The sequence below is a fragment of the Haemorhous mexicanus genome, chromosome 4 (assembly GCF_027477595.1).
Source record: "Haemorhous mexicanus isolate bHaeMex1 chromosome 4, bHaeMex1.pri, whole genome shotgun sequence".
NCBI classification, from domain to species: domain Eukaryota; kingdom Metazoa; phylum Chordata; class Aves; order Passeriformes; family Fringillidae; genus Haemorhous; species Haemorhous mexicanus.
The window spans coordinates 8,720,641-8,864,819 of record NC_082344.1 but is presented as its reverse complement, the minus strand read 5'-3'; positions in this window follow the sequence as shown (position 1 = coordinate 8,864,819).

Here is a 144,179-nt window from a genome sequence, read left to right as displayed (position 1 = left end):
GAGGCTGTGGGCTCAGTTAAAGTGGGACTTAATTCCACAAGCAGAACTCCAAGGGGATATCCCAGGACCCAGCAACTACTGGTAGTGAACTAGAGCATCATGTCTCTGCAGCATGCTCACCTTCCTCAATTTCCATGGGAAGAAAACCCAGGTATGTGTACAAGGAAGCTGCAATCTGTTCAATAGACTTTCTGAATCAGATTCCTATTCACAACTAGCTTTAAAATACCTAGTTTGAGGTGGGCTGTAGATAGAAACATTCCTATAGAAACATTTAAGGGTCATCTATATTTTTTTCTATTGTTCATTTTACAAAAAAGAATTTCCTTTCTCCCTTTACAAGTTCCTGCTCTTACCTTTCCTCTCTACCTCAAAACGCAATAAAAAGAGCAAAACCACACAAACATGAAACACATAATAATTATTTCTTTAAAACCTAAATGTTTTAAGATCAGAATGAGAAGTAGATGTATATTTTATGAAGTTTGCAAACATTTGATGCTCTCTGATCAAAATATGTTGTGCTCTATTCTAAGGAATATCTGGGATAGAACATTTTATATTATTTCAGACATACACTTGAACTTTCTGACTAAGCTGACAATAAGTCAGCCAGTTCTACAGTCCCACAGGCTTCCTTGTTTCAGTGATGAATGGCATTTACCACTTAAAATCAGCTTCTCAACTACACAACTTTAAATAGTTCTCCACCTAAGATCTATTCCAATCAATTGTTAGGAAAAGCTTTGAGATTGGAGGCCACTTGGTCACTGTGCAACATTTTCCTACAAACTAAAGCAAGGAGAAAATAAAAATAATCATTAAATAGTAACTTTAGATGAGGTAATAATTTGAAGAAAACCAAGTTCAATGCATACTAGAAATACCAAGTGATGCAAATAGAAACTTCATCTTTTTACAAACTCAGAAAAATTTGTGAAACTTCTGTAGGTAGAAATAGTTGGTAACAATCGAGATAAATTTTTGCTGTTCCAGTAAATTATAAGCTCAGCTCTGTATCAGTGTAGAATTACCACTGACACCACCAAGAATACCAAGTGTATCAAATTTTGAAAGTCTGCAAATATTTATTTTAATTTTCTTTCCCACCACAATTAAATAATTATAAATTAAGAAATTTGAAGTAACTCCACAAATTGATAGTGAGATTTATTTATCATGGCTCACTTATTATCTACAGTTACTTTTTAGAAGTCTTGTTTAGGAAACTCTTATAAGGTTGTGTGTAAGGAAGTTGAAAATAATCATATGATCCTGTTAAGATACAACTTGGAGGAGATGCTCCTGATTGTAATAGAGAATTTATCTGACATAATTGAAGTTTATTTCACCATCAAATCAAAGTTAATTTCTCATAAAAGGATATTTAGCCAACAGCTTTGTTACTTTTCAAAGCTATTTCTTTCTTCTCATAAAAATGGTTGTTGTTTCATAATTTTCCTGTGTAAGAAAAAAAAAACAGGGAAGAGCTGGACTGCATATAGTGTTTTCCAAATGTGGATCTAAAAATTTCTAGCAGCATTAAAGAACAAACTGGCAAGACTACAGGAAAGCACTAAACAAGAATTCAAAGATAACCAAGCAATTTCACTCACATTTTCACATGAACAGTACTACTACAAACAATGGGAAAAGTCATACCAGAACACTTATGTAATATTTTTAAAAGTTGCAGTCTTCTTAAAAATGATGAGAAACATTACCATTTTTTGCACAGACACATTTGTGAGGAATGGTATGTAAAATCTGAACCTAATTGTTCTTAATAAAGGCTGTGAAGATGCAACATTCCCTCACTTGCCTCATCCATTTCTTGACCTTCTTTTGCCCTGAAAAACATTCCAGGTATGAATAATAATCCAGCTGGTTATGGTAGACTTAAGTGATACACTTAGTTCCTTTCACTGCCAAACGTTGCAGATTTACAGTACACTGTAAAGACTAAAGTGCAGGCATAATTACCTCATTTCTCCCTTATGCAGATGATTTCTGAATTCTTACCACCTCCACACTTATGACTCACTCCTCAAGTCAGTCTCCTGAAGGAGCAGCCCAAGACATGTCGAGCAGAAACTGTGCTCAGCCAAAAGAGCAGGCATGCTGCTTCTGGTGCCCCTCCAGGTACTGAGCAGAGAATTGCATGATGTATCCTTTCTGAAATGAAAAAGATCTGTGCTACTGGCTTGGCCAAAAGCAAATCTTTGCACTGTCTCTACTAGGACCATTTCCCCTGTGGATCACAGTGCTTTTCCATGCCTTGCCTTGAGGATTCTGTTTTGAACACTGTGTTAGGGTCATATGATAATCTGATATATACACAGTTGTAATTACATTTTTGACCAGTGAATTATTCAACTGATATCAAATACATGTGAGATTATCTTATCTGATATACCTTTCAAAGGTATGGTCTAATTCCTTCATTTTAACGCAATAGGCTGCTTGGACAAGAAATTCTCAAACCCATCCTTGTACATCTATAACTACAATTTTACTGGGTTAGCCATATTCTGAACTCCTTTCAGCTTTCAGAACAGAGTTCTTTCAAAATGCTAACGAGACACAGTTCATAGGGAGTGTCCTCTCTTTGTACACCCTGGCAGTGGTAAGGTCAGAGACACCAGCTGGACTCTGCGTCCTCGTGACAGAGGCAGACTGTCCTCTCTCACATGTCTCTACATCATGGTGAGGAAGCTGACAAGGAGCTGTTTTTCCCTGTCTCTTTTTTTATTACACTCTCTCACTGCTCTTGCATTAATGGCCTCATTCAGTACGACAAGATTTTCGTGCATGTGTTTTGTTGTTGCGAGTATTACACGATGATGAGGAAGCAAATCCTTTTTTTCAGGGGATGTGTTGAACGAATATCATTCAGGGGATAAAAGCAGGTCAGCTATTTCAGTAGGCAGCATCTCCAGATGCAATTCCTCTATGAATTACATACACAGATATGAACTCACAGACACTTCTTAACTGAACTGGCATTTGTAAAAGGAGAGGCAGCAAACTGAAGAAGCTAATTTTCTGTGGCAATGATCCTACAGCACAAGTTGTAGCTTTCTTGTACAGACTGACTTCATTTAACTCCTGAAGAAAGGCTTACTTTGATTTCAGTTGATGTGGTTACTTTGGTTTCTAAATCATGTCATATATAGTGTATTTAAAGGACTCTTTTCAGAGACTGGAAGAAAGAAAAATTGGCAGGAAGGTATAATTATGAATGGAGAAATTGTTCTTTGTGATGTGAGCTACAAAGTGCCACAATGCTCTGAATTAATGGAAGTCTCCTGTAATCCAGGAGACAGTAAAAATAGAATCTCATATACATTAAACATATGCCTTAGGAATCCTTTAAGAGATAAAATTAGTTAATTTCAGTTTTGTAGTTCAGAATGTCTGTATAAACAGAAAGACAACCTACAAAATGCACTAATAGTTTAAATAGCCATTTTTAACAGCTATAGAGATGGGAACCATAATTATGTCATGTGCATATCTTTTTCAGTGCCAGATTGCAGTGCCCACTGATGACAGTCGCCATTTGGTGAACCTGGCTGTTTATCTTGACTGAAGAGATAACCCTCTCTTCCTCTGAAAGCAATCAGAAAGTTTTCATCAGACTTGAACAGTGATGTATAAGGAGTAATTCTGGAGGATATTATGTCCTGTGGGCACACTTTTCCCTTACAGTCTCTCAAACAGTTTATTTTCAGTCTAAGACTATTTTCTCTTACTTTATGCCAGAAATATTGCATTTTCTGGTCAATGTGTCTATGAAAGCAACAGAAGGGAAGAATTGCAGACTTCTATTGCTTCAGCTATTTCCCACCCATATATTCAGGTATCAAGAGCAATGGAAAAACAGTAAAACAATTTAGAATTTTAGATTTCTAAAGCTAGCAGTTCTTTGGCCTATTTTCAGCAAGTTCTGCCACAAAATTTGGACCAGATTTGGAGAGGAGAAACTGGAAGTCAAGGCAGATGCAAAGCCTTGGTCTACTCTTATCCACATTTAGAGTGGGTGGTGAACAGAAGTTTAATTCAACTGTGTCCTTCTTGATATAAGGTCAAATTTTTAGGCATAAATCTTATTTTTTCATCCCTAACTTTAAGGGATTTGGATGAGACTGCAGAGGGGACAAGAGCAGTAGAGTTGAAGCATGAAGTGGAGGAGGAAGGGAATTAAGCAATCAAAAGGTTTATGTAGTATTTACTGGGAAAGTAACCATGTTTTGTGGAGAGTACAACTATGAATAGTGACTAGAGGTCACACAGACAGATTTAGGAGTGTATTTGTGAGATGGTAACTAGAAAATCCTCATTACATTCTTTTTTTTTATTTTTTCTGTGATCAGTAAAGCTTCTTTTATTTGTTTCCATCAGCTTATATTAAGTCATCGCTGAAGAAAAAGAAAACAATCTGCTTTATTTGCTTCATAAATATAATTATAAACTTGCCAGAACCAGGTTAGCCACAAATTAACATGACAGCTACATTCACTTTCACATGGAATATTTATGAAGGAACTTTGATGGGCTAAAGCTACTGATAGGACCAGGTGTTGCTGTAGAAGCCAATAGAGTTGCTATAGTGACAGGCCACAAGAATGGTCTAAAAGGTGTGATAAATGACAGACATCTTGCAATCTGCAAGCCAGAAAAGCTTGGCATTTAGGAAATACTTGCTGCATCTGCAAATTTATTTTCTCACATGGGAAAAGGCAGGTATGTTGTATCAGGGTTCACATTAAGCTGATATACTCCCTTGGCTCTTTTATGCCTATAAACACTGTGCTGATCTGAATGTCTGTGGAGGAACTGAATTACTCCCTTCTGCTGTGCAGGTAGAGGTAGTGTCTCTGCCTTTCCTCTAAGCATTAGACTTAACAAATTTCCATGAGATGATCCTCCTCAGCACCTTTGGAGCTACCAGAGTATGCTATCTGTGGTGGCACCAGATTTTAAAGTTCATTCACCTTTTTAAATCTCTGAACTGCCGTGGAAACTGGTAGCAGATTTTCGAAATAAATAATACAACATAAACCTATTTTATACATCAGTTAACACTTCCAGGCTAAACAAAACAAAACAAAACAAAAAAGCCACCAAAAAAACAAATTCAGAACCTCCATAACCACAGTAAAGAAAGCCTTAAAATTTTAGTGAAGTTAGTAAAATCCCAGAGTTGTCTTTACAATGTCAAAACTTGCTGTGTGATAAATGTTGCATTCATTGATATTTACACGTTAAAAGGTCCTTTTTTTCTCCCACCTACTGAATTGCAGGAAATCAGAGAAAGTTTGTGAATGTACTGACAAGGCTCAAGACACAAAGTGGGCATCATAAAGGTAAGAAATGACACTTTTGCAATAGCTTAATGTTGAATATTGGTGTCAAGTTAGTATTAAACTTTGAAGCAACACCTGCAGTACTGCACCTCCATGCAGAAGGCTCGAAGCCATGGAAAACTAGTCAAACAACACTTGAATGCTGGGAAAGTCACATTTCTCAATGCTATTGGCTGCAATGGACAGTTGAAGGGTCCTTTGCTGTTCTCAGATGTGTAGTGTATTTAAGGTTCAGGCTAATCTTTTAAAATGCCTTCTGCATAATTGGTCTAAGCCACTTGTATTCCTTTGTCTCCTTTCCACATCTTGTGGTACAAACACTAAACTTAAGTAGAAATGGCTGTGATTGCCTTCTTTCTCCAGTGCAAGGAACGTCTGTATTTCTGGGCTGGTAAAACACCAACACATGAACAAGCACCAAAACCTGGAAATTTCAGAAATCATCATTCTTCATGGAAATAAATTATAGTTTGTTACTTCAGACATAAGATGTGTCCCGGCTATGTGAAAAATGTCATCACTTAATGACTTTGTCTTAAGGACTGGAAAAGCAGCACACCCAACATGCTTTTGTTGCAAGCTGCTGGAAATACATCTTAAAAAATGTTGAGCTGCATCTTTTGCAGCACACAAGATTATGCAACAAGCATCAAAAGCAAGGGAAGGCGACGAGGGAATAAAAGTGTGGTGCTGTATTCAACCTCTCCTCCAACACAAAGAACTGTTTCATTTTACCAAAGTCAACTCCACATCACAGAATGTTGCCATAACTTCCTCCCAAACAGAGGGAGGAGGCTAAACTCCCTCTGACTGAACTGTGAGCAAGGAAAAGATTGGGGTTGTGCCCCCCATAATGCTGCCTGTCACACATTTAGCCTTTTAATGCTCGCTTCAGTGCAGCCTCATTGCATGCCATGGAAGGAGGATCTGCCAGGTCTGGATTTTTTACTTTTAAATTGGCTCAAAAGGACTCAAAAGAAAACAACACAGGGATGTCCCTACCCTAGCCATTGGTCATACCATGAGGAGTGTACTAGGATGTACTATGCTGGATTACACAGTGAAAGACTCAGAATATTTTAAAGGCTTATGAAAAAAAATTAAAAATTAACAGCTTTCTATCTCAGTATCTCTCTCCCAAACACTGGAATATTCATGTTCTCTACTTTCCTCTCTAAATTCTGTTAATTTTATATGAGACACCACATAAAGCACTCAATGATCACATGGACAGGAAACTGCAAATTCTCCATTTTTCATTTCTCTGTATCAATGGCAAAAAAAAAAAAAAAAGAGAGAGAGACTTAACTAAAACAACAGAAACTGCTAGAATTTAAGAAGGCTAGAACATTCTTGTACCCCAGAAACTCATGACCTTGTAGTGCACTTTGCAAAGACAAAGAACATCAGAGGTCTGAATTTAAATGAGCCAACCCAAAAAAATATTAAGAGCCAAGAAATCTTCAAGACTTCAGTGAAATCTGTCTTCAAAGACTCAACATGTACAAGTTATATATGCCTGCAGTACTTCAGGGTTTTTTGTTTGTTTTTTTTAAAACCAAATACAGACATGAAAATATATTTATCATCATAGAGAAAAGGAAATGGATTGTTAATGCTATATGAAAATGTTATTTACAGAGGAAAAACAAAGTGCATCATAGGCAGAAAGCCAATGTTTTTTGAATTGCTTTGCAAGAGTGAATGTTCTCCAATCAAATGTATTTTAAGTATGCTTACTTTGATTTTCTTTTAATTTAAAAAAAGCCTCTTTTCAATGAAAACCCTATTTTTTAGTTCCTCAAAAAATCTTGTGGTTCAGAGGAAGCAGAGACTGGATAATAGCAAAGGAGTAACTAGTAACAAGCATCTTTCTTGTCTACTACATGGAAGTTTAGCACAGGACACACCTTAGATTTAAATTCTGTACAATCTGAAGAGACAACAGTATTTAAAAAAGAAATAAACCATCCTTCACCTCTAGGTGGATTTAGAATCAGCTTTTTATGAAGATGCCAAAAGATTCCTTTACTTAAGAAATACTCAGAGGCTTTATTTCAATATTTAATAATAAGAGAGGTGGAAGAAAACATTTTGTTCTGCCTAGTACTCAATAATTGAGCTATTTATTGATTTTTACAGACCTATTTTCAATATGTGGTTTTAAAATACAACTACTGAAATCACTTCTGGAGCTGCATAAGACAAAAAGGAAATATGTTCAGACAAATCTTTAAGGAATACAAATGTAAAATACAGTTTTGGATAAACTTTTGGTAAAAGTTCTTTGCCAGACTCCGCCAAGTATTCTTACTATTTTTTGTAACATACAATAAAATTTTAATGTAAAGGTTTGCAAAAAATCCCAAACAGACTGCATATCATTTCTATTCCTATCAGATTAAAAAAAAATAATTGTAAAATCATAGTCTATTTGCAATCTCTGCATCACCTAATTCAGCTTTTATTTTTATCATTTTCTTTTTTGCCCTGTGTGGCAGAATTCTAACACTCTATACTGAATAGAACAGCTTGAAGACTTGCAAAGGTATTTCTTATTATGTCAAATTACTTTTCTCCCACACAGAACCATCCTAAAACCAGCTTATTTTACAGTGCCCATGCAAAGCACATATATTAGAATTTTAAAAGGAAGGAAGAAAAAAAGCCCACAAACAAATCCTTGTTTCTAGACTTTCTTATATGTCTTAGAGTAATTTTATCATTTTTTTCTTTCTGTTGTATTCGAGTATATAATGTAAAGTAATGAAAATTTATTTTTGTTCTGCTTACAAAACAAGAAATTAGATATAGTAGATAAATTAATCACTGAAAAACACTCACTGAATTCTGCAATTAGAGCTTTTTTATTGAATGACTGCATTCCTACAAATGCTTTTTAAAATCTTTGTTTTTAGATGGAACAGCATTACCCACCTTTCATAATGCATTCTTTATGCACTAGGAGCAAAAGAGTAGCCAAAATTAAGTACACAGTCCACAAAGTAATAATTTTGGGTTATTACAGGTGATCATTCACAGGGATGGAGTCTAAATGGGTACAATAAATGCATGTATGCCCCAATTTCTCCTGCTCTGTGAGTCAGATGCTTGCAAAAAGGCCTTGCTCTGAATATGCATGACAAATTTTTAATGAGAATTGTCCCGTTTCTGTGAAAATGTATCACACATTAACTGGACTAATAAAGAAACTGACTCCTTTATGGCTATTTCTTCTAAACATGTCCAGTTCCAAGGAAGGGGGGAGCTTAAAGATACAGGCTGAATTCAAAGCAGCTTTGCTTTTGGGTTCATATGAACATCAGACTAATTCCTTGAGGAGATTTCTTTCAAGCACCTTGTCCTTCGATCTTGGCTAAAGTTTAGAAGCATATAGCATCCTAATTCCAAGACACCCAAGCCTAAAGAAATCCAGTAACTGATTCATGATCATCTTTCTTCAGGAAAAAAAAAAAAAAAACACCACAGATATACTTTGGATAAGCATTTTTTAGAGTGCAGCAATAATTCAATGAAGAAATATGATAATTATTCAAATTGCCTTTTTTTCAATGAGACTTTTTTTTTTTAATGTTGCCAATCAGAATATGAAGATCAAGGAGAAAACATACATGTAAAAGCAAAAAATAAATTTGACAAACAGCAGGAGAATACAGAGCATTTCCATATATATTTGAAATACTTTTTGTATTGTCAAGAATCAGCTTACACCAAAAAGGTTCAAAATGAATCATACAGAATATCTGGCTGGAAAATGTTGAAGTAAGTTTGGACTATTCATGGAAAATTCTGAAATAAAAGAAAGCCAAAAAGGAGGCTTAAAAGTGAACAGATATTTGAAAAAAAAACACAATTAAAATCTCCTAAAATTAGAGCTTCAATTTAATGACAAAATATCATTTAACTAAGCAATTTCAAATGGTTCCTCACGAAGATGCTTTCACAATGGCAATCACGATTCAAAATCAAATGATTAGAATATACTTTTTCAGATTACTCCTATTCATCACTATTTGATCTCAATCCAGAGCTGCAAGTCTGCCTTGAGATATTAGGTCAATTTACTAATTAATTTTCAAAGATAAAGACTTCAGATGCACTTCATTAGAGTGCATTTTTTCTACTAAAATAAAAGGCATGAGAGTCTTTATAGTTTTAATTCATATTTCCACTAACCTGGCTATGAAGTTATGTCAATTTGACAAACTTTTTGCATGCAGAAGAATTACAAGTCTTTGATGCTCTAGCATAAGCAAAATCCATTTCTTGACAGCTTGACTTACAGAAATCATTAAATTCCTTATGTGTTGTTCCATGTACAGCATGTGTTAAATTCTTGGGAGTTTGTTGATGTCTAGTTATAATGGGTGACCACCACAGTGGTGCACAGAAATTATACAGAAAGGGTCAGGAGAAGTCTCCCCATAGCGTTGTGTTCAGAATTTAGCTATTATGAGCATGAAGGACCTCAGTCTCTGAGCAGGCAGTCAATTTTCTGTGAGTGGAAGCCTGAAGGCAGAAGGAGCCCGAGGCAGCACTCAGGGGAACACCCTGCTCATGACACCAGTCGGAATTTAGCAGTGCATGTGAACAGACGGGCAAATAATAGAGTGAGCCTTCACCAAATGCAGCTCTGGGTCTCTAGGAGGCCCCCAGAAATGTGGCTGAATCAGGAGGTTGGAATGTCATGGAGGCAGCCATAAATGGTGTGTGTGTGCTTAGGAGCATTTAGAAATGAGTTTATGGAAAGGTCAGAAGAATCTGAGCAATTAAAAAAGTGTTTTATTTATTAGAGGTAACTTCACAACCCTCACTGCAGAAGCTCATCATTTAGTTCCACTGTATTCTTTACTCTGACTTAATAAGCAAAACACACATGTGCACGATTTCAGGCTATAATCAACCACAAAGAAAGACCTGGCTTTGAAAGACTTCACAATTAGACTTTGTCCAAAGTCGCATGGATAGTTTTGAGCCCTTTTTATCCCACAGTAGATTCAACATGCCAATTTATTTTATGGCAAATGCAACACATTTCATGGTCCATGAGATTTTTGCCTATGCTTATTTATTCATTCCCTAGCACAGAATTTTGTTGCATTAGTTATTAATTGGCCTCAATTTCCTGACTTTTGTGGTACCTGGCAGTGGATATTCTCAGCTCAGCAGAAGAAAGAACTGAGATAATTTCTCCCAGGCTGAGCCTAGGAAACTTAGAGGAAAGAATTAAAACAATTATTATCTCTCTTTCTGTAACCATTGTTTGTAGATATGGTTCTCCAGAGTGTGCTGTTCATAGTTCACCAATAGTGTGAGAGAAGATTCCTAAAGGCCAATCAGGTCTTAGGTCCACCATTGTTTCTATAAGAACTGTAGATTTCTAATAATGAAGTGTCTTTTTTGCCTTCTGATGATGGAGTCTCTGTATCACCTTTGTCCGTCCCTGATACCCCTTCAGTGATACCTGGCCAATAGTTATCATCCTATAATTCAGCAAAAAAAGGTAACCATTAACTGCAAATCTCAAGCTATCTCGAGACATGAATTAATCAGCTGGCTAATTAAGATGTTAAAAAACCTGCCTGAGTAATTATACATAGCATAGCCATCAATGTAATCATATTCTATAGAATGCCATAATGTGATTCATGTGTAGAACCTTCCTGGGCACAATCTATAGCATATACTTTGAGAAATACAAACTCAGAAATACATCTGAAGCCTGACAAGCTAGTGGTGTATTTTAATTTATGGGAATGATGGTTAAAGGTGATCTGAACAAACAATTGAGAATTGAAGCAGTAATTAGTGGAAGTAGGGAAGCGTGGAATGATTAGGGATAAATAAAATAAAGTCATTTTCTAGTGGAGGATGTCAGTAAGGTTCTTAGGGAGAATTTTAAATGATTTGAAATTGTTTTATGAAAATTCACTATTATTATATGGATTAATGATCCATTAATGTCTATCATTTATAATTATAATAAAGTTTACTACTCAAAGCTCTGTAAAATAATGGCATGTTTGATATATCACCATGAAAATGAAGAACCAAACTATTGCAGTAAACTTTTTATATGTGCTGGGCAATAAGCTTCTTCATTACATTGTAAAGTAACAGTCTTCAGGACTCACAGTTCTTCCTCTTCTGTTCCCTCATATTCAATAGAACACCTGAGTCATGCACGCTGCCCTTAGGATTTAAACCTCTTTTATGTTTTCTTCATTTTGCAAATAGTATCAGAGAAGAATGTGACTTCATTTCCTCACTTCCAGAGCTTCACCAGAACTGTCTGTGTGAAAGTAAAGTGTCATTTGGGTGGGTCATTCTGGTGTGAGCACCCACATTCACTGCATTTGCTGGGTGACAAGATTGCAGTGCCAGAAAAGACATTTAAAACCAGGCTGGATTAAAATGTCTCTTCCTTTCATGAAGGGACTGCTAAGATGTTGGGGAAGGAAAATAAATACTGGTGCCACAGTGCAAATGCACCATCTATGTTCTCCAATAACCATTGCCAAAGCTTTATGCAGCCTTGGCTGCAGCTGGGGAAGCAGTGCATGAATCTTAAAGCCCAGCCCTAAATGATCCTGAATTTTTTTCTAGGTCAGCCAGTTGTGCTAGACTCAGATTACAGAGATACTGATATAGCAGCTCAACTGGTTGGGTGCAGAAGATAACTGAAGTATCCAGTAATGCACATCACAAGATCTTCATTTGAGTGCCTCTCTCAAAAGAGAAGAAATCCCGTCATAAGCAGTTTCGTTGAGGTGATGTTGCCTCCAGCTGCAACTTTCAGAACAAAACAGGTGTTCCCATCCCACAGGGAACGCAGCAGCAATACATTAGGGACAAATGAAAGATTTTATAGCATAAATCTGATGCCAGATTTCACTTTTTTTTTTCCTCTTTTTTTTAATATAGAAGTGGAAAATGCAGATTAATCAATAGTCTCTACCCCTCCAATAAAGAACATGGGATTTGAGAATATATTATGAGAAGTATAATTTTTCTATGGGGCAAGTGGCAACCTCATGTCAGATACAGCTGTGACCCCTCTGAGAGGAGAGAGGCACATTTATATTGTCCATAGTAATATAGCCTACAGTGTGTTCAGGTGTCTGTTTTACAAGAGTAATTAATACTGTGGTTATTTTAAATGAACCCTTCCTGTAGTCTCCAAAGAAACTAAAGCCAATGAAATGGTTTAATTCAGTGAACAGAATTCAACCTGACCCTATCATAGTGACATCGATTGCAGATGTGTTGTAACTATTCTGGGATAAATTAGACCTGATTTGCATATGAAAAAAAATCTGAGATGCTTCCAAAGTTCAGAAATTGAATTTGATTCATAGAATTTTTGAGGCAAGCAAAGACTATCTAAGCTGACCTGTTGTGTAACAGCACAAGGCATGATATGCATGCAGATCCTTGTTGTGATTCAGACGGTTTATTTGCAGACATGCTTTCAGAAATCTAAACAGTAACTATTTTGAATTACTAAGTCTGACAAATGGGCCTAAAATTTTCAAAGTCAATATTGTTTCTAGGAGATGCTGGCATTAATATTTCTCATCTTGGATAGAAATCCTGCAAGATTAACTTCTGGTAATTTTATCTTCTTTTCTGTCACCCACTGTATCTGTTGGGTAGACAGGGAAAAAAAAAAAACACACTGTAAATTCTTTCGTATTCTTTCTTTCATTTCTTTCACACTGCATCTGACAGAGAACTAAAGTGTAACTCTACTGCTTGAGTGCTACCAGAATAATTTAGTTCACAATGTAGCTATGGATCTCATTCCGGACCCTCAGTCTTACAGTACCACATCTTGATGTCCAATGTAAAAAAATATTTTTTAGCAATGTAAACCAGCATTATTTAGCTGTGCACTGCACAGTGCATCCATTGGCAAACTGCTTCCTTGAAAAAATGGTCTCTTTCAAATTTGTTGTTGTTTCACTTACATCATCGTTTAGACATTAGCCTCATCCATTCTTCAGGAATGGGATGTCTAACTACCACAAGAGGAAGATATGAGTCAAGATATAGGAGAGCGGTTTGCTGGTTTGGGGGTTTGTTTTGTTTTTTTTTACAACTGCATCTGGTTTTATTGTATTTGCAGGGTGCCCTGACGAAGGAGGGAAGGAATGATGAACCTGACTCCATGTTCTCAGAAAGCTAATTTAATATTTTATGATACTATATTATATTAAAGAATACTTAACAATACTATACTAAAGAATACAGAAAGGATACCTACAGAAGGCTAAGAAAAGATAACGAAAACTCCTGACTCTTTTCAGAGTCCCAACACAGCTTGGCCCCAATTGGGCAATGAGTCAAAACAACTCACACCAGAAACCAATGAAACAATCACCTGTGGGCAAATCTCCAAATGCATTCAAAAGGAGCAAAACACAGGAGAAGCAAATCAGATCATTATTGTTTTTCTTCTTCTCAGAGGCTTTTCAGCTTCCCAGGAGAAAAATCCTGGGCGAAGGGATTTTTCAAAAAATGTGAATGCCACATGGTTTTGTCTTGTTATTACCACGAGTTTCACAGCATTTCTTGTAAGACCTGTAACTTTTCTTTTCTTTTGCTAAACTGGCAGCTTCTGCTTGCTAGCACACGGTTTTGTTTCCCTCAGGAGAATGGTAGCAAAAAGACAAACCCAAAAGCCTGTAAAATATCTTTGCTCTTGTTTCTGCTGTAATAAGCTTCAGCCCACCTGGTTACAAAGCAACAGGTATCTCTTCTAACATCTCATCTTTCACATATTTTTAAAGGAATATACTTCAGATCTTAGAAACTTTCTGGACACAACTGGTAGCACTTCTATGCAATAATCCACTGAATATCAGAGCAACAGCACCATTTTATCTGCTTTGAAGCCAATGAATGGATAAGTCCAATACCACAGTATTCCTAGGGATAGGATTTTCACTAATGAGCAGGAATATTGGTGTGGTGCCACGTCCCTTTTACTGGGCTGCTCTGCAGAGCAGATAATCAGGAAAAAAGGACAGATCTGTGATATCCCTAAGTTCCAGAAGCTCCTATTTGCCAGTAAGCACCACCAGGGCAAGAGGCTTTAATTTTCTCTAATTCATGAAGCAAATCAGCCTGGCCAATGGCCAATTTTCGAGCAGTAGCTCAAAGCTAGCTGACTCCATCACAGTACATTACACTGTGCTAAACTTGTGCTAAATTAGAAGGCTTTCTCTGAAATTATGAAAGTGAATTCCCTTCAAGTTTCCTACTAAGAAATAGTAAATAGGAAAAAAAAATCCAACATATAAACAAATCAGAAACCCCCCTAGCTAAAGGACTCTGTGGAACTGATAAGTTTTAAAAGTTATAAATTATATGTACAGTGCTGACTCTTAAGCAGTATTTGTCTGTGGTTTTGAAAGGTTAAGCATTAAAAGATGTTCAACTAAATTCTAATTAACTGTGGGAAGTCTTGCTGCAAGATGAGTGGTGTGAGACACAATTGACTTATTACAGATCTTGAAAGAGAGCAATGAAGAAGGAATAAAGGCCCTTGAAGTTATTATTAGGTTGCAAAAATTCGTGAACTCAACAGTATCTGTGGGCAATCAAATTTAAACCCAATTCATATCAATTTTAAGTGATTTCTTTCCCATATAAAACTAAATCAATGAAATATTGAACTAAATTAATAAAAGTGTCCATATGGGAAGTTGCACAATTTAAACAAAAGATCTCTAAAAATGACATCATCAAAAGCAATGCAGCTCATGTGGAACCAGGTGATAAGATCATCCTGCTGATGAATAGGAATAAGAGACGCTGTAGAGACAGAGAATTATTTGATCAGTTTGCACACAATCTGTTCTATTTTTGAGTATGTGGTAGAAGCCCTAAATGATATCCCTGTTCTTTGGAAGTCCTTTTGCAAAACTCACTGACATTGGTAAGGACAGCAGCAGGCCCCTGCTATTGATTGCTTCCTCCTTTACAAGGCCACAGGCAGGCTCCCAGTAACCTAATGCAAACCCAGATCCTCAGAATATCTGGCTAAATAATAAATGAACTGTCTCACACACACACACACACACACACACACACACACACAAACCGCACACACAGTGTGTATAATCACAGTGGAATCTCTGAAATTTCATTGGTAACTCAATCAGGCAGTAATAGTTTAATTGCATTAGAGAGGCTTTTACTTGCTGGGCTTAATTCTTAGAAAGGCCGTCAGCCAGTCCTCACTCTCCTGTGTTACAATTCTGGACCCACTCACACATCAAGACTTAAAACTTCCAGGAAATCATCACAGATGATGGAATGGAGTAGTAGTGTCCTCTCATTACCGAATTTCTATCCCAGATGGCTTGGCAGTAACACTCCTCCAGCTCCTGCTGTCAGACAGGAGCTTCTTCTGCATTACCTCTATTCCAGGCTCCTGGACACCTTCCTGCCCTCCTTTCCCACACATAATGCCTCCACAAGGCATTTGTTCTCCCTATCCTTCACCCCACTGAAGCATAATGGGCACAGCTGTCTGCAGCACTGAGGAGGCAGGGGGAGCAGCTGTGGGAGAAGGAGCCACTTGCTGGATGAGTGGTGGCCTGGCTGCAGCGCTGAGACACGGCACCCGCGGCAGCCCCGACACGTGGGACGCGCTCACAGTGCTTCCGTCGCCTGCCCCGAGGTCTTTGTGGGTAAAACCTACATCCAAGTGCATCCAGCCAATTGTTCTCCTTGCTGAGCATGAATTTCTTGGTGCTTTAATTAATTCACCAGCAGCGTGAGCGCCGCTGAGTTGGATGCGCGCTCCAAGAGCCCGGGCGTGTAATTAGTGCGATGGAACAAAGAGTAATGGACTGATGGAAACAGTGGGCTGGAAGCATGCAGGAAAAGAGAAAAGTAGAATTTTAGTGAGACAGACAAATCTAACTGGAGCTCATTCTGGCAGAGGCTGTCACTACAAAATACACTTATATACGTGCACAATTTCTTTCAAAAATCTTCACTCATTTCCCTGAGTGTCACAAAGGATTTGTGGTCTGAAAAATGACTCATTTTAGTTTTAAGTTGTACATGGAGTTGTATTTAAAAATTATGTCTAGTCATATTTCTATTTGGCTTAAGAACACTTGGGGCAGTTGGAAAAAGAAAAATCATAGTTTTCATTTGTTTTTGTTCTTGAAAAGCTGCTTTATATGCCCTATGCAGCAAGATGAAAACCTAAAAAAAAGTGAAATTAAATCACAGCAATAAAATATGAAGGCATTTCTTTGACTTACCCAATAAATGTGCCAGTCCAGATAAATGAGAAATGTCTATATTCTGTTAGTGTTCTTATTAAATATGAATTCTTTTTTCTCCTTTCTCTCTCAATTCTTCTATACCAGGGCACAATCTTCCAGGTAGTTATTTTCAATTCCAAAAATCAGACAACAGGAATGCAAATTTTCATGTGGTGGTACCAGTTTTCTGACTTTATGGATCTGGACAAACTTCTAATTTATGCAACTAGTATGTTCTGGCATGCACTTTTCTAAAACAAATAAAAGGTAAATATAGCACAAATTTTGCATCAAACAAGTCTATTCCTAAATTTACCAGGAGAGTCAATGGTTTGAGCCAAACATATTAGTGTAAAAATTCTGGTCAAATCTTTAATGCAGAGGAAAGCTACTACAAAAAATTGAAGTCAAATAAAACCTGACTTAGATAAAAAATTCCAGAGAACATTATCAAGACATACAATGACATGCTAATGGTTTAAATTATAGCATTTTTTCAATCAATTATCCATCTTTAGGCTCAACAGTGTAAAGTAGTGCAAAAAAAAAATAGAAAGGGAAAATTGATGCCTTTGGTCTCAGATTCAGATCAAAGACTTTCATGCTGTACATCTTAAGTAAGAGGCTAATAACTACAGGATATTCAAGGATGTCATCTACTTATCCCATGAATACCTCAAGTTTTTCCCTTTGCACAGAAAAATATTTACTGCATCTATGAAAAGCTGATTTCAGGCAGCTACTGGGACCTCATCTGGAAAGTGCTAATTGGAAAGAAATGTGCATACAAGTGTCCCAAAAACCCAGATGATTGCCTTGATCAGCAGTCTAGGTAATTAGGACTCTATTTCTGGGGTATCATAATTTGGAATGTAGTGTTGTAGTGTTGTCACCAATAAAGAAAAATTAAAAAAAAAATAAAATGGAACACTCAATCTTGTATTACATGTGGAATTCATTGTATCCAGATAAATCTGTCTGCATTTGCTTTGCTATTGCTTGTAAAATCTTTATGTTTCTTCAGAAATACCCTAACTTCACTTTCCGGAAACAGGGCAACATTTCCACACTCAGCAGTTCCCTACAGAAATCCAGGCTTTTGTAGGAGAATTAAAGAAGCAGAGAACGGGCACAAATGAACAAAAGGGGTCAAAGCATGAGGATTTTTAGGTACATCTCAGAGAACAAAATCTGTCCAAATGGGAATAAACAAACCTTTCAGTGTGGCAGGTCTTTCCAAAGGTTTCCCACCTCTGATTCATGCTGACAAACTCACATGGGTCTCTTTTCCATGTTCAGTGCTGCAGTAAAATCCCAAATAATATCCAATTTAAGAAAGAGCTAGTGTCAGCTGCCAATCAACACGAGTTCTGCTTTACTATGTATCCAATTTATTCTCTAAGAAGAGCCCCAGGTGTAGTTTGCTGCACACTTTATCTTGTATTTTTACTTACACTGCTACAGCTTGGTTTTATTTGTCTTTACTGCTCTGGAGGAAGCTGTTGCAGGGTGTTCACATCCTGCACTGTGCACATGCAGCACAGTGGCTCCTGTTGGTGCTCCAGAGCTGTTCATTGTTGTCAGCATTTCAGCACACAATGATCTTACTACAGACTGTCACCTACTCTTTTCAATGTATATAGATTTTATGCTGAGAGAACAAGTACTGTTACTTAATCAAATGACTATAATTATACTACCTTACATTTCTATAAATCTCCTTTTATCCAAGAGCCTTAAAATATTTTATGGTTTGTTTTGGTTTTTTTCCTAGATGTAATTCTACAATTTTTTCTATCTGCCACTGAAAAAAAAAACCCCAAAACAGCTCCTTTTAATATACATCATATCTACTCAGCAGTACAAGGCAGTGCCACACCATTTTTGCTCAGGAAGCTGTGGATGCCCCATCCATGGAAGTGTTCAAGGTAGGATGGGGCTTGTAGCAGCCTGATCTGGTGGGAGGTGTCCCTGCCCATGGCAGGGGGTTTGGAACAAGATGATTTGAAGGTCCCTTTCCACAGTAACAATTCTATGAATTTAAACATGTCTATATGACTACAGCAGTTACAGAAAACTGCATCACAAGCATCCCAGTGCAGGAGCACAGCAGGAAAACATTAGAAAGTACCAGTATGGACCAATTTTCTGCTCCTATGGTTGCTGCTACCAAGAAAATGGGGTCACAGAGCTGACTCACCCAAGTAGATTTAAGGGGAAGTCTGAGGCACTGCTTGCAAAAAAATAGATGAAAGGAACTCAAGAGTAAAGACAGCAGCGCCTCAGATGCTTAGATGCTCCTGATTATATCTAAAAAGCCTAAGCAGTAAAACAAGAAATATACCAAGTTTCAATTAAAACCCTGGAGAAGCAGGTGAGCTGTTTGTCATAGATAGAAACTAAACCAGCTTTTCCCCCTCTAGCTACCAACTAAAAGAAGGTCCTGGCATGGTGAGAACTTATTCTCTATTTGCCCTCATGACCAAACTATCCTAATGGCTTATAATAATTTTCTTACTTTCACATAACCTGTTTGAGTGCTTTGATTTGGAGATTGAAACTCCATGACAGCACCAAGTAGTACTATTTCTCCTAAGTACTGTAGCAAAGTCTGGAAAAGAAAGGAAGAAGAGATGTGATCCTATTATTTCCACACAAGCTATTGCAATACTTTAGGGAAAAGCTCACTTTCTCTATGCCCTTCATCAGCTGGAGTTATAACACCAGCTGTTTCTTGGGAGGGTCGTTTGCATTGCGCCACAGAAAATGCTGCTCACCTATGAAACAAACATAGGGCATCATAAGATTAATTGTAAAATCATTAAATTTTGGATACTTTTCTGTCCAAACTCTTTCTGTACCTTCAAGCTAGCAAAAAAAAAAAAAAAATTTAAATAGTCATCAAACATGAACCCTTGAAGTTCTGTATGTGCACATCAAGGACAGCACGTGACTCTAAGTTTGCTTGAATAAGTTTTCCTTTTTTGAAAAAGGCTGTTATGGTATTGGCCCAGTTCTTATCTCTTGCAGACAGTAGCCCAAATCTTCCCTGTTACACGAGTCCAATCTCACATTGATTTCAATGGGTTTCAGCAGAATAACTGAAAAGAGAATTTGGCCCGTAATCTCTGACTATATCTTATAACTAGAAAGTGTTTGGCTAAGATTAGATTTAAAGATAGTCCAGGAGGATGATTCAAGGACTCCAGAACCTTATTTACACCAAAGTCTCCTGCCTTTGGGGAAAACACAAAAAAAAAAAGAAAGTGTGTTTAAAGGCACTATATTCCTGAAAATCAGGAAAATGCTTACCTAATTTGCTGTTCCTTTCCCTCCATCATTAACAAAAAAAAAAGAGAAAATATTTCTGTTCTAGAACAGAAGTTGGTTTTACCTTTTTTGAAGTCTTCTTTCAAAAATGCATATATGGATATACATGATTGTCTCAGCAAAGGAAATAACCTTCTGCTTCTCTTTAATCCTCTGTACAATAGGATTGGAAACAGCAAGAGCCTCCATACACGTTCATCTACAAAGATTTTCTTTTTGCTTCCTTTGAGGTGTCTGCCCAAAAAACGAGGACCTATTTTCTCTTGTGGGCTGTTCTGTGCTACAGGTAAGCAGTTCATGAGCTCAGGAATGAGACTTTTTTTTTAAGCTTGGGCTGTGTACACAAGCTAAATTCCTACAGCCTCAAGACTATCAGTAAATAGTCTTGAGGCTGTAGGACAGCCTTACTGTCCTTTAAATAGGACAGTAAATTTAAATGCTTGCTCATCATCGAGGAGGTGGCTTATTAACCTTTGTTCCACTTTATTCTTTCTCCCTTGAAATGGACTGAGACTTGTAAATGAGCAAGAATTAATCCCAAAAAGCAGAAGTCACCAAGGAAAAAGGACTTGTTAGGATTTCACAGCCATGTGGCTGCTTGCTGCTGGCTTTTTAAAGACAAGCACCACACTCCTCACACTCAAAAAAAAAAACAAAACAAACCCAAAATAAAAAAAAACCCATAACATAAAATAAATTCAAGCAGTTCTTCACTGTTTGCATTCCTTAGTCATACACCACCACTTTATTTATATTATGAAATATTATGAGGCGAGAAAATAACAACTGTGATTTCTATCCAGCATGGATGAAAAGGCCAATAAAGATCACAGCCACAGTTCCAGATTTTAGGAAGTTATTCATCTCAACAGATGCAGAAGATAATCTTTTTTATGAAGTAAATAAACAACAAAATGCCCAAACTTTGAACCCTTGATGCAAAACAAAACAAGAAATAAAAAGCAAATGGCAATTCTGCAGTCATTTTTCTAATAAAATTACACTGAATGGCAAAAGGAGTAGGCAAGTACTAAGAGCACAGGATCAGTGAATTGAAACAAGTCCCAGGAGTGATGGGTAACTCACAGCCTCTTTTGCAAGGTTCCTTGTATTTAGATTTTTAATCTATTATACCTCTGGAAAGAAAATCTACCCCGGGTTGAAGTGCCTACAGAAATGTAACTTTTGGAGAATACTTACAGAAGCTCTGCTCTCTCCCAGCTCTCCAGAGAAGGCTCTGATCAGGGCCAGAGGACCAGCTGCCAGCTGAAGGTCTCCTGTTCCCTTTCCAATTTACCTCAGGTCGTGCTGACAGGTCTGACACACATTTAATTAGCAAATGGCTGGGGCTGTTGGGGATGCCACAGCCTGACTTGTCTGCTGCTGTCCCTCTGGCTGAGGTTCTCATCTTAGGAGAATGTTTCAGAGCTGCTGTACAGGAGCACTTCAGTTTGAATCCATCATCACTGGCCATGTGAGGTGAGTCTGCACTTTTCCTTGAGGGTAATGCCCTGACCCCGCTGAAAATCACACCCTGGGCAGGGACCAGCAGCAGCTGCTGGCAGCTCAGTTCCCCATGGATGCAGCCTTGGCAAGAGTCTCAGCAATCTACAGCTCTGGGAGACTCTGTTACCATCCTTCCATTGCACCACTGTGAACTGCAAAGAAGGGGATGTCATACTAATATTTATAATAAATAAGTCTGCAGCTCCTCCTGCTCTCTCCTCTTAACTTGTCCTTCATTTCTTATCCAGACTCAGCTCTGTATGGACAAAATCAGTAATGGCTGTAAATGTCATACGGAGAGGGAACATCCCAGTGTTGTCAACTGGTGGAGCAGCATAATAAGTCTACTTTTTTTACATTTGTGTGGTATGGACTCTAAAAAAAATTTCCACAAAAAAAAAAACAATTGCAGCTTATGCCTGTATGCAAGATCAGACTCACTGCACAATTACAGGGAATTGCACTCTGCCAGCACTGTTAAATTGAGGACCTCTCGTTTCCTGGCTCTGCTACTGTTGGACAGCTTATGTTCCTACTGCTTTGCTTCCATCTGTGCTAACAACAGAATCCTTTTTGATTAAAATGTTGCTAAGTTATATTGTGGAAGTTCATTTGAACTGTGCACTTTCCTCCCTAAGAAATACTCCTCCTCCATTTGGATTCAAGATATAAGCATTTGTGAGTTACACCTCCAGCCTGAGTTATTTCAGAAATGGGAGGGGGGTGTGGGGAAAGATCTTTTAATTAATGTACAGTTTTTCAAGCGAGAGGAAACTTAAGCTCTGGAGGAATTGGATTTTTCTTTATTATGTGTGTATATATATTGGTTAGGGTTTGAGTGGTTTGGGGTTTTTTAATAATACAGATAGTTAACCAAAATTTCTGAAAAAATGCCTGGAGGAAAGTGCAAGTGGAGAATATCCATCCGTGGGGATGTGCAGGCTCTGATTTCAGAGCTTTCTGAAATTTAAAAAATAAAAAAAGGATCTCACTAAAGATCTTTTAAAGTGAGACACACAGAAAGAACCATACCTAAGTAAATAGAAACTGAGGCCCTAAACATTGGATTGACTATATTTTGTGAAGAAATCTGAGGACACTGTGGTCTTCACAATAAACCGACCTCTTTTTTTATTTTGTTCCTCCCCTTTTAAATCCTGAGGAAAATACACCTTTCCCTGTGTTCTGAGACAGACTGGTGGTTGCATGGTCATTCCAATTTCTAATGAAACCATGCTAACTAGAAATCCATATTTAGATATGTTGTGCAGCAAGCAGGGACCTACCTTTTGTCATAGCAAAGACTGTAAAGTCTATTTCCCAATTAAAGGAGAAAGGATAAAAATGTATCATATTAAAACAGAGACTAATAAGGAAATTACCACAGGAAATTAAGATAAATTAGTAATTAATTAGACTGTAATTAGGAGATAATTAAGAAAATTAAGGAATTTAGGATGTACATTATATGTTCTAGCTAAAACAATAGTTCTAGTTCAAAATCTAATGTCATTAAGCACTTCTGTAATTCTCTGGGACACATTTCAGATACTGAAGTAGCAAAGTTGGCATTTTCAGGCTGGCCTTCAGCCAAAACAATATCTCTGTGTTCAAGAATAGTGGATATATTCTTCTTCAAGCAGAGTTGGATCTGTTTCTTGGGAACTGTTCAAAATTTGGGGAATGATGCAATTCCTGCACTGCAAAAAGGATCGGGTCTGAGTCCAGGGTTGAAGTGCCTTTAAGTAAATGAAGCCAGGATTTGGGATTTTGTACAAATCTCGCTGACAGCAGAGAATATTAATGTAAGAGATGGTGACAAATCGAAAACATTCCTGGCATTTCCAAGACTCAGGACATACTCATGCTGGAATTTTACAGCCAGCCTGCTCTTGGAGTAGATAGTTCCAGGGAGGGTTACTTAGATTGACACGAAGGCAGGTTCCACAGCTGCTGGGATAAGAGAAGCACTGCTCTCTCTCACACTGATGGCCCAACATCTACTAATAGCAGAAGTAAGATCCTGATTGTTTTCCCTGCTCTCCAAAGTTCTGGTGCCACTCAGGTCTAACATTTACTTGGAATATGCATTATTCAGCACATTGCAGTTCAGCCCAGGTACAGCCAAGAACAGGCATTATGTGCAGTTCAGAGCTTGTGGGTCCAAGCTAACCACGCTCTTGCATCAAGCTCCTACCCTTTAGCAAAATACAAAACTCCATCCACAGAGTGGGAAAAGGTCTGTTTGGAGCAACTCTATGACACTGGACTTCAGCTATTCCAACACAATCCATTTTCTGACCTGCTTAACCAGGAGTAAATTTAGGTTTCAAATTATTAGTCCCAAATTAGCCTCTCTGCCTGTTATTCCCATATGATATGATTTCTTCTTAGACCATAAAGCTACAGAGCTAAAGCCTGATTAAAAATAAAAAAAATGAGCATACACTATTTTCTCCTTGATGAAATAGCTCTCTCTCTTGCATGAGTTTAAACATGCAATTATGTTTGAAGACTGATGTCAGATAAATGCTGAACTTCTGTTCAAGCAGTGAGCAGTATCTTTATATTCACTAGGTATTGCTTTGAGCCACAGGCCAGCTTCAGGGAGAACTGTCCTTGTTGCTGATAAAGAGGATTAAGTAGTTTGTGGGATGTTTCTGGGAGGAATCCTGAGGAAGGGAAACCCAAAAATTGGCACAAAAAACCAGGGGCAAATGTTTTGAGTTTGTGCTGTAATTCTCTTCCCACTGTCTCTTTCATCAGAAGTACATCAGAATCTATATAATACATAAATATAAAGAATCTATTATTTACATGGCATTAATTATCTGCGTGGAAAATACACTTGCCAAAGGATTCTGTGTAGGAACCATGGGAGTGAGCCATTAAAGCACAATCATCCTTTAAATAAATATAACTGCACCACAATAAATATAACTACACTGCAATAAATAGCAGCAGCATGCACTACAGTGGGAGAGGAGGAGTAGAATAATATGTTCAATTGTAAATCACTGTGCATGGAAATTTAGGCAGGCATAATACAATTACCCGATTGGAGGTCAAATGCAATTTCACAGGGTGAATAGCAGACTATGACCATGTATCTGTTTAATTTTTTTTTAATTTCAGAATGATCCAGCTATTATTTAACATTCTGAAGTATATTTAATTTTTCATATGCTATTACAATGAACACAGTTAATTAATATAGCAGACAATTGTAATTTGCATAATTTTCACAAGTAACACTTTAGTTAATGTTTGGAGTTTTTTATTCCAGCCCCATGCTTAAACTAAAAAGGGAAGGGTACAAAGTGGACAGAAACTATTAATCAGAGTACTCACCTGAAATCACATCAAAAATATCTGTCATTATAATGGGAATAGATAAGTTTTCTGGAGAGGAACAATACTAAAAGATATAAGTTACAGAGACAGGGCATTAAAATTATTGTTCTAACAAATATGTATACATATACAGAGATACATGAAGAAAACTTCAGAGATATCTTACTGACCTATAAATCCTCCATGTGATATAAGAAACAAAACAAATTCAAATTAGAGATTCCAGGTTTTACTTTCAAGTCAATTATCTCTCCAAGAGTTCTGGTTTGTGGTCAGTCTCAAGCTGGGTCTTGCAAAGATGAGGATCTTGCTCTTTAAATCCTTCCTCATGCTAGTGTTTACTACTTACATTCTTTATTGTTATTTACTGATACTCAGAGTTCTGTTTTATTCCCTTTCCATGAAGTCCTTGATTCTATAAAGCACACAAGAAACAAAATTATAAACAAAGTGCCAGTGTTTTTGAAAATGTGAATTTTTCCATTGTGTTGATTCAGAGTCAGAAGAGCAACTGTAAACAGAGGTGCTTGGGTCAGTTTTACCTCTGAGACACTGCTCTAAACAAATCAACACTGATGAAAATATTTCTATCCTTTCACTGGCCAGTTTCTGTGTTAGCTTTCAAAACCAACTAAGAATAAAAAAGTCATTATTTTTGAAGATGAGGTTTTAACTGGTCTTTTGGAGGCTCACACACATACCTGATTTGTGATATTCAGATTGACACAAATATTTATAACTTGCAAAATATAGTGCTTATCCCAGAAAATGACAAGTATTGTTCATCACCTTGAAAACCTTTAGTACTGCCCCCATAAACACAGTGCCTCATCAGTAAGACACTGAGTTGGATCAGTGCTGGCTCTTCCTGACAGTTCTGCACTACATACCTGTCTCGTTTTGTTAGTTTAATAAACGGGTTCCCAGCTGAAACCCACAAGTACATTGTGGACTCTGCTTTAAAAAAAAACAAGAAAAAAAAGAAATTAACAATGTGATTCAGCTGATACATGTTTTAGAGCCATTCATCCATGCAGTACTTTGTGACTTCTTTTGGCCAGGAATCAGCAATGAGCAGCAGTGTGAGGCAACATTTTCTGCTGCATTGCTTTTGCATTGTGAAGACTGGAAGCAAATTAAAAATACAGCTCAGTTTCATTAATTAAAAAAGTTATTTGAAAAAACATTTTTTGTGCTCATCAGCCATTGCCTGGGTGGGGATATATGCTGCACACCTGAAGCACAACAAGGCCAGGCCAGTGACACACTGGGGCATCTCTGGCCACGTTGTTGTCTGAGGCTGTCCCAGAATTAAAGATTTTTCTTCTGAGTGCAGACTGAAAACATCATTGGAGTCACAATCCTAGAAACATGAGGTGAAATTGGCAGCATCAAAACTGAAACCATAGGGTGAAATTTATGTTTCCTGTAGGTAGCCCAGTTGTTCAGAGAGCTGAGCACCTTGGCACCAGTCCAGCAAAGCACTTAGAGGACGGCTGGGACTCCTGACGTGCCAAGAGCTCACCCCAGCAGTCAGGGCTTTGCTGAGCTGGGGCTGAGAACACAGCACCCCGTAGGGCAGAACCACCCCAGACAACTGCAGCTCCTATTGGCACTTGCTGACAGCAGGAATGGTGGTGACCTGATCAGAGGGACCTGTGGTATATCAGGAAAATGAGGAATTCTTACCACGGGAAGTTCACCTAAGTTAATGAAAGTTTTACTGTGGCTTTCAACACAGGTATTGTTTCATTTGGCCCTTCTGCCTAACTATTATTATTATTATTATTATTACTATTATTATTATTATTATTATTATCATCATCATCATCATCATCCTTTCTTATTTCAAGCCTTTTTCCAATTGCACTGATCAATTGCTGCATAGCAGGGCTTTGGCCACTGAAAGAGGAAACGTTGGTCTCTGAATAAATCCACCAACTGCCCTCGAAACATCATTAGCACCTGGTCTGATTGGTTTTGTTGGTAATGAGCTTGCACTGTGTTGGTGAGAACAAGGAAAAAAAAATTTTAGATACTGAACAGCTCAAACTATTAACTTTTCTAAGAGGTTTGCTTATGAGATCAAGGGAGAGCTTTTTTTCTCCGTGTGGAAACTGCGGGGCCAGCACCTGAATACATCGCTTGCACGCTTCTTTTTCACTTTGATTAGCAACAAACTATCCCCAGGTTTGAATATGGTGGGAGATTTCAGGGTTTTGTCTCCTTAAATACAATATCCAGCTTTGCATCTAAGAGCATGCATATCTTTTAGCATAAAACCATCTCAAAGGGTGCTTACTAATGGAGAAACTGATAACATATTTATCTACTAATTTATCAAAGTCTTCTTGGGCTTATATGACTTAGGAGAATGACTTGAAGACCTCAGAACAGAGAAAAAGAGGACCCACATTATTCATCCCAAAATTTCTAAAACCCTTGGGGAAGCTTTCAATACACTGAGAAGAAGATTCCACTGAGGAATTGTTACCCATTCCCATTTCAGTTTCCTTTTTTTTTAGACCATCAAAATCTTTGACATTTAGAACACAGACAAACAGGTTAAGATCTTAAGTTAAAAACCTTGTGTAAAAGCTGCACAGTTTCTCATCTTGATCCTAATAACTTGCTAGTAATAAACCAAAAGAGAAATTCAAAAGGATGATAATCTGAAAGTAAAGAATGATGGGAAACAGAAGATTTCCTAACAGCAGGGAAAAAGCAAACATGATCAGTTTCCTAATTTCAGATAATGTTTCCCCAGGAACCAATAAAAACCAATAATTCCTTTAGTAAATTTTTAAAGATAAAATTCTATCAAAAATTACTCTGGGTACAGTCAATGTCTTCAGAATTCAGCTTTAGGATGTTCCTCAGTTCTTGTGAGATTTTTTCTGCCTTATTCAAATACGTAAATCAAAGTTTTATCTGAAAGCTTGTTATTTTTGCAGTGACTTTCTTTCTTGACTTTCCTCCTACATATTAGCCTGCCTCTTCATCATACAGCAATTTTTAATTTTCCTTCCACTTCTATTTCTCCTCTAATTCCACTCTTTGGGAATAAAGGAGATCCCTGCCCCCAATCTTTCTGCTAATCATTTAAAGACTAACTTGTCAGTCCTAACATAGCTCTATTCATTCATATATCAGCCTGGCCCATAAAGATCTTTTCATAGATATTTTACAGGTATTAGACTTCCAAAACCACAACCAAAACACCTAGCAAAAGAAAGGATAAATCAGGTGTTGGGCATCAAATCTGCAGCTATTATTCTTTGACTCTGCTTGTGAAGTTTGCTTCAAATTATTAAGAGGTCCTGCCCCCTGCTCTCTCTTTCAATAACTCCTCTTCATTATTATCTCTAAAGGCATAAGTAACCAAGAAGTTTAAAGGGTTCTGCCTCTTTTTTTTTTGTTTTTTTTTTTTTGTCTTCATTAAGAGCAATTTCAGATGAAACCAAGACCTGGAGCCAACACATTTTTGATAGAAGATGGAATTGCTTCCATTTTCCCCCCCATCCCTGCATCCTCCTCCTGTCAATGCTTATACCTTACTCCCTACTCCTACATATAAATTATCAAAAGTTATGGGACAGACAGCCCCATAAAAAGATTTCTAGAAGAAGCTCCTCCCTATGAAATTAAAATGCTAAGAAAAAATCACTTCTGTTCCTTAAAGGTAATGATGCTAGGAGGGAATTCTTTTTTTATCTTTTTTTTCAGTAAGGCTGATTACTTGCATATGATTTGCAGAATTCTCCTTGCCTTCCAAACACAGACACAGGATATAAATTCATATCTTTCTGCCACCATGAGATGGCTTAATGCCAGATGCTTCACAAGGTCCACAGTCTTATCTCTAAGCAACCTGTATATGAAAATGAAGCTTTAATTCACCTGGTGACACTTCCTGCTGCAACACTGTAATTTATTTTCTTTAACTTTGGGCTAATAATAAACAGCAAATAGAAATTATTTTTGAAAAAAAATTTGCTCAGTGGTTGGATAAAACACATCTTGTAGTGGTGGAACAGGATGGGTGTCGAAGAATATGCTTTATTCAGTGAAGCTGGGAAAAGTAATAGAAAAGTTCAGCCTAGAGGAAAGAGAGCCTTGATGGTTTCCATTACTCCTTCAGTCTTTTCCAACCTGCTGCCCCTGAGCCATAACTCACATGCAGACAGATCAGTGGGACTTAATTGTCACACATCTTTGTCTGTGCAAAGAAACAAAATCAAAGAGAGAGAGGCTCACAGAGAAGAAAAAAAAGCACCTAAATTATATATACAGCAAGGTTGTAAATCAGTATTCCCTTCTGTTTCCTACAGCTATGCTTCCACCACCCAACAGGTCACAGTCAGGGTAGTACTGTGAGGAGACAGAGCTGCCTCCCTTGGCTCAGAACCTGAGCTCTATGTTGGCTTCATTCAGTCATTTCATTATAAAAAAAAACCAAAAAGAAGCCTTGGTGTATGGCACACTGTAACTTTAATTTTCTCCAATAAAAAATGTAAAAGCTTATTAAAAAAAACTCATTCTGCTCCAGAGCCCCGAAACTAAATCATTGATTTCATAATCTTTAAATTTTAATTAAAACTAAACTCTCTCAAAACAAATTAGAAATACATAAATATCATGTGTTAAGAATACCAAAGGATTGTTCTGACAAGGTACTATGTCAGTCCCCCTGTCTCTGTGGATGCAGCATGGTACATAAATGTGGTTTGAGGATTCCTCAGTCCCAGCTTTAGTTCATGATCAAAGGAGCTTGTCAAGTAAATGTCACAAAATTGTCACTGCATTAAAAATGAACATAATTTTTTCTTATTTATTTTTTTTTAATTGGCTGAGGTTATTGCTATTAGAAACTATTAAGTGTTCCAGAATCCTCCAGAGAATTCACTTAAATAAGCAAGCCCTGCTACCCTTTGTGCTCTGTTCAGTGGGCTCCCTGCAGTTGGTTTTTGTGGGGAGGATAATGCCCCAAGTGTGCTCCACCATGACAAATGCCAGGAGAGTCTGCCTGGGAATAATGGGAGTAATGAAACACTATCTTTTTCCCTCACAGACCACTCATCAAGTTTTAATTCTTATCTATCTGACACATAGGAGAAAAAAAAAAGAACTAACATAAAACCCAACCTGGAACATTATTTTAAGTCTAAAATGCTTCCACTGCCATGTGTGATTCACATTTTGCACTCAGAGTGGTTTTTTAATTGTTTTACAGAATGGCAAAGAAAACCATTAGAAAATTTGAAAATCCTAACTTCAAAATACCAGTAAACTCAGAGAAGACTGAACGTTCAGTGAAAATATCCCCTACAAACAGTTATATACCTGGAACATGCAGCTTTATGGAGACAAGAAGCCTGAATGATTTTAATGGATTTTCTTCAGCAAAAGCTTGGCATGCTAAGAACCTGTGCAAGTTTGAGCCTCTGAAAATGATGCTTTGCATTTATTGTCATGATTTCCTATGTTACCAAAGACTGCATACTAACAAAACATATTTTGGTGAAGATTTAGCTGTAAAGATACAGAATAAGATAATTGTGAACAAAATAGGTATGTGTTTAATAGAAAATATTCCAAGGAATTCCTCATCAGCCCTCTTTAATATTAGAAAATCAAATAATTCTAAATTCTTCTACAAGCTGCTCAAACATTTTCTTATTTCTTTAGGGAAGGCTCATTCCACCGAGTCCCCAGTCTTTACCTGGGAGAATTTACTGGGTGCTGATTATTTTAAAAATATTTTGGAATGCTTTAGGAAAAAGCTCCTAAACTACTTCCAAGACTAAAGTAGGGTGAAATACTGTTTCAAATACACAATTTTGTAGCCAGTGCCTTGAAAAGCTTTAGCATTTCTAGTTGAGAAGCTCAGACCTGAAACTTCGGATTGTCTCTCACTACAAGGACTCATCTTTTGCTGGATAGGGAAAAAGCAAATGCTAAGGCCATGCTAAGGCTTTGATCACACTTTACATATGCTCAGCATTTTGGCAGATGATCTCTCTGAAGAGCCCATCTGCAGTGACCTGCTTGCAAGCAGGGCTGCATGGGCTCTGTGGAATTCCATCCGTGGCTGCGGCAGCTAGATGCCACTGTGGCACAAAGCACTGGAGCTGCAAGTGAGGATCCTTTTTCCTTCCCTTCTCTCTGTCTGCCAGGCACACAGGAGGAAGCTGAAAGCAGCCAAGCTTGCACACAGACAGGAGCAGGAACTGGACAGGTTCAGGAGCCCTAGTGCGGGGAAAGGTCAGGATTCAGGAGGGGTCCATGCTGTGAAGCAATGAGAGAAGGAACTAGGCTTGGTGAAATACTGACAAAAAAAGCTAGGATTGTGGTTCTGTGAATTAGAATATGAAGTGAGAAAGAGCCAGGGAGTGGCTCAAGATACTGTGATTTCATACTGCAAAGTGAACAGGCAGAAAAAAAAGAGAAGCCAGGTCAGAGTCCAACATTCTTATTTCTATACAGAGCAGAATAGAAACTGAGAAATTTGGTGCCAAATTCTTTGTCTCCTGAGTCTTCTTCCTTAATGACAGAGAGATACATCCTGTGGATCTTGATTAGACACAGTCGTTCTGCTTACTATTCAAATATTCAAAAACTGAATGAAGAATGGGAGCATGAAAACAAAAAGCAAGCCAAATCTCAGGCTCCTGTTTGTTCCATGCCTGGTAAAAAATAATTCCTTCTTTTGCATTTTCTTCTTTTTGTTCCAAAGAGACATCTGTATCATGAATCTGTGCAATGTTTCACATGATTATTTAAATGAAAGTCTTCTGCTTGATGTGATAAAGTTTTGAGTAGCTTATTCTATATGTGAGAGACAACGAAGAAAGAAATTGTACAATGTGTCTTACCTCTGTGAAACACTAAGTTGTACCATAAAGACAGAAAGGAATCTGAAAAGGCTGCCTTTACTCTATGCAAAAAAAATTGCAACCTCTGATAAATGTGCCCCTGAAGAGAAATTAAACATCTTGCCTTAGAGCTGCTGTCATAGCCTGAACTTCTGGTAAATACTATTTCTTTGAGGGAGAGAGCTTGAGTTGCTTTATAAAGCTAAGCCACTCAGCAGTAGTACTCCTCCAGTTGTCCTTGACAGCTATATTTTTTCATTACACTTATTTGCTTGGATTTAGAAGTTTCAATGTTTTGATCCTTATTACTGCAGCTCTGTAAAAATGGCAAAAATACCACAATACAAAATACCAGAAATTGAAGAGATGGAATCTGATGATTTCTGCTGAATTTAAATTTTCAACACTGCTCTGAAAATATAGGAGAAACATTTGGTGAGTCTTCCCTTCTACCCAAATGACTGTAGAGATGAGGCAATGGAAGCTGTGCTGGAAAGTTATGTTGATCACTGGTGAGGACTTTTTTTGAAGGTAAAAACCTGAAAACTTTCCTATATTTCACTATAGTAGGTGAAAATATACATATATAAACAGGAAAGCCACACCCAACCCTTCCTTTGCCTCCCTCTCCCTCTGGGTTTAATATACCCCCTCCTCTTTCTGCAGTTTCACAGCATTTAAACTTTCCCCCACCTTGGTGTTTTTTTCATGTCTCTCAAGAACTAAAGCAGCACCAGAGCTGGACCAAGCTGGTTCACTGACACGTGGTTTGTTACCCATCACCAGGGACACACAGGCTCCTGCTCTGCCATCAGGATCCTGCCTCTGCCTCTTCAGCAGCAGCTCCAGCCCTGCCCATTCCCTTTGCAGGCAGGGTGCTGCCCAGTGGGGGAAGGGGTGGCTGCCCCCTTGGTGTTCCTGGTCCCACAGGAGAGCAGAGGATCAGCGCTTGCCGAGCGCTGCAGACAGAACAGCTCACCCCCAGATGCAGAATGTGACTCAGTTCCCTGCTGCAGCTACAGCCATGCTGAGAGCATGACCTTCCCTCATCTTGGACAAGCCCAGGAAAGCTGGCTGAGCTGCACTCTGCTCCCTGACCTGCTACACTCCCTCAGAAACAAAGCTGGCTGGTGGGAGATCTCTGCTGGAAAAGCACTGTCAAACCTTCAGGGAGAGGAACTGAATCTTTTTAGGTTTGTTTCAAGAATTTCTCCCTGAAGAACATGTTATGCTGTCCACATTAGACAGCTTCAAAGTTTTAATGCCTTGCAGAGACCTTGAAATCTCAATCTGATATATGGCTGCTTCAGCCTGTGCTTCTTCCTACGTCATTATAAACCTGACCTTAATTAACCCTCTTAGTGAAATGGAGTTGTTGATTCTCAAGGACAGTCTCACTGAAAAACAATGTTGCAACAGCACTCAAAAGCTAAAGTAAGGCTGCTTTATAAAGGGATTTATACTAATAATCCTTGAATATTAACAGCTTCTTATGATATGTGGTTTATATTAAACTTATCTGTATAAGCTAGGATTGAGCTCTGTCTTTCTCAGCCTTAAAAAGAAAAAGCCTACATTTCCTTTAGAAAAACTAGTTATCTTTGGCAAACACTACATTGATTTTGCAAAAAGAAAAAAAAATTAAAGTAGATTTAAAATCAAATATAACAGCTTAATTTGACCAGCTGTAAATAAAAACAAATATCCCTGTCAAACCAGGATAATTTCTGCCGTGACTTACTAATAACAGTGTTTGTCCCTTCACACTTGGAGTAGTTTTATAAAGAGCAAATATATGGAGAAGATCCTTAGGGTGGACAATTTAATTTTAAAAACCTCACTGGAGGAGTTGGGTGTGCCAGTAATGACTGCCCTGCTTCATTTGAAGCTCTTGGAACATGCTCAAAGCTGATGGTGAGAAAGGTCTGTGTTACATCCAATCCGTATGCTACAAATAGGACATAAGATAACAGCTAGCAGTGTTTCACAATTCACTTTAAAGGCAGCATGTTCTTTCTTATGGAAATAGCTGAGACCACTCAAAACTAAATTGCTTTCTTTGTCCAGAGTTTAAAAGTACAGGCTTCAGAGCTGATGCTCACACGTCTCTGTCCTTACGCTTCTCTGTGCCTGTCCTCACTTTAAAGAGCTACAACAAGATGGAAATATTTCTCAGACTATTTAGAGACTAAACAGAGATTACGAGGTAGTTTAACAATGAAAATATTCATACAGAGCATGTAAGTACCCAAAGTTACAAAAAAATCCAGCTGATATTTTCTGAATGGTAAAAAACATTAATGTTTTTATCCCCATAAATTGCAAACTATTTTATGGACATGCAGTACACCTATTACCTTGCCATGAAGCACATTTTACCCTTTTGATTCTGAATAACAATACGCGTACATAGTGCATATACAGCACAGTATGCATGTATGATAAACAAGGAACTTTAAGACATTTTCATAGTGGGGAACCACAAATAAAAGCTACCATTTACCAGTGGGTTACTGTACAAGCATTTCTTCTTGTTGGTATTGTACCTGAAACTTGCAGGACCTTACATTTTCATCCAAGTCTAGAGTATTTTTCATTCCACTTATTTTTCTACTACTGTGCTGAAGTACCTAAGTAAAACCCTGAATGTTTAAATGTTGTGTCCACTACAAAGCATGTGTTTCCATGGAACCTCAGTGGGAGATGAGGGAAGCACTGCACAGCATCTGAGCAGATAGTTCAGAGGGTGGTGCTTTGTATTAGAAGTTTCTAGTCTTCCACCTAAGACCAGTGCTGGGCAGGATGGCTGAAACTCCACTTCAAGGGGGAATTCAGAGCACCTAATCAGTCCTCTGCTGCTGGTTCTTGGCTGCTTTTCTGCCTTTGTCAAGGTTGGGATTGAAAGCGCTCCAGACAATATTTGGTGTTCGGGCTCAAATGTTTATTCTTTCTTATCTATATCACAGTCTTAAAAGTTGTGAGCTCTACAGCATTCTACTAGCAAGCAACAAAATGGCTAACTATCTTTCTCTACAAGGTCTTTTAAGGCTAAACTATCCAATTAAGAAATGACACCTAAATTATTTTTACTTTTAATCCAAAAACTAATCACACAAAATCCGTGATGTGCAGTTTTCTTGCCAGTTACACAAAACCACCCAAATCCATGAAGAAGGAGGTGAAGAAGAAGGACCAGCCTCCACCCTAAAACCTCCATCTTGCTTTATATATATTACTATATTCTAAAACCTTAAACTCTAAGTTTTCTACCCTATGATATTACACACTTCTAATCAAACTACACACCCACATCCCAGTGCTATTGATCAACTTTGGAAGCCTTCTCCACGGCCTCAGGTCAAATGCAGTGCTCTCTTTAGGGTCTGTGCCTTTCAGCACAGAAAGTTGAAAATGCTCAACACCCAGGGTTCCAACCCTCTGCCAATGTTCCTGCACAACTAATTGCATGGACTGGCAACTTTAGTTCGTCCAAAACTCTCACCTGTCCTTTTGCAGAGGATCCTTTCCCTTGTGGATACAGCACAGAGAAAGAAAGCTCGTGTCATTCTTTTGGGTAAGATTCAGCAGGGCAGGGAAAGCTTTTTAGCTTTGCCATGTGCCCAGGGACCACCACCACCAGTCAGTCCCTGTTCCCTTCACTTGTATTTTCTTCATTAGAGTGTTCACTTGTTGATGATCATGATATTGGAGTTTTCTCATGTATGCCTACTAATATTAGCTATTTTACTTGAAAATTAGGAAAGACATCAGACCTTAACTTGCTGATGTTAAGGACGACAGAACTATGTGTTGTTCAAAGGGGAATTAATCTAAAACACAAAGTTAAATGCTGCAATTAGCTTACAGTCAAATACTAGGCCTGTTTACAAGCATCACTGTGTCTAGCTGTCACTGTAAAATTAGTAATCTTTTGCCCAAGTCATGCAACAGAATCTGAGTTATTTCTCTACACCAAAGGTGTGTCACTACGACCATGACACACAGTACTCAAGTAGAAAAACCTCACTGTTCCTTTGTGTCTCTCACAATGCTCTTCCAGATTTTATGTGTTCACAGCAGCCTAGAAAAATTATTTAGGATAAAATAATAAATTTACCTACAGCATGAGAAATGCTCAGCTGTCCAAATACAACTTTATTACAAAGACTTAGTGAATAGAATTGTTTTAATCATAATAACAAATTTCCTTGACTGCTTTTCTTACCAACTGTTCTTAGAATCAAATACTATACAGGCTTGTGACATGTTTGATTTTTTAAAATACTTTAAGAAAGGAGAGGGTCAAGGCATGCTTTAGCTTAATCACCATGCCTTTGAAAACAAAGAGAAACAAAAAACCCAGAACCAAATAAAAAATCCCCCAGTGCCAAATAAATTAATTGCAAAAAGGATTTAGCATGGTGGGCATTCCAAATCTATTCTGTACCTCTGGTTTCCTTCTCCACCCTTCTCTTCACCAGGCTTCACCCTGGGCAATGATCTACTGACCATCCCTTCCCTGTTGCATACACTCATGTGTCAGTAAAGGCCAGACTAAAACACAACTGAGTGTGATGGAGCTGGGGACTATGAATCTGAGTACTTTGTTTCCACCTCCAGATTTATCATCTTTATTTGCCATTCTGGCATAGACAGAGCATATTTTCTCTTTCTCCTATGACATATAACCTTTAGGACCTAGGACTCAATTTTTCAAATATGTCAAAGCATTTAGCAATGCTTAAAAAAGTAACATTTTGTTTTATGTGGAATGTGAAACTTTTTGATTGATGGCATTTTTCTGGAATATTTAACCAAACAAGGAAGCTTAACTCAGCTGGAAATGGTTAGCTTTTGTTTTTCGTTCTTTGTAATATCATATAAATTGTACAAGCTAATTCTATTTACTTTCTCAAATAGCCTAATGTAAATACCTTCAAGAAAATATTTACTTTTTCTATTTCTTTGTATAAATTTTAAAAAAGGACAGCTGCTTTAGAATCAAAATGATGAAATATACAATAAATGTGGGAAAACAGCTGAGTGTATCTTTCCTATTTTTGCTATTCTAAGATGGAAGAACTTGACAATTTTCCTTAGGTAACAAAGTTTTGACAGGATTTATTTAAACCCAAGTCTATTTATTTTTGCATGTTTGTAGCTAAGAAAACATGTGGTTTTTTTTCAATTCTGATAACTGTAAGAATTCCATCTGATCTATCCAGCACTAAATATACATTTAATTGCATCCAAAAATGATACATTTCCTTTTCAGAATGTTCTAAACATGCAGAGGCTGGCAGACTGAAAATAACATTTACAAATGAGAATCCCATGCTGTGCTTTTAGGTTTTTTTTTAAGCAGGAAAAAGAATGACTCCCTGAAAATTAAAAAATGCAAGACCATCTAACTTGCTAAAGGCATGAGAATTTCAGCTGATCATTTCCTGAATGATACCTGACTATTAATTTTTTAGCTGAAAGATCATTGACTAAATATTTTACAGAGGGAGAGTACATTTATCATCCTGCACATGGTGAAGGGTTTCTCTTGAATAAATATGACCAGTGAAACAAATGAGGCAAATATTAACTCCTGTAACAGCACTGAAAGGACAGCAGCACAGGTAAAAACTTCTGGGGGAGTGATCTTATCCTTATGAAAGCACCTCACGAGGAAAAATGAAATAAAAAGGAGTGATTCATGTTAATAGAACTCAACAGCCCCTCAACTTGACTTCTCAAGCCTGAACAAGCCTCAAGCTGAACAAAACCTGCAGGAAACAGAGAATGAGGACCAGCACTCTGTGTCCTACAGATGTGGGTTCATATACATACACACAACCTAGAATGTTGCATTCTAAAATCTAAATTTCAAATTTAAAAAAATCTAATTCAAATTTAGACAAATCTAAATTTCTGTCTTTGTTCAAGAAAGCCTTCCCTGTGATCCCAAAACTTTATTTTTGAGTAAGTGCTGTAGAAACAGGCAATTAGATGGCTAAGAATAAGTTTCATGTTTTCAGATTAAAATTACTAAAATCATGTCAGACAATGCAGAAATTCCAGACAATGCCTATTAATCCATTATTAGAATAAGAACTGCATTATTAATAAGGATTTCTTCTTGTTAAATAATACACTTCCATCTGTGGTACATGGCCACCTAGTGACTAATTTAAATTGATTGAAACATTTATGTGATGCATACTGTTAATTACATTTCACCTTCACCACATTAACATATTCTGTAACAACTGTCATGAATGCAGCATTCACTTGCGACTGCTGGCAATGAAATGATAAAGACTTGGTGAAAAACTGGACTTATTATTATATTAAAACATTATTATAAACATCAATGACAGCTCCATTATTTTTAAAAAGGTGGGTACATATTCTTGTTTGGAAAAAAAATCAATTAACATGCTAATGAGGAATATGTTTGCATATTTTTTTTTAAATTTAAATCTAATTTCAAGAAGAAATTGCTTTTTATTTTTGATGTTCCAGTTTTCTAGAAAACATAAATCTCTTTGGGCAAATTCAGCTGAAACCAAGGAGTTTTCAGAGTTTGAGAAGTTAGTTCCTTTTGGGTTTGGCTTCTGTGAGGTTAGGTAAAACTGATTAGTTTTTTACATTTCAGCAGTTCCAGGTTTTATCCTAAACTACAAATACTCACATGGTCCTAACACACATCCCTATTACTGATGCTGCCAATTCATATTGTTGGTTTTTTTTCTGATGCCTTGCACCACATCTCTAAAAATGAAAAAAAGCCCACCCCCCACCCCCAAACCAGCACCAAAGTAGTATTTGAAGTTGCAAATAGGAATTTGAATTCTGCACATTAAGCTGTCAATTTATTACATCCATACTGAATGCTCACAGATCTCTATTCAAACACAGAGAGATTAAAACCCAGGCTGCTTTTTTTGAATCTTATCATCTTAATTATAGATGCACATTGCTGGCAAATTTTGTTTGAACATACCATTTCTTCAGAGTGTATTGTGAAATGCACACAACTGCTGCTAACCACGATGAGTGAAATAAGCAATAGAAGTGGGAAACTTATTTATTACCTTGCCCTACCTGATTTTATTGCTGTAATTCCCTTGCTCTCATTAGATTCAAGAACCACACATTTGTACTTGCTAGTGAGCTGAACGTGGACCAGAGAGGTAATTTGAAAAGTTATGATGACATTTGGATTGGTGGTCTCTTGGACTCCTGCTTCCAATAAAATAACCATGCAGCAGTGAAATATGAAGAAGGAAAAAAATATCCAAGACCTCCAGGTGGAGACGATGGAGAAGGAAGATTAAATAAGCATACAATCCCAACAGTTCTTTTTTCATTCCTGACAGTTCATGGCATTTGAAGGCTTCTGTATCATTAGTCATGACACAGAGCACTTCCCCTTCCTCTCCAGCCTTCCATACATTTTTGAGCTCTTTTCTCTTGTAAAGCTTAAATGTACAATTGTTTTAGCATTGCTTTTTTTGGGTTTTAATTAAGCTTGAGTTTTCTTTTCTCTCATTGTGATGTTGGTTTATTTCTGGGCTAGTTATGAATGAAACTCTGACAGAGTATAAGAAACTAAATTTGCTACTACAGAGTAAAATATTGTTTCCACTATGTATCAAATTTTCATTGTGGTACATTCTGTCACTTTACCTGTTCTCTGTTTATAATTGCAAGTTTAAAAAAGCTCTGGTGAGGATGAAAACAAACAGCAACTTTCCCCAGCTAATTATATTTGACCTTTACTTGCTGTGCAGTTTGCAGCATAAAAGTGCTGAAAGTAGCAGGAGTAATCTCAGATAATGGGTGTTGTTCAACAAAGAAAATGCTTCAGAAGTTGCAAGTGGTAACAAAAGAAAATGGTGTTTTCTATCACACTGCTTGTACCAGTTATTATTTGAATCACCACCAAGCTGGGGCCAGTTCCTGGGGTGTTTCTTTTTTACTGCTGCATTCCTTTGACACCTGTAACCAGCCAGGACACATCAGTAATTATCACAATCCATTTCTTCTCCTCTTGGAAAACAAAATGCCCTGAAAACTTTTCTTCTTATCCATGTTGAGTAATGAGATCACAGAATGGCTTGGCTTGGAAGGGACCTTGAAGTTCCTCTATTTCCCATGCCCTGCCACGGGCAGGGATGTCTTTCACTAGGCCAGGTTGACATGAGAAATTTTATTTCCTCCTCAAAATATGTAACTAAAGTACTGCATAAAAAAAGACCATTACCTATGAGATTCTTATTTTCAGACTGGATGTTTCATAACTCATATTATTAGACCAATTATCAATTCAAACAGCTCTGACAGCCAGGGACAAAAGGAGGAAAGAGGCTCCATTCTCAGCTGGTCATGTTTTAGAGGTGATGCCCTTTCTGTAAGGGAGAAATGATGGGGCTAACAGACTCCTTGATGTGAAGCTCCAAAATCATCATCAACCCAGCAGCTGAAATCATTTAGATCATAAAGATTTACAATTTACAGCACACCTTCCTTTGGTCTGATTTGCACTAACAGTGTATTTTTAAACACATCCAGATGATACAGGAAATACTTCTGGGAATACAGAGACTATTGAAGGAGACTGGTCATAATATTTTCACTTTTGATAAAAGGTTTCCTGAGTTTAGCAAATCAGATTATCAGGAACTTGAGAGTCATTTTCTGGTCAGAAGACTTCTTGACAGTCATTTGGAAAAATCTGTAGAAGAAAACAGACTTTTTGGTTAACCTCTATTGTTCTTTTGGATTAGTTTTAGAGCAGTGAGCATCTCCAGAATACTCAGTTTTATAAAACACAATGTCAAGCTCACTAATCACTTTTCCTTTTTACATATTATCCTTCAGAACACTCATCTAACATCTCTGCATAAACCTGCTTCTGAGAAAATTTGTATTTATTCTTTGCTAATGGAATTATTGCAATATTCATTCTCTATTGTAAGCAACTTATATGTTCCTTAAGCATTACAAAACACATTGTCTTTTCCATTTTTGGATTACTAAATGCCAAATAAGGAAAGTATTCACAATCACACAGGTCAGAACCAAGATCACCATGAAATGTTTCATCTTCCAATTAAAAAGCCTTGGCTTTTAACAGTTATTGATAGAAGTGGGAACACAATATGAAGTACAAAACTGAAAATGTGAGGGTATAAGCATCTAGTCAAATTTCATAATATTTTAAAATTTCTGTCACTCCTACAGTTCATGCCACCAGATGTTGACTTGCTGGTGTAACAGTAGAAGAATATTAATAGTTTCAAATGAATTTTTTAAAATTCCTGAGCACAAGAAAACCTTGCTTTGTGTACACTGCTTGCACAAATCCCTTCCATTGAATGCATATTTATTTAGTGTCTTACATGTAAATTATTCTAAAGGGAGAATGTTGTTTCAAGGCAGTGTGTTGAACATTCCAGCTCTCTGAAAGTGAAATGCCATTGCTGCTCCTAATTAAGCTGTTTTCCTTTTAAGTTTTCCAGAGGATGATGTGAAGGATGGCAATATTGATGAAGATTAATTGGACTGAAACTAGCAGCGATAAAGCTGTAGATAAGGTTATTCTGCTGGGTAGAAAATGGAAATTACAGCCATTTAAAAGCTGAATACTTGAAGCCCTCACTTACTTGGCATTAAAATGTTGTACAATGGGAAAAAAAGTCAGGAAATACAAATATTTCAGATATTGGATATGTTTTCACTCCTGCACTCAATGAAAGAACAAAGTAAAAATGCAATGCCAATTCCTAAAAAAATAAATAAATTAAATATACTTATTATGTGAATGGATTATTTTTCTTTGTCTGGGAACTTGGTAGATCTATTCAGCCAATATCATTAAAAAAATATGGTAAAGATGGTTTTGTCCAAGCACTCTCACTACACCAAACAATTCCAATTGCTTCAAAAAAATGTTCACACTAGGTGAATAGACACTTTCTTGGGTTCTTGAGGTCAGTGGACTTCTCCACCTAAACAAAACTTTAGGCTTGTCAAAATTCAACTGATAGCAGGATTGATAAATGACTATGAAAAACAACCAACAAATATCTCAGCCCAGATGATGTTACTTTTTGCAGTAAATAATTCAAAATCAATCAAAGAAATTGATTTTCCAGATGCTGATTACTGTTTTATTAAGAGAAAAATAAAAGTCTCTTCACAATTTACTTGCTACCCATTTGTTTACACAAATCTTGGTCAAGAGCAACTATAACACAATATTGCCACTTCCTAAAACCTGGCTAGCAAGTTCCTCAAGGATGATCTTCTCAACACCTGGCAAAGTAACCACAATTGCATTTTTATCAAGAGATTTAGAAACAAACACAAACATAAAGCTGTGTAAGCAGTAAAGATACAGTTTTCTGAGAAGTCAGAGTAAGTCTGTTCTGCTGTCCTGTGAAGTTATGGTAATACACACATCTGGGGGCACAAATAGAGATACAAAGAAAAGAAGCAGTTGAAAACTCCAAGTATTTCTGTTTCACAGTTACTTAACTGAACAACTCATTTTCCTGAGTGTAACCTCGTGGTGTAATAAGAGCAGAACCAGCAGCAAGCTAAAACCAGGGCAGTTACCTGGAAAGAAATGAAATAATTTCAAGGATTTTGTACAAGCATTTTGCAGTGACAAAGCAGAAACAAAAGTACCAGGCACATCTGCTAGTGGTACCTTTACCTTTAGGTATGAATTATAGCACACACTTCTTCCATTAACTGAGTCAGATGGTATTGAACTGTGTATAAGTCAGTATTGCAACTTCATTAACCTCCTGTTGCTCCCACAGTCTCACAGTCTGACCAGTTGAATAAATTTTGTTCCACATTTGCATCAGTTCTGTAGAGCTTTAGTGTTTGTTTCCTCCACATGCACAGGTGTAGAACCTAATCAATCAAGTGACATGCATAGATCTATACATATTTATATGAACATTATCTTTATACTCATTTTGTACTTTAGTTCAAGTATTTTGAAAATCAATAAAACTATTTGTTGAGTATACTTCCTTGTGAATAGTGAGAATACTGTGATTACAATTCCTCATATATTGTGCATGGATGCAGTTAATAATGCAGAGCTATTATTTACTATCCAGAAATAAAAATATCTTTGCAGTCACATTTTTACTATCCAGACTTACAATACAGGCTGTAAAGCCTCAGCACCTGCTTATACCCATAAAAAAAAATTCTTACAGCATAAATAAGATATGAAGATGTATATACATCTCCCACTTCTCAGATTCCTCACTCATATGCAAAACTTCTCTAATTACTATAGCTGCCATCACCATCAGCCATCCATTAAGAAAGAAACTGTGCCAGTCATCCAGAGATCTGGATGCCTTCATAATGCACTACCCATGGCAGCATCCAGGTTTAGCACAGAACCATCTCAGAGCTATCAGTTCTTGTTAGAAAGACCTGTGTGACAGGGATGTGTCTCTATTACATAAGACAGAGCAGAACCTAAAAAGCTCAGCATTACACAGCACTCAGCACCAGGCTCCAGCCAGGAAAACAGCTGGCTATGAGAAGGCAAAATAGCTTCACACAAAGTGGGTGCCAGTCATGTCCAGTAAATCTTAAAATGCAAAATCTGTTGTTGTCTCCTTATATTGATTTTTTTTTTTTTGTTTAATGTACACAAGTAAGGGAGATCCTTACTTAACTTGTTAAATAAGCTAAACCCCATAAGAGAATGTTCAATGAATTTCCTAGGAAATAAGAATATTTCTTGAATATCATTAAGCAGAGCACAGTAATACAGAAGCAGCCATTTAGCATAATAAAGCTCCAACTCTGTTAAGCCTCTTGAGACTTACAATTTTCAAACAAAAAGATTTCTCCACTCTCATAAAATCCCAAGCCAGAATACAAACAAAACAAACAGCAGACATCCATCCATTCAGATCTCTCTCAGATACTTGTCATTTACAATTTACATGCTATTGAAATTCATGCAAGAAAATGAAATAGCGATTTAGTACGTTTGCAAGTCAAAGGAGAAAAGCATTTTTTTCCTATCTGCCCACTTTTCTTTTCTCAAGTGTTCCAGAATCCTACTGGAAACCATGTGTATTCCTTAAGCCTTTGTGAGGATTTGGCTTTCATGAGCTGTTATGGTTTGGAAAGACACAGCGCCTTTAGTTTTGAGAAGCTGGAATCTTCCTTATTCCACATCACATTAACAACCAGTTACAATCAATATTATACATGAAAAAAAATTGGGAAGGACAGAAGTTTAACTTTTGCTCAAATTAAATAGCATCACATGTTTTATAGTCCATGCTTGTGGCTGAATAACAAACTCCTTTAATTTCTAAAGTCATCCATGTCATTATCCTCTTTAACTTTTAAACACAAATGAATCATGCAATCTTTGACACCAAAGAAACCAAGATATAATCCTTGACACCAAGAAAAGTCATGGTGCAGTGTTCACTTAGGTAATTTTTTTTTTTGAAACACAATAGTTAGGTAGTCATCAGATGAAAAGTAAGTTGTGAGTTGTGGTCCAGCTGCCTACATTTTCCCCAAGACCACATTTTGTGTTAAAATTCTTATTTAAATTGCTGCTTATTCATGTTCTCCACATGTTTCAGAGTCTTTGGCTCAAGTGCAACTCTCATGAGATGCTGCAATGCCAATATGAATGTTTGCTTATTAAAAGAATGAACAATTCTAAATCTCAATAATTTTTAATAAAAAAAATGGAGCTATCAAATCCCTGACTTTACATTACTAACCAATCTCAGCACCACACTTTCCATCAGGTCTGCAGGACAGAGAAATTCCTGCATCTTTATTTTAGGGAAAATTCAGCTCCCCTTTCTCAATTTAGCAATGCTAAAGCAATTCTGTTATGATTAGAGGACAAGACACACATGGAAGCCTCTTTCTCTTTCTTCTCCTACTTTAAATTGCAGAGCTCCCTTTGACAGAGGTGCTGGCCAGCAACGTTCCACAAGACAAGCATCAAGAGTGCCAAGGAGCTGTACAGAGAGATCTCATTTGTATTGATGGAATCAGATGCTAAAAATGCCTCCAGCTCAACTTTGGTAATTTACCTCTACTGATGCAATTTAGTTGACTATCAGTACTGACTTGACTTTTTTTTTTCCATGTAAACAATATAATTACTCTACAAAATGGAAAATATGTAAATGCTATGATTTAACTTTACACAGCAATTCTGTACTAAGCTATACTGTGTCCCAGAAGGTTTTGCCACTAGATCATTATTTACTGATGGGCTGTGGGGGAGCCATAGAATATAACCTCCAAAGGCACAAAGATGAATATTTAATCCATGGTTTCTGCCCATTAATATTTTATTAAAGCCCAGCTATTTTCCACCGTCCTGAAAATATTCTGTTCCATTAATGATAATTGTGAATCTCAATGGATTTGGGTTTTAGCAGCTTCTGGATATTACAAGGAAATAATTCCTATGCTGGTCATTAACAGCAAAGATGGTACTATTTGCAGCTTCAAACCCCAATACCCTTTTGTGAATAATTTTCTTTTAACCCAGTCATTACAGGGTAGGACTTGGGTTCAGAGGTCACAATGATAATATTATAATATTTTCTTTTTTTCTCCCAGATACCAAAAGCAGCCCTTAAGCTTCAGTTGCCTTGTGGTGTGAGAAATAAGCTACAGGCCCTTCCTCTGTTGTGAACTGAGCCAACTTTTACAAATGATAGCTTCTCACTCACCCAGGTAACACTAACTGGATATCAAGCCCTGTTTTTTTCTGGCCCTGTGCAAAACAATGTACATGATGATAACACTAGCAACAAAGGAACAGGCACTAAATTGAATTTTCTAGATCAAGCTCAGTAGAAAAACCTTTCCCTGTGCTTTTCTATGACTGGAAGACTGATCACAAATGACTTTATTGAATGTCTTTCACGATATTTGATTATCCAAAACAATAAAACAAAACAAAGCAGATTATTGCCTTGGGAACAACACATTTCCTTCATTACAGAGGTACCAGAAAGAGAAATACACTTTTTTCCAGTCCTGCCTGTAGGACTGGGATGGAAAGAAAATTGTTAAGCAAGTGTTCAGGACCAGTACACACAGAAAAAAAAACATCCTTAAGCCAATAAGCTGCAGAAGAAATTGCACTAAAAAGTTTTCTGCTATTCTTTTTAATTGGACTTCTATAGAGTGGAGAGAACTGTTTAGTGATTGTAATGGATTAACCAAGATCTGTCTACTGAGAGATACAAACCCAGCTCCATGTGCTGCCTAAGAACTTAAAACCTTTTCAAAGAGACAGATCCATCATCTAAACCCCAAAGGACCTGGTATGGTGTCCTTTAGCTCCTTGCAAGAGCAGTTTCATTTACAGTTTCACTCGCTGGTGTAAACCACAGAGACATCCAAGCTACGTTTGATGAGCAAATGTTTATCATCTCTGGTAGCTTTTGATCTAAAAATAAATGTTAAAAAAAATGCTCAATTTCATTTACATTCATGCTTACCTGTCACTTGGAAGGTTATTAATGCACATAAAATCAAACACATTTTGTTTTGAAGGCTGAATCTTCAAAACTGTAATGAGTGCAGAAGTTACATAATTGATACACATGTTCATTAACAAGCTTATTTTAGCAGCAGATTTTACCATATAATGCTTTCTATCCAGGTAACAGAAACAGAATTTATTACTTTCTTTCCTGTGGGAATATTATTATTCAAAACGTGATTTTAATGAAAAGCATTACATTGATACATTAACATTTATTTATATATGAACATATTTTGGCTATGATGTGTGTCTCCATACATGTATCGAATTTCTATATGCAAAAGGACCCCCAGCACTCCTCACTTTGCACCATATGGTCCATTTATGTGCGAGATTAACCCCATTCTAAAGTGTATAATAACACATTTGTCATTGCTCTAATGTTTCATAGATGTTTGCAATGCTTTGGTTCTATTTCATTGCTAAATATGCTCATTTTTTTGATTGCAGTTTTAAGTTCTGTTACCTGACAGTACAGGTATTCAGGCCTTGAGCACATGCTCACTTAAGTAAATAAAAGCTTTCATCTACCTAAATGAAGTAGGTAAGTCCATCTTCATCTTCCTTCAGAGTGCAAGCTATCCTTCCTTCACTACAATTTCGAGCTCCTCTCTCTTTCAGCATGTGGTGAGTAGATGTTTTATTTCAGAAAGCTTTCACTTTACCTTTTGTGAAAATATTTTCACTTTGCAATTAGAGCATTCATATTTTTCCTTGAGAGACTGTTTCATGTACAACCAATTTTTTAAGTATTTTTCTTCGTTATTCTTGCACTCTTTCTACACCTAATTTCAATGTCAATAAAAGGAAAATTTTGTTGCAGAACAAATAAAATATTCCTTTTCCCCCCTCAGTCACACAGAGGCACAAAAATAAACTGACAAGTTGTTTTCAAAAAGAAATAAATAACAGAGTCATTTACTTTTTTTTTTTTTGCCAAAGTACCTCACCAAAGGAAGGGAAGATAGAGAATGAACTGGTATGTATTCTGTCTCATTTCAGGTTTCAAAATGTTTTGAGAGCAGTGACTATGACCAGAAGAGTGTCAGCAAGTCAGGTTGAAAGGGGTAGGTAAAAAATTGAAAAAGTACAAAAAAAAAATCAAACATACAGGGACTTTTGTGTACTTTCATCACAAATCTTGCTATATTCAGCACAAAATGGCCCTAAACAGCAATTCTGATGTAACAGCTGATCAGTTTAATAGATGGTAAGCATTTTTCCCTATTTTGATGAGTGACATACAGGGGCCTTTTATTTCAGATGAGAGCTGTGTCTACAAAACCTTGTCTTAAGGCAGACTCTTAAATGTGATGGTCTATTAGTTATTTAGACAAGGTAGCAAGTTATTAAGGCTTGCATTAAATACTGTCACCATGCAAGTGTGAGCAAAAACACACACAGAGCATTTGACTGATGATAGGTGGCAAAGACCTCACATAAACTCACAAAGAACAGACTTGATAATGGCAAAAATGATCATTAATTAAAGCACAGAACTGAGAGATGCATATCTAGAATGTCATTAACTACAAAGCCTGCATGGGGTGAAGTTGAAGGATACACATATATCTACAGCTAATGGTCTATGGCTGGCTTCTAAAGATCTTCTGCCTGATAAGGATTTTGCTTCTGAAAGATAAAGAATGGCAAGAGATAACTCACTTGGTGGGGCACTTCTCGATTTGTGCTCTGACTTGGACTACAGCAGAGAGTAAACGGGGAAAACACATAACAAATTTGGGAATACACTTAAATGCTTTCCTAATAAGAGATTTCTTTCAACAGTCAGAGTATTAAGTGCCAATATTTCCATAAGTGAACATGCCCTACACTGTTCATTCCACTCAGTTAGTGTGTTCTGGATTGAAATGTTACAGATTTGTGGGGGGAAGTTTCCTCCACTGAAAAAAAAAAAAAAAAAGTACAAGTTTATCACTTATTTTACTAAGATGAGAACATCAAGTTTTATAGATACATGAAAATAGAGAGAATGTGTCTATACAGGTGTAGTTGAGCTGTGGTTTAAGTCTAGCCTAACATTAATAAAAGTAACATTTTACACTAAAATACCTCCATGTAAAAGCAAACTCACTTCAAAGATAGACTCATACATCACAAAATTCTTTTCATATACTCATATTACCTTTATAATTTTTATTTGTTTTCATCTACTGTTTCAGAACAATTACCTAGAACTTTAATAAGTAGTGGTCCAAAGCTTATATCACTGGGCAGAATAGTGCTTAATTAAGAGAAAAAATCTTATTTAAAGAGCTAACTGTTAAAGGAGAAAAAAAAAAACAAACCAAAACAAACAAGAAAACCCCCAAAGCCCCACCCCTTTTGTGTGCTTACATCCATTCAAAGATGCCAAATATCTTGTGAAAAAAGTAAATGACATTGAGTTGACTTTTGTGCAGACTGCATGCTGCTTGAGGAATCCAAGGGTGACGTGGTTATTCAATTACATCTGTATCATTCATCTATGCATCAAAATCCTTTTAGGTGCGCAGAAATTGGAACTTTTTTTAAAATGTAAAAACTGGATTTTGTGTCATGTTTTCCCAAGGGATATAAAATCTTTTTTTTTTTAATTTACTTATGTATCTTAGAGAAATGTGCAAGATAATGATGAAAAAAGCAGTCTTTTGTTGACTGCTATAATACGTATAATGACACTGCATAATCTATGAAAAAAAGTTAATTTCCAACTCACAGATTCAGGTCTAGTAGGAAAACAAGCAAATCCCCCCACATTTTTTCTACCAAGCTGCAATATCCCTCTTACTCTTCTGCAAATTCTAAACAGTTACTCTAACACTCCTCAAGATTATTACAATGGTTAAGAAGCAGAGTATGTATGTACACACACAGTTATGTAATTCTAATTTCTTTATGTACTTATGCAATTATGTACTCTTAATTTCTAACCAATTCATAAAATTAGCAAACCCCCCCAAAAAACAAAACAAAACCAAACCGAACAAACAAACCAACCAAAATCCCCACCAAAACCCAAAAAAGTGTCTATTGTGTTTGAAATAAGTTAATCATGCTTTAACAGAAATGAAAAAATAGAGAAATATTTCTATAACTAATTTTTAGTGTTTTTTTTAATTTCGTCTTTATTTTATTCTAGATATAGTGGCACCTTAACCTTTCAAATAAATAACTTTAAATATATACATGTATAAAGTTAGACATAAAAAAGAACAGGTGTTTCAAATGTTAAAGGCAACAATATTCCCAATCGTCCCTCCAAAAAAACTGTATTCAGAAAGAATATTATGCTTAGTTAAAATAAACAAAATCAAATTGGACTATGTGGCTGATGTTGACAAAAGAATCTTTATCTGAACCTAGAAAAATACAAATCCTAGCAGTCATCACTGAAACAGATGCCAAAATTGAGGCATGGTTACAGGTTTAAGTGTGTGCACAAGGAAGTATTTTCCACCTGCATTCCTAGGGAGGAATGCAATGGGGAACAAAAAAACCTCAAAACCTACAAACAAACCCAATCCCAAATGAAAATGTAAGTAGTGCGCTAAAATCTCTGACCTGCTGTAAGAATGCAAACACTAAACTTCTCTAACAGTACCAACATTCTGCAGAAGCAGAGAATACATATAAAACACTGATGACAACTTTTTTTAATATAACTAAAAAGAAGGGACAATGTAGAAGGACTAAACATACACCATAAAATAAAATTAGGTTATCCAGTCCCTCTCCAGAATGCACATTTCTTTAAACTGCAGATAAGAATCAGCGATGTTTTTTCCCTCACAAATCTTGGGAGCAGAGAGGGACAGAGCTCGTGTTACACCGTTCATCATCGATACAAAGCTGGCTTGTTAGAACAGAATATTACTGCTTATCTGCCCTGCATATGCAGATGTGTGGGTCTGCTGCTCCCTCCTATCTCTGCTTAGCACAGGAATAGGAAATACTGACTTCTGCATCATCAGTGGAGCTTTCAGCAGCAGCCTGCTGAATGGTTGCAGAGCACAAGATAAAATTTAATTAATCTTTTAGGGAAATTATTGATAGGAATTCTACCAGCTATAGACAACACATTTCAACACTCCCAGGAAAGACTGTTTAATACACCAGAGAATGCAGACTCACATGCACGCCTCCCAGCCAGAGCAAGGAAGATGCACCCATTCCTTGCTGACAGCTGATACAGACCTCCAAAAACGGAAGAGAGATTCATGAAGGTAGCTCCTGCCAAATGAACAGCTAGCCCATATCAAAACTAGATAATTAGCATCAAAATAAATACTTGAAGCATTATTCTTTCTATTTGTAAATCAAAACTCTTGCACAGTAAAAAATTTCCCAAGTAGGCAGAACTTTCAATGAACCACCGTTATATAAATGATAAATATATCATTTATATATTCTTCCCCATTTGAAAGCTGAAATATCAAGTCTTAACCAAACCAGTCCATAACAGAAGTTTGGGTACAGAGATCTTCCTTTCAAGGAACACTGAATATTTTGACTTCTAGCCGTGACACTGTGAACAAAATAATTCAAGAACAATCATGTAAAGATTTTATCAACCTCATATATGGTTCTGTAGGAGCAGTCAGTGGTGTTAATGGTCACATTTCTCAGGTGGTATTTTTCAGGAGGTGCTTTTCTCCAGATGCATACAAGGCACAGTGCAATGTGATCTGCTGTTGTATTTGCTGGGAATGCCCTGACGAAGGAAGGAACGATGCATCTGACTCCATGTTCTCAGAAAGCTAATTTATTACTTTATGATACTATATTATATTAAAGAATACTATACTATACTAAAGAATACAAAAAGGGGACTTACAGAATGCTAAAAGGATAATAATGAAAACTCCTGACTCTCTCCAGAGTCCCAACACAGCTTGGCCCCAGTTGGCCAAAGAGCCAAAAAAACTCACACCAGAATCCAATGGAACAATCATCTGTGGGTAAACAATCTCCAAACACATTCCACATGAGCACAACACAGGAGAAGCAAATAAGATAATTTTTTTTTCTTTTTTCTCTGAGGCCTCTCAGCTTCCCAGGAGAAAAACCCTGGGTGAAGAGACTTCTTCAGAGAATGTGAATGCCACAATCTGCTGCTCACACTGCAATTCTCTCAGGATGAGGGCCTCTTCTGGAGTTTCCCAAATTTGAGCCCAGCTTGACCTCTGGCACTAGTGTGGACTCCCAAGCCCCCCCAGAAGTTCAGGGAGCAGGTTGTGACATTCCCTGACCACACCCCAGGGGCACAGGCTGGCCCTGACCCCGGCAGCACGATGACCCCAGGAGCTGCTCTGCCCTGTGGCACAGCACTGCTGCTTCTCACCTGCTCTCACCTTTAGCTGCCAGTGAGGCACAAAGTACAAATTTTTAATGGAGGAAGACAGAGAGCAGGATCCAAGCAGCAAAACACAACAGTTAGAGGAATTTCTTTATCTTACCTGTTACAGTGGAGTCAAGAGATCAGCCACCCATTCCACCCAGCACAGAATTTCCGTAGCTGTTCAGAAAAAGAAGCAGCTGCACAGCTGTTGCTTCACAGTCCTGACTGCAGATGTACAAGCCAAGCCATAATATAGCTAAAGGGATGCTTAAAATTTGCCAGCTTGGCTACACAGTACATTATTTACCCCCTCTGGTGCTTCCTGAAGCTGAAATACAGTCGTGCATCCACAGATGTACACAAATAGATGGTTCAGTGAACAATTTATTTGGAAATGTTCTGTTTTAAGCAAACAGAGAAGTAAAAACTGTGCAATCAATTCCTTTCCTACTTATTCAAGCACTATGGAAATACAATACATTACCAGCCTGCTCTGAGCATAAAAAAATATTTCTTGGATTCATGCTGGCAGTAAGTGGCCCTTTGAGAATTTGGGTGTTCCCCCTCCGGATACTCTTCTTATTCTTCTGGTTGATCTAAATCTTATCAATTTCTACCTCCTCAAGTAAAAAGCAGTCCAACTCTCAGACAGCCTGTGGTTTGCAAGATTGAGATGGAGGGAGGATGACAGTCTGTCTCAAAATCTATTCCTGAATTCATTTATGAGCCCTCATAAAAGATGTAAGAGAATTATGAAGGCAGAGAAATAATGAAAAAGAAATCTTTTCCAAACTGGCCTCACTATCCCACCACGTTCAGATATCTGATTTCCATTGTGACACACTTTCTTCCACATTGATGAATTTTAATTTTTGTTGCTCAAGGGTAACACTTCGGGAGCAGTGCGAGTGGTCATTATTTCACAGACATATTAGAGTCTACCTCTCTTTAAACTAGATGCCTGAATTAATAAGGTCCTTTTCCTGTACTGCGCTGCCACACTGGCAAATACTTTCTGACTGAGTAAAACTAAAGTGAAAAAAGTGCTTTCCCAGCTGTCTTGTGAAGTCAAGATCAGAGAACAGCATGCAGTCTTTTGATATTTCGTGTCGGCATGTGCATTCTCCTCAGCTTTCCATATTGCCAATAGAGACCTCGTTTCTTGATAGCCTTCATCTTGACAAGGGGGCAGAAAAAACTCCTGCCTCTTCCCCAGCACACCCCACTCCAACAAATCACAAGGCACCACCATAACAGAGTATTTAAAACTGTGTTCTTACTGTGGAGTACAGATTTAGCCCTGTGAGGGCCAATTGGCCCTGCCCTATAGACACGTACAAACATTTGGGTGATGCTTCAGCATTCATAGCTGCACTCACTAATGCTTTGGCCCCTACAATTTTATCTGCCCTCTGCTTTGAAGGTAGGCTATAATCAACTCTAAATATGGGACCTGATTTATTAATACTGCTTTTGGAAGGCGGGTTGAAGTATAATGATGCTTACTTTTGGCAGAAGATGGAAAACAGGACATCTACCAAAACAATGCACGAGTTACTGACCACAATTTAGTTTTGCTTTTTACTGCAGAGTAATAATTTTGCCATATGCTGAAAATGTTGCAGTACAAAAGATATTAAACACCTTTAAGAGGCTTTTAAGAGCGAAAGTGTAACACTATTTCCTTACAAGAAACTAGTTTATTATATATCATGCTTTCTCTTTTTATATCAAGGAATCAAAAGGTAGAATAGTGCTACAGAGCTGGATACTGTCTGAACACTATTCCAACACAGGAACTCAAACTTCAGTACAAAAAAAAAAAAAAAAGTATGCCCAATTCATTATGGTAGAGCAACTTCTTCATGAGTTGTCAAGAGCAAAAGTGTCAGTCAGCATCACTGAGGTCAAAGGACTCATTTGCTTGGGTAAAATGCTGCTCTACAGTTTTCTGAAGCACCTTTTCAAAATATAGCTTGGGTATTGCAGCCCAGCAGCAAGTTTCTATATAAAAGTATGTTAACTGTGCAGGAGCTGCCAGCAATTTTACTTTCTAAGTGCTCAGTCAATACTGTGTGATAAGATCACATCAGCAACAGGGCTAGCTTTTCAATATGAACCAATTCTATATCTTATCTTTTCCCAGGTGTCTGGCTGTGATGCCAAGTGAAAGGGCAATGAAGACCTCAAAACATGAGCTAAATGATAAATGCCTGCAAATTTAATTAGCAATCAAAGTCCGTGGATAGCTATTTAGTGGAAATATATAAGACCTGGCAAGATATCCATGGGCTCTCCCATTTCAACATAACAGGAGACACCTTGGCAAGGGGAAAGGAAGATCTAGCTTCTAATTTTTTCCCAAATTTGGAGAAAAACTCCACCCCATCCCATGGCTGGTTAGCCAGACTGGCCTGTGCTTGAAGGTGCTGCTCTCTTCCAGCCATCTCACTCACATATATGCAAACACACACCAAATGGGCATGTCTGCATAGGACATACCTCCCCAGACCTGTGCCAAGCTCAAGGTGTTTATTTGGATCCATTTCTTTAATTATAAGAGCTCCATCATTGCTGCAGACAAGATATGACTCAGTTTTGGAAGACAGGAGAAAAGGAGAAGAGGGAAAAGAAAGTAAAAATTGTATAAGGAGAGGGTTAAAAAAACCCCAAAAACCAACAATTTTAGAAATTGTTGCTGAAAAGCAGTTCTTTTAAGGCAAATTAAAGCACTGTGTCCAGTTAGTACTATTGAACCCATAAGACAAAATTTGCTCAGACCTGCACTTTCCGTTCCCTTGTATAAATAACTTCTGGAGGATTTATCAAGGTTCCTGGAAAGCAAATAATATTGTTTTAAGACACAGTATCCTAATTTTATTTTTTTTCAAATGGGGTTGGAGAAACAATACTAATATATTCGTGGTAAAATGCACACTCTTACTTTATGATTCCCAGATTTCTTACAGTTTCTAGAAATTTACATACCAAATGTTATTAAAAGTGTCTAAACAACACTTTTTAAAACTTCTTTTTATTAATATCTTAACAATATCTAATTGTAGCAGTTTTGTTCTAAATGTTTTAAATTTTATTTCTTTCCAGGTGACAGCAAGCAGCAACCAAAGAAGAAGAAAGTTATGTTTGAATAATATATTTACATTGCTGTTATTTGCATTTTCCATCTCTCTCAGAACTGGAACTGTTGGCAGCTTTTTGGAAAACGCGTTCTGTAGTATGCAGCAAATACCAGAAAGACAGAAATGCATTAGGATTTGAGACTGACAGACAGCTGGCTGGATTTATAGGGAAAGTAAGTGCAGTGGTGGTAGCATCTCTGTGAACTTAATAGCAGAAAAGTGAGAGTCCTGGGACATCTGGGATCAGATCAGGTTCTGTCAGCCAGAAGATGATGTTACACCTTTAAAGCCATCAGGGCTCCCAGCCTGGTAAGGAGACAGAAGACTTAAAAATGCATCTGTCTAGCATAAAATGAGCCCAAAAGAGTTTGAGCAGGCAGAAGGATTTATGAAATTGCATCAGTTAAGGATAAAGTTCAGCCTGCTCTTGCTGGATAGTTAAGAAACAGGGGAATGCAAAAAGAACACACAAGTTCTTTTCTCTTTATATATTTTCCAATTATTACATTGGTTTTCAGTTTGCATATACTTAGTATGGATTGACATGCCTAAGGCTATTTAATGCCATTCCTACTCTTTGTAGATGTAGTATTGCTTTTCCTTACTGAACACCAAAGAAATCAAATAAAGATCACTCCAAAGTCAGCCAATGAAAAAAGGACACAAGTGCAAAACATCCTCCTGCAGTGGCTGATATGAAAGTGTACTGAAAGTGTAGTTTTCATACTAATGATGTCACCTCATTTACTTTATCATGGAGTGATTGCTGCACTGGGTTATTTTCATTACACAAAAAATTTTATTGCAGCTGCCAAGGTGTCAAAAAAGTATTCCTCTTCTTAGGGATTTACATTACATTTCAGGGAACAGTAAATTGTATAAAACACAAAAAAAGGAAAACTGGTAAAACTAATAAAACAGATTACCCCTGGAATATAGTCTCTAAATGATTAATTCTAAAACTTCAATATTAGAATTCATTATCTTACATGACCTTCAAAAATTATCTTCATTTTTTGACCCTTCACAGAGACTGAAAAGCTCTTGCTTTCTGTCATATATTTGAGAGGGTCCTTTAGGATATTGGGATTTGCATAAATTCTACATAATTTTTTTACTTGCCAACTAGTTGTTTAAATTTTAAGTCTATTGCTGATGACTTTAAACATTATTTTTTAACGTTTCCCTTGCGGAGAGTTTTCATCCATAAGAACATTTTCTCAGATATTTTTGCTATTACTTTAATGATTTCTTGCTATATGTAAATTTCACAACACACTTATTTTCCTTGGAGCATCTAATTTAGTGTCAGTAAACAGCATCTAGCAAGCGCAGTGATGACTGTAGGTCTCTATTTCAAGTGGTCCCACTGCTGCTCTTTGCCCCTCTGTCACACCTCAGTTCCTCTGCAGGCAGCATAATTTGGCAAAAGTAAAAGAGAAATGCTGGAAGAGTTCTTCTACTTACTCCACTGTGAAGCAGGGTAGGAACTGCTTAAGTGTCAGAACTTTTCCTACAAAGGTACTGGAGTTATTGGGAAGCCTGATCAGTCAACTTTAAAATGACTCAAACTTAAAAATGACCCAAACATAAGGCATTCACTAAGAACGAGAGAATAAAGATAAGGCCAAATGATCCCCAAACCAACTAATTGCTTTGCTGTAATTAACACAGAGGCAAGGACATTGCTGATGATCAAAGGTAAGACAGCCAGGTGAAACACCTGATAGCGAACCTATATCCTGAGACAAGAAAAAAATCCCCAAATTAAAGTTGATCAAAGAAGGAACAGGGAGTACTTAAAGGAAATTATATTGAGAGGAGAACTATATCATAAAAAAGCAGGAAAACTATCACATAAAACAACAGGAAAAGTGTAGATCTTGTACTTTGCTTTAAGAATGAAAAGAAAAAGGCAACACTAAACAAGCAAATGTAAGAATATTAGATTTATCCCAGTTGAGCAAAATATTATAGCTCAAAAGATGTGTGTAAAAGGCAGACATAAAAGTTAATGGAAATTTGGTATATTTGTGTTGAAGTTTATTGAAAATAAATTGCTCCAGAGTAATGCAATAATGGTTTTAATAAGCAAGATCAATTTACTAAACTTAAATAAATTTAATCTAAGCTCAAATAAACTACTCTATATCCAATATTGTCCTACAACACAAAGGATGAGTTCAGGTGTAAAAGACAGGTTGTAGTACAAGAATTGTAAACTGTGTAAATTATTGACTAAAAAAACACCTGTAATTAGCATTGGACTGAAAGTCGTTCAAATATGCCCACAAGGATGAGTCTCAGAAGTAAAAATTTGTTAACAGTAACAATTTTGTGAAAGAAAAACTGAACGGACATGTAAACCCTGTTGGTCAGGAGAAATAACCAAATAAAATTAAGTGTAATCCTGAGTAACTCATGGGAATAATGGGAGCAGTAATATTGTGATAATACTCAGAGAAAGTGCAAGATCTTTTATTCACTAATAACAAGAATTTCTAGTTTTAGATATGAATTATTTGGATATGACAAAGAAAGACAGACTTGGGTTTCTTTTTCAGACTGATTGACTGAGCTATTAATTCAGTGTAACTGTGGGAGAAACAAATACAGTCTTGTGAGGTGGCAGGTGATGAATTTCCATTTTACAGAGTATCATTAATGTCACGGTAACAAAGTCCTTGTGAATCAAAACCAGCTTAAAACAGTGACATCCACCCTGCCCATAGCACTGAGATAATGAAAATGTGCCTCTTAGAAAGCAGAGAACTCAGTCAACTACTGCACTGCCACTTTTCAATGAGTAACAAACTCATTGGAACTGAAGATGATAAAGCAATATATTCCTGTGCCTGAAGAAATTACTCACACCAACTGGAGATCATAAATGATGCAATTGTTATGAAGAAGCACAAGCATCAACCTGCTGAAGGCAACTGGACAAAGTTGCCCCATCAGGCTGCTGTTTATGCCTTGTGTTTAGGGTTTGAAGGCAGAATTTCTAATGAGGCACCTCTGCCTGGATTGCAATCCATCATCAGCTAACATATCTAATGGCCTACAGCAAGCTTCAGCAGTTCACCTTACATATCTCAAATGCTCCTTTCATGTCACTTTTTTATTGCTGTCATTGTATAAAGCTCAGGTTGCACTTTTGGAGCCTGCATAAAGGACTACAAGACTATAAATGTAAGGTACTTAATTAAGTATTTCTTTGTTCCAGTGTTGCATGTGTAAATGGATCTCTCTGTATTTTCATTGCATGCTCCCTGGTCTGCAGGGCTGTATGATTTGTTGCCTCAAAACTCCAAAGGATTAAGAACAGAAGCCAGTTAGAATATTACAGCATAGCAAAACAAAACAGGGTTATAATAAGCACCACAATTAACCTCTGCCATTTAAGGTACAACTTCTTAATATCTTGTATTACAGCAAAGATTAATCCATTCTTTTTTCTGTTAAAGAACCCCTTTGGAAAGGATACAATTTAACATGGCCTGGAAACTGGCATGTTCTTTTTATTTAGCAAGAGAAAAAAGCACAACGTTTTCTGATTTTACACAAATGTTTTGAAGTCTTTCATTCTGCAGTACCATGACAGCAGCTTCTTGTTGTTCAACATCTACTACCTCATGATGGAGAACAAACGCCCTAACACAATTTTATCTTTTGGATTTTCATTGCTTTCTATCCTCCCATATGTGCATTTCTCAACAAGCTCTCAGCACTCAATCATTTTGCCAAAAGCTACCAGACTGAACAAAGCTTTGTCTCAGTCACCAGAACAAAACAGGGGATTGTCCCAGTGCAGGGACACATCCTAAGGCTGGGGGAGAGTTTCAATATACCCAGAGGGAGATTAAGACACAAGTGTGGTCAAATGTTGGTAACCAAAAGGATAATTCACTTTTATTTACTATTAAGGAAGTGAGCAAGGAGGAAAGATAGGGAAAAGTGAAGAATTGCAAAAAGTAAGAAAGGCAACCACCCCCAGGAATCTGCCGCATCCCATGAAGAGCCTTTTTCTTTTGTCTTTCAGTGGGGGGGAGCTCTGCCAGGACCCAGCCAGTAGCAAGACAAGTTGTTTTCTAGCACTTTTCCACAGGGGTCAAAGTAGAAACACTGGCCAAAGTTGCAGCCACAGGCCTGACTTTCTATAGGCTCTGCTTTTTTTTCTGGATTCCCTGTCAGAATCCAGCTGGGAGAGGCTGACATGAAGCCACCTGCAGTAGTGGGCTACAATTTTTCAAAAGTCCATTATAAACCCCTTCTGTAACAGGGGCAAGAAGCACAAGCTCAGCTTGCAAAGTCCTAACACTGATCTTGCACGATCTCTTCATCTGATTGTGTGTAATTAGAACACACTCTTTCCAAATATGTCTCCTTAGCTAATTATAGCACTGAAAAGGAAATCTCACAGCAGTTTAGAATCAGGCAGGGGAAAAGGAACTGAGGCTTTAATCACCAACCTAAAGGCAAAAGCAGTGCATTATGCAGCATGATTTTGAAAGTAGTTCTACTGATTCCCTATCAGGGGTTAGATGCCTGCAGTCACATTAATCTGTGGCATAAATCAGTGTATTTCAATGGAGATACCCTTGGGAAGAATTTGGCCTGTTCTAAGATGTAATTTAAAATTGAAAATTCATCTAGGAGTGGTTCAGAGAATTTCAGTTTCTATCATTTTTATATTGTCTTTTCAGCACTTTCTGTAACATATGAAGGTAATGGCCAAACTCAAAAGAACATCACCATTCTAGATGCAACCTAAAAACAAGGGCTGTATGTTTCTGTATGATTTTTTCCTCTGAAAATGCCTTTTAGAGCTTTGGAAAATACATCCTTATTCACGAGGTAAATCAGTATATTGATTGCAGAAGTACTTCTTGTATGATTTTATCTGCACTTTTAAAGTAATCACACTATTATTTTTCCTTTCAATATATCTGACACATTGGGTGTGATATGTGATTTGTGAAAAATTTTGACTGAAAGGAGATGGGAAAAAAAAGATATATATTTTTTCACACGGTATTTTTTCATCAACCTTCATATAAAAAAAAAAAAAAAAAAAAAAGAATAATCAGGAGTGCACAGAGGTTTTAAGGGAAAATAAACCATAGCAAAGAAAAAAAAAAAAACATTAACAACATCAACTGGAGACCTTTTTTATGCTTGCTTGTTACTCATCAGAGAAACAAAATAGATATTCCAGAACTACTGTGAGCAGCAGAATAAAGAATTTAAGCTTCAGGAAAAAGTTAGGGCATAATCTTAACCTCAGAAATGTCCAAGTGAGCAGATGCTGTGATGTGGGAGGTATTGAGATGCTGTGCAGGAAAAATCTTTTGTGCAATTTTGTGCATGAAAAAGTAAATTCCCAATTTTTTCCTGAAAGCTCTTGGTACTGAGTACAATTCTTCCTAAGTCATCATTGCCACAAGTTTTTAGCCTTTCCTCCTCTTTTTGGCACAGCAATTGCTACTTAATATCCATCTGCAGCTGTTGGGCTGCTTCACCATCCAAACAACTGTCTGCAGGCCCCAGAAATAGTCTTTTTGTTGATGACCTGGCTTTAATCCTCTTCATTCTGCTCCCACCAAAAAATAAGCAAAAGCCTGCAGCTGAAATTAAGCAAAACCAACTTTGCCTGCTGGGAAGCAGGAGAAGAGCCAGGCAGTTTGGGGCTCATCCCCCAGGGCTCATTTTTAAAGGTGCATCTGAAGGGAAGGAGGCCATTGCAGACCTTTTCCCAAGTGCTCAAAAGGAGAGAGTTCCTTAATTCCTGGCCACAGGTCCCCTCTGACCTCCTCCTGGAAACATTAATGATAAAGGTGATAATGCTTAATGAATGCCTCATAACCCTGAGCATAACCTTTAGATTTAATTCAGCCATTCTTGTCTCTTCAACTTTCTGCCAGAATCTTCTTCAAGAGTTATGTTATCTTGGCTCATAACTTTGACCTCTGAAGGCTGGGGGCATGGAGTCAATCAATTTTTCATACTTGAGACCTACATGAAAAACTGTTTCATTATGCTTTGTTATAAACTTTTTTGAAATACTCAGTTTGAATATTGCAAATGTGTTTTAACTCAAAAGTGCTATGAAAAAAATTGAGCTTTTCCAGTTGCAGTCATATTTTAATCCTCCTTATTTTAGCTGAGGGGGTGAGTGGGGCTGTGTGGAGAGGTGGTGGGGTGTGTGGGGAATGAGTCAACCAACAAAAAAATCCTGATACATCCAATAATAAAACATAAGTGTGCTGTTATATACAAATAAAGAATTTTTTACTTTTTTACTTCCAAATTGCCAACCTAATGCTGTGTTCTATTTTTATTCTCACGTTTCATGTTTTACTTGAAGTCATAGGCAACAGAACAAAGAAGAGAAAAAGGCACCTAACAATTCATGTTACCCTGTCCCTCTCAGAAGTCTCTCATTATGAGCAGCCCTTATTTCCACTGTGTGTATGGTCATAGGTATGAATTAGTTTAAATATCAAAGTAGGCCATTAAATAGGTAGCCAATTAGATAATCTCCATTAGAGGAAAATACTGCTGTTTAATTAGCTGGTTAAAAAACACTCCCATACACATAACCTGAGGATAAAACCTGCTGTAAAAGAACAAAAAGATGTTTAGCCATTACAGCTTCCAACTTTCACAGGCCTACAAATGCCTTTCTCAGAAAGAATATGTAGAGTGCATTGGGAGATTTACTCCTCTTGGAGTCATAGGATTCAAAAGCGCCTGACACCCCTTCTCTTGGTCAGAGAGCAAATTCCGGCCAGATGTGTATTGGAGGAGAGGAAATCCCTCTCACACCTCTCCAAAACAAGATACTCAAAGCACTGTCCACCTCTCAGCAGTCTAGAATCCTGCTTGCCTAGCACAGATGCAGCTGTTCCAGTTTCTTCCTTGTCCCCATCTTCCCAAGGTCCCCATCTGCCTTTCCATTTCCTACATTCATTTTTTTCAAAGACAGATTTTTATTTCCCTCGTAATGAGGAAAACTGTGCAGAAGGATTCACTGACCCTTAGGAGAGCCTGTTCACTTTCAAGCCCAGAGTCCATGCCTAGAAGTGTAATTTATTTCTTGCTATATCTGAGCTGTTTCTAAATCCTGACAGAGGAAACACCAAATGACATCATTACCCTGCAAAACAAAATGAAATTTGCTAAATTTTATGTAGAACCTGGATATTCTTGCAAATGCTCCAGTAAATTTATATTACCTTATGCAGAAACAACTTTTCCTACTTTTTCACATTACCTATGAAATACAGTTTTGTGAAGATAAAGACATCATGCAGAAAGAAATCTTTGATGCACCATAAAATTTCCAGACAAAAGGGAAACCTACAACCATAGAATATCCCAGCCTAAAAGGGATCCACAAGAATCATAAAGTCCAGCTCCTGATCCTGCTCAGGACCACCCCCAAAATCACCCCATTGTGATTCAAATATGGATTATGTGAACTAAGTTTTGACACAAATTGCTATGAGAAGATGGAATTGGGATGAGAAGATATTTGGAGTCAGAATTGCACTTCAAAGAGCAAATAGTCAACTGAACCAGTCAACATCAGTAAGGATATTTCCAGAACACAACTTTATAAAATTCATAATATCCTTATTTTTCAAACACAAAATAATAAGATTAATAAGGATAATGTTATAAATCTTTAAACCTAAATATTATTTCAGCTACCAAAACCATTACAATTATAATTTCAATATGGAAATGCCTTACATTGTCCAGGGGAAATTCTCCCAACTAGTCTGAAACAATGTAGTTTAATAAATTTTAACAAAACATGTGACTTAAAGACAAGACAAAAACTCCTCACAAATTTATTTTACTGTGACAAACAGTAATTCATTGGCATGCTGTCTTCATCTAATTTTTAGGCAATCAGCAAACCTGCTTGGTGCAGCAGACATCACGATCTTTGTGTCCATATAAAATAAGGGATCTTAAAATGAGATTTGCGACTCAGGCATCACATGTAGGATTCAGTGCAAACATAGGTGCTTATCATCATTTTCACTGCCAAATAGCATCCCAGCTGCCTTCACCCGCTTCTCCAAAATGTGTGCCTTGCTTCATCTGTCAGCTCTGCAGTGATAGCGTGAATACTCAAAGCCCTCTGTCTATTTAGGCACTGAACCCCAAATGGCACCAAGCCCATAACCCACCAGCCATCGGCTAAACATCTAAAATGTTCATTTGATTTTGAGCCAACAGACATTACTTACAATCTCATCCACACTAAAAGATTATCACCATATATTTTCCAAAGGCTGAATGCATCCCCAAAACTTGAACTTCCAAGGATAAAAAATACTAAGCCTGAAAGACCTTAAGGGCTGCATTCTCAGTTTTGTTTTTCAGGAAATAAAATTCTGCTTCAACGCTTGCTTGAAGATCTAAAGTAAATCTGCTCTGTAAATCTCACAAGTGACTAGAAGGAAATGCCTTTGAAACTGAGGCATAGCTCATATCCTACTTAGCAATTCTATCCTGTAAAATTGCATCAGGATGTCTCGTTACAGGCAATCTTTCAGCTGCATGCAAACATGATCTTGGCTTCCTCAGTGCTTTACAAGCTTCTCAGTACCATTTTACCAAGAAGGGTACATTCCTGGCACTTGGTGAGGAATGAGCCTCCAGGCAGAAGGCAGCTCTACACAGACCTTCTGCTTTTCCACAAGCATATTTTCTTAATCAATCAAAACATATATAATTGTAGCATTCACATTCTCTGAAAAAAATCCCTTGGCCCAGGATTTTTCTCCTGAGAAGCTGAGAGGCCTCAGAGAAAAGGAAAACAATTTTTATCTCATTTGCTTCTCCTCTGTTGTCCTCTGTGGAATGTGTTTGGAGATTGTTTACCCACAGCTGATTGTTTCATTAGATTCTGGTGTGAGTTGTTTTCACTCTTTGGCCAATCATGGCCAAGCTGTGTCGGGACTCTGGAGAGAGTCACGCATTTTCAATATTATCTTTTTTAGCATTCAGTAAATATCCTTTCTGTATTCTTTAGTATAGTTAGTATAGTATTCTTTAATAAAATATTGTACTATAAATTAATAAATCAGCCTTCTGAGAACATGGAGTCAGTTGCATCATTCCATCCTTTGTTGGGGCATTCCCAGCAAATACAACATTTAATCATTATATAAAAAAGGTAAATAAGCTCACCCAAGCTTACCCACAAATGCTGATGTATTGCAGCTAAGCTTGACAGAAGTCTAGGGCATGAGTGATACAGAAGCAGATGATGTGTTTTTTGGTTTGGCACCAGCCATGGTAAGAGGAATCAAGAGGGATGGCAGTGCAGGGTTGTGCATCTTCTGGTCATGGGCAAACCTACAGCATTTGGGCTGAGAAATTAAGTTTGTTGAAGGGAGAGCAGACCACAAAGGTTCCAACCTAAACCGGCATGTTTCACCTCTGTCACACTATTAGTGAAGTCCAGCAGCAGTGGATAAAAAGCAGGCTGGGGGCTAACCTGTAGGAACAAAACCAAGCATTTGGTCAGGGCAAGACGCTCTGAGACTTCACTGGAACATTTGTCTGTGAGGTTGAGTTTGGAGGACCTATTCATCTCTGTCCAGTTGTCAGTGTAGCTGCCCTCACCCACCTCACTCCAAACACCAGCTCTTACTTCTCTGGGGTGCTGGGACTCCCAGCTCTTACAGAAGTCTGTGCTCACAGCCCAGGACCCCAGAGTGAGTCGTTCCCTGCTCCTGGCCATATTTTGTTCCAGTTATTTGTAATCAGGTGTCTCCCCAACATAAAGATAAATCAACTTGAATTCTAGTGTAAGAGATACCTGCGTATTGACCCCCTCAACTGTGTCACACAGAGCAAAAAAAAAAAAAAAAAAAAATAAACAGCAATGAGGGAAGATATTTCTCCCTCCTTCCCCTCCTTACAGGAAACTCAAATGAGTGGTGTTACACTACACAGGCAGGAGATTTTCCTCTGCCTAGCAACTGCTGTTTTCCTCTCACAGCATATGGTCTTGTTTAGTTTTTTCTCTCCTAGCAGTGAACTAATATACAAGAGGAAGACCTTTGTCTTCTCACCAAGGGAAAGCCAGCAACGTGCTTCTAATAAAAGGCAGACACTTATCTTGGTGCCATGAGAAAGTGTTCACACCCCATTAAACAGAAGGTAGATCCCTGTCTCTCTGGTTCTTAGTTTGTTGCCTCAGATTGTTAAACAGAGCAAGGGCTCTCCTACATCCAAGCACCTGCATTTAATTGCAGCTTATTGCATTCCCCACAGGGAAACAGGAACAGCTGCAAAGGAACACTGTACTGATGCAAGAGCAGAAAATATTCTTTTTTCCTGAGCAGAAAATGTGCTGCTTTCTACAAAAAGCACACCACTCTAGAGAGAAATCATTAGGAAAACCATCTAGTGCTGTTTGGTTTTCCTGTTTTCTTTCTTTGTTTTCATTCAAACAAGTTCATAAATGCCTACTAACAAATAAAATTTTAAAAATTTAAGAATCTATTAAGAATATTTAGAACTCACATTTCAGGAAAAAATGTTTTTGACTGAGCAACTTTCTTGTTTTTTTTAATTGAAAGATTTTCCATCATGCCTTGGCAGGTCATCAAGACTTGAAGTGAATATAATTCAATAAAATTAATTAATAAACTAAGTTTAGGACTATGTTCTAAAGAAAAAAAAAAACACAACAGATAAGGGTTTCTCCCCAGCCTGTTTGTTAATTAATAGCTTATTTATAAAGGACTGTGTAATGAAACTCTGGGAGACCATGTACATTTTTTACCTTTGCTGCATTCAGACCCTTTCTCTTTTCAGCATTTGTTCCATTTACTTGTCTTCTGAATAAAGCATTTTTAGTATGATCCTTAATAGATAGTGTATTAAAAAATAATACTGAGAGGCTATCTTTTTCTGCTGTTCTTTTCTGGATTGTTTTCCTTTGTCTTGCTTTTTAAGAAACTGACTGGAATGAAGAAGAATGATGAAAACTTTCATAATTATGCAAGCCCCAAATGCAGGGGCTGACCAGCAGTTTGAACTTGGGTGTTCTCCACCAGCTGAAAGAATAATGAGCAAATCTTCATGTGACATGGGGCTGGCTTGAGAGCTCCTCCAGCTTAGGAGAGCAGAGAAAATCCTGTCAGAAACCCTGTCCTCTGGCTTGATAAAAGTCAGCAGCAAACAAGACACACCGATGCGAGGAGCTGGCCATGCTCATCCCATGGGGAAAAGCCAGCAGGAAAGCTTCTCCTCATACATTAAATGCAGGGCTTCCTGGCCTAACTAGGTCACCTCTACCAAAATCAAATGGAAACAATAATCCTGGTGTTTGGAAGCCCTAGGGCTTCCCAGCGTGGTAGCAACAGCTCTTTTAGATTGCAAATGCTTTCCAGGCTCAAGTTTTAAAAGAGACATTTGCTTTTTCTATATCAACCTCTGTACCCAGAGGTGGCACAATAAACAGTAAAGTCACAGCATCATTCTCTGTCTGGGCCTCCTTATACAATAAATGGGAAAGAGCTATTGTTTCTTTGCATACCCCTTTCATGAATTATTGAATTAAAAAATGAGAATCTTCCCCTTTTTTTCCCCCAAACTACTAAAGAAATAGAATATTTAACCTCCCACCTGCTTATCTAAAATAAAAAGAATAAAAATGGGAATGTTTTCTTATTCTCTTTGAAGTTCATTGGATTTAAGCAGACTGTAATACTGAGGTTTGGTTAGTTGCTTGCACTGCATGCCTCATGTTATGCTCCAACTTCCTTATTTATTTAATTTAGACAACTGAAACAGACCTGTTTTTAGTCTAAACTATTGACTAAAAGAGTCAAAAAAAGAGCCAATTTGACAGCCTCAGTGTATGCTGATGCCTTTGACAGAATAGGCACAAGCCAAAAGCAGCATTCTTTCCCTACCTTGTTTATTTGCATCAGCCTGAACTTTGAGGTGCCTCTTTTGGACTGAAGAGCAGCTCAGCTTTAGCAATCCTTCTAGGCTTTGCCTTAGGTCTTGTAGAGAGGAATTTTCAGATGGGAGGAGTGGAATTTTCATTTAGAAAGAGGACAGAAAACACCACCCTTCATGCAGGTTAAGAGAAGGAGGAGACAAATGCACCGGGCAGAGTGATCAAGCCATGAATGATGGGAACTGAAATATCTCAGGGAATCTCATCTCCTCTTCCTTCCCACATATTCTATCCTCCAGTTAACCATTTAGCAAAAGAGGGTGAAGGGGTGGCTGCTGCTTGTGTTCCCCCCTTGGACCCATAACCACATTGCAGGTGAAGAGCAGAAACCACAAGAATGCCCTAAATACATGAGAACAGCACTTCTTTCCTGCATATCCCTGAGCATCTTAGGAATTACCCAAGTTCAGGAAGGTCTGTGTCTTCATTCCTGCAGAGGCATAGTGACAATCCTGCCCAGACCCCAGCTAACTCTGCTGTGTGCCTGTACAATTTGCTCTGATTTCTGCCTCATGCTCCTTTGCTCCCCAGCTAAAATGAGAGGCTCCAGAGATCAGGAATTCAAGCATGATGGCCCAGATAATTTTTTGCAGTGGAAAAAAAAATATTCTATGGGACTAAAATGAATACAACCTTCTGAGTTTCTTTCCTCACAAGAATTTTCTATTGATTTAGCTGAAGGGAAGTAGTCAGTATTTCAGTCTCTGGTAACAATAGAACACAGATGCCAGATAACAGGCTCCAGCTCTCAAGAAAACATAGAAAACCTTGGAAAGCAGTAAGGAAAATGTAGATGAAGAACATTTGTTAGTACAGGAAGGATATTTGTTAATATCACCAACTCTGAATTAAGCTTTAATATTTCTTTCATTGGCTGGACCTGCCTCAGATTAATTTTCTGCCAGACCAAGCTTTGGTCTCACAGCCACCAGCAGTGATGGCAGGCCCAAGGCTGTGACAGATGAAGTTGTTCTCAGGTGCCAAACATAGACTGATATCACATTGGCTTCCTTTCCAAGAGTATTTTCCTTTACCTCGAAAGGTAAGGCAGCTTCTGGGTATTAGGTGGGCCACAGCAGGGATAGGAGCAGTTCTCTCTGAAACAGCTCACTCTTCCCATGTTCACACCTACACTTCTCCTCTACTGAAGCTTTTAAATCCTCAGTCATTCACTTGCTCATAAGTCTGACTGAGGTAATAACTCTCCACACTTATCAAGATGTAATGATAATGTAGTTAATAGAACATTTAGTGTTTTCATAGTAATGTGGTGTCATTATTTACTCTGAGGCTATATCTCATCAGCATCATGAAAAGGAAGATCTAGAAGAAAATGCAACATAGAACATACAACAGGATTTCAGACTGGGTTTTTGCCTTAATTATCACAACCAAGAGCAATGCTCCTTGCTTGTTACAACACCAGCTCCAAACTAAAATATTCGCTGAGTTCTTACTGCAAGAATACCACTTCTTATAATCACCTACATACTGAGAATTAGATGAGAGTCCTACCAGTTCCATTCATCACATGTGTACCTGTGATTGAAAGGTGACACCTGGCATCTCTCCTGCTTACTTTCTATTTGTCATGTTATTTTTCACATTGACAAGCCACGTCTTGTAAGATCTTGTGAATATTATCTGCACTGGTTAAACAAACTGACAATTTGAAATAATTATTCATAAATCATTCTTTCTGCTGTTAGTCAACTAGTTAGTCCTATTTGCTCCCAACTCTTTTCCTAGTATCTGAGGCTAAGGTTTCTTAAACTTTGAGGTTACCTGGAGCTAAGAAAACACACTTTTATTTTGCACTCAAACAGTACATTCTGCTTTTGTATGTCGGAGGCAGCAGCTCCATACCCAAGGCTTTTTTTTTAGCCCAAATTAAATGAATTTGTGTATATGCACACATCATTAAAGTACAACATTTAGAATTTATCCAAGATCTAATTGCCTGTACACCAAATGGAGTTTTTATTGCTCTCTGTAATAGGAAATCTAGATAACTATTTTTGTTTGCTTGTATGCCTGCCAATATAGAAGGTGACATAATTCAATCTTTCAGATTCTAAGCAACCAAGATGATTAAATTTCTTGCATATTATGATATCTTGACAGAAACTCCCTCTCCCAAAATATCATTAAATCTGAGGGGGTTTGTTTGTTTTTAAGAATATTGAGTTGAATCAGAAAAAAAATCACCACAAATTTGCAGTCTGCATGAAAACAGGGAAATCTACAATTTATTTAAGACGTGTGAAAAATGAATGGCAAGTGAGTGATGGATTTCTTGGCTACTACATAGAATAAAGGAAAATAAGTAGGTGCACGGAGGCCTTTTCTGACAAACACATATAAATCCTTATTTAAGAAATGTCAATTTGAAAAATATTTCATGTTACTAGAAAACACATGCATTGCAATTTCAGGGATTGTTTTAAGCTTATTTGACTGCTTCACTGATTTTCCTGTATATTAAGGTTTTACTGAAGTTAGTCACATCATGCAGCTACCAACTCCTGTATTTCTTGCTAACATGAACAGCTAAAAAACTTCTATTACTGTTTCTTAACAAAAGTGCTGTAAAGAAATAAGGAAAATAAACGCCCCATGTACATCAAGTGCCATTCACAGCAGAACTGCATTAATATTTCTCTGTGCAGTTCCTCAGTGGGTCCTGACCAAGCACAAGTAACAACCTGCTCTCAGAATGTCCAAGAATACAACATGTTAAAAATGCAAATTCTAATTATCAGTTGAAACTAGGGGATCTCTTCACATGATGTTTGACAGCTAAGGAGCTACTCTGCCTCTCGTGCTCCCCTTCACCTGTGTCCTCCCACCCACTCTACCTCACGTGCTGTTTCTCTTGGAGATCATTATCCTAGCCCTGGATTCTGAAACACTAACATGCTCCAAACAATAATTTAATCTCTCTGTTATGAGCTACCCAAAACTCCAGGCATTCAGGTTTCTTGCATACAGCTGCCCACTTATAGGCACTTCTGATTCCTGCAACACCAGCAGACCAGCTGGCATGTAAAAGTAATGCCAAAGTACATAATATTTCTCTTTGGATACCTGCCAATCATGCCATCAATATTCAAGCCCTGAAAACAATGAGGAATTTACCTAAATGGAGATCCAGTAAACCTAGCAGATTTGCTTACGTGTTCTCTTAATTTAGTTGATAGAAAACCTGACCTGAAAATTATATAAAAGAAACTATTTTCAGTGAAAATTATCAAATGTGCCTGACTCTACTGAAAAATCCAACAGAAAATAATCTCTATAAACAATAGTATTATCTGCAAACAAAGGAAACTTTTCATCACTTTCTCTCCCCAGCCAGAAGCCAAGGAGGGCAAAGGAGCCTGGAAAATATGCAGTGTTGATTAAACATCCTTAAAGATTTTAATAATCCCCAATATAATACATTTTTAGCTAAGATAGAATCACTCACTATTCCATCTTGAAGAGTCAGGACACACAGTTCACATGCTGGCTGAACCTCACCTATCAGCAAAACATAGAACATTTTAAAGGAAAGTTTCAGGTCTTCCCTTCTGGCCCCCTCAATCACTACTTTACAGAAGGCATTATTTTATTACAGACATCTGGGTAATTTTCTAGCTGTGGCTACTACTACCAGTACTACTACTATCTACATAGTACTACTGTAGATATCAGTAGTACTATGTCAAGTTACAGAGTTGTAGGAAGAAAATCTAAAGAGACTCAAGAAAATCCATATTCTTCCCTCCTAATATCAATACAACCTGATTTACACAACTTTTTGCATATTCACATTCAGTGAATATTCACAAAAGTTCCTTATTTTACAATCGCATGGGATCACAGAATGGTTTGGGTTGGAAGGGACCTTAAAAGTCACCTCATTCCAACTCCCATGCCATGGGCAGGGACAGCTTCCACTAGACCAGGTTGCTCATAGCCCCATTCCACCAAGCTAATTTTTATTTAAAAATACAGTACATGTTTAAAAAAGCTTTTAGACCGTATGTGAATAGCAAATTACACACCCATGAAACACACCTTAAAACTTTTCAGAGAGCTCAAAACCTTAGACTAACTTTTTAAATATTGGTATACAGCAAGCAAACAAAAAAATCTTAACAGGTGTAAATCCAGTGACAGCTGAATTAAATTCACAAGAATGTCTTTCCCTGGAGATTAGTGTTTTCTAGGATGTTTCACTGATACTTTAGCAATAATTCCTTGACAGAGGCATGCAGATTCTGTTTTACAGATAAAGTATGCTTCAAGAGCCTCAGCTTGAGGTTGTCTTTTCAGAAGCCAAAGGCCAGTATTTCATATTGCTTCAACAAAAATAAGACAGTGATTAGGAACTGTCTTCATTTACACAGTTGCTGAGATCTACACATTTTAGCTGCATCATGGGCTTCCACATATTCATTGGCATTTTCCCTTTTCTTCATATTTACTGCAGTCTGTCTGCCTTTTCTTTCATTTCTGTACCCTGCCTTTTCCATCTGGTGCCTCTTTTATCTCCATCTAACTAATGAAGGTCTGCCCACTCCATTTTAGAAGACTCAGCTATGACAGTTGTGCATGCTCATTTCAAGCATTTCTTATTTTTATCTATTCTGATTTTGATGTGCAAGGACTTGGGACTAGACCTAGTCAGGAATTTATTTAATAAAATGGGCTTCTCCTAAAAATTACTCTCAAAATAATTAATGGATTAAGATGAGACTTAGATAATATGAATTTTCAAATAGATGTGGTCATGTTTGGTTGTGTTTCTATTAAGCTAGTTTCCTAACTAGCCAAGACTAGGCTATTCAGAATGTTTGGATTTATTCTACCAGAACTATGTTTAAAGCACCACATAAGCCTCTCATATTTATCACATGTAGCTCACCACAGAGGTCAGCCCAGACAGGTTCTCTCATGTGCTGCTTTGAATACAGACATCAGCTGGATTGGCAGGCCAAGTTCTAGCAAGTCTGTATGAAGAAAAATAGCTCTAACTATTAATAGCAAACAGGAAGAAATTAAAGAAATTATATATAGGAAATACAGTGTGCTACCCCTCTTATGAAGAAACTTTTAACGTGCAGGAAGAAGGGATGCTAAAATATTTCATATATTAAAAAAGATTAGCTGTATTATTTTTCTCTAACAGTAAAATAGAAAAGCACATTTATGTTTAGAAACAGAACTAACACATATGTATTCTCTACACACACATAATGAAGACAGTACAAAATTTAGGTAATCACAGGCACATTTGGTCATTTTTTTCCTTTGTTGCCAAGGGCACTTCTTACGTGAAAAGAATTAAGTCAGACTGCAAACACAATCTATCATATAATTCATTCTCATATTCCATAAGGTTTGAGCATAACATCAGAACACCTATTTCTTTTATAAAGGTCCTTCACATTTTATGCCTTCGCTCTCTTTTTATATTTTACTATATCAAATCTTAGTGATTGGTTACTTTGTTCTCAGTCCCACTGGGCCTGTTATCTGTAATTAAATATAAGCCTCCTTGATATTAGTAGTGTGCTGATGGATTGTTGCTTACCTACCAGGCAGCACTCAGAGAAATGGAGGTCCTTGAAAGCAAACAGCATCAGAGCATAAATCAGCTGGAATGAAGACAGGAGTGAATATAGATTTTTGTGGTAGGAACGCTCAGGAGATTGTTCTTCGAAGTCCACAGATTGGAGATTACATTCATATTGATTTATCGTCAGACACGTATTGATCATTGGCTAAATGACTCTACAGATAAACATATGTATCTTTCCACTTCTGCCACTAAGCCTCATCTTACTGACGGTGCAAAACTAAAAGCACAATCCTCTCAAACTTAAAATGTTAATTAAATGCTGCTTGGAATTTTTGCAATACAATGGGCCTTAAATTACAAAGCCAAACCTCACCTCCTACTCCCATTAGAACAAATGAAAACCTGATTAAAATATTCCAGATTTACTTTCAACATTTTAAGTAAAGTATTCTAAGATTATCCCTGGAGTTCTGAAATCTTTTTGCAGCCTTTCCTGTAACTCCACATACACAATATTTTTTTTTTTTTTTAAAAAGCAACGCCTACAAATTAACAGCTACTTCCAGTTTTCAAACTGCAGGGCATTGCTATGAAGAATTGATGTCATAGACCATGGACAGCCTGATGAATAGGAGCTGTCAGCAAATTCCTAAAATTATTTTCAGTTAGCCTTATCAATTCACACCCTGTAGTATCATAGAACAGATCCTACATTCTATGGAGCTGAGACAGTTTACCATAGTTGTACTGAAACAATTTTACTGAAGGTCAGATTTTTCTGGGGTTTTTTTCAGAAACACTTTTTTCCATTTGCATGTTGCACTTAGAAATATGAAATTCAAATGTGATCACACCACAGATCTATTTTTGCAACACATGTAAATCTAACATTTCAGAGATACAAGTCTCCAACTAAGTGAAACTTACTCTTTAGTGTTGTCTGCCATTTGCAACACATTGAAATTCCTATGATGCTGAACTCACTCTGTTCCTGTATTTACTCAACAGCAACCAAAGCACCAGCAAACTTAAAAACAATTACCTGGCTATATGCCTGCATGAGCCAAAATGAGAAGGAAATGCAAACAAAAGGACCAGTTAAACACAAAGATAAAACCTGCATCCATGCACTCAACTGCCAGCCTAGTTTTAATGAGCTCATGAGTTTGCTCTGGAGATTAGCAAAGATTTTCACATGCTAATAAACAGAGAGGGTGACCTGAGCTCAGCCTTTGCTCATCAACTCTTTCCCATCCAGACTGGAAACTGGCACGCAGACATTTAGCGCCCCACCAGTTACTCGTGCCTCAGCTGTGTCCTTCTCCCCAGCACCAAAACATTTGTTGAGAAGAACCATCAGAAGCCTCTGCAAGTTTGATGCACTCTCCCACCCTATCCATTTCCAAAGCTGCTTGTTGGGAGTGCTTGAATGAAATCACTCCACCATAAAAAACCCAGGACAGACCCATTAGAAATATTTTCTACTTCATACACAGTCCCTCTCACAAGGAGTTTTTGGTTCTCATGTGCCATGGTAATTTTTCCCAGATCACCAAGGAACTCTTTTGTAACCTGTTGCTGGAAGAAAATCCTTTGCACTTCTCCAAGCCATCTGGTCTCCTGATCTTTCTCTCTCTTGCTGCTGCAGACTGTAATTAGTCCCAGCTGAACAGATAGATAATCTCCTTTAAGAGCCAGAATCACCTGAGGCATATAAATTTCATTGCAGAGCATGGACCAATATTTACAGATTAAAAGAAGCTTCCTATTATCTTCCTTTCCGTGTCTTCAGAATCTACATAAATAAGATTAGATTGGAAGTTTGTAGACAAGAAAATTATTCACCACCTTTATAATACATGTGGAAATTAGGAAAACACATATTATTAGCTCAAAATTCAAGTTGACATATTGAATTGAGCTTTCCCACTGGAAAAATGAATCCTTAATTGAGAAGATAAAATATCTATTTGCAAATAGAAAGTATTGGTTTTACAGAAAATTGTGTCAGAAGCCAGGGGTTAGAATTTACCACCACAAGGAAGATTTTAAATTAGGAAGGGTTAAGTCAAAGAAATTACACCAAGTTGGAACTCTGAAAATGCACCTAGTTATATTTAAGGTTAGCCTATGTATAATACACTACTAGAATTAAAGTGCCTGGATAACTATGCTATCAGAAATGCCTTTATGGAACTGAAGAAAATGAAATAGCAAAAAATGATGATCACTTTGGAACAGAAAAGCCTATTGCTTACACTTTATTTTATGAAAAGGAAAAATAAGGAAAGAAAACTAATGAGACAGTATAAAACTATTTTTCATTTCATGGTTATAGCTCCAGTGAAATGTCTAAACAAACAAAAAAAAAGTTCATTATTGTTCATTATTTATGTTTTTATGAGAAGCCAGCAACAAACTTGACTTATAAGAGTTAATGCAAATTGCTCTTACCGCATCCATACACTCATACTATTAGAAGAGGGGAAAACTCATAATGAATAATGTGAATTTTCTTTCATATTTGCTTCATTACCACCATGAGGTTATAGCATATAACAATGTGAGTGGGAAAAGGAAAAGGAAAAAAGAGATGCAATCCTGAGGGAAGAAACAAACGCAGATGGCAGGCATTGCCTGCTTTACAGTGACTGGGCTACACTCATCTGTGTACCTCACCCTACTTCTGCCCTCTGTCCATAAGAGCATGCACATATTTTGAATACATTGAGCTGAATTTCACTTTATTTATGGTGTAATTACTGTGATCTATGGTGGAGACTCACAAACTCTTGGGTGGCCCCCCACCATTCTCAGACTGTCAATAACCACTCTGCAGAAGCAGAAATAGCCAAACACATCAAATGCCTTGGAAAACAATGCTGTACCATCACCTAGGATAAATAAGACCTGTTTTTTTTTTGTGACTGGCACACAGTCTTCCTTCTCTGACAGCTTCAAATGCCACCATCACTCAGAGGCACCTGAATCAAACACTGTAGATTGAAGCTGTGAGTGCACAGCGCTCATTTGGGTCGATAACAGCACCGCGCTATCTTGGGCACAGCTGCTATTCCACAGTGTACCAAGACTCACACATTCATAGCTGGAACTAAACCCCCTGCCCCAAAACCTCATTTGTTTTAAATGTTGCTATTGAGATTCTTAAAGAATAACCCAGCACTACACGTGGCAGGAAGGGGTGTTTGATGAAAATACTGATTGGCAGCCATGTGTCCCTAGTTCTGCTCGTGATTTTGCAGCTGACCTGCAGTGCAAGACAAAATGAATCATTTTTTGTGCCTTTATTTAACTATCCAACAGATAAAGTAACTAAAATTTGCTTTTTCTTTGAAAGCAACTGGTGATGGATGTGGGAACAGCAAAATGTATACATTGAGAGCAAAAAACCTCAAGCAGGGGCACAAAAGGCCTTGAAGAATGCCTTCTTGAATAACATCTCTATATCATTTCTTCATCTCTCTAAATAATTGTAATAAAAATAATCTAATTCCTCAATAGAATGTGATGGCACCTTTTGGTTCTTCTATATTTGTGAAGACCTGAATAATATAATGTGAATTCTGTCCTTGGCAAAATAAGGCTAATAACTACCAATCAATTCTGCTCAGATTTTCTATGAAAGAACTACAGACATATATTATAAATAGGTGGAAATACTAGTAAGTGGGTATTAGTAAGACAAAAAGTTTTTACTGTGAATGCCTCCTAGGCCAAATTTAACAAGCAGCTATATCTGAAAATGTGTTTCATATTGGGGAAAATGTTTGTGTTGTAAGCACTGCTCTTTTACAGTCAAGTTTATACCCCATGTGCTATCATGTGGATAAGTAATTTTCTCAGCCTTAATTTCTTATTTTCCCTTCTTAACAGCTGGGAATGCTGGCATATTATAAACTGCCAATCTCGTCAGAAGCTGCACTTACAAGCATTAAGTAAACATCAGTTTTTAAAATTAAGTCTTCAACATGCTGAGGAGCATGCATTTTTATCTCAGATTACAAGTAAATGTGTTAAAAATGAGGATGGTGAGCTCTTTTCCTGCCTACCCCTCCTGCTATGTGTAAAATTCACTGACTACAATAGTTCAAGCTATCCATCCCTTTGTGATGATCAGAATAGTTTGTTGTGACAAAGAAATACATCTAGACAAAAGATTTTGTAATACATCTTCTCCATGCTACTTTCTAGATGATTTACATGCAGTGATGTCTTATACAAATACCTTTGTTGTATAAATACCTGTCATGAAATGCTTTGGAGTTGGCACAGAGAGAGGTACATCTAGATACCGAGGGGAGGGAGAAGCCAAACTGATTCTAGAAGCTATGTTTGACACCTTGATAAAGATTTTGATTAAGGAAATAAACTAAGCAAGAAGAGGAGCTGAATGTGACTGAAGTATAGCAAAGAAGATAAAAGGAACAAAGCCAAGTTTAGGTGGACAAACTACAGAAGGACATATCTGAACTAGTGAAGGTGAAGGAAAAAGTGAGTGGAATATGACTCTCCATCATGTCCTGGGATTAGAAGGGAGTCTGGCCAAAATTAAAGAAGGAACTGTAAGTAGTCTAGCTATAATCAATCAAAGGGTATTAAGTGAATGGATTGCCAGTCTCATTTGTTCAACAAAGAGATTAATCTCTGAATAAAGCAAATCTGCATGAAAATTGTTAGAAAGAACCACCAAGTTTTGGCTCCTACCCTCTAACATCCCAGGAGCTGTGTTCCCACATCTCATCTTCATATACTGAAAGACTGGCCCAAGGATCATATTAAAGGCACAGAAAACACTGTTGAGGGCCTTTCTCCTCCTGTTTCTGTGTAGTATTCTATATATATACACGTATAGCAGTATATATATATAAATAAGTATATATAGCAGTAGTGCATATATATGTAATAGATAGAAACTAGCAATATTCATTGTGAAAGTTAAAACGTATTTACAGCCCAATAAAACCACAGACTATTTTATATTTTTTCCCTTATCCTGTATGATTTACTTCAAAAACTGCCAAGCCTTCCTTGTCCAGCATTTGTGCTTCAAAGCATTGCCCAAAAAACCAGAAAAATAGACAGCTGCATTGTAGGTTTGCCTCAACAGAACTTGATTTATCCAGTAGCTTTTGCTTCTGTATTCCTTTTGGTTTTATTTTTTCTTCTTCCTCAACACACGTACAGAGTGAATCTGATGCCTGGTGTATGTGGTACAGCTGAAAGTCTTGTTGTGCCTCAAGAAAACCTTGTTGATCAATATCAATTCTATGTAACTTACTGTGCATTCTTTGATCCTTCTCGAGTAGTTATTAAAAAACCATGTCCTTGTGTTAGTCATCTACACAAAACATTGCTGGCTTTTTCTCCAGCAGTGATACAGGCACACACAGATAAGGAAAACATAATTCCGTCTGGACAAATAACACTGATTGACAGAGTTATTTTTAAGAGCTCTTATCACTTAGGTTTTTATGTGTAAAATGAGATAACAGATCTTTTCATATTTTTTTTAAACTGAGAAACACTCTCTGAGTCCAAGGAGGCTATGTTTCACCAAGAATTTTTGAGTGATGTATTTGCACTGTGATTATTCACAATAATTCCTAGTTTTGTCACCTATGCATTGCAGAGTATATATGAACAAGAATCCGATGACGCAGTAACAATAAAAATAAAAACATTACATTTATCTTGAGAGTTTTCACTAGATATGTTTGCTAACTCATTCACAGTGGAAGCAGAAGATTGGAAAGATGAGCTAGGAGCTCTCTTTTTATTTTACTGATCCACCATGGAGTGAATGAGAATGTGGTCCTGGAAGTGCTGCACAGTGAATGGGTGAGTGCTATGAACACCACCTACATTTCTACATTTCTACAACACACCAGGAACTATCAATCAGAAAGTCCTAAAAAAACAGTGTACATCATTTCCATTGTAACTTTTTTCCCCTACTTTGTTCAAGTAGGAAATCCTTCTGGCTTGGGCAAGTGAATTTTAATATTCTGCTTAACAGTATAAATCTGCATCTGAAAATAGGATAACAGGTCCAGATATGGTTTCAACATTTACTTGAATAGTAATGTGGTTTCCAAGCAAACCTCAGGCACCTAAACCTTATGTTTCTATAAACTTCATGTTAGTTAATGGTATTCCAGAGTACCTGTGGAACTCCTTGGAATTAGGTACTGTAAAAAAAAAAAAAAAAAAAAAAAACAAAAAAAAAAAAACCCAAAAGCAAACAAGCAAGAAAACCAACCCAAGAAATACCTCCAAAACTAAAATGTCTTTTATTCTGAGGAACTAATGTTCCAAAGAGAGTAAGAAAAGTAATGAAAAAACCTGCAGCTAAACTATTGTGAATGAGTTTCCTGATCAGCTAGGAAGGAAGTTAAATTTTATGAATTCCCCAAAGTCACTGATTATTCCTACATTTCACTGAATGAACTGAAAAATATATTTATTTATAAGTATTTCAAGTCTTTCAACTGGAGAGCCTGCTAAAAATCAACCCTTAACAGAGAGGAATTTGAGGAGAAACTGAGAAACTATATCACACTGAAGGATAAAGTTCAAAACATAACTATCTATGTTAGCTCATCAGATACGCTGTGAATCACTTACAAAAGAAACCTTCACATTGCTGCTAGGATATTTTCTATCAAACATTCACCAGCTCTGACATAATTTTTGTAAATGCTTCTAATTCATATGAAGAAAGTATATGAAATCACTGTAGATATTGTTGTTTATTTTTAATTTTCTATGGGTTATAAAACGCACGCTTAGAACTAAATGCCAATCGTTTCCTCTTCAATGTTGCTGAACAAGATATCAGATTCCTAATGAGGAAAAACCAGAACATCAGTTTGTTATGCATCTTATTCATGAGTACATCCAGAAAGGATGAATAGATGACTGACTGTAATAAGGAATAGCTAATGATACACAGCACAGTAGACATTTTTCATTATACATCCATCACTTCTCTCCAGTTACCAAAAGTATGGATTAGCAATGATGCTGGGAAAAGGAACACACCTGACATTTTGGTGCTTCAGTCAGCTCATACAAATGAGCTAATTTTCAACACATTGTTGCAAACTCAACAGAACTTCCTGAACATCTTATATTTTCGAATTAGAGATAACAGGGAGCAAAATTATAGATTCCTCTCTTTTGCATTTAGTTGACAAAGATAAAAGGAGTGAAAACACTTATATATGTATCACTCAAATGAGTGAAATTTGATGAACGAAGGAAAAAGACAACACCCATAAGAAACACATTCGCTGTTAATGACTCTAATTCATGTTTCTGCTTTTTTGCCCCTTGCAGTCTTAACAAGGCCCTGCCATAGCACAGCAGCACTTCCAGGGACATGAAAAAACATTGAAGAAGATTTCTTTGTTTGTAACCTGTGTGAAAGAAAAGCATGTTTGCCTAAAGTGATGCGTCCAGGCTTGTGTTTCTGAGAGTTATTCCTATCACAGAATTTGACTGAGTATTAATGTATGTTTAAAAGGTATCATGACCATGAGAAGACTGACTCCTTTTCTAACCTTGAACAGAAGTTACATCTCAGCAACAGTGATTGCTCTAGTGTAGTGGGGTGGGTATTCCTAAATATGAAGGTTAGAGACCAACTACTTGTGCTAAATATGCAAAACCATGTACGTCTGCCCCATCCTACCTGCCAGAGACCTTTTTTCCTTCTTGCTCTCACATCAAATATGGCCATTGTCAAATGTACCACATGCACAAGGTCATGCAATCCTTTCTTTGCTGACCTTTGCAAAACTGCTTTATAGTCTCTCATAGGAGACTGGAATTAATCCACTGGGAAAGACGGAAATATCTGGGGTCAGAATATGCTTTCCTTCCTGCAGATGGCATGCTGTATAACTGTGTGAGAAATACTTCAAAAGGAGATGGTTGTCTTTTCTTCTACTCTCTTATTACTACAACCGGAGCTTGAAAAGTTCATTATTTCACATATTTCTGAGGTGCGTTTTATCTGAACAGGAAATATCTCAAGGAAATACCTGTAAATTACAATCTTATGACTGAGAAAAAAAATCACAAAAATTTTGTGCTTCCAGTCAGAACCCAGTTTTTTTCTCTCATAGCACACGAAATTATGACTAAAAAGAACAGAACTGTTTCAGCCTTCTTATGTAAATGAGGATTGTTCATGCACCTAACAGAATAATAATTCTATTCAGTCATCAAAAAAAAATTATTAGATTCCTAATTGAATTACAAGCTGTTAAAAACTATTTCCCACAGTGTTCTAAAAGAAAAATAGCATGGATGCATTATTCTATTAATTATTTTATTTGAGAAATATACATTGTCCATAGATATAAGAAGCAGAAAAGAAAACAATCCAAACTTTTGGAGTAAAGTTCTTACACATAGACAGAAACACTACTGAGGATGATGCACTTGCTTGCTATTTTGGAATGATTAATTAAAAAGTTGTGTAGGACAGACTTTTCTAGAAGCCAAAGAGAAAATGACCAAAACCCAGATTTCCATACATCCAAAATGATGGTGAGATGAGATTTGACAAAATTTCATATTTCTGAGCAGTGGGATTATTGTGTCGTTAATTCTGTTTTACTGCATAATGATGCTTTGGGATTAGAAAATAAAGATTTTCATGCAACTTTAAAAATATACAAACCTGTACAGCTTTATTTTCTCTTCTAGCCTCTTTTTTCTCTACTTGTAATGCCGTTGAGAACAAAACTCTGTTAATGTTCTAATACATTTTTAATGAAGAATAACAAACTGTTAAATCACACATTAATTATTTTACTACATCCTTAATGCAATGACTAAGTAAACTCTTTGATAGTGCTGCTCTTATTATATGAGTAGAAAGTTGCCAAAACATGGCTGATAAGTGAAAAAGACATCTTCCACACACCAGAGTACATCTACTGACATGTGCTTAGTGTCTAGCTACTAAATAAACAATAACCATCCATGGTTTCAGGAATATAGTAGCATAATCCCATAACAGACATAAAAAAACAAGGGAATATCATGAGGTATTGCACTAAGATATAGCTGTCAGATGTATTTTGAAATTATCATAATTTCCTAAATATTCCAGTGTAATTCAGGTGGTAGTTTTTGTTTTTTTGTTTGCTTTAATGTACATGCTTTGCAACAATCAAGGAAAGGAGAATTCAAAACTAAACATGAGATCCAGCTTTTTTTTAAAGTTAGGACCTTAAAACCATCTCTCTTATGAATGCTATGAACCAGGTCTGTTCCTACCTGTCAGACTAGAATGTTGAAACAAAGATCCCTAGGAATACAAAAATATTAGGCTTAATCTAAATCTTGACCATAAGCCTGCAGACTAATTTTCAAAGCTCAGCTCTCTGTCCTAAGGAGCCTATAAGAAGTGTCAAACTTTCCAATCAGAAAACCAAAGGAGATAAACCTGCTCTGCATGTCTGAAAGGCAGACCTGACAAGCACAGCATGAGAGTAAGGGTTTCCTTCATAGTGGAATCCACCTTGGGCTAGTCTTCAAAGCTGAAATCTTCACTGGGGATACATAGAAAAAACACCATTTAAGATAAAAATTAGAGTCATTATTGTGCTTTCTAATTAAGCTGTTGGGTAAAACTCAAGGCATTTGCTAGTACTGCTCATGAATCTGATTCCAATCAACCATATCAGCAGGCATCTGGTTTTTTCTCTGTAAGAAGTCTTCTTTAATGTTTGTTAAGGTTCTTAAGATCACAAGCAATTTTTTGAGTTCTTCTCAATGAATTATTGCTGCTAATGAGAGAGTCAATAGGAGCTAACTGTATTAAAATTGGGACTGCATTTAGTGACAGTGAACTGCTTAAAAAAAAATCTCATTTGCCCTTATAAGAAAGTAACATTCTAAGCTCAAGATCTTCATTGCAGCAGGTAGTCCAGGCTTAGGCAGAAGGGGGAAGAAATGCCCAAATTCTCAGTGTCAGCCCAAGCAAGGGCTATGAACTGCAGCTTCTCAGAGAAACAGGCTTCCAAACTTCACATGCTGGAAATGAGGTCAAGTTCTTTCGGAAAGAGGATATACTTTCCCATCATGATTATAGATGTATTTGCTGGAAATGAAATGCATGAGCATTAACCTCAGCTTGAGACAAATTTTGTGGTCAAGCTCTGTGAATTTTCCTATCCTTGCCAAGAGGAAGAGACCTTGCAATGATCTACCAATGCCTGATCATTACTCAGAGAGAAAAGGCCCACAGGTTGCTTCAGGGGGATCTAAACATCAGCTGGACTGTCAAATCAATTGAAATATGACCCTCTTGGAGGAATTTTTCTTTGCCCTCCTGTTTTCAGTACTCTTTAGCAATAGATTTTCTTATGTGTATATGGATATATATATATATATATATTTGCAATACATGCATCATCTAAAAGTAATAGTAATTAACACTTTTTTTTTCTTTCCATCAGAGAATCTGGTCAGATATATATCTTGAGTATGAAATGTTGAGAGTGCAGAAACAGGGAAAAGAAAATTGATCATTTTTTCTTTAGCAACATTTTCACAAGACAATGAACCTCTAAAGTTAAAAAACCCTGCACAGTTAACAGGAATACAGATCCTTTAGAGACAAGCTTCATGTGCAAAAGCTTCTCCATAGAGCTAAAGTCAGCTAAGCCATAACCTGTGTCTATGTAGTTCTGTTTCTGTCATAAGCTAGTGAAGATACAGCTCAAGAGATAAGAGAAGGCAGAGTGGTTTCTCCATCCCAAAAAAGGAGAGAGTGATAACAAACACAATAAAATTAGTATGCAAATAGTGACACAATGAATATGAAGAGCATCAAAGTCAGAAAATCTGTGATTCACAGCCTTGACCTGGAACAATTTTGCAGCCCAAGTGACAAATAGTTAGTTAGTCCATTGCATAGTGGCACATTCAGTGTTGAAATATTGTAACTGTTTCAATTTCTGGCAGTTGCTTAAAATATTATTCCAACTAATTTCTCTGCCTCCCTTTCCCCAATCCTGATCACAGCCAAAGCCAAACACTGTCCCAGCTATGGGCATAGCTCTGGATCTGCAATTCAACTTCCACTCAGGTTATCAGTCAGCACTTTGCCAAGAAAAGGCACCTGAAGAGGTGCTCTGCAGCTGTGATATGGCTTGAGTTGGTGGCCTTCAGTCTTAGAGTTCATATGGTTAGTGGCTTGTTAGGGCTCATTGCCATTCCTGGTGTTTTGCATAGCCTGCACAAACTACTTGGAACAGTTCAGCACCAACTTTTGCAGATATTCATCCCTCAGTTATAATATATAGAAAGGACTGTAACAGCTTTGGAAGGATTGTCCTGGCATAAACTTTATGTTCAAAGTGTGGCACTATCGTATTTGCAGGGACCCCCATGGCACGGAGGAAAGAATGATGCATCTGAGTCCATGTTCTCAGAAGGCTAATTTATTATTTTATGATACTATAATATATTAAAGAATGCTGTACTAAACTATACTAAAGGATACAGAAAGGATACTTACTGAATGCTAAAAAAGCTGATAATGAAAACTTGTGACTCTCTCCAGAGTCCCGACACAGCTTGGCCCCAGTTGGCCAAAGAGTAGAAACAACTCACACCAGAATCCAATGAAACAATCACCTGTGGGTAAACAATCTCCAAACACATTCCACAGGTGAGCACAACACAGGAGAAGCAAATGAGATAATTGTTGTTTTCCTTTTTCTCTGAGGCTTCTCAGCTTCCCAAGAGAAAAATCCTGGGCAAAGGGTATTTTCAGAGAATGTGAATGCCACATGGCACTACCAGCAAACACTAGCCTGGGGTGCCCTGTGCATCTTTGGCCACCAAATTACTCATAGAAGCTGTCCACAAGCTGACTCCGCTGAAGGCACAGCAGGTCCCCCACTCCATGGGACTGGATCATGGGTCACACACACATTGCACTGTGTTTTTGTGCTTCATCCCACAGTTCAGATTTCCCTTCTCTTTTTAATTTTATGCATGTAGGTGAAAGGGCTCTTGAACACTAGATAAATCTTGTGCCTGAGTGAAGAGAAAGGCCAAAAAGAGATTATAAATTACATTTTCTAGTTTTCCAATCTGCTTACCAAATCCTTCTTTTTTAACATGTGCAAGTAGCAAGAGCCTGTTGGGTCAACTAGCTTATAATTAATTATTGATTAGATATTAAAGCCATATGCTGAGACTCACTTGGAAACCAAAGTGCTTCCTTGGTACTTATGTTAGCATTTATTAAATATGCATTATTAATCTGAATTACGTTGTGTTCAAATGCAAGCCCTTAGAGCAAAGATAATGATCACAGCATTAGTATTTGTAAAACAGAATTGATTTTCCAACTTCACCAAATTAGCTGAAATATGGGATAGGCTGCAGGTGTTGAAGAACAAGTACTAGAGTAGGTTGGCACACTTAGTTTTTTCTGCGTACCTCAATAAAATAACTCAAAAATCAAACCTAATTTAGTCCCCTAAAAAGGCATAAACAAGGTCTAAAAGTCTCTAAAAAATAATTTAGAATATTTTTGCTTTAAACACACACCTTGCAAAATAAAAAAAAAACCCAAATACAAAAAAAAAACCCTAAAAAATCAACCCTTCAGTTTTCCATATGCAGCTATTTCACAGAAAACTGATAAAACTTTAGTGAAGTACTGATTTGACATTTCACTACACAGGTTGAAATAAATTACTTTTTTTTTACTTCTGACTAAATATATTTACGTAGGAAAGAAGAAAGAGTGATTAAATGAGATATATGACAATATTAATGATAGTTGTTTGGGCATATCTTGAAATTCAACCATGAATTTCACACCTTAGTAACAATTTAATGAAAAAAGGCAGGAAACCAAAAAACTGACCCAGTGGTGTGAAGGATTAATGTTAGTTTTTACACAGCAATATTATAGGATAATTTCATTCATTTGATAGCACTTTTATTTAATGACTAGTTTTCTGTTTCTCTGTAGCCAAAATGGTCTATGATTTGCATGGAGAATTTTCACATTTATATTCATATTGCTTTCACTCAGCAACAAGAATTCAATAAGAAATATTCTGACATGGTTATAAGCTTCACAAAAATTTCTAGGGTACTGGGTGGGAGATACAGGATTCGAAAACACCTTTCTGTCTGCTTTTTCTTTGTAATACTTCAAAATTATGGTTAAAAGCTGAGAAGAAAGAGAAAGTGGATTTATTCTCTGGTAATTATGCAGCATGCAGTTTCTCTGACAAGACTCTGCAGTGCTTGGAAGGGATAGGGAGTTCAAGAACAGGCTTTTTCCTCATGATTTAACATTCCAGGGGAAAAAAAAAATCAGTTAAAAGTTATTTCACTTTTTTTATTGTTGTTGTGGGATTTTTTGTTTTGCCACAGACAGAAGCTGGTATTTCATGGCTCCTAAACTTGAAATATAAAGGGAATATTCTAACAGAGAAGGCAGGGGATACTTGGAGTTAAGTTGTATGTCATACCTGCTAACCTACTTAACACTTTGGCTGAATAAAATATTGACACAAAACAACAACAAAACCCCATCACCTTTGGGTATACTTGTATTTAGAATTTAAATAAGGACAAGAGCATAAAACTGTTTTGATGTTAATTGCACTAAGGGAGAAGAGGAATACTAAAATGAGTGCAGCAGGTTTAAGACTTGTCTGTGCGCTCCCACACACAAATTACAAATAAAGAGCAAACCGGGGAAAGAGAACACTTTTTTTATTACAGGTAACACTGTTTTTATAATCATTGCTCCTTTCATGTCTGCATGTCTGTGCTTTTGCTGTTTTACTCTCCCCTTGCTACAATTACATTTAAGCTCAGGTATATTTACTTTTTATTTCTACTCAAAAAGTTGATAAGAATTAATTTACAACTGCACTAGTCAGAACAAGTGAAGAGAAATAAAAATGAAAGCTTGATGCAGTGTATGCTACAAAAAAATAAATTAAAAGCATTTTGATTCTAAGAAGCAAGTTCATTTATGAAAATGTTTGCTCCCTTTGTATCCATAAGTATTAATAGGTATTAAATTAGATACTGAGGACCTCCCCCATTCTTCTCCAAATAAAATTCAACATGATTATCATCAAACAAGGGAGTAAGTAAGGAACATGAAATATAAAAATAGAAAATTTGTAAAATAAAATGTGCCCTGTTGATTTATATCTTCCAAATTCAGCCAAATTATTTTAAAAGTAAAACCACCTTTCACATACCTACAATTATTTCATCACATATCATAGGGACTTCATTTCTGATTTAAAGCTAATATAATGGTATACAACAAATTACTAAACCTATTCTCCCTTATTATTGCTTAAGTGATAACTACATTTTATTAAAATAAAGAAGTTACTATTGTTTCCATTTTAATATATCAGAAAATTAATTTCTTTCTTATATTTTTAATGTACCTGCAGTTAAACATGTTTCAGCAATGGAAACCATGCATTTGTTTTCACAGATTTTGTGCATGTGGAATGGAGTGTTTGAAGAGTACAAAAGTGAAACTACCTTTCACTTAAAAAAAGAGACTTTGAGATTTCTCACCACATCCTCCACAACAAAAAATATATTGATACTCTTAACAGACTCCGTAAAGGTGCATGTGTGGTCTGGAAATATTTGTGCATTGTATCAATCATATTTGTGCACTGGAACACATTTCTGGAAATATTTGTGCACTGCTTCCATGTGTGCATGCACTAGGCCATACCACTAAACCTTCAGTAAAACTAGGGACACACAAATGTTTTCTGCCTTGTTTTTCTAAAGAAGTTAATAAAGCAGTATCAGCTTAACAGTTTAATACTCATATTGATCATAGAGGAGCAGCAAAAGGAAAAAGGGAGAAGATGTCAAGTGAAAAAAAGGAGGTGAGGCAAGGCTGGAACAATTATGGCTCCAAAATTACTGCTCAGTCATTTGGCAAGTTATTACCAGCCAGCATTGGAATGATTGCTGGGGTAAAGCATGCTGGAAGCTGTGCCTAAGCTGATGTTAAGTGGTTTTGGGGTTAATAGAACATGTGGGAATTTACTCCCAGGTCTTTGAAAAAGGTTGGATGATAGGCAGAGTTTCTATTCTCAACAAAACTAAAAATTTATTTTTAATTCTGATTTAAAAAAGAAAATTGACATATTGTATTTTTTGTAAAATGAAAACCTTTCCAAAATCCATGTAGTTGAGAAAAGAAGGAGAAAATAAAAATGAATAAATAAATAAATAAGTGGAAAATTTTTTGCTGGGTTGGATGACTAAATGTATTATGTACTTCAGGGTGGCTGTCCCCAGCTACTTTGGGGAAAGTCAACCTTCCTTTACACAGCCCACAAGAGATGTGCATACATTTTTTATTAGTAGAAACAATAATGAGACCTGGGTATTGCCCAGCTTAAAGCTTCCCCCAAAGCATTTTGTTCCCATCTCAGCACAGACTGACTCCAGTCCCACGGGTCTGCAAAACAACTCACCACTACCTACCTCTGGTACCTCCCCTCTCCTCCAGACAGTTTCCTCCTCAGGGCCTGTGCTCCTGTGCTTCCAGGGGCAGCCTAACCCACAGAGTTTAATTTACCCTAACACTGAGAAATTCCTAAAATGGTATAGATTTTTCACAATGCTTTACTTTAAAAAGTAGGGAAAACAAATATTTCTGATTTGACTTGGCTGCTGGATCTATAGTTTCCTGTGCTCAGTTTTTAACTAGGATTGTACCTATCTATCAAGTGTTATATTTGAAGATAATGAGGGGATTCTTTGTGGTATTTTTTCATTGCTGTCACCCATCATGATTACTTAAATCTAATTGCAAAGTAAATGAATTGGTGCAGTCCCCATGCCCTTACTGAGGCAGAGGACGACTGCTAGCCCACGTGCAGCCTTTGCAACCTGCAGATGCTGAAACCAGAGAAGAAGAAGGGCACAAGTTGCAGTCATTATGTCCCTGAATTAAGTCTTTCAGTTTCGCCTTTTTATCATCTTAGTTTCATTTCTAGGCCTGTATGACCCAATTATTTCAGACCACACTTACTCAGTACCCACGTCCCATAATGAGTGAATTTATAATGGCAATCATTATTCATAAGTATACACTTAGGACAGGGATGCATTCTAACAAAAAATAGAGAGATTACATGGAAACTGTGCCTTGAAACACAGAAGCAAGTATCTTAAAATTTAGGCTTAAGATTGCCCAGAATTAGTTTGTAAATTAGAAAATATCATTCCTCTAAGCTAAGCTTATCAGTGTAAATATATTTTTTCTAGTGAGTGAAAATAAAAGAAAAACTGTGTACCTCAAGAGTGAGTGCCCTTGGAAACAAAATGAAGAATATAAGTGGTAGTTCTCTTTCATTAGATCTCCTTAAGAGCCATTAGAGAAACATCTTTTTGGGAACACACTGTACATTCTGTCATCTTGCCTCTGATTCCAATTATTTGGGTTAATATTTCAGTGTATGATAGATATACATCTATATGTCATTGCTCCTCATGCAAAAATGTATTCTAAGCATGAGTGTGTGGTATTTTCTGGGGTCCCCCATTGTGGGGAGGAAAGATGAATCTGACTCCATGTTTTTAGAAGGCTAATTTATTATTATTATATTATAATATATTATCTTATATTATATTATGTTACTGTACTATACTAAAGCTATACTAAAGAATGGAGAAAGGATACTTTCAGAAGGTTTAACAAGATACTAGTGAAAAACTTGTGACTCTCTCCAGCGTCTGACAAAGCCTGACTGTGATTGGTCATTAAGTCAAAACAATTCCCATGTTGGATAAACAATCTCCAACCACATTCCAAAGCAGCAAAACACAGGAGAAGCAAATGAGATAATATTGTTTCCTTTTTCTCTGAGGCTTCTCAGCTTCCCAGGTGAAGAAATCCTGGCAAAGAGATTTTTCAGGAGATATGACATTGACATGAGTAATTGCACTTTGTATTTAAGTGTAAGAACCCAACTCAGAGTCTTCTAGAAGCCTTAACACAGTTTTTCTGATTCACAAGGCCCCTGTGAAATTACTTTAATAGATAAATGAAATTGGAAATGTGTCTTGTATGCCTGCCTTGTTAAGCTGCTATGAGCTGTTTTAGTCTTTCCCAGAAGCTGATTTTCATTTCTAATTCCAGGAAATCTGATATATAATAACAATTGCGTGGATGTAAACAGCAAAGCAAAAATTTTGACAAATATAGCCAAGAAAACTTCATCCAGAAAAGGCGTCAAACAGGGTTAGTGCTTGCTAGTAAACAACCTCCTAAGAGATCCAAAAGCTCCTTCCTCCAGCCTCACTCTGTAAGTGCATGTGTGAGGCATCAGAGCAGCTTCATGGATCAGCTGATGAGATCTGCTGCCAGCCAGCTAAAAATGATGAATGAGAACACAAGAAAAACAGTAATTAACCTTTTCTGTGTTCTGAATTTTGGAGATGAGCTATCATTAGATACACAAAACTGACCCAACCAATACTTTGAATTCTGCCACTAATAACAAAAAAGAGCTGATGAAGAGGATCCTCAGTTAATGATTGTTTACCAGATCCATTTTGGTAACAGTTAAATAATGCATGCAAACACGGAAAGGTTTAGAAAGTCTTAGTCAAAGTTCTAGGTCTCAAACTTTTAGGAGAAATGTTAAAACCCTGCATCCACTGAGTGAATTGCTCATCATCTATGTACAATACATGGTTCACTGACTGACTTATCATTCTGAGAAGGAAATCCATTTGTAGGCTGTAAATTACTAAGCTGAGACTTCCATGTTAGTAGCTTTCAATGCACTTTGTTTCAGGAATGCTGACAAAAAAATCCAGAGTGATGCATCTTCTTTTACTGTAAAATATGTGTTACAATTTAGAAATATTGATGAAAAGTGAAAATCAATTTCTTCTGTCATACCTTTGTGCAGAGGCCATTTGAAAGGTGATATGCTGCAGTTCTAATCTCTCTTCCATTTTGCAGCACCTATGGAGAAATACCAAAGTGGTAAAACAAAATGGTCAAAAGGAAAAAGAAAGAAGAAGAAGAAAAAAAGAGAACAGAAATTTAAAAATACATGCTTGTGTCACTATGCACTTCTCCAGCAAGAAGTCTGGCATATTCTTTTTGTTTGGTGCCAGATCCATCATCCACTTAAGTAAAGATACAGGCTATTACTTGCTTCAGTAGGAGCTGGAACAAACCTGCAAATTGTAATTGTCAGGGACTTTCTTGCTTTGTGGTATCCAAAATCAGCAGGTATTAAAGAGATTCAGCACTCTGAAGGCATTCTTACAACATGCAGATAAAAATAAATGACTGAACACTCATTGAATAGTGCAACGTTGCCCTATAATTGAATATTCTTATAAACATGCATTTCATGACAGAACATTTGAAGATCTTTAAGAGTACTTGGAATTTAATCCCAAAGAATTCACAAAAAAATATACTGAACTATATTGGGGTTAGAAAGATGCACAAAGGATCCAATATCAATGGATGAATAAGTAGTAAATCCTACTCTTTTTTTAATGTATTTTAAGAAACATCTAATTTTGAGAAAATATTTTTTTTAATTGCCAATTTTTAATGTGGTTAAATTCAACAGTCTGTTATATTTGGATGTGTTTTATTTTGATGGTTTTCAGAAGAGGCACAATATTTTATAAATGTTTTCAAGATGGAACATTTCAACTTTCCATTTAAAAAATTGAAAAAAAAATCCCCAAATAATAGAGATGGAGTAGAAAAGGTTGAAACACATTCATGCATCATCTGCCTTTGATCATTTTCCAGCTTTACACAGGAAGCCATCAAAAGCAAAATCAAATCAACCAATTCTCCTTCCTTGTTTTTATCTATTTATTTTTCATCACACAAACTAAAGCTGTCTTTCTTGTCTGCTTTAAAGTTCTACTTACGTACAGAAAGAAAATACAGTGTTTAATTCAGAGATTTTAAAATGTAAATACCAAAATATGTCACAATTGCAGCTGCAGTTGCTGTCCATCTTCTCAGGGATTCATATCAATCATGTGCAAAAGCAGGTGGCCCTGACCTTTTACTGTGTGGGGGCAAAGTGCCCCAGCATTTCCTCTACAAAACATCAGGAAAATGCCAGAAAGCCCACTAGGACTCCCCAGATTAGACACTGTGATGATCTGTCTTCTCTAATCATCACCACTGTGTCTCTGCATACTGATTTAGATGCCTGAAACCAGCCTCGTCTCTTCTCAAAAGTAGATAGATAAATAGATGGTAGATAGATAGATAGATAGATAGATAGATAGATAGATAGATAGATAGATAGTAGATAGATAGATAGTAGATAGATAGACAGACAGATAGGTAGACAGATTTTTTTTTAAGGTTTACATCCCCAAGATCACAGATTTTTATTTGATATTTGTTTATCTTCAGGCAACAGCAAGCACAGCTGGACTCCCACCCTGATCTACAGATTCCAGATACATTTAAGCAAGGCAGTGTTCACTGAAGAAGGAGGAAAGAAATTAAGATTTTCTCAGCACTTTTGCTCACCTGAACATGGGTAAGCTTGTGTAAGCACGAGTGTAAGCTGTTATTTAAGGCCTCACAGCTGAAGTTTTCAGTTTAGAGATCAGTAGCTACAGTCTCATATTTTATTAGCTTTCATTCTGTTTGCAGCCACTTCTTGTAACCCTTTTCACTCCTCTCCCATAATATCCAGAAGGGCACTTTCATGCAACTCCTATAACATATCCACTTCCTCTCTTACATGTATTTTCCTTCCTAAGGTAAATTACTTGAGCCTCAGATCCCAAAATGTATCTTAAAGTTTCTGTATTGTGTAAAAATCATGAGAAGGATAAGATCATCAGAACTCTGCTTCTTCTCATGCCTCAGGTTTTAGCTTTTATATTTTACAGATTCTGTGCTGCTTTAGTGTGTAAGTCTGGGCTTCATATGAGGGGATGGTGAGCTCTCTTCACAGAGTAGGGAGACAAAACAAATCTTTCTCTAGCTGGGGACCAAGGACAAATGATCCAGATCTCAGGCTCAAGAGCATAAACAACAGTGAACTGAAGAGAGATAAACAAGAAGGATGGGACTTCATGGGCTGGAGCTGTAATTGGACAGTAAACTCCAATATGCAAATGGACCAGAATTTACATAAGTGACAGACCTTGTGACTGGTTGTCCATTTTGTGACCATTCTGGGTTCATCTTGGGTGTAGCCCTGGCTGGGCTCCTGTGCTTGGCCCAGGTGGATCCATTGAAGCCTTTTAAAAAATCCTTACTTTATTCTTTAACTCTGTCTGATCTCTGTTCTAGGTCAGCCTTCACAAGGGATCACTTCCAGTCAAAGAAATATGAAAATAAGTGTGATGAATGGTCCTTTCAAAAAATCTTTTTTGAAGTCTCCCAAGGAATATTCCAATACATACCACAGACTCAAGGAAACGTGTTGCTTGCAGCACTGTCCTGCCAGTCTTTGGCTCCCCAGGCAAACTCTCATTACGAGGTCGCAGCAGCATACAACAAATCCCATGTAAAGTCTTTCATGGAGGAGAATGACTCTGTGTCTGTGTGTTTTGGGGTGGGGAGGAGGAAGATGGAATGGTAGAAAGAAGTTTTCCCATCTCTAGAACAACACAATATTGGCCATGTTTGTGATTTCCAAGTGTGACAGGACCCAAACCCATGGAATTTTCTCCTAAACAGTCCTATGATATGACAACTGAAAGAAAAATCTCAACAAATTAAGGAAAGACTCAAGAGCTGTTATAGAGTTACATTTAAAGTGATTTTTAATAAAGAATATAGAATGGGAAATCATGTCCCAAAAGGTGTTTAGATCTTGAAGTATTTCTTTTTCTTTTTACCCCCTCTCTATATTTATCATATATTCCTTCAGCTTGTATTATTTATGTCCCATTTAAACAATAAAACAGGGTCATTGGTGTGAAATGCTCTCATTATTATTTTGTTTTTGCATTTACCCCCACAAGCCTAATTAACTCTTGTTTTGTTGGAAGGCCAGCTGCATATACAAAGTAGGTTGCAAACATTTTAATAGTCACTCGTGGTATTTATTTAAGAAGCTGTCTTATATAATACATGTTCAAGTTTTGATAACACATGTGCTTTGAACAAAAGATTAAATTCCTACTTACAGCCCAATTAAATTCCTACTTATAACTATTTTCACATACAACATTTATCTGTACCCTTTTTCTCCCTAATCATGGATATCAAGCAATCTTTCCTCAGATGATCTGTGCCAAAGTTACAAAGATCCAGGTGGAGAAAAAGGTTCGCTGTTATGATTCTTCAAAATGGAAGTGAATGGGCTCAGGAATTGTTACAAAAGAGAAGACATCTTAAAAGTAAAAAAAAAAAAGAGTGAAAGTTGTTTACTGGAAGGAGGTTTGAATTGTTAAGTTGGAAAATCACAAAGTCAGAGATAAATTGAGGCCTTAAATTTTGAGGAATATAAAATAGGAATGAGGTATCTCCTGCGACATTTTTTTTCTTGTTATATCTATGTCATTCAGGAAAAACAAAGCCTACATTGTAAAATTAGTAAAATCATGCTTACAACTTCAGACCCATGCAAACTTTTCAAAACCCACAATAGATCTGACTTTGCTTTTGTGGTTTCAATTAGAAAATGCACTTCAAACTGACACTAAAGAAGATTAGAGCAATGTTTCCAAGCACAGAAACACATTTCCCTAAGAGCAATTATTTTAAGATTTATGATATTGGGTATATTCTTTTGATATGTCAGTATGAAAAAATGCAAATATTGGGTACTCTTAAATATTAGCATCTATCATAACAAAATAAAATACTGCGCTTCCATGAAAAACACCTATAATTGATAGTTAGTTCATAAACTTGGTAAACTGTAACTCCAATGTAAGTCATTAACTCCTTTCATTAAGTAAATAAGGTGCTTTAAAATTTGAGCATTTGAGTGAAGGATGCACAGCACTCTCCAGTTCATGGTCTGTGTACTGCAGCTAATGTGTTTTTCTAATGTCATGGGGCACGCATGAACTAAATTCCTTGTCCCTTTTCTCTCTTTTTATTACTTTAAATCCTATTATGCCATTGATTTTTAAAGCAGAACTCCCCACAGAAGCCAACAGGACTCTGCTTGGAAATCGATGGTATCATATGGCCTTAAGTATTCCATTATTCGGCTGCAGAGATGGACTGAACATGTTAAAAAGGGTGAAAACATCAGCAGGTAGGCTTCAAATAGACAAAAAAAAAAATCTCCTTTCAACCAATGATTTCTGCCAGTAAAAGGTGAAAGGTTTTCTCCTGCCTCTCCAAGGGGAGCACTGTTCAAGTAATGAGAAACTAAAACCACATCCCCATGGCCCACAGACACTGCTGCACCCCAATGCCCCAGCTACAACCTTCTTAAGCAAGAATGGGCTTCATTATCCCACTAATATAGCCCATGGCTGCCCCTTCATTAGGGCATCAAGACATGCCTCTCTCTAGCTTCTGTGAAAATAATAGACATTTCAAATATGTGAGTGCACATGTGTATTTATATCTCTTGTTCTTGGCACTTCTGTAGCCAGGATCTTGCACACAACTGCGAAAATACCTAGGACACAGAAATTTCAGAAATCTTTAAAAATGTGGTATTGGTGTGTACAGAAGTAATAGGAATCAAATCAGCTTTGACCCTCTTCAGACACATATCATGAATGGCAAGGGATACTATCAGTTTATCCACATTTACAATGCAGGTTTGCAAACTTCAGTGAAAGAAAGCTTCAAAAAATGCTTACAAGCACTGGCCATTTATAAAGAAAAGACAACACAAATAATACAAATTCTCTGTAATGGTCATAAATTGCATATCAGTGACTAGACATGAATCTAACAGAATTTAATTTTTTAATGGATCAAGTGAGGTAATTTATATTTGAAAGGAGCAAAAGATTCATAGTGTACTACCTTAATCTCTCTGACCATCTTCAAACACAGCCAAACTCACTTCCCTTCCTAGCAAATTGTCCAAACCTGAGCACATCCCTATTTCTCCCCCACCATCCATATACCTGCAGCTCAAAGGAACATTAATTTGGACAGAAGAGATCACATTTAACAAATAAAGCACAGAGAAAATAGAACTAATGTACAATTCTTTATACAAGTAGCAGTGCTTCTGGGAGGGTAGGGGGACTAGATGTGGAAGAGACAATATCGTGTGTGGGAAAAAAATAAAAGCATCAATCTAACCTAAAATTAAAATTTCCACTATGCCCTCATATGGTTCCTCTCTGATTAGAACAAGTTTCTTTTTAATATTAGGTGCTTAGTAACAGAAAAGAATTTGTAATAACGTTTCTCACAGATGAAGCATCCGCTCTTTCCTTTCAGGAAGAAACATTTTCTTTTACCCAGCACACATTTTAATTGCCTAAGATGCAATTTCCCTTATGAATAATTTGAATACAGCTGACTTTTTGACTAAGCAAATTTCCTTCAGAACTCAAATGATGTGTGCACTGTAAAATATGGAAAACCATGTGGCAGGGTAGCAGAAGCAAAGTGATGAAGTATAGCATTAATTTTAATGTCATTTAAGAAGTCACCAAGGTTCATACTCTGTCAGTGACACATGCCTCTGACCAGATGTGTAGCCTACATTTTAGTTCACAGCCACAAAACTTCCCTCCACAAAGCTCCCTCCACATCATCCCACTTAATGTCAGCTTTGCCATTGCAGACCCTGTCTCAGTGCTCCATAAGGGCTCTAAATAAATATCCCCTGCACTGTGGAGTTTGGCTATAAAGCTTTGTCTCTTCATCAGAGAATTTGTTACTGCCTTCCCCTCATATACAGCCCTCATGGGGCCGTGTGCTTCCAGCCTAACATATGAATAACTTATTGAAGTCACTATGTCCTCAAGTGGCAAAGCAAGATTTAACAGCTAGAATTAAAATAATTTTATTTTCTTTTGGCTTAAAGCATAACAAACCAGAAAAAAACCCAAGATTTTAAAGTATCTAAAGAAACACATTTTTTTCTAGTGCAAGTTGCAGGTGTGAATTTTCTATAAATCGTGCAGGAGACTTAGATATCATCTGAGAGTCATAGATAACTTATAACAACTAAAAATTAGATCACCATTTCCATTAACAGAATCAAGCTGTAGACAAATGTTGGGTTTAATGATACCACAGGGCCCAAACAGGACTAATAAAGCAGCTTTGTTGATATTGTCAGTGTGCATAATTTGAAAATCCATTATCTCATCCTAAAAATGCACTCAATGAATACTTTGTAGAAGCTGTATTAGCTGCCTAGTCTAGTAAATAAATTGAAATACTAATTACTCTTTCTTTGGAAAGAGGCTTTGTTTTTTATTTTAATGTTGGAATTATTTCACTATGAGGAATTTTCTTTTTTACAAGGACTGTGTTGGGAAAATTTGTCTGCTAAGGAAAATAAACGAGTTGCTTTTGTACCAACATAAACTACCTCATCTGATGAGTAACCACTGACCATAACTTAATATAATTTCAGATTATTTGCATTTTCACTTGCCCATAGCAGCTAAGCCATCTGGTACACCTTTTTCCATTTTTTTTATTCTCTTTAAAAATAGCAAAAGCCAGCACTCTTTATCTATGCCTTTTTAGTGGTAAGACAGTGTTCAGCTAAACTGTACCAATGAGTAAGAGCTAAAATATTCAGCAGTTTCTGATGTCTCTTCCAAATGTCTGATACAAGATTTTAGTTCACTGGACCAGATGCATACACAAACTAAATTCTGGCAGATGAACATAAATTCCATGAACTTCATCTTCAGTGTGTTTTAAAATATTCAGTTTTTTTTTTTTTTGCTTAATCAGATACAAGTAAAATCAACTAAACCTGCTAAAACCTTATATTAAGCTCCTATTTATAACAATAACTTATGATTAATGTATTCTTCAGTAGGAAAGCTCTTGCTTAATAGAAAAACATCCAGCAAAAAAACTCTGCTTTGATATCTGAAATAGAGATGTTGGTGAAACAGAAATACTCCCTACATTTAGCAAGTAGCAAAACCCTTGTAGGAAAATGAGCTCTCAACTTTCAGTCATTTAACCCCAAGTAACACTGAACATGGTGAGTTTTTTCCCAAGGGACTCTTTGTGATTTTATGTGATGTGCACTTCTTAAGATAGAAAGAAAAACCAGCAAAACAGCAAATTTAAAAAAAGCTAAAAACAACCAAACAAAAAAACCCCAAAAAAACATAACCAAAACAGAAACCCCTAAACCCCACAAAACCACCAAAAACCTCTTATCTTTCTCCCTGCTCTTCCTTTTTTAGTGGCATTGTGCTGCTTGACTGACTTGATCTTATTCTACAATGTTTAGTGGATGAGGGAAAGGCCGTGGATGGCTCTATCTGGACTTGACACTGTTTTCTGCAACATTCTCCTGTAGAAACTGAATTTCCAGCACGTGGGAAGGTGTACTCTCTGCTGGATAAAAATCTGCCTGGTTGACAATTCTCATCAGAGTGGGGTGGTGAAAGGTGCTGTATCCAGCTGACCCCAGGTCACCCATGGTGTCCCCCAGGGCTCAGTCCTGTTTAGCATCTTTATTGACAAGCTGGACCCTCAGCAAATTTCCAGATGACACCAAATTAGGTGAGGATTCTGATCCTCTTGAGGTCTCCTTTCGCTAAGAAAACACTAGGCATTGCTGGGTTAATGTTTGGATTTGATCATCCTGAAGGTCTTTTCCAACCTAAATGGCTCCATGGTTGGGTCGTGGGATTTCAAAGAAATCTGCATTAAAACTTGGAAAATGTTTCCCCTCTGGAGAACAGCACTAATTAATTCATTAGTGATGAAATGCATTAGTGATGAAAAATGTCTATGTATTTAGGTCTATCTTCTGGTTAGGGAAATCTTCTCTGGGTGTTGGAGAGCAAACTATTCCCAGAAATTGATACATAAAAGCATCTCTCTGTCGGGAGGAAGTTTAGCAAAACTCTGAGGGAGAAAAATTAAATGAATTCCTAAACTGTTTCTTAGTGTTGACAGTTTTCAATATTTAATGGGCACATTGGAGTTGAAAAGAGGACATAATTTCTTTTTCTTTTTTTTTTTTTTTTTGTCCTTAAAATTGTAATGATGAGGTCTTTTTTGTTTTATTTTTACTGAAAACTTAAAAAAATTCTAAGATCCTGCAACCTACAAGTATACCTATTTAGAATAAAAATATTCTACCTCTACCATTGGAGTCTAAAGATATATAATTTTATTAACATTTTAGGATTTGCTGTGGTCAGGGAACACCCATGAAAACTGTGGGAAATTACTCAAGTAACAGCTTGAGGGACCCAAAAAATGTCTATTAAAATACCAGACTCAAGTAAAAGCCTTACAGGAAAATCTCTCCATACTCAATATAAATATGACTTGAGGGACTGGGAGGTGGTTTGGAAATCATCAGAAATCACTAGGGATCATTTGAGTCCATGAAAGCATATTCCTAGGACACAGATCCTATACTGAGAAATTCCAGTCCAAGAGCTGTCAACTTAGCAGCAAGGATGTATGGAGCAGCAGGAACTTCCACAGATATCCCAAATCTCCCAAAAATTGCTCAACCCTCGATGCCATGTCTGAGAGGCACACAGCCAGGACTCCCAAATCTCTAAGGCTCTGATAATTTCATGGAGATGCAAGATCACATCTAATAGCTCATGGCAGGCTGAGCAGCTTGTTTGCCTTCCTTAATAAGATACATTAAGTGTAACTTACCATCTCATAAATCCCCAAAAATTGAACTGAATTCTCCAAGGGGAAACCATTCACTAGTATAAAATAAATCAGATTTACACTTGTTTAGGACTATCTTATTCTTTTCTCCTTTACAGGACAAACTGATTCCTCCATCCTAGAGCTGAGACACACACTGCCTGGTATGTGTGCATCCTTTTGAAAATTAGATTTGCACTTGGGGCTCTCCATTTACTGAGGTGTTATCCAAGCATTTTTCCTTTCATTGCTTTGTTTCTTAATGTTATTATTTTTATTACTGAAGAGCATTTGATGCCACCCTGGGTGGGTTGCAATGTTGCAGTGGAAAGTTGCACAGTGTTTATCTTGGTTTGGTCTTGAAACCAGCCCAGTAAAGGCTGACAATACACCTCACTTTGAGCTAAATCTACTTGAAAACTTAATTATACAAGAAAAATTGCTGTAGAATTGAAAAGTACCACTGAAGAGGAAGGGAAACTTTTGCCTGAAACATAGGCTAAGCAAGCAACTGGAATAAAAGGAAAATGGAATTTTTGTAGCCACTACGGTGAATTAGTGTAGCGATGTTATTAAAAAAAACCCCACCAGTTATTTTATGAAGTGCACATGTTAACCCCATTGAATATTAAAAAAACAAAAAATCCACTTGCAATTCCCAAGCTGTTATTTCTCAAAGTTAAGGAAAAAACTTTATGTGTTCAGAATTTTTTTTTCCTTTATTTTTTCACCATTTCTGCAGATGTTTGCTTTTAACTAGCCTAACAAAACTGGCTTAGATAATTCCTAATTTACAGAGCTATAAGCCTTTCCCCTGAGCACCATCTGGGGTTTTTTTTACAGGCAGCAGTTCTCTTTAAAGTGTGATTTATTCCCAAATCTGAAACTTTGAAAAGCATCAAATCTTTGCCTCAAACCTGGAAGTTCTTTGTTCCCCACACCCTGGCTCCTAGCAGTTTCTCTGTTCCCAAGCAAATCAAAAGTAGTGTCTGTGAAATACTAGTTTCTAAAATTTCTCATGTCACATTTATATATAAGGTCTCTATACTGATTTTATCAACTGTATACTGGCTTGTTCATGATTGTGACTGTCACCCCTTTTTATTTTCTAGTCCCTTCCCACCTCATAAGAAAGATATGAGTCTAGACCAAATAAAATTAAAAAAAAAATATTATCCTGTAGTACCAGTGGAACTTTACAAAAACCAGACTCCAAGTATGAAAAGAAAAATAGAGGAAGAGTATTTGTGCTGAAAAACCTGCAGAATAAAAAGATAAGACGAGATACAAGAGAGAAAGAAAAAAAATCTTTCCAGAGTAGTACTTTAAGAACTTACTGAGCGAAATTTGAGGTCCAAATAGTGTATTCAGATGATCAAAGGGATGACTTTTGAGTTGGAAGTTGAAATTTAAGAGAGGATTATTAGTTTTCTTTTCTTTTTCTTAGTTTGTAAGACAATGCACAGTAAAATCAAGTTTTACTAAGGAACAATTAATCCATCAGTCAGAACTGGCTGAATATATGTTGGATGGCACTCCAGGAGGTCAGGACATCCAACCTTCTCCCATGACAGGGGTCTGACTGCACAGATAATCTGCCCAGCAGATTATTGAGCATCTTGCAGGACAAAGATGACATTTCCACATCTCTGATCCTTTGTTGCTATAACTTTGGAGAGCACCTCATGGCTGTCTTTCACTTCTTTTCTCACAACATTTGTGTTCCCAAATTCTGGTCCTTTGTTAAGCAGGTGCTGTGATAGGTTTCATCAGCAAAATGAGAAGACTTCAATGTCAACAGCCAGGGACAGCAAATCAAATCTTGTGCCTGAGCACAGATGAAGACAGCTCATTTACAGAGGCAGCTGTGGTCACAGTGTGGAAAAAGGAGACAAACAGTCTGTTGGGTAAAGTCCAGGCTGGAAGGGGGTCTGAGTAAACTGGTGAAGGTGTTGCTGTCCATGGTGAGGGGATTGGAACTTGGTGACCTTTAAGGTCTATTCCAACCCTAGCCATTCTAAGGTTCTATAATAAACCACAACTATGATAAATCATAACTATGCATCCTCCATGTGCTGCCAGGCAGACCTTTGGAGGATAAAACATCCTCCTTAAAGTGTGTGCACAGGATACTTTCCTTCACAGTCTGGACAAGTGGAAAATAAACATTAAGACTTTTCCAGAAGCCAACATGGTAACCGTACTGTTAGCCAAGTGTTCTACAGCCACCTAACTCTCCCCTACACAAACTTTCAAGCTAAACTATATTTTCTGTTTACACTAACTGGCTTGTTCAGAGCTATATTAATTTTTAGTTATCAGACTTTGGGTTCATGAGACAGCTGTTTGCAGCAAGATGAGCTTTATCAAAATACTAAAACATGCCTGAAGCATATGAAAACTGGCCCCATCCTGTGAAACAGCAAGGCACAGGACACCTCCAGTGGTGCTTCTTGCATAAGTGTCCCTCCTAAGGATGAGAATTGACAAGTGAAATTGCTTGGATAATATGCCTTAACTCTAATTTTAGCTCTGTGACTGAAGAACTAGCTTCTTCCTCTTGTTAACACAAGTATAAATATACTGGCAGGAGACAGGAGCAAATTTACCCCATGAAAATTTATATATTCCCATGGCTTTAGAACAATTTAGTATATACTCCTTAGCAGGAGAAAAAAAAAAACCACAAAAAAAAAAAAACAAAAAAAACAACAAAAAAAAAAACAAAAAAACAACCACCAACAAAACCAAAAGACATAGAGCACAATTTGAACTGGTAGAGGTGTTAGAACATTAAGGGGGGGAAAAAATCCGCTTTAAAAAAGGAATAAACTATTTCTCCTAATGGACTAATGACAACAATGATTGGAATGGGCCCAAATTTGAGAAGTACTTTTTCTAATCAGAAAGAGGCCAAAGTTGCACAACAAAGTGACATCTTACTGCTAATTTGAATTAATTCCAGAGGAATATTTATATGTTGGGAAGAAAGGTCTATTGGAATGGCAGAAATAAGAAATGAAAACTAAGAGCCACTAAACAGGTATAAATAAACTGCAGAAGAATAAATATAAAGCAAATAAGGATATCTTTAATAAGAAGTGATCTCTTTTCCTTTATAGAAGCAGAACAATGAATTATATAAATCCAACACCAGCTAAAACCAAAGTATGTTCAGCATATTTACAATGACATTACAGGCAAACATCGATAGAAATCAAGGTACTAACCTTGATCAAGGAGTACATATCAATTACAGAAAACTGATTCAGGCACATCATGCATGAAAGACATTTGGATGTAGCCCAAATAGTGTGACTTACCACAGCTTACAGCAGCTCTAAAGGTTTTCAGCCAAGGTAAAGCCATTATTATATAAAATACCTGGAGAGCCCAGCCATGGCAGCACTCGCCTGCTACCATTACTGTTTCTATCTGAGGAGGAATTTCTGTTCCAGCAACAAATGCCTCCTGGAACTAATTGGCACTCATTGACAATCTCAGAGCAGAGACTAATGAAGTACCTTTTGAGCCTGAGAGGTTCTGAAGAGGTGATCTCTCCAGCACAGAACAGAGACTCTGTAATGAGGCAGGATAAGGATGATTCCTCTGCTAATGCTCATTCCTTCCCTGTCCTTACTGTAGAAAAAATGGGATTCATCCATATGTTTAAGAAATCCAGGGAGTCCCTGTATAAAAAAGTGATAACACTGCAGTTCACTGCTCATGGGGACAAGGATCACAAAGAAAGGGAACAAAGATGCTCTTACTGCAAACTAGCTCCCACCTCATGCATTTCATTGCTCAGAAAAACTATTTGTGATCTAGCAGGGAATAAGTCTGAACAGTGGTAACAGCAAAGGACTGATTCCTAGAAGTCATCACCGATACTCTATCCTAAAATGTGTTCTATCCTAAAAATAGTGGTTTTTTAAATCTCAAATACAATCTGGGGTACTGTCACCTGCATTACACCTGCTAAATCTTGAAATACAATTTACATAAACAGAGAAATTCTTACTGCAGAGCTTTCCTCAGTCAGTCAAGCTGCTATTTGGAAAGAAGCAGCACAACAGAACAGTTAAATGAACTAGCATCTTTATCAAGCATTGGTATATTCCTACCAGATGACTTCATTTTTTTTTTGCAAATAAAAAGACATCAATTCAAGTTGGCAGGCTCCTTTAAGAGAATGCTTTGAGTGCTGGACTACAGTCTGCACCCATGCTACATCTTGAAGTGCTTAAAATACAGGCTAAAACCTTTAAACAACAAACCCACAAAAGTGAGATACCTAGGCAGTCTGGAGGCAGTGTAATGGGCTTAAGCCAGATCTCTTTAGCAAAAGAGGTTTATAAAAGATGTATTCTTGAACATGAGGCTGTTACTGCAGACCATCTACTTCTAAAATGTTTTCAGACACAATAGTTTGTTCCATCAGTTAGCTGGAAAAATGGAATTGGATACTCTGTAGTTATTTTGGATAGTCCCAACAAGCATGTTCAGCACTTTGCTTTGTATTTAGTATTGGTCTGGGATTAGGCACTTTCTGGCAGCTTGATATTAAAACATACCTCTTCTGCTAAAAAATATTTGTTACAATGAATAATAGTTATGATAATAGATATTATGATTATTGTGTTATAACACAGTTCTTTTTTTTTTACCTCTGTCTATTCTAAAAAAATGCCCAGCAAGGCTTCAAAAAAAAGCAAGATAGTGGCATTCATAACTGTCCCTGAAAGATAACAAAGGATTTGTCATCCAAGTGGTTAAAGAGCAGACCTCAAAATTAAAACACTTTGGAGACACGCTGAGAAAATGCCATTTACCAAAAGCCAAATTGTAATTTTGACACATGTGGATCCACGACTGAAGGGTGAAAAATCTGAACCAATTCCTGCTGCAGCTTCTGACACGGGTTTATCTCCCTTTCTCCTGAGACGCTGTGCGGCTCGGCAGCTCGTGGAATATCACTGACAACATTTTCATGGCAATTGCAGCTGTGATTTGGGAATGTGCTCGACTAATCTGCTGCATCTATTGAATGCAAAAGCAAGGAAAAACCTGTCTGAAGTCTTATTCTATGAGAAATCTTCTGAATCTCTAGGATTCTGTGTGTTGCTTTTTGCTTGTGCATTATAACCATTTCCGAGTTGTGAGATCAACCAATATTTTCCTCTCCTATACTCCACTTTCTCCCTTTTGTTCTTTTTAGCATCCTCTGCAATACCTCTAGACTAAGGTACATTTGAGTTTGCAGCCCATTTGCACTGGTCTGTACTGAACCTTCCAGAATCAGATGAGAGTAATCACAAAATTACATCTATATCTTGGCAAGAAAAGCCGAAGACTCCCTGGTGTTAGGGCTTCAGAACTCAGCTATGCCATATCAGTTGGCCTAACTACATGTCTTCATATAAGTAATGATAGAATATCAGATTTCCTCACAAAGACAGAGGCAAGGATTTTTAAGGGTACTTTTCTACAAGAACTGAATTTCATTATAGATAACTTTAATCCACATAAGTCTATATCACAAATGACATTTCCAGTGTTCACATTTCAGCATGTAGAAGAACTGGAAAAGGTCAGAACTCTTTTAGTGCCCCTTGAAACATGCACTGTTTAATAGACTTTAAGTATAGACAAATATATATAAAATGTTCAGGATGTGAAAATACACATTAAACAATGGATCAGTACTGAAAAAAAGGTGAAACAACAGCTAGGGCATGTGTGTATAGTTAAGAAACAACTTAGATTTTTTGAGCATTTTTGCTGTAGTGGAACACATGAAAGTAGATATGTTCCATGTTGTCTTCCCAGCCTGGTAAAGGGTGACAATAGTCACCCTTCATGCTCCATGGAATATATTTACCACAAACACAAATAAATCTTTGATAAATCTTTGACAATTAGTTAAGCCGTATAAACTCTTAAAAAAACCACACTACAAGATAGCATCTATTGCAAGAAAGGTCTAGCCAAAATATTTAAGCCTCTCCTTCTGTAGATTATCTTCTGATCATTATCTACGATTTTCTCAAACAACCAAGCAACTCAAAGTAAACTATGCTAGGAACAAAATACAAGAAGGAATGTTTCTATCCTAATAAATTGATACTCCAACTCTGCAAAAGAGAAGTTGGACTCTCAATGACATGGTATTGCATGAAGTCTGCCTAAACCTAATATACATAAACATCTTGAGGTAACAAAAATCATTGTCTGTCAAGCAGACAACATCTACCACACTTTTAGTGATTGCTACAAATCAGTTTTTCTAATGCCAGAGTCTGATGTCCAGCTCAGACTGCTTACTATCTCCCTGTGCTTGTGGAATTGACTTATTTGTGGGAAAAAAAGGGTTGATCCCACTGTGGATAGGTAATTTCATCCCCTCTTGATGATATTCTATTCAATCCATATCCTGTTGGACCAACAGACCGACAGAAAACCTTTTCTTTCTGAAAATGGCATTCATCTGTTAATCAGCTTTCCCTTTCGTATTAATTTCAATAAATTCAGCTTTCAGATACAGTACCAGAGCTCAGTCAGTACCAACTCCTGTGTCCTGTGATTTCAAGGAAACTTTAAAGTCATATGCAGTAATGTTCTAAGTTTGACAAAGTTTATCACTTGTATATGTATGCTCATAAACCATATATATAAACATATATGCTCGTAGCACACGTCTCTAATATGTTTTAAAGATATAAAGAGAGGCACTTAATTAACATTTTATATAGGAAAGGTTTTTTTAAATGTATTATCAGTTTCTTGAAACAGTACATACTCGACACTAATAATTTACTTTCTCAGAAACAGAGTTCCATAGGTAATTTCTATCTATTATGCTGATAATTTTGTGGGAACATCTGCACTTAAAATATGTGCCTCACTTAAGAATAAAGTGATTGTTGCATTCATAGCTTAGTGAAAAGACAATGTGTCATTGAGATCAAAAATCGGCTCTGTCAAGTATCCCCAAAAGTGCTCAGTCTGTCTGTCTTGCACAGAGTCAGATTGAAGCACAGAATTTTGAATTGAAAACAAAATACAGTTTATAAGCGAACAAGAACTAGGAGGAATTCCTAAAAGGAATTTTCTTTTAGTTCAGACTAACAGAGGAGGAACCAACTTGACCAAATGTGAGGAGTTTTTCCCATTTAAATTTAAGCAAAATTGCTGGAAGGTTATAGAAAGTTATCTATTCATTATATGTTATTAGATTTAATGAAAAAGATGCACAATAACTTCAACCTTTAAATTCCTTCTTTTGTAATTTTTAAAAGACTTACACTGCATTTAAAATGGCTGTTCTCTCTTTTGATATGAAATTCTAAATATGCATGGAACATGAAATGACTGACAGAATATTAATATTATCTCACTCATAAGAAATTATATTCTGATTGATATCTACTGCTTCAATATGTACAGAGGAATTTATCAAATTCATTCATTGATTATTCGGGCTCTGGTCATAACAGACAGAAGCAGATTATCAAAGATTCAACAACAGTTGCTGAAGTACAGAAAGTTCAAAATTTTAGGAAAGGAACAAAGATGAAAATGAACCATTTAACTATGCAAGAGAAACTGGGGCCTAAAGTTTCTGAGTAAACACAACTTGTTAAGAAGATTGTGTATATGTAGTTGCTCTTTTACTTTGATTCACACAAATGAAAATGAGCTACTATTCACTTATTTTCCCCTCTCCTCACTCTCTGCCATTTATATTTAAACAACTGCATAGCTGGGAACTTGGAACCAGGGTGGGCATTTGTGGAGATTTTTAAGTGTTGTAGGCATAGATGGCCCATCATAAACCACAAAAATTATGTAATATTGAAGAACAGTATAAATATTCAAAAACATACTGGAAACCTCAGGTTAAATTTTTAAGCCTATACCTCTATCTAAATCCCTCACTTTGTTTCCAAAACCCACCATCATGCAGGAGCAAATGCAATTTTTTTCAGTATCTGAAAGACATTTGTTTCAGACTTATCTGCCTGACATTGATAAATGTATAAAATACCATTCATCTGTAAACGTCTTTCATTATTAACCTTTGATGTATTACATACATACATCTAGGGTTTCCTCTTCTAATTCTGCAAACTGATGACCTAAACCAGCAAACTTCACCTACCAGGCAGTGTAGGTTGACCAGCAGCAGCAGGACACAGTCAGCATGCAATGATTGCAATGCCACAAAGTCATTATCAACACAGGGTGTTTAACCTTTAAAGTATATAATTCTGGTTATTTAGAAGCTTCTCGACTGAAGGAAAAAATCCTTACTCTTTTTCCCAGGAAACACAAAGATAATCACAACAGAAGGGAGAATTTTCCCATCTAGAAAACATCTTTATTTCAGCCAAGTATATTCTTTGGCATATAAGACATATTAACAAGGGTCCAACAAATTTACTATGAGGTTCTTTACTTCAGCATGTGGGTAGAGAAAATAACAAATCTAATTGCAATTAGGAAACAAGATATTCCACAGCAGCCTCTCAGTAATTTAACAAGCAGCAGTATTCTTTTCTTTAACGCATTTTTTGTCCTAAACCTTCTTAAATATTTTCTACCAGATGCTGGCCACTTATCCTGCCCCTAAAGAACCAGACATCCAAGTAGCTTTCAAAGTTCTATTAATCTTCCATTTTTTAAAGCTCCTGTTTTCCTGATGTCAAGTCTACCTCCCCTCCTGACTAGCAAAACTTCCTAATAGCGGCAAAACTACTGGAAACCCTGCATGGAGCTCAGCCTCCTCTTGTAGCTGACAGCACAACAGCTTTCTACCCACTTACTCTCTTTTCTTCAAGACAGACAAAAAGGAAGGAAACTTCATCAGGAGGTAGCAGTTTAGAAACCTGACATTTCACTGCTTGATGTTCACTTTCATCAGCTACAAGATCTTGACTTTAATGCTGAAAAATAATGAAGAATAGTGAAATCAAAACTGACACTGTGTCTGCTTAGACTCATGGTGCCTGTACACTACCACAGAGAACAATAATTTCATTCTCTTTGAAAGCATTTTGCTATTGAATGAGAAGTACCTTTAGCTTTACCTGCACATTGTCTATAGCAGTCGAGCCCATCATTAAAAAAGAAAATTCAGACATGATTTAGGTGCATTATTTTATACTGTAAGAATTAATATAGAATTCCACATTGGGTTTGATTGAAAAAGACCTCTAAGATTGAGTCCAACCATTAATCCAACACTCCCAAATCCACCACTAAACCATGTCTCTAAGTGCCACATTTGCATGTCATTTAAATATCACCATGGACAGTGACTCAGCCATTCCCCAGCACAGCCTCTTCCAACACTCTTCCATGTTTTTAAGTGCCACATCTACACGCCATTTAAATATCGCCATGGATAGTGACTCAACCATCCCCCAGTAAATCCTCTTCCAATACCTGACAATATTTTTTGGTGAGGAAATTTTTCCTGATATCCAATCTAATCCTCCCTTGGTGCAACTTGAGCCCATTTCCTCTTGTCCTGTCAGTAGTTACCTGAGAGAACAGGCCAACCCCCCCATGGCTACAACATCCTTTCAGGTAGTTATAGGGAGCAATAAGGTCCCCATGAGGTTTATTTTCTCCAGGATAAACACCTCCATCACTTCAGCCATTCCACAGAAAACTTGTGCTCCAGATCCTTTACCAGCTTTATTGCCCCACACATTTTCAGTATCTCAGTGTATTTCTTGCGGTGATATGACAGCACAGAGCACCCTGCAATATTAAACAAACTAGGGGTAAATTCGTATTGTGACACAGGGCAACACACCATACCAGCCTGATATGCTCATATGAAAGCAATCACAGTGCCTCTTGGAAATATTTTTTTCCATTTTATGATTTTAAAGTGCGCTAACACTACCGAAAAAAGTGTTTGAAGTTCTTCAAGGCTTATAGAAGATGAACTCGATCATGTTTTAGCTTTGTGTTATTTTCATTGCTCCTTCTCCATTCTCCCTTTTTCATTTGATTCCCCAATAAAGAACTAAAAGCTGTGTGGAAATGAGAGGAGATATTTTTCCTCTTACTACAGGTGTTTCTATACACTGCCACACTTACATTCAGATGTACAGATAAACATGTCTTCCATCTCACACCAGTTACTGTTGTTTCCCTCTATTTATTTCTCTCAATGCATCAGGGAAAGGACATATTTTTAGAAGAAAATGGAAACAAAGCAAAGGAGAGCAAAGCAACAACACTATTCCAGAACAGAAAAATGGCTAAAATGTTTGTCTGGTAGTTGGAAGACCTCAGGCAGATAGTCAGACATGGATAATTGGACTTGAGTCTCTGCCAGTCTAGCTTCATGCCAAGTCCACCCTGCTTGTTTTTCTAAGAAAAGGGGAGTTGTCAAAATCTTTCCATTTAACATGAAAATGTATCATAAAACTTTATCACTCAAAACTGACATGTCACAGAAAGCTTGTCTCGAAGAATATTTATCCACAAAATGAAAATGTTTCAATAAAAATTTCCACCACTCCTACATTCGTTTTTTGAAGGTGTTAAAATAATTCCTTCTGATGCTATTACGAAGCCAAGTCAAAATACAGTGTATTTGTGTCATGGTATGAAAAAAAAAAGCACAGAAGAGATTCTTGAAGAGCCTCACTGAAATGGTCACTCATGTTCACTAAAACTGCAGGAGAACTCTAAACCACTTTGAGGACTTGATTTAAAAATCAGTTGGCACTGGTTCAAGTAGAATACTGAAAATGCAATGCAAACTCCACCCCGGGAAGTTTGTGTTTTCCCAAAGCTCAAACAGGAGTGTTTGCAAGGCTCAGATAGTGCATAAATTAGAAAAGCCACCAGCAGAGCAGCATCAGGGGCAGCCCTGTTCTGGTACTGCAGCCTACAGCTACCAAATTGCTATCCTAGCATGTAGAGCAGACTGAGAGCAAGCCAGAAATTATAATGTTGATCACATTCATTACTTCACATGTAGCTACTCTTGATTTTAGGGGATTTTTAGAGTACCTTTTATTCAGATTCTTATTTCAGTTGCTCTTTGTAGGTTGGTGCTTTTCTGTGCAGGTTTCTCTCCAACCCTGGTTCAAGAGACAGCTTCTATCATCTAATAAATTTCCCACCTTTAAAAGTGCTCTATGGCCTTTCCTGTTTTCAACACCTTTTCTGTTAATAACCTATTTGCTACAGGTGCATCTCTTACCAAAAAAATCTTATTTTTTTCAGAAACATTGAAGGTTTGTTTTTTTTTGTCTCTGAATGAATACAGATATTGTTTTGAACTACAGTGTAGAAAACTTAATCTACGTGGTGCTTTAGTTAAAGGTAGGAAGTAAAACAAAAATCTTTGGAAAATCTTTATTACTAAGATATTATTTTAATAGGAAGTAATCTCTGTCTTTATTTTCCAAATATAACATTATTTTCCAGCTACTGAGTTTCCAAGATGGAAGTTTACTGCAGTTCCTCTTTATTGTGGCTTATCAAACTACAAAACATACCACAAGGGGAACAGAAGGGAAGTCCAGGACTTAGAAGTTGCAGATAATATGCAACAAGCAGTTAAGCATTAGATATCAAGGGTAACAGTGTTGTCTGAGGGCCCTGTAGTATTGGGGGAAAAAAAACCCAGCCAGAACAATCTCCCATATTTAGCATCTCTACTGTCTCTAGAAAACAAAATACATCCCTGACTGCAAAACATGATAGACACCCAAAGAGAAGCAAAATCACTGAAATCACTGTGATTACCTAAGAGGGCAGGAAAACATTTCTGACTCAGATATAGGTCAATATGCTGAGTCTGTGCAAGGTGACATGGCAGCAGGCTGAAAGCCTCTACAGTCAAATTCTACAAGGAAACATTATTTTTAAAGGCAGCAAATAAACACACAAAACTTTGTGATCAAATTATGAATGAGCACATGGTAGGTAAATATTTTTTTTTCCATTCATTTCCATCACAGATAGCTAACAAAAACCTTTCAGCACACGTTATCCCTTACTATAAATAGTTCCTCTTCCTCCTCAGTACTTACCACTCAGATGTAATTTTAAAGTTCATATTTTCTTACTCAGCCTAGTGGAAATAGCACCATGTCAGAACAGATAAGAGGAACAAATAGAGGACATAAAATTGTTAACTTAGTGTGCAGTGAAGTCGATTCCTCTTGTTTTTCTACTTTTCTAAATAAAGTAATAATAGAAAGAATATTTTAATTTTGATATAGCATCACTAAAAGACCTTGCAGAGGCTTTGAAAACTGCTGCCAAACATTACTGCATCACCAGTCTAATTACAGCCACATATCTGAGCTGGAGGTGGGGAAATAAATTCCTACCCAGGTCTAATGTCAGTGGAATATTTTAATTATGCCTTGAGCAGTAAACTTAAAAAAAAAAAAAAAAAAAGGTCACAAAGGAAGCCCTTCCTTCTCTGCAACCATCTCCTAAAATGTCCTAAAATATCAATAAGCCATTTTTTCTCTCATTTCTTCATATCTACCTTGGTCTTTTCAAATATATATGCCAGATATACTGGTTCTGTGCCAATAAACATCTTCAGGTGAAATCAAGTCAGCTGGGGAATGAAACATTTGGCAGCCATATGATCTACAGATATTGCACACTGCACATTTTTTTGTTGGCCAATAGAGATTCTACTTTTTTATTTTCTCTCATTGAACTTCAGAATTCTAAATTTAAAAAGTATAACATCTCCAAGCCAAGCAGTATTGTGTTGTATTTCTATCATAAATCATCCTGAAATCAGACTTCAATTTATTGATTTACCTCACTGTAACTATGTGTACTCAGTTTCATCACCAAAATACCTCACACAAATGAAAACAATTAGAATGGGGGGAGGCTTTCCAAACAGTACCTGAGTATTAAGAAAAATATTCTGCATTATTGTTAATGACTTCTATTTTTAAAACATTTCTAAAGCTGAATTATTTCTAGACTTGCACACAAATTAATTCTCTAAAAGCCTAGAGAAAGGGCTTGTGGTCAAACCTGCAATACATTAGAGGGATCTATGTCTGATTGATAGGCACTGCCCAGTAGTCATATTTTCTTTTCCCCTTTGAAATAAACCCAATTCAAATGTGACATCTATGAATTACTGGGTTACCTGAAGGTTAAGCCACTTAAGAGAAGGAAAAAAAAAAAAAAATCATTTACAAGTTGAAAATCTATTTTTGCAAATCTCACTTTCAGTCTAGGTTGAATGCTTCTAATGGTATCATAGGAGCCCTGCAGAAAAAGCAGGATCATGAATAAGTATTTGATGCTCCAGTGTTCCATTGCCTGGATAAGAAGGATGCTGCCATTACTGCAAGCACATAAACTTTGATTACACTTCTTAAAGTCATTTTCTAAAGTGTAAAATAAAGTGCAAGAGGCTACATTAAGATGCTTCATTGAGTTTTAATCAAAGGGAGAAATGATATTTCTATTTACTATTTATCTTCAAAATGTGACTGATTTTTCCAGTGATAATTGCTGATTTTTTGTAATGGTTAGTGTTCAGTGTGTCTAGATATTAATACAATTTAGTTTTAATGATGTGCCAGTTAATTACAAAAATTTACTCACATACCCATGCAAATACTGCAGTTCTGACACCATTTTTAGAAGGTAAACTCACTTCAGCTGACATATGTTTTAGCTAGTAAAATATTAACAGAGTTAATGTTGTATTGAAGTCCTATTTTCTCTCTCACAATAATACTGTTACATTTCTTATTGCATTAGCTAAGTCTTTCAACATGTTGGTACAGTAACATAAAAAATACTGAATTGTGGAGTAGACAAAAAAGGAAAAGAGCAACATGTAGTACAAATGTAAACATCGCGATGTGAAAAAAACCCATAAAAACTCAAATTTTAATAAATAAATGCGTATCTGTTTAAAAAATTTGATTCAATAATATCAGGCAAAGCATGGAAAATATTAAAAAAATATAAAAGCTTGATTAGTGTTGCAGTTTCAAAATACATGAAAAGTGAAATGAAAAGGAAACAGAACCTCCCATCTTTTTTTTACTAACTGCCAAGCAGGCTTAAATGTGAAGGTTTCTAAGCAAATATGAGTCCTCATGAATAACAAAAGTTTGACTGTACTAGTTAACTTTTAATCAAATTGCTTTAATATGGTACTCCTATTTCTAGGGTAATCATTCATATTTTGCCAAGGCAGCTTAACCAGTGAAATTTAGAGGCTTTCCATGAAATGAAAATTTGAACATCTTTTTGTGGCGATGTTCACTGGGGTCTTAGGATGAGGGAAGAAATGAGAAAGTTGACTCCATGTTCAGAAGGCTTGATTTATTATTTTATGGCATATATTATATTTAAACTATACTAAAAGAATAGAAGAAAGGATTTCATCAGGTTAGTTAAAAATAGAAAAGGAATGAATAACAAAGGCTTGTCTCTTACCGAGACAGTCTGGACAGCTGAACAGTGAGTGGCCATTAATTAGAAACAACCAAATTAGACCAATCACAGATCCACCTGTTGCATTCGACAGCAGCAGATAAGAATTGTTTACATATTGTTCTTGAGGCCTCTCAGCTTCTCAGGAGTAAAAATCTTAAGGAAAGGATTTTTCATAATACATGTTGGTGACACCTTTTATCTGCAGAAAATTATAAAATTACTCTCTTGCCCTTGTGGTGGCACTTGCACTGCTTCCAGTTTCTAAAGGGTTAAATGGAACACAGAAATGTGTCTCTAAATAATGAAGAAAAGCAACTGCAAGTTGTGCCAGTTGCACAAATTAATTCCACGAGTCAGTCACAAAATCACCATAATTGTGTTCTGCTAAAATTCCCACATGCATGCATGGAATGCCATAGTGACACATCCCATGAGGACACTGGGACAGTGAGGGACACATTTATTCTTTGTGTTATTTCTGTTGCATGAAACAACAATGACAAAATTGAATGGACCCCACGAAAACATAAAAACTGACTCAAGAGAATAAGAACTCCCAATAATTTTGTGAGCAAGGTTCCTCTCCCTGGTGTAAATCAACACTGACTTTTATGGAGTTACACTAGTCCATGCCAGATGGGAGTCTGAATTTCAACAAAAAAGACTTAACCATAGGAGGGAACAACAAGGAAACTAAGTTCCTCTGTCAGTAATTAGACATTAAAATAATAATAGCAACTGTAATCAAGAAGAAGAGGCTCCAACATAAGTTTTATCCAAAGCCATGCTGAGCTACAATAAGATTATAGAACACAATGCCAGAGACAATTCATAGACTGGGGAAAAAAGGCTAATGACAGTGCTATCCAAATCATACCTGGCAGGAGCACTGCAAAAACCACATCTGTTGTTGAGAATCCACTCTCCTTCTCAAAGAGGAGAGCTACTTTAGGCTATTTCTTGTGGCTATCGTGAAATTGATGATCATGAATTGTGGCAATAATGAAATATCAAAGTAAAACTGGATTTACTATTATATTCCAAATCCCAGAGACTGTCCTCTAAGTACTTCCTGGTTATAAGGATAAAAAATTCCTTTGTATATTATGAATACATGAGAAACAGGCATGCTGTACTGAAGGCTTCAAAGTGTGGATTTTTAATCTTCAGGATATAATAACAACTGCTCACTTTCAGCAAACAAACTGAAATAGTACAGCTGAGGGAGTTTTAACATCAACTTTCATAACTTTAAATAAACTTGGCTCTTTACATTTGTTCTCAAAATAAATCAGAAGGTTTCTATCTGTTCAGAATCTCTGTGCCAGGATCGCAGAATAAAAAAATCTGTATCTAATTCCTAGGATTACAAAAAAGGGATGCAAGACTTCCTGCCTGTCCAGTTCAGGTACGTTCCACAGGTACATTCCAGACACAAGGTAATGCAATCACCAGAGCCATTAGAGAATTGCTAGCTATGCCTCCCCCACTGACCAGCTGCACTTAACAGAACTTCTTTCAATAATTTTCAAAAAGCAGTCAGCATCTGAAATTCATTGCACAAACAACTCAATGGAAAAAACTTAAAGGTACTCCTGGAATTTTATTTGTGAATTATAGAGTTTATGGACTTTAGAAACTGCATGGAAAGGAAGGCCAAGTTTCTGTGAGCTTCTTAAATAGTTTCAGAGACAAAACAAACCTCTGTTTTAAAGATTATCCTTTCAGCTCAAAGATTAAGATTTACTGCATTCCTACATTTCAAATTTTACAAGCTCTGCTGACAGTGACTGCTTTTACCTGACTCAGTAGTACAATTCACACTCCAGGTATGTCTGCAACATGTTCATTTTTATAAACATCTACTTAGTTTCCCATATTCTGCTGTCAATGATTTCGTTGCAGTGCTTCATCTATCACCAATTTCCTCTCTTCTCTGGGGTCACGACAGAAGGTCACTCAGCACCACCACAGTTCAGCTCAGTGTTCCTTTGTTTTCTCTTTAATTGTCACACTTTATAACCATCTCAAATTAAGGCAAAGCTCCGTTGCTGTAGCTTATTGTTACACAAAGGCAGTAGAAGTTAGAGCTCCAACAAAGTATCTCTTGTTCAGTTTGGTAGAACGTGTTTGGTGAGGTTCTTGTTGAATCTAAGAATGACATACAAGACCGTGCTTTCTACACACAGAGTAGCAAAAAAAACCAAGATAACCAACCAAAAAAAACAAACAAATAACAAAAAAACCCAGACAAGCCCAAACTCCATTCACCATCATTTTCCAGAGAATTACTAAGATAAAGCTGAGTCCCTACAGTCAGTGTAAAGGGGACATTCAGGGGAACACCGTTAGTTTTCACTGTTTAGAAACCAAAGTGGAAACTCTCAAGCTAAAGCAGGGATTTCTGGACCATTGGGCTTGGTACCACAGCAGCCTAGAGAGAAGATTACAATGCTGAGCTCTTGAGACACAAGCTGAAGAGCAGCAGCACTTCAGGTCATACCTTTAGCACTCTCAATATCCAGTCAAGCAAAGAGAATACAATGAAAGAGAATGAAAAAGAATTAAAATAATTCCCACCTATGAAACTTCATATAATTCATCAAACAGTCCTGTCAGATCCAATTACAGCCTTCTCTAGAGATTAAGTGTGAGTTACCTACCTCCGTGAGCAGTTATTATGCTGTAGCTGGGAGGGAGAAGGGCAACTAAGAAATATTCACACACTCTCTAACTGTTTCCTGTAATTTGTAGGTCTGAAATGCAGAGCAAGGTAGAACTTTTAGCCCACAGTAACTTCACACCCAACAAGACCCTACCTTTAATGAACAGTAATGCATCCTTCAAGTCCTGGAATTCACAGAGTTCCCAGGCATCCCACATGTCATGTCCCTTTGATATAAAAAGATGTAAAAAAACATCAGGACATAAAACCCACCCATCTGTAAAAGTCACATGGCAAATGCTTTTTTTTTTCAGCTGCCTCTAATGAACTCTGGTGTTTTCTTAAAAATAATTCATGTGGAGAGAAATTATGTGGTTCCTTTCCAGGTAGCACTGATATAGCTACTTAGTTTCAGGTAGTAAAAAAATGGAAACTGCTGTCAATCAAGTCTTTAAAATTCCAATTCTCCTAAATCCTTCTTCATGGGTTATTGCTTTTCATAGTAACATCAGGTCTTGGAGTCCATTATTTTATTTTATCTTGTTTTAGCCTTTTTTTTCCTTTGAACTTTTAATGGTTCATGAGGAGCAAGCCATAGTTTCCTTGGCTTAAAAAAATGTGCCTTTGTAAATGATGTGCTAATGATCTTTCTCAGCTTCATGCTTAACTCATTGAGATCTATAAATCACACTCAAATACTGTCTCACGAAAGATAATAACTCAAAATAGAAATCTCATTTAATTCCACTGCAATTAAACCAATTAATATATCATGTATCTTTTCAGACACCACAAGAAGTTTTTCCACTTTCCCCAATATTTTGTACTGCTCTCTGTCTCCTACCTGATCTTGCAGCACAGCATTTTTAATCCAGGTTCTTTTTTCAGGGAAATGGCAGAAACAATTTCTTTCTATGAAGTCTCATGCCTTCTTGCCCTTTTTTTTTTTTTTTTTTCTCCCAGGGCTGTGTCTTTCCCCTGTTTGAAACCACGACAATCTGCAGAGCAACAAACTTTAGCCTTGCTCTCTGGCCCTCACCACTCTATGAAACACATTTTAGTTTCATTTTACAGCTAAAAGCAAATGTCTTTCCCATAAAATGGATTGATAGTTGAGTGATTTTGAACATATATGGTGCAAAAACATACACATATATATTAAGCATATAGTATATAGAGAAGTACTTAAATATTGATCAACAGTAATCAGAAGAATCCATTGGACAAAATAGGAGTTTGCAAAACCAATCCATATTCTGTTTTATTATCTTCACTCTCTAAAGCTGCATTATGGAGCAAATATGATCCCTATTATAAGTCATGGATGCAAACTGGTAATTAAGTCCAAATTTTTCAGGATGCAAATTTGCTGATGAATATAAATTATTGTGGTTACAAAAATAATAATAAAGCCATCACAATTGTATTCTTCCAAGAATACAGATGGTACTGTCATACTGAGTGTATCTATACTGCTTTTAAACTGCTGTGACATGGCCATGCACTAAATTACAGGATTATTCTGTAAGAGGAAAGACATTTACTACTTGTGCAAGAGCAGCCTTTATTGTATTCTGCTAATCATTCTCATCTCTGAGACATAGGATATACATATATACACACACATATATATATATGTACATACACAACATACCAGAAAATACTCAAAGAACCACAGGCTGAGTTTATCCAAGTCTGGAACATATTATTATGCAACACATCGACTACTCCTTTTGTTCTGACAATGAACTAATTTCTAGAACAGTATTTTGAGAGAAAAACATGCTGGAATGTTTAATGGTCAGATTTTAATATGACAACTGTCTTGGTTAGTTAAAAGACAGGATATACAGTTTCTGATGTACTCTTGTTCTGTCATTAGACTATCCCCATCTTAAAATCAGGAAGAAAGATTAACATGGATAATGTAGTTCAGACTGATGGTCCCTTGAAAATTAAGGTTAAGATGATGACAAGAAGAATGACAGATCCTGGGAAATTGTACACCATTCTTTTTTCTGGAACATGTATGCCTTTGCTTGAAATAATATTATAATGAAGAAAATAAGTTATATCTTTCTTTTAACCTTCCAATTATTTTTAGGTAACATTCACAGAGATAACTGCTCAAAATTTATTTGCCCATGACCCCTGAAGAACTTTAGGATCTAGTTTCACAGGAAAACTCAGAACATCACAAGTGAAGAAATGCATGTCTAAATTTTCAGTCTTGGATACCATGCTCTGATCAAAACCTTTTTGCTGTAAGATGATGACATTTAAAACTACTCTCCTGGGCCCCTCTGAATGAACTTCCAGCTCAGCAGACTCCTTCCCAACAGCAGAAAGGTTGGATTTTCCAAAAAAAGCCCCCCTGTGCATAACCAGATAACATTGTGGTGGCATTAATTTGAAACACTCACTGGCTCATGAATTTCCCAGCACGAGCTGCTGGTTTTGTATGAAATGATGCTATCTTTGGAAAAAAACCCAACAACTAGATACCCACTAACAGTAGCAGCTATCCCCAGAAGTAACTTTTACAAGCAGAAGGTGCACAGAGACAAAACCTCTGTTACTGGGCAATTCATTTCTCCCAAAGGCAGGTTCCATCTTCTGATCCTACTCTGACTAGAGATATGTTTGGAGCATGTATCATGCCTAACCCTCATTTTCTGTCTGCAGCTGAGAGGGAAATTAGGCATGTGTTTCAAGTGGGTACTGTTCATGCTCTAGCATAGACAGAGTTTGGGTTATTTCACTACAACCAGATGTCTATACTACACTAAGTGGTCTGACCTATATCCAAAATCAAAATTCTATATTATGTACACATGCAAATTCAAGTAATTTTTTTTAAATTGCTGTTAATTACATCAGCAATTCTAACATCCATGAATCTGTCACAAGCCAGCTAGTTTTAAACTCAACAATATTAATCTTTTCAGCACATTAAATACACACCAGTGACAAGAAGGCCTGATATTAAAAATAAATTAATATCAAGAGGTACAAACAAAAACATGTCTACTTTAGTTGAATTCTTCATTATATATCCCTCAGCTTGCTCTCTGCATTTGTAGTTTTGTAGGAATTTGGCAGTTCTTGACTCTCAGCATAGAAGTCAGAGATCCCACTCTGTGCTCACTTGTGGTAGAAAGTCATTTACACAAATCACTTTGCTGAGGGCAAAAAGGAAGGTGATAGAAGAGGAATGAAATTATTTAGCCACTGTGACCCTCACAGGAATTAAGAGACTTAATTGTTTCAAATCAAATCCTAACTCAAGTTTCCCTTAGAAATTGACTTTAAGCAATTTTTAATAGAGAAACTGCAAGCTGATTTCTGCATAACTTAGTCCTAAGTAAATAATCACAATTTTTCTTAATTTTGAATTGAATTTAAAATTCTAATGGCTAGGTGCAAGTTTCTATTTCACTATGTTGAAATGATAAAATACTTCATTTCTATGTTGAAGTAGAATGTCAAATGTCTTACATATGCACCTCATGTGTAAAAGTAGGCAGGATAACAGAGGGTCATGTGGACTAAAAATGGGTGTCTCACAAGACACTAAGCATCAGACATAGGTAGGAAAATACACTGGTTATAGAGGGTGCCAAGCTTTTAAACAGAAGCTGACCATCTACCCCTACTTTTTTACACCACAGAGAACTGAGTTCAGTGTATATCTACAGTTGCTTATGTGTACCTAAACTTGCAAGTTTTACCAGCTGTTTTAATTTCAGTGGTGTTTCACAATATTGTTTCTATTTAGTCAAGCTGATCCTCAGCATTTCTGAAAAAAAAATCAATATTTTGATGCCTCAATGTAGACTGGAGCAGCTTTTGAGTGACAGATTTCATTTCATGATGCCAATTCATCCCACATCCCCCTGTGAATTTCCTACAGAGAATGCTTTGGAAGCATTGCAGCATTAATGCCCAAGTTTCACTGAGTCAGTGTAGGACTTCACCCATGACTAATTTCTGTATGTGTTGGCAGCTCACTCTCGTAAACTACATAGCAGTTCTCTAGAATTCACAGAATGACTAGGTTGTAAGAGATCCTAAAATCATTGAGTCCAACCCAACCTCAATGCCTCAACTAAACCATGGTGCTGAGTGTCACATCCAGTCTTTTTTTAAACACATTCAGGGATGGTGACTGCACCACCTCCCTGGGCAGGCCATTCCAGAACTATATCACTCTTTCTGTGAAAAACTTTTTCCTAATATCCAACCTAAATTTCCCTTTGGCACAGATGAAGACTGTGTCCTCTGGTTCTGTCAGTTGCTGCCTGGAAAAAGAGACCAACCCCACTTGGCTACAGCCACCTTTCAGGGAGTTGTAGAGAGTGATAAGGACACCCAGAGTCTCCTTTCCTCCAGGCTAAACACCCCCAGCTCCCTCAGTCATTCCTCACAGGGTTTGTGTTCCCAGTCCCTCACCAGCCTTGTTGCCTAATCTGGACGTGCTCCAGCGTCTCAACATCCTTCCTAAACTGAGGGGCCCAGAAACTTCATGTTCTAGGCTAAGAAGCAGTAATGTGGTACCCCATCCTCTTTTAACTTTGCATTTTCATGAAGGTGATATTACTTCTCATTTGTGACACACCCATTGTATAATATTTATAAGGGGTAGAGTCTTTACCATAGTATTTTTGCACCCTTGTGTTTTAGTCACTCATGTCAAAAGCAGCAGATACATATACAGCCATTTACCTGAGATTAGGAGTTTGGAAAAGGTCACAGAAACTAAATACAAAGGCTGTGTCAGGCGTGATAACAAAGCAGGTAGTGTTTATCTTATCTTCATGTGGCAAGCAAACTTAGTTCTTAGAACTTCAACTTGGCTTTTTGAAACATCATATGTTTTCTTTTTTAATTACAGCAGTGAGCTGGAGGAGTTAAGTAGCTGCTCATTTATTTTTTTAATAATTCCTTCAGTCTGAGAGGAAAAGCCTTCCTAAGCCTGCAGCACAGCACTGCTTGCAGCAAGGCTGTACCTGAATTAGCAAACCAGTCCTAACTCCCAATGATGGAACTTGGCATGGGGAGAATACAAGACTGTTCCTAGTATGTCTTAGAGAAAAGGATAATGAGAAAAAAAAGGCCTGAAAGTAAAACATTTAAATTTATCAATACAACTCAGGATTTAATTCTTTTTTCTTGCTTGACACTTTATATTATAAGTTATTTTAATATATTATTTAATTTTATAATACAAGTGTCAAAGATTTGCACTTGTATTATAAAATATGATGTAAAATATAAAATGCTGTATTGGGTTTGCATGGCAAGGGTTTTATCCCTGGAGGAGTGCTATAGGGGTGGCTTCTGTGAGATGCTGCCAGAAGTCTTCCCCATATCTGATGGAGCCAATGCCAGCTGGCCCCAAGTCAGACCTGTCCCTGGACAAGGCCATCAAGAACAGTGGTAGTGCCTCAATCTTTACAGTGCTCCACTTGAGAGAAAGTTCATTTGAAAATATATTAATAATTAGGTATTACTGTCCCTGAATGATGGTGCATTGCATCCTTAGATTTTAATTTACTCACCTTTTTTTAACCATTGTGCTTCATTAGGCATCTGTAATAGTTACCAATAGATATGTCCAGATCCTTTAACCAGAAGATAAACACGATTCAAGCAGACTCAAGTGTTCATGAATAGTTTTCTGTCCTATAAATGGAGGTTAATACAAAAATCTGCCTCTCACATTTCTCCAGACCCAATTTTACCAAATACAAAATGGTCCAATCAGAGGCTGTGGTACTGCAATTGCAAGAATTTTTCAATGCTTAGAGGTTTCAACATTTTTGTTAGTAGGTGGATGCTTCTGGCACACCAAATTAGAGGGAAAGAACAGGGAAGAATTTCCTTATTTCAGTTACAGCCATTACAAGGAAAGCTATCAACTCTTAGAGGCATTTGTCATTTTGGAAACACATTTGTGTTTCTAAAATGAGTTTTACAGTATTTATTGCAAAATATTTGTAGTATAGATATTTCAATTCTAATTCAGTATTTAAATACTTAAATAAGCAAGTGAATTATAAGCCAGCTTTCCGCCAACTGCAGAAACTGTTTATTTCTTCTCTAAAATAGTACTATCAGTTTTTTCAAACTCTTTTCATAAAAGAGAATGCTTCAGTGAGTCAAATAATTTTCAATATTTAGAGAGATGAGCACTATAACTCAAATAAACATTCACCATTCATTTACAAACATATATTATACCATTTTCCTCAATATTTGCTTCCATTCTGCCTTTATGCATTCTAATATTGTTTGGATTTTTTTTCTGAAGCTGCTTTCAGCAAAGGATTTTTTCCTTAGGTTTCTAAAACAGCAAGCTTACTGAACTGAGTCTGTGTGCTAATCTAGAAGTTGTTCTCTAGTTTTCCTACCTCATGTACATCACTTGACATTCCGACCCTAATTGCCTTTGTGTTATTTTCTCTCGTTTCAAAACCAGCTCTTTTAAATTGCAGTTGTCTTCCCTGGGCTTGGTTCACCTTGATACCTTCACTGGTTAACCCTCCACATCTTTTGATCTGTCTTCTTCTTGAACTCTCCCACACCCTGTTTTTTCTGTTGTCTACATCTGAAGTCAATTACTACTGCACAAGGGTTTGTGTATAAATATAGATGTGTGTATATATATGCACATATATATGTATTTGTAGAAAATGTCTCCTGTTTGATTGGCTTGCTTCAGAGCATTTCTCAAATTTGTCATGATCATTCAAAGTTCTAGGTCTTCAGACATGTCATGAGTGAGTTCAGTCACAGTAACTTTAGGCCTAGCATCAGCTTTCCCTGATCTTCAATTTTCACCTTTTTTCTGACAACCTCTGATAATTGTCTACCTTTACTAGCAAAATAGCATTTTTTCCATCAATTCTAATGTATCCACCAATTTTAATATCTGTATTTATAGACAGACTTCATTTCTATTCATTAGTTACTTTGAAAATATGTTTTGATTTTTCTTGTATTTTTCACAACTCTTACTGTTGTTTATCTTATTTTCCTGTCTGTTGGCTGCAGTGAGTTAGATTTTTGAAGGCTCTTTTCTTAGTTCAATTGTTTGAAATTTGCTATTTAGCTATGTAAGTTTTTCTTATTCTCATTTTGTTCAGGAGCACAATACCTCCTGAGACACGATTACTGCTTCCTTAAGTAGAAGAAATGCCAGTAGAAGAAAGGAGTTTATTTTTCCTTAGGGCTTTTCTATGAGTTCCCTCATTTCCTTAAATCTGTCTTTCTCAAGTTTATCATCACTCCAGTGTTTTTGTGTACATAACCTTCACATGATATGGATCTGGATTGTAATAAAATTGTGATTATCATTGTTTTGCAGTGCTGCCAGCACTACAGCTTAAATGATCATCTCTTTTCTACTTTTATGAGTGCAAGAGGTATTCACACCATCTAGCTCTAGACAGTCAACTTAGCTCAGACAGAATTCCCCCAGCTTCTCGACATTGTCAATAAAGACCAAAAAAGCACACCTGCAGGAGGTGATTCAGGAAAAAATACCAATTGTCAGAAGCTGAAGTGTGCATCCCATGTGAGGAAAAATATTCTGGCTCCCATTTAGTTCACCTGGCTTGCTGCTTTGGGCTTTGCCCTCGAGAGCAATGATCTGCTTCCTCTGAGTGGGCTCACATTCCATGGAGCTAGAAGGGAAATAGGCATTCCTCATGCAGCTAGAGGGAAGAAAAATGTTATCTGTTCTAATTAGATGACATAAAATAATAATATTCTAATTTTAATTAGGCTGTCTCTTAAAAAAAAAAGCAATTTGTCTGAGTAACATCTTTATATTTTCATGTAGTGTTCATAACGACGAGATAAAACCTTGTGTTGTCTGGGAGTCAAATTACTCAAGTGCTTCTGTGAAGGAACAGTTTCATTGAATGAGGTTTTTTTTCTCCACAATTATCAGAAAAGCTACAATACACACCATGATATTTGAAACTAATATGTCAAGCAAGTTTTTTTTAAATATTAAAAAATATATATACACAATTAAAGTCTTCTTGTCTGTTTGTTTTAGAGACTCTCCAAGGCTTAAATATTAAGGGAAATTAGCATTTTTGTCAACTGCAGTTGTGTGAGCTATATGTCCTACAATAAAACAACTCTGCAGCTAATGTTCCCATCACTGAGGAACCATAGCTATCCATTACTATCCAAAGACAGATGTGCAAGTTTTGGCTCATAAAAACTGGATGAAGGAAACTAATGGGACACTAATCTCCTGGTATCTCATGGGACAAAGAGAAAGTGAATAAGATTTTTAAAGACTACAGAATTTGTTTCCTCTGCAAACGCCTTGCAAAATGTTATAAATAAACCATCAGTTTCATCATGGTTTGACTTTTGGGAGCATCACAATGACAGAATGAAAAGAACCTTGTCTTGGAACCCTGGGACTGCAAAAGCATCGATTGGTCTGTGACCAAACTCCTGTCTGCAGGCACAAGCTTCTGGGAACAGGTATTTCATCAGCCACTCATTGATGACAATTATGCGATATTTACAATTTCAAAACAATGCAGATAGAGCTCTCTCGCTATAAAACTTTAACGAGCAGCATGTTTTGTTGGAAGTGTCATAAAACTTTCATCAAAGTTCAAAATATTCCCAAGAAAACAGCTCTGTCTTTGACAAGAAGATCAGAAATTTTCAGTTTAGATCAAACACTGTGAAGAGGAAGAGAAATGTCGTCTGTTATAATTATTAGGATACGATAATTATACTTTTACATGCTCAGAAAATTTTTAAAAATCAACTCAGTAAACATTGTAAAATCTAGTATTAAGATTAGCTTTTAGAGTTTTCCTTATAAGGAAGATGAACAAAGTCATAGTAGCTAAAACCAAACAGCAGTGATAGGAAAGGGAATGTTGATTTAATATGTTTTTACCATTATTCAGAGAGGCTACTCTGAAAAACTGGCCACTAGGGAAAATGAAATAAAATAAAATACAAAAAAATAAGTTATTTCTTTACTTTATTCTGGAACAGTTCCTTTTCTCCCTAGGTAAAATTCCTTTACTCCTTTCCCATAGCTGATGTAGTAGGTAATCTTACAGAAGCAGGAGGTACTGAGTTCACTGGATTTTACAGCTGTTCTTCATTGTTAAATTGCAGCTTCCCTATCCAATGGTTCCATGAATAATCCAATAATCAACCTTATGACCTTTGAGGCATTAAGAATTAAAACAAATCAAGGCAGAAACAAGAGTATTACAGTATGACAAAATTTAGGACATAGTTTAAGAAAGGGTGAAAACTCCCCCAACAATAGAAGAGAGGGTGGGTGAAAAAAAGAAACATTCTACAGAATCACATACATATTCTGGGAACATAAAAGGAAATTAGCTCCTTTCAGGCTAACAATGATTCCATGAACCACCTTTGTGTACAAATAACAACACCAGGGCTTGTCCTCTGTTTCTGCTCTGCTTTTCTGCGGCACGTTCCAACATGGGTCATAAGGAGATTTTTTTGCAGCACTCTGTTGTCCATCCTTGGCCTTGTTTTTCACACTTTGTGCTGACTCCATAGCAGAGATCAGGGTGCTCTGCCAGTTCATGGAGCCTATGGCTATCCTCCCCCAAAATCTGTTGAAGTCTTAGCTTGTTCTGCAGTAGCTCTTGATTCCTGAGTTTTAATACAGTTGGCATTAGCCTGCCAAAAGACTGAAATGGAAATAAGGGTGACAGCCTCCCCCATTTCTCTTAAACATACCTCCTACTCCTTCTTTCCTTGGAGAAAGCAGCTTATACAGTATGGTTAATGTCAGCCTCTCCGAGAGCAGGTAGAAAGGTTCAGACTTGGTAATAGATGCCTAGATCCCCAGGCCTTTTCTTGAAAATATCCCTCAAACTTAGCCAAGCAGCGGTGACAACACTACCCTTCCATGCTAAAAGAAAATACAGACCTGCCCCCAGGTTTCAAACACGGAGCAGCAACTCCAGGTTTCCCTCCAATCACCTACTTTAGGTCCAAAAATCCAGGTATGAATCATACTTTTGTGTAAACCCTTAGATCTTTAGTCTACTAGAGACATGAAGGAATATTAATCTTTTAATGGCAAGGTGGTGCGCAGTACCGCTCAGAGCAGCAAATGTGACCCTGAAAGACCCAGATGCCACTAAAATTCTGGGTTTAGGTATTCATGTATCCAAATCAGATTGCTTCTTAGCACGTCAAGAAATATTGCTGCCAGAACTGAAACTACCAATTAGGCTAGATAATTCCAGGAAGTACCTTTAGCAATTAGCCAAACTCCTGGATCTTGGCAATTTGCAAGTAAAACTGAGACCTGCCTTCCTAAATGTGGAAATTAAGTGGAACTGGGAGAGGTTTAAATTCTTGCTATGCCTCTGTATGCATCATGTCTTGACCAGTGGACATAGTTTCAGACTCACTAGAACTTACTCCTAGAAATTAAGATTTATTGCTCATCTCATCATGTCCAGGGTATCACAGTCTTTGTTGGCACTGGTCTCTGGACCAGATTCTTTTAAAAGCAATTGCTAAACTGGAACTGAAACAAGATCTAGATTTTGGGTATAGCTACTACCCTTGCTCTCCAGTTTGCCTTTACTAGGTGTAGCTATCCATGCTACACATTCTTGAGAGGCATGAGTCACATATTCAAAATTACTTTCCATCCCAAAAAGCTAGGCAGTGAAACAATAAAATGCTGTTTGAGCTGCAGAGTAACCAAAGCAGGTCTTACTCTTCCACTCTGACTCAGGAGGGCAGAGGAATAGGTGTCACTGTGCCGCAGTCATAAGATCCCCAAATTCACCTCATGTTCCGGTCCCCAGTACGGGAACTGCAAAATGGGTGCTGTAGGAGGAGGATTGTTCATCTTCAAGCCATTTCATCATTGCTCCAGTGTAGATGACTGGATTTTTTTTTTTTTTAATCTGGTAAATAGATACAGATATTTCACAACACACCTTTAGTTGGCCTACCTCTTCAGTGTTTCCTTGCAATCATCTCACTTGTCTTCATCTGTCAGGACTGCATTTTTAACAGCTCATTCCTTTTCACTTGTGTTTGAATGTCATAGACCTGTGTTTATTCACTGTGTTGTTATGTAAATATTTTGTTCAAAATACCTGGGTTAACAGAAAAAGGCAAGCAATGTAAATATTTACCTCATTATATATATTCACCACATAAATTAAAGTAACCAAAGTTTTCTGAATGGTGTTGGGGACGTGAATAAAACAAACAGGGACAGGATAGCAACAGTGCAAGGTTTTCAATAAAAATAGTATGGATCATTGAGTTAAAGACTTGCAGAAAACTACTCATTAAACTAAGAAAGAGAGATAAAAATGGATTCCTTTAATTATGCACTTGGGTATATAAAAATGCTTAATACAAAGAAGTTAAGTTATGCTAGTTAAAAGTTTATCTCCCTTTACAGAGATCTCCATGCTTTCCCACAACAAAGACATTGCCATGGATGCTGGAAATATACTTGGCTAAATAATAAAAATAATGTATTCATGAGTAAATTATTCAGAGATTGACAGGAAAAATGTTGAATAAATTATTCACTGAACATTATTTAATAATCTAGAGAGCTGGTCAAATAATAGAAATATGTATTTCAGATAATTTATTCAGAGAGCAATGTCAAAATCCTTTGGCTAGGATTCTCCAAGTCCATTAGGAATAAATAATTTGACAAGTTATTGATTATAGCTCATTTCTGTATTAAAACAAAATTCAGCAGGAATGCAGCTAAGCAGAAAGATACATAATTGACAATAAAGTGTCATCATCCTGATGATGAAAATCTTTTATCATGCATGCAAACACAGCCTGTGTTCAAGGATTGCTTCAAACAGTGCTTACATACCACATGGGCTCATACTCCTGGGGGGTTTTAAGATATGTAAGTCTGTGCTAACAAGTGTTATCAGGCAGCACAGTGGGGCTGGGCAGAATCCTGATAGCCAGCAGTGTGGGGCTGGACAGGTTATCTATCCTTGCCTTTTAAAAGATTGTGATTCATTTTCCTCAATGTCAGTAATCAGTTAACTTTGATATCAGAGAGCAAAAGCAAGCAGCATCTTTCTGCGTGTGTTTTAGCTTAGGTTTCAAGGTATTTGTGCTCACACAGCCGAAGTGAGAAAGGGAAACAGACTTCTTTATACATCTTCACAAAGGCATTTCATAACAGAAGTTTTTACTAGGAGCAAATCAGTGAAGAAGGGGAAAGGCCATGGTTTGTGTGGGGAGTGCTCACAATGCTGCTCCACCCCACGGTACACCCAAAAGGCACTTAGGAGTTTGTTTTTCTGAATGCTTTTCTTGTGGGAATGTGAATCAGAACTATATCCTGTGCAGTGCTGTTGTATGAAGCCACAGCTGAACTTTGAAGAATAGAGAGTTGAAAAATGACGTGTTTTCTTCATCAAAAGCTCTCCTCATCCTAAGGAAGCCAGCTGAACATCTGCAGGAAAGGGCAGTCTGCCTCCTCCACACTAAATGCACATAATTTTTCCTTTTCCTCAATTCACCTGGCCAGGAAAGCTCAGACAGTGAGTACTTCTCTGTTAAACATCCTATGCATTTTCTTCCTGGCACACTGGACATTAGATACATTCTTCAATATCAAGAACTGCAAGTTCTTGATATTGAAGAACTGGCAGAATGGATTGAGAAACTCTGTTAATAAAAAAGTAAAACACAAAGGAAAAGTTAGGTATTTGAATCCTTGCCACTACAAAAAGGCACCTGGCAGAAGGATCCTCTTCACTTATTATTTCAAAAGTGAATGTCTAACAATTGTAACTAGAGGTGAAATGGAAAGTAGGAGTTTTGTGAAAAATGTGCACCCAGAATTAAATCTCGTGCAGGTGTTACATTCACTGCTGCTGGCCATGTGTTTTAGTGCTGGTAGGTACAGATTCCTTCAACTTCCACCTGCCCTCTCAGGGACAGTCCTGTATTCCAAGCTATTACTGTACTCACTTTGTTTGACATCCATCATGATAGCATTCATCACTTCAGCCTCCTCCACAGATTCTTCTTCCAGTCATGGTTACTTTTTTTCCTTTTCATATTTTGAGGGTGGGAGAGAGAGACAGAAGATGCATTTCACAGTGTAGTTTTACACTTCATTAGCAATAACATGCTAAAATCTATCAGCCTTCAATTAGTCAGCTCATCATGTGTTTAGCCAGCCTAACACCTGAAGATGTCTCTGCCTGCTTCCTTGGTATTGTTAGGTCTTCTCTTTTTCATCAGTTCATTAATATAGTTACCATATATAGTTTCCATCCATTTTGTAGGGGGAGATTGTGGAAGTGTCTGTAACACTGGCAATCATAGAAATAGATGTAATTAAAACAATTTTGATACTTGTTGTTTTGTAAAACATAACTCACCCTTCTTCCATCAGAATGGGATTTACAGCACTTGCCATGAAAACTTGCATAATATTTACTTAGCAGCATCTGCTTGAAGAATGAGAAAGCCCAGCTGACCCTGAAAACATGGTGAATGTAAATGGGAAAGAATCAAACTACTCATCCACTCCACTGGTTTTAGATGGAAAACAATTTTTTCCCCATGTTCTTAATGATCTTGAACTGAAAAGGGTGATAGACTGTAGTATTGAGCATTCATTTATGTGGATCATCCAACTCTTTCTTTATATCTGTTATCAGCTGTCCAATCCACTGTGTGCAAACATCCAGACACTAAAGCTTCATACCATCTCAAGTGTATCAATCTCATTCAGGTTTTAAACATCTTAGTCCCCATAGACCACTAAATCATTAATACTGACACATGACACGTCGAATTGTCTCATTATACATTTCCAAATGTATAAAGAAATCTTTTTAACATAAACTAAACCACTGTCTTATGCCAGTGGGCTGAGAGGCTCTAAGGAAGGATTGATTGTTCCACATTTAAACTACTCATAGTTTTCTTGTTTCTTCTCTCAAGTTTTCTGAACTTTAAAAGAAAAACAGTAAAAGTCACCAATTAAATAAACAACAAAGTAAATACTTTCCTATCCTTGAGCAGATTAAGAAGATATCTCAAAATGTATTTATTATACATGAAACTGGAGAATGGCATTGACTTTTGTGTGGATAATTATTGATAGTTTTGGGGTTTTTTATAGATAAGTCCTAAGGCTGTTCCTGGAATATAATTAATGATATTAATTCTCTCCCTATTCTCTAATTTCCCTTTCAACAAAAGCTAATGCTTTCTCTAATTTTTTACCCATAATAAAGCTATTTCAATAACAACCTTTTCCTCCAGGTTAACTAATAATTTACCATAGAGTTACGAAATTAGAAACTTTGCTAAGGTCAGAGTAGGTCAGAATAAGTGATATCTACAGCACCTTACTTATTAAACCAGCCACCATTAAAGAAAGGCGCAATTTTATAAACTGATGGAGATTTTTACTTCACTTTACTGTAAAGAGCTGTAAAGTTTTACATACTTTTAAGGTTAAACTAAAAAGTCTTTATCTGACTGGACTATGTTTTCTCCTTCCTGTAAAAAAAGAAATTAGTTAGTGATTTTTAATAAAAATTCCTGTTATAGCAAGTATATTTTTATGTCATAGTTGTCTGGATGTTTCAATATGATTTAGATTTGTGCTGAATACTGTTGCCCTACTGTTTTTCAATTAGCCATTTTCCATTAACTATTTTAGCAAATCACTAGGATTATTGTCCTACTGGAAGCATTTCTGCTTCAGCCAGTACATAAATTATCTTTGACTTCTTCCTCATTCATACAAAGGCTTTAGCGCTTCTTTCCTCATTCTTGTTACATGCTAATTTGATAATTTAGGTTTTTATCAGTTTTTAATTTCTCTCTGGGGTCAGCTGTCCTGGCTGGGTCCCCTCCCAGCTTCTTGAGCACCCCTAGGAACTTCCTGTCAGGGGCAGCTCAAAAAGCAAAAGACCTCGATGTTGTGCAAAGTCTGTACAGCAATAGCTAAAAAATCCTTATTGCCAGCACTGGTTTGGTCACAATAAAAGCCAAAAAGGGCCAAATAAACTAAAGTAATAATAAAGTTTGACCAAAATAAGAATTTTTTGAGGAAGAACCTATCACACCTCTTATAACTAGGGGGAACTCTGGGCAAAAATAAGTCTGCTCTTTCCCTTTGTCCTAAGTAACATTTGAATCCTCATAATTACATTACTGGCAGTAATGAATAGCCCTTTTGAAGATTTGATTTTATTTATGCACATGCACACATGCACAAAGAGATTATAATCCTAAATTTGGAAGGATGCTGAAAAGTTTTTGAAAGAATCTTTGGCATTTTTGACATTTATAAAGAATTCGGCCGTTACCTCATCTGTTCCAGAGGGATCTCTTGTAACTGTTGTGCACTGGGAACTCAGAGACAATAGTTTTTATTTGTCTGCTAACAAGAGAGCTTTAAGAGTCAGGTAGAGGATATTAAGTTTGCATAATTTTGTACAAATTCCCATTTACATACTCTTGCTAAACAAGGTACATGGCTGGGATCCACTGGCACTGTGCGTAGGGTGAGTGCCTGACCATGCTCCTTTTTGGGGCACATCCTGTGTTAGACCCATGGCTCGAGCAGAAAGCATCACTGGGTCTCCAGTCCAAGGAATACACAGCCTTGGAAGCAAAGGGAGAAAAAGGGGAATGAAAAAGCATCATGTAAATCCAGATATTGCAGCCATTCAAAGACAATTTCATTCTCAATTTCTCTTTCCTGCTGAAACTGTGATGATGTAGCCTTTAAAAAAAAGACAATACAGGGATGCCATAATAAGGATGAAGCCTAAGTAACAGCTCCAAGTGGATACTAAAAAAGATATGTAGGCATCGACGTGAAAAAAATAAAGACGCTTTGATGTGTGTCGTCTCTTCATTTTAGCAATTAAAATGGCTTTTGAAGCTCTCTGGTATTTAATTTAAACCCACAGAGTATAAAATTATGCCATCCCTTGCAGATAGTCCCATATTTAGTACAAACAAGGTCATAAAGATCAACAGACTTGGAAAAAATGGTAATTTGAGTTTTCAAATATATAAACGTAATTCTCTTTATTTAAGAGCTTGCCAAAACTATGACATACAAGTTTTTTTTGTTTTTTTTTTTGGAGTGTTTTTTTTTTTTTAGCGGCAAAATCAGGGGGTGCTTGGTGTTTGTTAACATCTTTTTAAATAAACACAGCTCTGAGATAAAGTAACTCTTTTTTACCTGTGTAAAAATATGAACAGGAATCCTATATTCTGTCCTGAAAAACTTCCGTCTAATATGCTGTTTTAAGGATTACTCAGTAGAAACATTTTCCTATTTAAAAAAAAAGTGGTATTCCAGTCTTCCTAATAATTATTCTGACATCTCTGCACTCAAATGACATCTGCTTATATGTCTTAAATATGTGACAACTCAGGATGAATGATGTTAAATTTTTCATTCAAGCATGACAATTCAGAGGAACTTAACAGAAAGGATCTTGAATGATATAAAAACCCTTTAGACTGCGTTGTGAAATTACACCAGTAATTACACTGTGGATATGTTATGAAGTAGCAAATGCAATTATTCCAGTTTTACAAGGTAGTCTTGAGAAACATTTACCAGTAAATCTTTCAAGATGCAGGTTTCATAAAAGGTGGTAGATATAAGAGTGTAAAAGGTGGTAGATTTGATAGTGATCCAAGTGCTGGATGCAGTTCGACCACGAGAGGGTTAGTGGGATCTGTGGGATCTCACAGAATAACTGATGTTATTCTAACAGTTCCTTTCTATTGGAAGATTTGTGTTGTAAAATTCATTGCAAACCAAAAACGAGTCTTTGTGTCTTTGCTACATACAGAGTGTATTGTATTTGCTGGGTGCCCTGCGGCGGGAAGGAATTATGGATCTGACTCCATGTTCTCTTCATGATACTAAATTATATTAAAGAATGCTATACTAAGCCATACTAAAGAATACAGAAAGGATACTTACAGAATGCTAAAAAGATAATAATGATAACTCATGACTCTTTCCAGAGTCCCGACACAGCTTGGCCCTGATTGGCCAACAAGTCAAAACAATTCACATGAAACCAATGAAACAATCACCTGTGGGTAAACAATCTCCAAACACATTCCACATGAGCAAAACACAGGAGAAGCAAATCAGACAATTCTTGTTTTCCTTTTCCTCTGAGGCTTCTCAGCTTCCCAGGAGAAAAATCCTGGGCAAAGGGATTTTTCAGAAAATGTGAATGCCAAGAATGAGATTTGCAATGGAAGAAAAAGGTATCATCAAAATGTACTCTTGTAAAATCTCACATCCACATACACAAATTAAGATAAACTTTGTTTCCTAACTACTTTACTCTACAGTGTTGTATTTTACCAGTCATAGCAGCATTGTACTAAATCAGATTTAGCCAACAGGTGCTCTCCAGGCTGTGGACAATTACATAAAAAAATGTATTACAGTGCTCACTCTTGGGAGTAAAGACTTTTGCTATAATAGTGAAATGCATTATTTGAAGTGGAATTTCTAATGGGCTTCAGCAAGACTGTTGGCTTGAATGCTTGGTGATACATCAGGGGTAGTGCCACTGAAGAAAGCCTAACAAGAAGAAAGTAATTTATGTATTAGAAACACTTATGCTTTCCATTGCATATATTTGCAACAATAAATCAAGTGGACAATATGTTTCCTCTTTGTATTTGCAATAAGCATTTCTGTGTTAACACTTTTTTTTTTCCCATTATGTAGTTTCATTATCGTCTCATACTTCTGGAAAATGGAGAAACACACAGAGCTGGCAGATTTAAATGGCTCTTAGAGAAGTACTTCAACATCAAAAATAATCAAGAGCAAATTGTTTATACAACCTTTGCTTTCACCACCTTCCCTAACAACTAGTATTAGTAAATGAATCATGTAAAACCACTTAAAAGCAATTCTAGAAAGGAGAAGAAGAATTTCCTCACAAATTCATATTTTATTGATAACTACCTTTTTAACCAAGTTATCATGTTAAGGAACATAGAATTTGGCTTTTGTTTTTAAACCAAGTGTTATGAATGAGTAAAGTGATATTTTCAGGAGATCAGTAATATTATTCCTCAGATTTATTCTCTTTTACAAGAATTTTAAATACCTAACATTTCTTTAAACAATGTCTTAGGCCACTTTTAAAAATACCCAAAATTTTTTTAACTGAAGTGATTTATTTTAGCAAGCATAATCACATTCTCTCTGCTTTTCAATAATGTCATACTTTGTACATGACTGCATTAAACCTTAAGATTGCATTGATCTTAAAAATTAGGTCCTGTGTCAAAAGGTGGTTAAAACATCTTCTCACATCTTAGTGGAATATCTCCTTTGTTGAATTGTTGCTGTAGCTAAGGTCTAGTCTATGATGCCCCTTTCTAATCCTCTGCTTATTCCATGCACCTTATGTCATTTTTTTCCATAATGAAATCCTACTGTGTCTTTGTGTTGCATTCACTGGCAGTTCTGCACTTCCTCTAATGCTTATCTTTTGGATTAGTCAGGGAGAACTGTGGGGGTTTCCAGTATTTCCATTTGTAGTTACCTCAGGGGTTCTGATGTATGTAACTGATGATAACAAAGACATTTTCTACCGTACTTCTACTTGTGCTGTAACAGCATAAATAAGCTAATAATAACCATTCATAGATATGGAGTAAGGTTGTCTTTTACTTATTGGAAGGTGCTTCAGAAATTACCATTTATGTCCAATGGTAGATAAATTATTGGCGAGCACTAACCAAGACACAAGACAGCTTTGGGTGGTACAGAAGAAATGCAATATCTGATTTTTTGCAATGTAAAATGAAAGTCAGGTAGGTAAGATGGATTGTGTAAGAAAATCAGCAGTGCTAACCCTTTATCCAGCCTCTCACACCACAATGCAAACAGCAAATCAGAAATCCTCAAGCTTTTAAGCATGACCTACCTCTCAGCAGGGAATTTGTGAATGGAAATATTTATATGTTTCCCCTCAGTCATTTGGCATTTGAAGTGTACTGTCAGTTTAAGGAATTCAGCAACAACAATACAAAAAGTAAAAGGAGAAATGGCAAGTAGAAACAAGGCAGAATGCCAACCAAAATGACAGTCTCCTCAGCTCAGCACAGCTTTTGGTGTACTCTCACTCCTGGTAAACAGAGTTTAACCAGACCTGTTTAAAAGCTCTTTCATTAGAAACCATAATTTAAATATATTTTCAATTATGTGCAGATAACTCTTTCCTCTTTCCCCAAAACCTAATTTTTCTACATTTTTCTCATGTTTGTGGATTTCTAATAAGCTCCACCTAGCTTGAGGCTCTCCATTCATGACTCACATGTAGCAGAAGAAATCCACCCATCATCCAAAATTATCATTTACAGCTCACTTTAATTTGGGAGTCTCTCAGGCATCCAGCAGCTCCAGTTACACCAAAAGCAGTTTCTCACTTCAGCTGATGTTTTGGCAAGTGCAGTTTCTGAAATTGCATAATCATAATTTTTCAGGGAAGATTTCAATAAGTTTTGCCTGTAAATACCCCAAAGGGTCATTTTGATTTATGAACTATTTATCACCCATGTAAAGGTTTGCAGTGTTCCCACTATTTCTTGATTAGTTAATGAGAGGCAAATTAAAAATAAATTGCTCAATGTGCTTCAGGACTCTTGCTTTGTGAAATTTACTTGCTTTACTTTATCGCCTGGATAAGAATCTCAGCACATCATTTTATAAGGAAAACCCAATTTTAAAATTCTGTGTCTGCTGGGTAGGTGGCAACACAGATGTTGCTGCTGCAGTACAGATTTAGCAGTTTGGTTTTCTAATCTGTGCAGGATATATTTTCTAAAGATAGCACTTGAGGCAGTAAAAAACTGGATTAACATCACTGAACTGGGCTGATTAGCCACAATAGAAAGTCCAGTCTTTTGGAAAGGGGTGAACCAATGGTCACCAGAACATTTTAAACACAAAAGCTTTAGAAACAAGAAGAAAAACACTCCAGTATTTTGCAAAAAAAAAAAAAAAAAAAAAAAAAAAAAAAAAAAAAAAAAGTTCCAGGATTTTATGGACATTTTTGCCTTCCTTTTACTTCTTTTTTTTTTTTTTTACCATTACTCTATTCATTCCCTTTACTAGCAAATTTCAATTCCTTATCAGTATTTAATGCTTACCATAATAAAAAAAAGTAATTTTGAGAAGAGAATAAAGACAGAAAACGTCAAGGTTGCAGAAAAGTGAAAACAATGCCAGAAAAGAAGCTTTTATAGAGTTTTAATTACATTTTCTCTCTGCTGCTTTTTCTATAATGGCTTGATTCTTCTTCTTAGAGCTGCATATTTTTTCTAATGAAGTATTGGCTGTTTTAAAGTCATTAAGTATTGAATATGCTTTTCATTTTTACTTTCTATGTTTCATTCAGCCACATGCAGAAAATCTTATCAGTTATAGCACAAATTAAGAAAGGTCACTGCAGTGGATGGGGACGCTCCTTTGCAGCCCCCATGAATTTCTGGAAAAGGAGAAGGCATTATGAAGCTGGAAATCTTCCTGCCTCCCAGAAACCAACTACCACTACAGTAGCATAGACCAGCAGAAATTTTTTTAACCAAACAGTCACTGCTGACTTACAGTAATTTAAAAAAATTCCTGAGGAATATCTAATTTTCATTAATCATATTAGGCAGTGTAGGAGGAAAGTTTCCTATTTTTCCTTGCAGCCTGAAGGTTGTCTGATTCAAGAGCTGCCTTTGAAGGAAGCAGGGAATCTCTCTGTTTTGTTGTTCTCTCTGTTGTTGTTGTTTTATGTTGTAGTCCTAATTTACGGCTACAAAAATGTCACAATGTTCTACAGAAAAATACATTACCTTTAATATTTTGATTATTATTCTCCAGACTGGGAGGTTATAATATTTGCCATGCATTACCATACAGAAATTTTCATAATTTCTGTATTTACCCACATTTACTCAATACCTGCTTTCTCTAGTAGAAAGAGTTTTCACTTATTTTGTCATGAAAATCTCACTCATAATTTATTTATTCATCTTTAAATCATAAATCACAACTCTAGGTCATTCTTTTTATATGCTCAGGTTCCTTGTGACATTTTAAGCCAATGTGTGTTAGACAGCAATAGGTCCAACACTATTTATAATGAAAATAAATGAAAACTGTAAAACATTTACCACTTGGTAATGACTTCATCTGAAGTACATACGTAATTTTAAAATGCAACTACTGGGAAATTTGCAGGTTTGACTGTTCTCCTAAGAGTCATGTGTCTCAGAAAACCCCAGCAAAGTTCAAAATGAAAACCAGAATGTCTTTAGGAATAGCATGTACCTGGGACTGAAAGAAGGATGGCTGCTCTTACTCTGACTCAAATATGTGCATGAGGATATCATATCAATTAATTCTACCTGACTCAAGGGTCACCAATCCCATTCTTGGGATCCAGAAAATCACCCATTATACACTGTACTCCTCTTCTGGAGCTAAAGCTCAACAGCAGATGGCACCTAAAAGTCACACAGTGGTCTGCATTCTAAAAATAGAAAATTAAATTTTAGTTTGAAGAAAGATGATTATGCAAATAATAATTGGATGGAGTCAGATCCATATAAAGTAACTTTAAAAATTCTTATCAAAATCAAAACATGTCTGAAGCATGTCCACAGTAAATTTTGGAAAAAAAAATTGGAGGAAAAACAAAGTATTAGCATTTCCAACATGAAGAAACTTCCAAAATATGCTTGAAAAATTAAAGCCCACAGATGAAAGTCATTAAAAGGTAATTGCAACTGTTCTCCTGACACAGCCATCATGAGGAGGAATGATTGAGCATGAATAGGAAATAGTGCATTTTTGCCTGCTGTCTTCTGTGTGTTGTAAAATCCATGTGTATCTATGAGAATGCATATTAAAATAAACTTCTCAATAATAAAATCTAACTTTGATAAGTGAATAAATAAGTAAATGTTAGATATGTCCAGTAATGTCTGTCATTCTATAGATGTCTTTTATTTCCCCTATATACACCTCAGAAGACAGGTTATGCAGAATGTCTTGGTAGCTTTAATTTACTATGTTAATATTTTTCATGTCTTCCAGAGTAAGGAATTTTCCTGTTTCCAGTTGTTAAAATCTAATAGTCAGGTCAGGTTTCACAGCAGAGAAGGAGTAGCAGCCTCTTAAGTACGCATGACTATCACCATAAAAGTTAAGTATAAGTTAAAATCAATATCAAGAATTACACTTGGAAGCAAATGAAGCTCTGGAAGTAAATTAAGTTTATAGAGTTCTAATTTAATGTTCCCCATGCAATAAGCTCTGCAGAAAGTACTTTAGGACCCAGTGTGGAGGTGACAAAGATGCAACTGATTTTACTGAAGTCTATATTCAAGACAAATGACCAAGACTCCCTGGAGACTCCACGATGAACGTCTGGGCACTTGGCTGCTACTGCTGCTCTTCAGATAGACACAGAGATCCCTGAAAGGGTGATGGAGAGAGATAAACATTGCTCTCATCCTTTTATGCAACAATAATGGACATAATCTTTCACGGCCTGATCGGTAAAATCAATATGTCAGAAATATTTTCACACAGGATTCATAAAAAATGGTTTTTGCAAAGCTACAGGAAACATTTCTTTTCTATACCAGGCTGTTGCCTTCTAAGGAGTTTGGTCTCATGATCTACAGCTTTGGGCCAGCACCTGCCATAGGGTCAAGCCTTTCCTGTCTCTCCAGACACATTCCACAGAGGAAAAACAAAATACAGAAGATAAAATTACTTTTTGTTCATTTTCTTTACCAGGATTACAAAGAGAGCATCTGGCCCAGAGGAATCACTTTATAGGTAAGCAAGAAAAAGCCCATACAAAACTTACCAATATTGTTCAAAATGATCTCATGTGTGGATTCTTAGATGGTTTTTACTAGAAAGGTAGCACACATGAAATCAGATTCCCCCAATTTGTTTCTCTTTTTAAGCAAAACAAAACAAAAATCAAACTCCAGATGACAGTTAGTAAGAAGAATTTCTAGTAAGAAAAAGCCTATGAAATTCAGGATCACCAGTTTTCTAGGAAATCATAATTAGCATGCCACCAACATATTACATATGTCATAGCGAGCAATTCCATACAACATGTTGGCATTTCAGTTTCTGTGAGGTGCAGGGGGAATAAAGACAGGGTTGTTTTGATCTTGCTGCTGTTGAATTTTTACTCTGCCTTCATCAGCCTTTCTTTCTACAGAAGAACTAATGAAAAGGAACAGAAACCCTATCCTAGATTGTATATGATTCTCCATTTATTTCTGGAGTTTAGGGACAAGCCATGGGATGAAATTTCTGTCACATCCAAAAACCAGGCTTTGAAGGGCTGTTTCAATTGAACAGAGTGTATTATGATTTTTTTTCCTAATTTGCTTTGTATGTGTACGTGTGTGTGCCCTAATACATAAAATGAAAATATAGGAGAAGAACACAATATTCTCAGGGCTGATTTTTATTCAATTTGTCATGTAATCTAAATATGTCATTTAGCTGCCAAGGGAAAAACCCCAAATCTTACTGAAGTCTGTGCTCTTTTCCATGGCTGCTGGAGACACGTGCAAGGTGTTCTCTCAGTGTGAGCACATGAGGCATTTCAGTCATTAAAAAACACACCATCAGCATGATTAAGTTGTTGCATTAGAAGCTTCAAAAGCCCTTCTGTTTCAAATTGTTAATAACATACTAGGGATTGGAGGCACTCTGAAAAGCAATTCACAGAAAGTCAAACAGCCTGGATAATGGTGAAGAGGAAGCTAACACATAAATAAATTACTTGGGCAGGCAAAAAACAAATTCACAGAGAGAGGTGGTAGCATATTGTCAGAAGACAGCTTCAGGCAAAATAGGTGAAAATCACAAAGAAAAGATGTGAAGCAGAGAAAAGGAAACAAAATTGCAGAGGAGTAGCAAAAGCAAAGGCCTAATAGTTATTCTGACTTGGACAAGTTGACAGCATGCCAAAAGAATTAGGATCTAATCAATCTATGGGGCTCAAGACTGTTTGGAAGAAGGAGAATCAAATAAATGAAATATTTGGAAAAAAGGCAAAGGAACAAACTGATTTTGAAGGGAATATTATGTTTCTGTCAAAAGTCTCTTGACAGAGAAAGGGTGAGACAGACAATTTCTACGGCTGGGTCATCATCGCCTCCTGACGCATAGGTAAGGTTACCACCATGTTTAAGACAACTTATTGAGGATAAAAGACAGTGTTTTTCCATCTGCAGCAAAGCAGGTTAAATGATCCATGGATGCACAGGTAACTCAGCAGGAAAATGCAAATGATTTTGTAAAATATGTGTCACCATTTTAAACGACAGCAGGTTGGAAAAGTGTATTGGCTCCATCGTATTGATAACTACAATGGAGTTTTGCTTCCCAATATATCTACATAGTTTTCCACTGTTTTTTATAATATTAAATTCTCCTAAAACCATCAAACTAAAAAATTGTCCATAATTAGGTTCATTAGTTGTTCTCATTCAATCCTGAATCCACTGCCCACCTCAAAATTACTTGAGTTTTCTCTTTGTAAATGAGTCTCAATCCTTCAAAACAGCCCAAGAGTAATTGCAAAAGCAATTACTTTGAGGCTTGCATAGCCTCTGGACAGAAATGTTATCATTAATGGGCAAGTTAGGACCCACAACTGAGAGCAGAGTTATTGGCCATGACATAAGATAAGGCCAGAGTCATCTAAGACACTGAGACAGGGTATCACAGGAGTAGCCTGTATGCAGACTCTGGAGATCATGCTACTTTCATTAGGGTGTTTAACTGTAAATCCAAATTTACATGCCCAGATTCTTTGCTAAAATGTAAAACCACCTCCAGTCTGGAGGTTTATTTGATCAAGTCTGTTTTGAAACTAAATGATCAAAACACTAAGACACATTAATTATTTCCTATAGTATATAAATTTTATAACATCTCAGATATTACTTGATGGTAAAATCGATGAAAAAAATAACATTTTTAAAACAACAACAAAAGAATGTTAGCAGTAAATAAAGTACCTTGCTGCTAAAACCACACAGCCCAGCAGCACACAATGTCTGTATCTAGAAATGAGCCATAAGACAGGGTGAAGATGGAGCACAGGCTTAAGACACTTTCCACCCATAAACAACTTGTCCATGGTTCCCTAAAGAAATGCAGCCAGCCCTGAGATGGAAAAATCTGGTTCTAGGGGCAACAAAGAGAATGAAGAACTAGTAACTAGCAGAAGTACAAGGCAGTATGTGTAGCAAATTCAAAAGTTACATGGAGCTGCTGATCAATGAAGAAAGAAGAAGGTGTAAAAGTACATTAAAAAACATTAAAATTACCCTGAATGGATCCTGGAAGGGAAGAAAAAGAAACTGATGACATAAACAACCCAGTATTCCTCCTTGTGAAGGACTCCATATGCTGCTAACTCACCACGATACCCTCACTGACAGCACCTGCAGGAATCCCCTGGCCTTGGGTCCCGGGGAGAGGAGGAAAAGGATCACAGCAGCAGCAAAAGGGTTAGAAACAACAACAACAACAAAAAAATCATGCATCCAAATTGCTAACAGCATTCTCATACTCTCTTTGGACTAAAAATGATTAAACTCTCATTATTTAAACTGTGCTAACAAGAAAATCTGGGCCTTACCTGCCACACACATTTTGAATGCAACATTGCATGTGATGCAAAATTCATATTTAAAGTTACTTTTCATGTAATTAAAAATGATCAGTTTCACTGTAGTCCCTCTAAAAACTTACATAAACTGCTAAACTTTCAAAGAACAACCCTGTGGATTGGTAGTGGAAGGGAGCTCGGGGGCAGATTGTTCAACTTTCTGAGAAAGGATACGTTCACCAGGTCTGTGACGTAGCTGTCTTGTCTAGGAGGAGAAAACCAGAAAAACTTTCATCAATCTATCTATCCTTTTTGTTACCTCCAGTGAAAGTATGTATTTCAAAAAAATTACTCTTCAAGGAACTCTTGACAATATAAGAAAGTGTAAGCAAATAGTTATATTTTTAAAATGAAAACATCTATGCTTTTAATCTGAAATGTGTTGTTTAAGAGTTGTTTAAGCCATAGATGTAATTTATGGCTGAAAGTACAGGGTGGTTTGAATGGGAAGTGCTGGGGTGTAAACAGTAAAGGAAAAAACAATCCTGATTTTTCTTGGAAAGGATTTGGGGGTGGAGTGGGAAGGGAGGAAATATTTTTGAGTTTTGGCTTGATTTTTGTTTATTTATTTGTGTTAGGTTTTCTTTTTTCTCTAATGGTGTTATTTTAAATTCTGAAAATTTTGTTAAAAAATCTCGAGCATGTCACTTTGAAAATCACTGGTCTTTCAGATTATTAGTCAGAAAGTGATTTTAAAAGTCATTGTGGTTCTTCTTTCAAAAATAACTTCTCAAAATAAGTTAGCCTGAAGTAGCCCACAATACCCACCACAGAAGAAAGTTGTGATTCTAATCCTACTTTCATTTCACTGACACTTTGCAATTTTATGTATCAGTGGCAGAAATAAAAGTTCAGGTACTTAAAACTCTATGAAAGAAAAAATTTCCATTTAACCATTTAACTAGCAATGCTTTACATGAGGCAAATAACTGAGAATATGAGAATATACACAACATTTTCATGTTAAAGTCAAAGATCTGATTCAAACAAGTCCATATTATTTTTCACATTTGTTTTTTCATTGACATCAGTGGAAACTGATATTATAAAGCATAGACACCTCTCAGCAGAAGCCTGTGAGAAGAGGTGGTTGAGGCAGGTTTGATTTGGTAGTGATGCCATTATCTTTTATATCAAATAATCAAATATGGTGGCTGTGGACCAATGCTGAGTGGGTGACCAGTTTGCTAGCCCATTTTAAAGTTGGTCTTTGATCATTTGTGGATCTGTGGATTTTTATGTGAATTTTCCACATCCAGGTAGTCTGCCTGCATCTATGGTTCAGTACAGATTCTGAAAAATATTAAAATTAGGCCCTGGCTATGCAGTTTTTCTACTTTTCCTTCGTATTTCCCTTTTATTTCCCCAAACATGCAAGTGCTTGGATTTTATCATTTCTTCATGTATATGTCATGCTGTGATCAAAAGCAATTTAATGTAGTGCTGCTGTTTATACAAAAGGGCATTTGAGGCCACTTTGATATCCTACATAACATCTTCCTGTGATTCTTCTTCCCAATCGTGTATTATTCAGACAGAGCTAACTGCAATTTAAATGAAAAAGATAATTAAATGCTAAAACACACTTATACCAACACTGAGAGTGGGGTTTACCTAACTGACTTTAGAGAACAATGGACAGGATGTCCACACCTTTGCTGAACTTGACACCCATGCAGTTGAGGCTGTAGTCACTTAGAGGATGTGTTTAATCTGGCCTATTTCCTCAGTGTAAGGTAAATCATGTTATGAGGCTGCTTAGCTCTGCCTTTCTGCTCTAGAGGATCTCTGCAGGAAGCTTAAAACCTCAGGACATAAATCCCACCTCATATATTTTAAATTGAAACAACAACATTATTTGTATATTATATTAAATAATAGGAGAAACAAGTATACAGATTTGTTGCTACTGGAATAAAACCAAATTATTGTATTTGTTTTCTTCTATAAGTCATTGGAAAGTAACATTTTTGAAAAAAAACCTTTGATTATTATTTTTAAAATACTAAGTTTCAATTTTGAGGTG